The 130,393-nt window shown below is 41.4% G+C and overlaps 1 protein-coding gene across 4 annotated transcripts; it reads right to left on the minus strand.

Moving 5' to 3' along the window:
• Positions 1 to 7,377: 7,377 nt before the first annotated feature.
• On the minus strand, positions 7,378 to 117,438 carry Sertad2 (SERTA domain containing 2). Of its 4 annotated transcripts, XM_063229520.1 has the most exons (3): positions 28,134 to 28,306; positions 20,258 to 20,316; positions 7,378 to 12,625 (listed from the first exon to the last, which is right to left on the minus strand). In XM_063229520.1, exon 3 carries the CDS (start codon positions 12,619 to 12,621, stop codon positions 11,677 to 11,679), a length of 945 nt encoding a protein of 314 aa, XP_063085590.1. In that variant the 5' UTR covers positions 12,622 to 12,625; positions 20,258 to 20,316; positions 28,134 to 28,306; the 3' UTR covers positions 7,378 to 11,676. The 4 variants fall into 4 exon arrangements, with proteins under 4 accessions (XP_063085590.1, XP_013005506.1, XP_063085588.1 ...); XM_013150052.3 differs by lacking the exons at positions 20,258 to 20,316; positions 28,134 to 28,306 and adding an exon at positions 116,751 to 117,438; XM_063229518.1 differs by lacking the exon at positions 20,258 to 20,316 and having other exon boundaries at positions 28,134 to 28,319.
• Positions 117,439 to 130,393: the final 12,955 nt, after the last annotated feature.

Below are 130,393 nucleotides of genomic sequence, written 5' to 3' on the forward strand. Positions count from 1 at the left end.
GGATCAGAAAAGGTTACTCTGAGGAGGGAGCATCTGAGCTGAGAGAGAATAGTGTTAAATAAAAATCACAACAGGCTGGGTTTTTGAATCAAGGTCTCATTATGTAGTTTAAGCTGACATTGAACTCACTATGTTGCCAAAGTTGGCCTCAAACTCCTGGCAATCCTCCTGCCTCAGCTTCACAAATGCAGGGATTACAGGTGTGCACCACTATGCCTAGATCTAAGGGTATTGTTTTGAACCAAGCTCTTGCACTAGGCCGTGATAGACCACACTAAAAACCAAAATGGAGTTACACTAAAATTTCATGGCACCAAGCTAAAACTGAGTTAGCATCCTAATTTCTAAGAAAGTAGCAAAGAGAGATAACAGCCAAGCGTTCTAAACAAGCCAGTGGCCAGTCTCGTGTTTCAATCAGCAGGACAATTAGGTTCTCCCTGACTTTTATTTAAAAACAAGTAACCTGAAGTTACCAAAGCAGTTATTTTTTCATTATCCTGTCTTCCTGTCTCTACCTTACAAGACAAAGTAACTTTGAATGACATGTCGGTTTTTTGAAATACTTTCTGCTTTCTTTAGCCTTGTCTTACACCAAGATTTTCTGCCTCGCTCATTGAAACACTCAATTTAATGGAACAAAGTGTTGCCTGATTCTAGAATTGCAAATAAAAACAATTAAGATACAATTCTATTATTTGGTTTTTGGCAATAGAAAGCCCAGAAATAGAACTGAGAAATATAGGCTAACGTGAGACAGAACATCAAAGGCAGCTCCGTGGAGACAGGATAGACTTTTCAACAAACAGCGCTGGAACAAGTTTTGTGACACTGATACACACATAAAAATGAATCTACCTGGGTGAACCCGTGCCCATCTGTAATTCCAGCTAAGGATGCAAGAGAATTACAAGTTCAAGCCCATCTTGAGCACCTTTGTGAGAACTTGCCCCAAAATAAAATAAAAGAGGGCTGGAGATATAGATAGTGGTAGACTTTTGTCTAGTACATGTGAGGCACTAGGTTTAATATCTAGTACAAAAAAGAAGGGGCCAGGAGTGGTGGTGCACATCTGTAATCCCAGAATTTGAGAGGCTGAAGGAGGAGGATTGTTGCTAGCTCATGACCCACCTGGGCTACTACAGAGAGAGACCCAGTCTCTCTCTGTTTCTTTGTCTCTCTGTCTCTGTCTCTCTGTCTCTCTGTCTCTGTCTGTCACTGTCTCTCTCTCTCACCCCTACCCACACACAAAGAAAGAACAAAAGAAAGAAAGAAGAGAAGAAAAAGAAAAACATTAGGGGCTGGAGGTACAGCTCAGTGCAGGAGGGTTTGCCTAGCTTTTGGGAGGGCCTGAGTTCAACTCTCGATGCCACTTAAAAAGCAAAATTAGCCAGAGACCACATATCTTAAACAAACATTAACTTGAAATAGATTATAAACACAAAGGTGAAATGCAATGCCACAAAACTTCTAGGAGACAGTATAGGGAGAAAATCTAAGTGATTTTGGATTTAGCTATAATCTTTAGATATACACCAAAAGTGTGATTCATGAAGGACAAAGTTAAACTGGATCTTAATAAAATTAAAAACTGTTGCTCTGCAAAAGTCATTGTTAAGAGAATAAAAGGACAAACCACAGACTGAGAAGAAATCTTTATAACATACCTATCTGCGAAATGACATATCTAAAATACTATGTATAAACACTCCAGCAATAAGAAAACAGACAATCCAATTAAACGTGGGCAAAGATCTGAACATATACCCGGCCAACGGCATACAGATGATAAATAAAAATGTAAAATGATGCTTAACATATTACTTCATAAAGATATTAGAAATTAGAACAATAACAAATACCACTACAAGCCTGTTAGAACGGCTAAAATCCAAAATGCAAACACGGGCCAATGCGTGGCTCATACAGACACCATAGCAGGGCTGAAAAGTCAGGAAGCCTTGAAAACACACAAAGGAGCCTTAAATGTGTGTTGCTAAGTGAAAGACTACAGGCTGAAAATGCTACTTGCTGTATGATTTCAACAGCATAGGATATGATATTTTGGAAAAGGCAAAACTCTAGACAGTAAAAGATCAGGAGCTGTCTGTGTTTCTGTGGAAAGTGAGGGGTGAACAGGTGGACTGTGGAGTTTTCCAGGGCAGTGGAACTACTCCATGTGTACAGTACAGTGGACGCTTACCACTGTATTTGTTAAACCCACAGAGTGCCCACCAAGCACGAGGGTGATATGAACCGCCAGCTTCAGTTAACAACTATGCATCCATATTGGCTGATCAACTGTAATGATTGTAACACCCTGATGCAAAAGATTGGTAATAAAGGAAATGTGGGGGTGAAGTGGGGCAGAGGGGTGCCTTATTTTCCCCAGAGCTGAGACACGATGCCTGGCACCCACAATTTACAGGAGAGCTCACTCTATTTTGACTCGCATTTAAATCCACAGTCTGCCAGCTTCAAAGAAGAAAGAGCAGGAAGAGGAGAGAGGGGAGGAAAGCTGCTCACCTCATGGCGGGCCAGAAGAGAGCGGGAAGGGAGGAGCTGGGGAAGGAGACCCTGCCTGCCCCATCACCCCAGGGGCCCGCCTCCCAAGGACAGCCATAGCCCTCACAGTTCAGTCACCTCCCCACAACCCCACTTACAATGCATGAGGTTGGGAGACATTAGATATAAACCATAAGAGAGGTATATGCAACTCTACACTCATATGTGTGTGGAGCGGTCACAAATATGGTTCCTATTTACATTTTAGAAACTTATTATAGTAAAAGACATATTGCCCAAAGAGCAATGGGACAACCATGTTAGAAGTGAGGGGAGGATTGTGAATATGCTGGTTTTTCTTCTTTTGTACTGGGAATCGGGTATTGAATCCATGACCTTGTGCTTGCCAGGAAGGCATTTACGCCGTGAGCTATATCCCCAGCCTTTTTTTTTTCCTTGTTTGGAGACAGGGTCTTGCGATGCAGTTGAGGCTGGCCTTGAACTCACTGTTGGCACAGGCTGGCTTCGACCTCGTGTGCTCTTCCCACCTGGCCTCATGAGTGTTGGGAGTGTGGGTGTGCACCACTGCACCCCAACATAGTGTAATAAATTGACAATTTAAACTTTCACTGTATATTTTGATGACATCACACTGATCAATTGTCTACAGCAATTTCTGTCAAATAAAAACATGACAAGCTTTCATTTACTTTATTCACACTGGATCTGGTACCATGTGGCTTCTGGTTTTTCCCCGAAGTCAAATGACCACGTAAGGTAAATGACGTGACTCAACCCAGGGACCAAGGCAACCACAACAGCACAATGAAAGATTCTCACAGAAGAGGCTTCCAGACTGCTTCATGAAGCACAGGATGATGGGGAGTGCTGAAGTGAGGGGGCGCAATGGCTATGTGTCTTTCACTGCAATCCTCAGTTAGAAGCAGTCACTGTGTTTCTGATCACGCCTCTGGGTGTGTAGCCCTGGATAAAACCCAGGGCCTTGTATTCGCTAAGCATACACCCTACCTAACCTGCACCATTATTCAGTTTTTGGAATTTGTCTGAAAATGCTCCAAAAAAATTAAAATGCACTACATTAGTAAAAAAAAAAAAAAAAAAATTAAGTAACTTACAAAGCTTGCTGCCCACTTCCTTTCCCCAGGGCAGGGCCAGCCTTTCTTTCTCCACACTCGCTGTTGCCACTGCCCACAACCTCTCTCTCTCCAGCCAGCACGAAGCCCAGAGGACCACTTCAAGGCAGGGGACTGACGTGGCACAGCTTAGGCCAGCAGCACAGAACTACAGCCAGGAGGAAGCCCTGTGCACAGATGGCCTGGGCCGAGCTGTGTCTCCCAGCCTGGCCTCCAGGTGAGCCATCTCTGCCCTTCCAGCTCTGCGCCTTGTCGCAGGGTCCCTGGGCACGGGGCTGGGTGTGCTCCCCGGGCCCGCCCAGGTATAGGGTTAGAAGCTGCCTCTCCGTCATTTCCAGGCACTCCAGCAGCGTAGTGTATCTGAAGGAGACCCTAAGACACGGTGAAGCAGCAGGAGGCCGCCTTCCGATGATCAGTGGGTGGTAACCCCAGTGCCTCCTTGCTGTGGGTAAGATCAAATAACAGAATCCATGGAAAACCTGAGCCCCGCACGGGCCTAAGAAGAGGGCAGGAAACATCTGCCATGATTGCTCCTGAATCTCCACCCTGTGCCCTGTCCTGCTGGGGACAAGGCTGAAGATGACAGAGAGGGGAGGTGTCAGCTCTGCTTTGTTCTGGCCTGGAGCCTCAGCACCCAGCAGGCAGACAGCACTGACACACACACACACACACACACACACACACTCACACACTCACACACACTCTCTCCCAGTTTCTACAATTCCACATGGGAGACACAGCCATCAGACTAACTCAGTACCCAGCAGGTTACTATGAGGATGCCGAGCACAGTGTCAGACGAGGGAGGCAAGGGGCTGAGGAGGCCTGGGCAGTGGGCCTCTGCCTTGGGCAGGGAGTGCGAGGCAGACCTGGGTGAAGGCAGGGCATGTCCCAGACGGGAACAGGGAACAGGATGTGCAAAGCCCAAGTGCAGGGAGCAGGCTGGGTATGACCGAGGAACTAACTGTAGGTTGGTGTGGCTGGGACAGGGTTCCACAGCAGCAGGGAACACAGAGGCCATGGGGAAAACTTTAGGATTTGCTTCGCAGAAAGCCAGAAAGACAACTCCTTGGAGCACAAAAGAAACAATGTACCATGTGGCTTCTGGTGTGCATCCATGGATCAGCACAGCTTGTGAGAAATGCAGCCTCAAGTCCACCCCCACCCAACTGAAGGACAGTCTGCATGTTCACAAGGTCCTCTGGTGCTCCGGGAAGCACAGCACAGAACAAATTTGTATATAGTTGTTTCTTCCTTCTCCCTCCTGCTCCACTTCTCCCTCCCGCGGTGCTGGGAAAGGAACTCAGACAGGATCTCATGCATGCCAGGAGGGTGCTCTACCACCCAGTTACACCCCAATCCCCGAGCTTCCCCCCCGGTTGGATGTCTAAGATGGCTCGAAAGAGAAGCCAGTGGTTGCCTCACAGCTGAGCCACTTCTGCTCCCATCAGCTATGGTTCTGTGTGTGTGTGTGTGTGTGTGTGTGTATTTACAGAGTACAAGGAGGGAGGTTCCCAGAGACAGAAAGGATAGAATCAAATCTCAGAACGGCCTCAGTTCCCACTGAGTCCCTATTTAAAAACTCCAAGAAAACTGTGACTGGTGGTGCATGCCTGTGATCCAGGAGGTTGAGTTCAAAACTGGCTTGGGTTGCAGATCAAGTGTGAAGACAGCCTAGACTACACAGTAAGACCTTATTTCACAAAAACTCAAAGAAATGAAGGAAGGATGGACGGAGGGGAGAAAAAGAAGAGAAAAGGGAAGGAACCTTAGCTCCACTGCTGGACACAGACTGGTCTCGGCATAACCTCATGTCCACCCATTTTCCGGGAGCCCTGCAGCCTCTGTAAGGGCGTGAAGGGTGGGGCGTCTTCCACAGAGCATCCGTCCTTCGGGCTCCTCCGTTGGTTTGCACTGGTCTGCTGGGCTCTCCCCACCCTCCCACACCTTCTGGAATCTTCACAAGAACCAAATGAACCGAATGTCTGAGAAACGCTGTACACCCCACGAAGTACATGCCAAGGTGGCCGTTTGCTGTGCCCTCTCGGGGTACAGCAAGCATGGATGCGGTAGGCTTGTACCCTGTCTTGAGGCACTTGCCAGCGGCTTCAGCCATTCAGCTGGGAAGTGACCAGAAATCCTTCTCTAGAGGTAGCCTGACCTGTCCCCAAACACACACCAACAGCATCACACACTTCTACCAACCACCCCAACTGAGAAAGCAGCCCATTAGACCCTGAGGAAGGAGGGGACAGACAGGCTGCAGAGTGGCCTGTCTAGGATTGCTCTTAGGCATGCAGACTAAGCCCCTGCCGGCCTGTGTGGGGAGATGGTGCCCCAGCCAGCCCACCCCTCCCCCTTCCCGCCGCCAGTCTTTCTGGGCCTGTGCTCCCACAGCCATTTCTTGTCACCGAGGTACAATAGGCCTTGCTAGCAGCTGGCAGCTTGGCCACCCTGCAGGGGCGGGGCGAAGGCGTACTGGGTGGGGGCAGCCTGCTGCAGAGGGGGTTCCCAGCTCCAGGGACAATGCCAGTGTGTGTACTTCCCCCGTCATGCACAGCCACCCCTCCCATAAGCCTTGCAGGCTGGCACCTCAGGACAGTGGCTCCCCCATTCAAGAGCTTTTGTAAAATCCTTGAGGCCTAGACTCCACGCATGTCCAGAGATGTCAGCAGAGTGTCTCCCAAACTCCTATAAACACACAGCCAGGGACAGAGTCTATCTCGCCTCCTTCTTTCTGTGTTTTTGAGACAGGGTCTTGCTAAATAGCTCAGCCTGAGCTCAAAACTTTTGGCAAACCTGCTTCGACTCTTGAAATGTTGGGATTATAAGCATGTCTGACAATGCCTGGTCTTACCTCCTATGAATGAAGAGATGCTCGAGCCACAACCTCAGATCTGCTAATTGTCACCCGTGTGTGCCTTTTGAGAAGCTGCTTAACCTCCTTGAGCCCGGTCTTCCACCTCTATAAAAAAGGAGTGGTCAGATAAACCTTAGGGGATAGGAGGACAAGTTCCTGAGATCACGTACCAGCACTTAGTGGGCTGTGAGTGCCCCAGACGTGGTAGCCCTGGGGACTATTACTCCTGATTCAGGCAACTAATACCTTCCAGTAAAGAACAAAGGCCAAGATGGGAGAAGCAATGGGGACGCTGGGAACCCGGACTGCCAAAAAAGCACCCAAGCACAGCTTTCTTTGCAAGTAAGTAGCTGACCACCATGGATACAATCATGATATTAGGAAGACACAATGCCCGCCACCAAATGTGCCCTCAGTATGAAGTTGCCCCCCACCCCAGTACTGGGGATTGAACCCAGGGCCTTGCATGGGCTGGGCACGTTTTCACTACTGAGACATGCAAAGTGGTAGGGAATAAAGGCCAGAGCTCAGGGAAGAAGCAGAGCTGGTAAGGTTTGCAAGCTCTGAGTGTGTGAGGTCACCTTTGGAAACCAACAGTGGGCCGGGTGGAGGCTTGCTAAGATCTGGGTACAGGCTGAGCTGGCCATAAAAGTGAGGGGAAAAAAAAAAAAAGATCAAGAATGGCCGAGGGAGGTACAGGAGGAAACAGAAGAGAAAAGTGGTTCTGGGAACCAAGAAGTTTCAGGAAGATCAACAGCCCCAGCAGAGGCCTCGTGTGAACTGTGGTGAAATGTGAGCAAATGGTTATACATATGTAAACTGTTCGTGCTCGAGTTGGAAGGAACTGCAAACATGCCTCTCTCATCTTTTAACTGTTTATTATATAATATAAAACTACAAAAGTAAGACTGCTCATTCCCATGTACATTTAATCTGTCCAATTATTTCAATTACAGCCCAAACCTACATTGAACACAGCCCTCTGGGTTCTGATGTGACAACTGTAATATTGCATAGAAAAGGCACAGCTCTCAGGTCTGTGGGGAAAGGTCACACCTCCTTCGTGACAAAAAGCCCTCCTCAAACCCGTGCACCAAACATGTCACTATGTACATCTTTCTCAAAAGCTCGGCTGTTTGTACACATGGACTGAACTTTTCTTCCACACCTATTATCCCCGAAAGAATCCAAAGTGTTTATTGGCTTTATCTGCAACAGCATTTGACCCTGGCTAATTTTCAAGACCCATTTAGACTCCTTCTTGGAAGCATTGAAAACAACTGTACATAAGCAGGACACGCACAGCTCGCTGCCGTCCAGGTTGGGGGCAGTTACAGGAAATTAACCACTTACAGCTAGATTAAATATGCTCTTTCCAATATTTCCAGAAAATGTACAAAGGTACAATTTTTAACAGCAAGGTTTTGAAATTAAGACAATTTATGTAGAACAGAATAACAATCGCTGCACAAAGTAGTTTTTTCTTTTTAATATCTGTCATTTAAGAAGGCTGCCCGTGCAGTATTCATAACTCGGTTTACTGCAAAGGTAGTTAATAAATTTAAGCTTTAAAAATGATCCGTAAGTTGATACTTTGGCTCTTTGGAGCTTATTTAGTTAAGAAATTTTCCTTGATTGACCTCGGGGTAGTTGGGGCACTCCAAGGAGCTATGGCAATAAAAAGTTCAATTGATCAAGACACTCGGGTAGAGGAGGCCTTGGCCATTTCTCACCCTTTGGTATGAACGTGGGTGCCCGTGTGGTCGCCCCTTTTGTTATCAAGAGAAAGTGCTACTAAGAAAACTTTAAAAAATATCAACCCTTTGATGCTTGATTTTCTTAAAAATTTGGAGGTATTAAAACATTTCTTATCCATACCTTTTGCATATTTCAAATAGACCCATATTAGCAAGGAGAGAAAAAATGAATGTGGACTGTGCATTCAATGAGAAGACGGGGGTGGGGGGTGGCTTGGACCCCCTTTAATACAGATTTACATTCCTACAAGAGAATACATTCCTACCATACATTCTGCACATTACCATCCAGAAGTTGTTAGAGCTCCACAGTAAAATAAATATATTTACACAGAAAAAAAGGAATAAATAACTTATGGGGGAAAAATCACTTCAAATTCAAAGCTCTCAGGATTCTGCTCTCATCTTGTCACTTCATTGCACATCATTGTCAATAACTGTCCTCTCCCAGCCCAGCCCCACCCAGCACGTCTTCCTCATAAAAGGTACCTCAAGCTGCCGCCCGGGCGCTGCATACCACGTGACGTCTTTTGTACAGGGGAGGCACCGCTGCCAGGAGGCATCAGGAAGCACATCCCACACTCTCTCTCAGACCTGGAGAGCCCACTCTGGCCGCTCTCTTCCCCGTCGGGACATCACTTGGTAAAAATAGGACATAGAGACACTTTGAACTCTTGATGGCTTTGCTCTTTCTGAAAATGGGCCACTGAGTTCCCCATGGAGGTCTCGTTAGACTTTGAGCATCAAGAATTTACAGCAAGGATGTCAGAGTTAAAAAGCACTTGCCTGCTGTTGTTGGGGGTTTTTGTTTTGATTTTGAATCCCAGCCTTACAAATACATGAGAGTCAGAGAACCAAGTTTGGGCAATGCTTTTCTGTGCTTATTTGAACTGCTGCCCAACATATGGGATTTGTTTAAACACATGATTTGCTAATCTAACGAAAGTACAGTTGTTCGAAGTTACTGTAACTCAGTTTTCAACAACGGCAACTCAACTGCTTTATGCCGTTATTGTTCAGAATAATCAACACTGTTGTATATGTACATGTACTCATACGTAAATGTGCACAGCATGTGGCCAGTTTGCAGGGTTCTCCAGTTATGAAAAGCATGGGTCTGGGCAGACTTGTTCTCTATCAGAAAGGAGGGAAGCTCTTAATGGACAGGCACAGCGACCCTGGAAGCATCTACCACAACCCTCGCCTTAATTACATGGTCCCTGGTCCCACAGCAAAGGAAATGACACGTGTGGAGTAGTGAGAGATGTCTGCGTGGAGGCTGCGTGTAGGAGCCTGAGTGCAGTTTCATCAGTCTCTCACTGCTCCACTGAGTTCATAATTAGCCTTTGAAACACATTCAAATGGGGAAAACGCAAAAAGACTTTTAATCGTATCATACATGAGTCTTTTGCTTAGATGAGCAGTTCCTTCATCACAAATGTATTTGTTTTGTCACGTGCATTATAAAAACAAAACTCTCTATGGCTTGTTTAAAGTGCCATTTTATAAAGTTGTTTTTTTTTTTTTTAATTGGCCAGAAAGACCCAATTTTATCCATGGCAAGAAGTGAGCAGAATTGGTGACTTAATATTGACAAATGACCAACAACAAAGACAACAACAACAACAACAAAAACAAAATCCCATAATTTAAAAATTTTTAAATAAATATAAAAGTTATTCCTAAAGAAGCCATCTGCCTAACAATATAGGTTGTAACCTGCACTCAACAGCTAAAGTACCACTGGAAGAAAGAAAAAAACCTGAAACATAAGGCCATGAACAATTTGAGCAACTAGCATGATACATTGCAAATGTTTTAAAATTAAATGTTCATCACTAAGAATAAAAAGCTACCGCTTAAGTGTGTTCCGGAGGTGGGAGAGAAGAAACATGCATAGAGATTCCTGTTTGTGTATTTGGGTAAAACAGTCTTGTAAACTGTAGATAAATTAGCAATTGATTTAACAAAGCAACCAGGCAGGGTGCCGTGATGGCGTGTGAGTAACTCCAGGTTCAAGGGAAGAGCTCGGCCCGGCTGGCCGAGGTGAGGTGAGCCGGGCTCAGCGAGCTGATCGTGAAGATGCCATTTTCAGCTCTTAGCAACAGAGGGAACAAAAGCTCTAGGGAAGGGATGCTGGAAAAGACAATTTAGCTACATGATGGATGCCTTCTGGGAAGAATTTTTCTTTATGAGCCCTAAGCACTCTTGCAATAGGCTCAGTTCCATGAAGAGGTTGGTTGTTTTTCACAAAATTTTGTTCGTATGTAAAATAACAGGTTCATCATAAAAACTATGCCAAAAAGAAAAGATCTGGGTTTTCATTTAAAAAAATAAAAACAATTAAAAGAGCAAACTTGGCATAAATACACTGTTAGTAAGACGATAGCCTTCCCTCCAAGGAGGGAGCTAAGGAGAACCATCACTCAACCCCAAGCCCCACCGCCATCTCCTGCCAACGGCTTAATGCAAGTTTGATAAGCAGACGTGGTTCTGGCTTTGGAAGTCACAGTTCTGGCGGGTGTTTGTGCCAGGGGGTCAGTGCTTGTGAAATTTGGGTGTGATTATCACCTGGCCCTTTATTAAAAGGCTCTGTGTGTGTGTGTGTGTGTGTGTGTGTGTGTGTGTGTATTTGCATCTGGGGACATCAACTGCAGATTGATTTGATCCAATTTTCTCTTGCACCATACACATATAAAACATTACAACTCTATAAAAGTACAAGTGCGACTTGTACATTTGAAGTTTGCAGGAACTATGTGAGCAAATCCTATCAAAATAGCTATCTTATATGTATAAACAGCATTTGTTTTTTAGAAAAACAATATCATAAACTGCATAATCTGTACAAAAATATAAAATAAATTTGGGCAGCAGTTTTCTAAACAGCCAGGTAAATGCAACACTTACGAGGAGTAGTTAATGCCTCTAAAAAGGCTGAATTGCCAAGTCAACCTATACAGGGCAAAAATGCCAGGAAAGGTACTGAGATTATCTAAATAATATATATATTTTTCTTTTTTTACCTCTTGCAATAAAACTTATAGAAAAAATAGACAAATATGCACATGCAATTTACAGCTTTCCCAACTTAATCCTTGTGCTTCACTTTAACTGTTTATGTTCATCAGTCAACGTTAATGACGTTGTCTTCAGATGTGTTCTTTCCCATACCACGGTAGCAGGTCTCTGAGAAACCACTCAAAAAAGCGTATTAAAAGTGGTCATGTTTAGATGAAGGCACTCCAACTCTGCTCAAAGCAAAAACTAATGTGATCCTTTTGTAAAATTTTCTTCTTCTCTGAAAAAAGGCAAGCAAGGGTACATGCACAGTGCGGAGAACTGTCGGGGCGTGGGAACGCTCGCGGTGTCTGGGCGAGCACTGTTACCGGGTCCCTGGGTCTCAGGACCCGACGAGCACCTCCATGATGTGGTCCAGCTCTGTGAGGTCCATTTTGAAAGGCTGACTTGGGGTGACGGGCTGACTGCTGTAAGGAGCCAGGGTCTTAAGGAGGTCATCGGCCGACACAGGGGCCATTTTTGAGGCTGTCCCCGATGCGGACGTGCAGGGGTCAAAATCATACATGGACGTATCGATGTCAGCAAACAGGATGTCATCCAAGGTCAAGTCTGTCAGGAAACCTGTGGATGTTGTTATCTCAAAATTGCTAGGCAGAGAGTCCATCAGTTTTGAGTCATCCGTGCGGCCCTCCTGGGACCCCTCAGGTTTTGGGATGCTAGACCCGCTGGAGCTCCCTTTCAAGTTGTCAGTCACTGCCACTGTGGCCTCTGTGGAGGTAGATGTGGGACAGAGCTCCTCGATCTCATCTAAGGCCGAGGAGAAGCTGTCCTTTTCCTGCGGAAGGTCTGGAGGGGAGAGTCTGGGAGGAGATGTGGGCGGCACAGTCTGCGAAGTGCAAAAAGTGTCATCGTCATCCTCGAGCAGTGAGGCCGGGGTGAGGCAGGCCTCCAGGGGTGTAGTGCTTCCCAGGTCACAGGGGTGAGTGGGAGGGGACGCGAGGTGGCTGAAGGCTGGCGGCGCCTCTCGGTAGCTGTCGCTCAGCGCGTCGCTGGGCTGGGAGGAGGGGGTGAACACGGGCCTCAGGCTGCCTTCCTGCTTGAGTTCCTCCTGGATCCGCCTCAACATGTTGTTAATTAAAACGGTCTTTTGCAAGCTGGGCTCTGTTAGGGGCCTGTGGTTATAGAGTTTCATAAGGGAAATGTTGAAGATAGTCTGGCGCTGTAAGGTGTAAGACACCTTGGATGGACCGTCGGAGGGAGACACGATTTTGCCTTCCAGCCCATCTTCATGCTCATCAAACTTCCGTTTTCCTCCTTTACCCAACATATATCTGCAAAAGACAAAGGCAGGAAATGGTATGAATCACACCAAGGGTAACTTCCACTGTAAGAAACACACCAGCCTCAGGGTCAGAACTGGGACTTCAGTTTGCCCAGGTTACTTGGGAAAGCAGATGGTTTGTTTAACTGGGGGGAAGACCTCGTAGAAGGAGACAGAATTGAGAGTTCTATCCTCGTACGTCTGCAGAGCAATTTTTATCACTAGGTAGTCTGGCAAATATATTTCTTGAGAAATGTGTACAACACAGACAAGTTGGGAGTTGCCATGGAAACCATGATTTTGACTTTCTCAGCTCATGTGCTCGTGTTCATATGCCTAACCTTATCATGGAGGTTCAGTTTCCATCCCCCAAATGGATTTATTTTTAAAGCCGCCAAAATTTACAATGCTATGACCTAAACAGGCAAAGGTGTCATCCATTACAGCTTGAACTCATCACGAATGATTAAAAGAACAAGTTAGAGAGGAGGGGACATGTACAATTTTGGCCACAATGTGTATGCTTGCAAAATACATTTTCCTTCCTCATTACGCACACAGCCTTTCTGCCTGCGGGGTGACATGTGGTGAAGGCCACAGAGACTGAGCCGCCACTGTCTTTCATTCTAGAGTCAACCGGCGAGGTCTACATTTGTCAGCCTTAGTTTCTCCTTGGCTCAGTTTCACTGCAAACAGTCACCTCTGAATGCAACTGCATTAATTTCATAGGACTTTGCTTTGACTGCAGGCATTGCTATTTGGGTATGCGAGACATTTCGTAACGCAACACCTATTGTGATTCTAGAAACACACATATATTTCAGGGGAATTAGGCCCCATGTTCTAGACTTCCAGAACTGGAGAAGAGGTTGAGTTCAAGGCCCTCAGTGAACACTGTCTTCAGTTGGTTATCACCGCGGGACTGTGATCCTCCCAACAATCCACTGCCACGCTGTCATCACCTCCTTTTAGAACACCCCCTCCAACAGATGGGTCTCCAGTCCATTAGCCTCTGCCTCACACACCTCTCTTTCTAGACATTTCACCCAGAAAGTTCTGCAGCTGTTTCGGCCAGGCTGCCTGGTTCTAACTAAGCCAGGCCTGTGCTCGCTCCCTCACCCTCACGGCGCTCACATCAGACATGTGCTGATCATCTCTGAAAGCGACTCATTCCAACGCTATCTTCATACGCGCGCAATTGCTTTGAGGTTACCTGATTTTTCTTCTAAATACTCAGTTCCTTTCACTGCACTGCTCCAGCTGACCGAGCCTGCCTGCCTGCCTCCCTGATCCCTCCATTAGCTCATTCCACACGGACACTGTCTCAGGCATCCTAGGCAGCAGCCTCATGCGGAGACCCTCTCTCCAACAGGCCACCTCCTATGCCTCACCCACCTTTGTACTTTGAATGTCACACTGATGGAATAAGGCTAACAAGATAGGTGCAGAACTTCCTCCCACTACTGCGTTTTAAAAGAAGACCATGCTGCCCTTGATCAAAGGAGATCTTCAGGGGCCACACAGCCTGGCACACACTCTATATGCAGAGACTGACTTTTGATGCCTGTGTCTCCAGAAGGAAAAGAGAGACAGCTGCAACCTATCAGTGTCAGCATCAGCTTGAGATTTGTTAATACTTATAAAGGATATGCAGCTACTTGTATGAAACACTTCCCCTCATTTTGTAAGCATTAACAAAATGGCTGTCAATCACTAGGACCAGAGACCAGTCCTGCAATTAACTATTCTGAGACAAGCAAGCTACGACACTCACTGGTTTATCTAATTCTTCACCTGACAGACATAGTTCCTACTGTCTAGAGCTAAAAGTCTTATCTGTATTACCTATTTCACATAGGATATTTCCTATCGAAAGTATCTGTGCTTATTTAAATGGGGATAAATCAGAGCAGAGGTGGTTTCATTTCACGTTGCAAAACACTTTCTACTTTATACACTGCAAGTGTTATCAGACAACTGGGTTTTGAAATGTCTAATTAAATTCATAATTATTTGTATTCACTTACAACGTGAGCATTTAAATACTTCCAGAAAAATCTCACTTTTGCCAGAGAGCATCCAAGTGCATTTAATTCTCACATCAAAACACACACGCGTGCATACTCTGTGGATGTGTCTCTCACAGCATGCTGTACACACGTAAACTATTGCCGGTGTTACAATCAGGCAGGGAGAGACACTACATTATTTATAAACTCTCGCAGCTGAATTACAAAATAATTATACATCTAAATACGAGTTTCTATCTTTGACATCTTTGTATTTTCACTTCATTTTTCAAGTCATTATTTTGTTTTACTGAAGTGCAGAAAAACAAAAACAAGATGGTCCATCATCACAGAAAGTTTGAGAAACACTGTCCTCAAATGTAAACAACGAAACACAAACCAGTAACCAAGGCCACTTTGAATTTCTGCTGGTTTTCTAGAGGAAAGATAACCTTAGGTAAGAGGATGTGGACTTTTAGTCATCAACGTCATTTTGTTTTGTTTTTTAAGCAGGACTAGGGTTGAACCTAAAATCTCAGCACTGAGCTACATCCCAGTTCCTTTTTATTTCTGAGACAGGCTCTTTGCTGTTACCCAGGTTAGACTCAAACTCTTGATCATCCTGCCTCAGCCTCCAGAGTGCTGGAATTACAGGCATGTGCCACAAGCAGGGAAACAACACGTTTTTGAGAATACATTTCTCTAGGAATAATCACTAACCCTACAGAACTCAATGAAAAAGCTCACACGCAAGGCAATGCTGTAGGCATTTAACAGAATTCCCACAGCCCCAAAAGGTCTGTGGAGATACTTTCAGAGAGCATTCAATGGGAAAAACACCTAATTTCCAATCAGAATGATCATAGCTGTGTGACAAGCCCACTGATTTAGAAGAAGCCTGATAACACATTTGTAACAAGGTTGAAAGAGAAGAGCGGAGGACCCTTCCAACCAAGTCTGTGAGCCGTAAGACACACAGAGTGAAGCTTGGGTGATCTTCAAGTGTGTAAAAAAGGAACCCTGATAAGAGTAGGTCTCTATATTTTGTATTTGAGGCAAAGCTGGCCCCATATACCCAGTAAAACTGAGAAGCATACAGAGTCCTGATTTTTAACCTTTATGTAAATCATTATAGAAAGAAACACAACACAATCAAATCTATTCTACATTTTTCCTTGAAAATGAAGTCTTTAAAGTTTGCTTGATACACCATAGCAACATTACAGTCAGCTCCTCAGAAGAGGCCTCCAATTCTGTGAAAAGGGGGCAGCAGCAGCTCTGACTCTGGGCTTTGTGTAACAACCAGCTCCTTAAGCAGGGCATGATTTAAAGAAGAAAACACAAGACATGCCCTCAAGAAGCAGAGGGCAAGAAGCCAGGCACGTGGGCCCCTCTTGGCCTCTCGGGCCTGGCTCATGCTGGCCAAAGCCAGGGTGGCCAGCTCCACTTTCTTCTCAGGCATTTGGAGAAAACAACAATAGCTCTTTAAGCGGCATTGGAGAGGCACGTGACCTTTCAAAAGGCCTCACTGGGCGGCAGCTTGAAGATGAAGCAGGAGCAGGAGCTCATTAAGGGCTTCCAGGGAGCGCTAGGGAAAGGGGTTCCCCTTGGCTGCAGCACAGGGACTCCAGAGGAGCGGCCAGGGACTGACCTGCTTCCTACGCTGCCACCACAAGCTTTGTCTCGTTCCTCGGCTCGGCTTGTGAAGACCTAGCCTGAAGCCCAGGTCTTCTACCCAGTTTTCCCAACTAAGATCCACAGACTCTGAGCTTCAGCACTGTGTTAGAGAGCCCCACACGGAGACATCAGGTTGGAGCTCCTGCCCTCCTCTGCCACCCAAAGGGGCATTCAACAAACCATGGTCACTTTCCTATTGCACATTCATTGGCTCTTACTAAAGGTCTGAGATAAAACCTCCTCTCTTCCCCAGTAAATTTATTAGAAACAAATGCTCAGCATTCAAAATTTTTACAGTTGTTTTTGGATTTTTTGGTTGTGTGGTGCTGGGACTCAAACCCAGGGCCTCACATATGCTAAGCAAGTGTTCTACTGCTGAGATACACACCCAGTCCTGCGCAAAATAAATTTTGCCAACTATTAACTGCTGTGAACTAAGTTTTGAAAATAAAGCATAAAACTCATTAACAGCAAAACAAATGAAACTGTTTCCAGGAATATTATGAACTCTGTATGCCAGGCCTGGCCTTCAATCTTGAAGCTTTTTATTAGAAAGGACCCTGTTCACAAAAGCCACCATCTGTTGGGGCAGATGCTCAAAACAACTCTCACTAGGCGTTTTCCCAGCAGACAAAAGACCAGAGGACCAGGAGATGGGTTTACCTGCCTATTCACGCTTGCCGATTCCTGATTCTGAGCACCTTCTGCAGCAGAGACTCTGACAGATTACCGAGCGCTGCGGTCATCAAGAAATAAGGTTGGTAGCTCTGCAGTCTGAAGTTTAGATTTAGGGTGGGAATGTCTGTCTCCAACCTGCAGACAGCAAGCCTCACGAGGGCATGAGCTGGGTCTGTGGGGCCACTTCTGCCCAACAGAAGGAGAGTATAATTCCTGCCACGCAGATGTCCCGCGTACAGCTGCTGAGTAAATCAACAGTAAGTGGAAAGAATAAGAAAAGACACAGGGACAGCTGAGAAGCATCAAACACAGCCAGGTGTGCGCACGCCGGGGAGGGGCCCAGACCTCAGAGTGCGCTTCAAGGGCGCACCTGGTCATAAAGTACTCGGCAGAGGTAGGCAAGAAAGCTCCAGCCCAGGGAGCCCTTCGGGAAGAGATCTCCTCACTCACTGTTCTGTTCTCAAACCAGGGCAGGCACCAGCCTCTCGTGGAGGAGCTGGTAAAACAGAGTGGCAGGCCTCGGGGGCTGCAGTCCCAACGCGTTTCTAGGTGATTCTGCTACGAGCACATCTGACACCTACGATTTCTTCTTTTCCCCAATCAGACGAGTTCACATTTTAAGCTTGAGAATAGCTTTATTAAGTTCATTTTGAGTCAAAAGACCTTCCCTATTTGTGTTTAAGCACATTGGACGAAAAGGAACAAAAGTATGTTTTTGTTGTTGTTTTAAAGTGACAGAATCACACTATGTTGCCCAGGCTGGTCTCAAACTCCTGAGCTCAAGTGGGCTGTGAGTGGCTGGGACCACAGGTGTAATCCATTGCACCTGGCTTGACAACTGGTATTTTTAAAATACTTCAGGCAGAATGAAGATGTCTAAGCTCAATTTGAATGACAAAGCTCAGCCTATGAGATTGAAACATCAGATATTAAAGGACAGTGATTTTAAAATAATTTCACAAAACGCAACAGTCGGAGAGGTAATCTTTTGATTCACATCATGTTGGCATTTTAAAATTTATATTAAGAAATAACTTAGGATTTTAAAGGAATGAATATGAAATCTGCTTTTCAAAACTACGACTCCTGTCATCCCATGCTGCTAACAATAAATTCTGCTTCCTTCCCCGGATGGCTCACCCCAGGGCCCTGCGCCGGACCCTCAGGAGGGACCATCAGCCTGGGAACCCTCCTCAGCCCCCCATGAAGACTGGTGTTGTGATTCTGTGCCAAAGAGATGTGGAAGTCTGTATTGTGCTCTAACTCAATTCACCCCAAAGAACAGTCGTTACACTAGACAGAAGGAAAACCTTCCATAACCAGCAGACTTTTCTATTTCACAGCAAAAAAAAGAGCTAATGCTACAAGGATTCCATGAAGAGGGTCAAACAGCCGACTTCTGACTTCTGAGGAAATGACTGGAGCAGGCACGACTGATCCTATGAGCACAAAGGCACCACAGAGCTAGCGGAAGTACATGGCCTTTCACAGAGAGAAGGGCACAGGACGCGGTCCTGACCCAGCGTCCCCACCCCTGGAGAAGGGACAGACAGGACAGGGAGAGCCACGAGCCATCACTCTGAAATACCTCCAGGTCTTACTGGGTTTGTGCCTTGGTCCCGTTTCCTTTTGGGTTAGTAGACAATGATAATCAGAAAGTCAGCATTTTCCTTTTTCAGGGGATAGCAGTCTTTACATTAAGTGACATGTTTTTGCACTCATCTCTGTGGTCCCATTGTAAGAGTGGTTACTAGTGGAGTGTGTGGCTTCTAGGGAGCTGGCGGTGCTCGACACTGTGTTCCTAAATCTCCTCGGTACACTGTTCAGTGCCACTGACATGACCACTAGCTGCTTCGGAGGCCCGAAGCACTACAGAGATACTAAAAACCATCAAAACAATGCAGCTACCTCTGTTGAAGAAACACCAAGCAAAGCAGAGTAGTAGGTACTATAGAAGAAGGCTGGCAGCCGTGACTGTCACACTGACTTCGCGTGCTGCCGAAGCCCGAGCCCTGAAGTGGAGAGACACACATTCTTTCCGTTTCTTCTGAGGTATGCAGTGGTAGAAGGAAGCAGTCCTGGCAAAGCCCACTGTGGGTGACAGACTTTTGAGCTAAAAAAGAGAAGCTGGCACAGTGCTGCACTAGAAATGGTCTTGAACAACTTCTGAAACAGAGTATTCTCACCAATCCTCTTCGGGCTCCACTTGCCTTTAGATGTGTTTGGGATTCTGCTTTTAAAGTGGTCTGAGAGGACAGCCTCTGTCTGGGGAAGAAGGACACCTCCCCCAGCCTCGAGGGGCCTCTGTGCAGCCTGCGACACCACAGCAGCTCCCAAGCAGGCAGGAAAAGCCCCCTCCCACTGCCACGGGGAGGCCCCTACTGTTCACACAGCTTGTACACTAAAGATATTACACCTTGAACAACACGCTGGGCTAAGAAATCTGATGATGTCTAAGCTTTTAACACCCTCCCTCCCCTAAGTACAACAAAACACACAGCTGAACAAAAAGACCACCCTGCAAAGGACACAGTAGTTGCTCTGGAGGCAACTGATCGCACCAGAGAGGAAAGCCAAGACTGACAGGCAAGCTCGCAGCTGGGCCCCACAGTGTCTGGGCAGTAGTGGCTGTCCCCACTCCAGGAGGGTAATGTGAAGCACAGAGGATGGTATCCATATTCCAAAGTGACTGCCTCAGACTCAAAGACAAAATTTAACAGGGAAAGAGTCTTTGCTTATTTACAGACAGGGCACAGACGCAGGAAATGTGCAGTGTTAGTGACAGAACCCCTAAATCTGTTTGGATGGGGAAGATCTCCCTCCCCCTGACTTCTTTTATAAATTAAAGCCCATCCAGGATTTTGGAGGTCCCTGCAGTAACATCCATGCTAATTGGTAAGTAAGGCAAAGCCTCCCCTAACAAATCAGCGATGTAATTATAAAGCCAGTCACTAGATCAAGCCAGTTACCCCTGCTTTGGGAGACTCAGGCTGTAACCTGACCCTCATCTGGTGGCGCCTCCTCCAAGCCTCCCTGAGGGCCACTGGCCGGCAGCCCAGCCCCAGTCCAGCAACCTCTGCGCCCCACAGGCCTGGCAGGACTGGCCTAGCACTGGCCTCCAGGCCTTCCCGGGGGCCACCGGAGGCCTGGAGATAGGTCTTCCAGGAAGTCAACTTCCAAGTAAATTTAAGAGACAAACAACTTTTCCTGTATGGAGCTGTTTTCAGATATCCATATTTTAACAAACTCTAGCTTACCCTGTTAGGAATTCTACATACCTTTATTAATCTGAAGATAATATCTAATGTTGGTGACTTGTCAAATAGGATCTTTTCCCCTAGAAACAGAAATTTTAAGATGTTGACAACTAGCTATCTTTAGTAAACAAGAGTCAAATTCTGGGAGAGAATTTTTCAAGTAAATATTTCTTTAGAATAAATTATGGCCTTGTTAGCAAACATCTGGAAAGAAAAATAGGCTTTTTAGAATATGAATGTCAAACAGTATAAAATGTTCCTAATACTTGTCTTACTGGTTTTCTGCCAACTAAAAATTTTAGGTTTTAATCTCAACCCTAATTAGCCAAGGGCAACAATCCTCCTCTTCCAAGGACAATGGAAATGCTAACAATTTCTCAATTTTACCTAAGGATTCCAGCTAAAAGCAAGTCACACTTAATTCAAGCAAAATGTTGAGCGAAATGATACAGTGGGAGCTTTAAAACCCAAAAAACTAGCCAAAACTGAAACATGATCAATAAAATGCAGATTGCTGCTGGAGGAGGTGCACCGTACTCATCTTTTCTTTTCGGCGGGGCAGGGTACAGGGAATCGAACTCAGGACCTTGTGCTTGCCCGACAGGCACTGTGCTGCTGAGCTTCATCCCTCACCCTCATCCTTCTACTTTCCAATCTGTTGGGAAATTTCCATAATAAAAAGTTTTTAAAACCCAACATGTCACATTAAAAAATTCTACAAGTAAAAGCAGGCACAATAAACTATACGCACCCCCAGTGAGAACTATTACATTAACTTGACAGGTGTCTTTACACAGAAGCAAGCTACTACTAATGCGCTATGTAAACAAGCATGCCCAGTCCAAACTGGAAGGCCAAGAACTCGACAGGCAGTGCTATATCCAGCCACAGGAGGGTGCCGCAGAGCAACCAGGTACCCTCAAGTCGGCTTCCCCAAAGCAGTTTCCCAAGTACAGATCTCTCGAAGCCTACGTATTTCCAGTGTCATTACCAAATGCAGGTATCCACAGGGCCACACTAAGCAAGCTGGGACCTTTGCCAAGCCCAGAGTAAATTACAGTGTACTCTGGTTCAGAGTCCAAAAACACTGTATAGGAAAGAGTGCTTGCTTGTATATGTATGTGTGTGTGTGTGTGTATATATATATATATGTATGTATGTATGTGTGTGTGTGTGTGTGTGTGTGTGTAAAACACTTGGTATATCAAAAAACCATGGCTGAGATCCTTGGAGATTTCCTCAAGTTAGAATAAACGCAAAAACAAACCCGATCCTAAATCCTAAGATATGGGCTTGGAGGAATCCACAGTATAGATCTAATGTGGACTCCCAAGCAAGCAACACATCTTCCAAATTCAGCACTAAAAATTTTACTACTGAAGCCTTCAATAACCCTTTGATTCTTAAAAATACTAAATTACCTCTGTAACAAACAGATACTCCTCCAGGTGGTTACCTGGGAAAACCCTTCATAAAGGGCACAGGAGAGAAGTCATTTAATTGTAAAATGTAATAAGAGATAACCTTAGGGAGATAATAAAGCAAGTTACTGTATAGCTATTGCTGGAATTCTTTCTATTCAAGTTACAAGTCCACGTTACATGATGTATGTTCAGTAATACTGTTCCAAACAGATGAACTAGTATCAAATTTTCCATGTGAAAACTGGTTACTATGAATAATTATTTACATTGTGAAGCTACTTAATAATTTGGTATCAGGACACATCTCTGGTGTCCTGAGCCTACAGTCTCATTATCGTTAATGGAAGGGATCCTCAGATCTGACTTCCCCCCACAGGACTACGTGCTTGTAAAGTCAGCCAGGCTTGCCCCAGCCCCCTCCCACTGCCCTGCATAATGAAAATATTTTTTTCTCTCCTGTATTTATAATTGCTTGGATGAGATTCTGGTTTCAACCCTCTTGTAGCACTGTTTCCCTAAAGACATCTTGTTTTTCCCCTCACAGGAGAGACCCTTAAAAAACAATGTCAGGGGAAAATGAAGGCTTAGAGTAGAAGGTAAGGGCTTTGTCAAAGTAAGCCACACTTCTTTTTTCCTTTACAAGGCTCATTAAATATATAAAACACTCACACTAAAACACTAAACAGCTAAATGGAATTTTTAGAACCAATCTGTTAAAAATAAAATTGCGTCTTAGTTAAAAGCAAAGGTTGCCGTCCACTACTTTCCACAGAATAAAACCAAGGAATAAAAAATAAGCATGCTACCTCAGGAAGTGCTTTTATGGATGTTTTTCTTAAAAGCTAAAGGTTAAAAACCAACCATACTTTCAAATTTGGATGGCTTATTACTCTAGAAAACCTCCATAAATATTCCTCACAAATACAGCATAAATTTCACCTTTTAACTTCCACATACAGTTTAAACACAATAAGAGAAACAATATATATTTATTGAGTAGCATTAAATACACCGAATGGCCTCAATTTGGATTCCTTAAGAAAGGTTATCACTGGGAGAGGACATCCTAATGCAGGGAGCACAGAGCTGTACCATACCTAGCCATTTTTATGTTGAGAGAAAGACTTGCTAAAATCTCCCAGGCTGACCTTGAACTCATTATCTTCTCGCTCTAGCTTCGCGAGGAGCGGGATTATATGTGTGTGCCACCTCACCCAGCAAGATACCACATCTTTACAATGTGACATATGAGTATAAAATCTGAGGTACAGGACAATTGAAATATGTTTTAGAGACATATAAAAGGGAGGAAATAGGGGCTGGAGATTTAGCTTACAAGTGCATGGTCCTGAGTTCGATCCCCGGTACCAAAAAATAAAAATAAAATTTAAAAAAGGGGGAGGAAATAACCATTGTGAGGTGCAAATACCTGTCCAAAATCACCTGTATATTTGGACTGCTTTGGTTGTCTTTAAGAATTCGTAGGATGATAGTTTTCTGAAGACAATTTAAACTTTGTATCACATAACTTGAACAATCCACAGTAGAAATGGGAGTGAGGATACAAACTAGGGAACAGCAGATGATACTTTGTAAATGTGGCAGCCATTTAAAAAACAACTTTTAGGTGATTTCAAGATAAAATGCATGTCTCCCCAGGATGGTCTGTGCATTGATAGTGATTCACTGAATTTTAAGCAAAGTCATCAAATTAAATACAATCAAAATAATCAGAGTTTCACACTACATGTAACAAACATTTTTAAAGAAAATACTTTAAAAAAAGGAATATTTAATATAACTTTATTTTAGGTATCTTTATGAGAAGCCTTCCACCAGCTTACCAGCTAGCCAGCCCTAACATCCTAATGTCCATTATCTTCAGCAGAAGCGACCTGAGGAATTCCTTTTCCATGTGTAAAACAACCAGGCAGCTATTAAGTACTACCAGGTGAAATCTGTATTTCTTTTTTCTTTTTCTTTTGCACCTCTGGGGATTGAACCCAGGGTCTTAGCACTGGGCTACATTTCCAACCTTTTTAATTTTGAGACAGGGTCTCCTTAAACTGCCCAGGCTGGCAATTTAATTTGTAATCCCTCGGCCTCTGCCTCCTGGTGTTGGGATTACAGGAATGTGTCACCACATCCGGCTTATTTTATATTTCTGGACACAGCAAACCTATTTTATATTTAAAAAATCACTGTTTTAAAAATTATTCAGAAAGATCAACAGGTTCATGGCACAGCAAAAATTCTTCTGCTGCTGCAGACACAGAGCCCAAATTCCTCTGCCAGATCAGTTTCCTGTGACAGCACAGAAGGCAGAAAAGTACACACAGGAGCAGACATGGATGAACCCTCAAAGAGAGAAGAAATCTGAAAAGCAAATCCATACCAGCTATCAGGGAAGGGGGTGACCACACTGGGAAGATCAGTTTGAAGCAAATGCCTCTTTATTATCTCATTCGGGGCTGGAATTTTATGCAAACCCGTTTACGACCTTGGGACTTTCAGATTCCCTGCGTCTAACTTGGGCAATGCTTCTCAACACAAGGGTGGGGTACTCCGGCAGGCCTGCTCCAAGCCCCAGAAGCAGCAGTATGGCCTGGAATGATAAGCAGCCAGCTGGAGAGGAGGACAGCAGAGGGCTAAAGGTTGATTTTCAGCAAGGGACTTTTGATTACTGAATTTGTATGACTACAGCATAGTCAAGTGTACATTTCACTTTTGTTCAGCAGGTTCACACAGCCCACTGTAATCATGAGTATGGAGATATATATATACACACATATATTTAAAATCTATCACGTGTTGTAACTGATGGAACTAGAGTTCTTTCCTTCCCTTCATTATTCACTGTGAAACTCCTTAAAATAAAAATACTTGGTTTAATTTCTTTTTTTTTCCAGCTAACCACCTATGGAGATCTTTTTAAAAATCTCCCTCCAAAGCTATAGGTTTTTGCAAGGTGACAAAAAGACAGTCATGTAGACATGCGGAGTAAGTTTTAAGAACTTAAGTTTGCTACTACTTGAAGTTACTAGAGAAACAAAGCTGCCTTTGGGCACCTCAAACTAGTCAGACCTGCTGTAGCAGTTGCAGCCGGCTGCTGATCTGTCCCCTGCCCCCTCTCTCCAGCCCCCCACCCCCACGCATCCCCACAGTCAGTCTACTCCCCACCCTGCAGGCCAGCACAGTCACCCTTTGGTCTGCCCTCCCTGTTGGGAGGGAGGCCAGCTCTGGCCAGACTGCGCACAAGTAGGGTAGGAGAGCAGGCCAGACAAGACTCCTTTCTGAACTGGGCACTGCAGTAAGGGCAGACTAACTACAGCTTAGGTGATTCTGGATTTCTATGACAGATCAATCAAACTGTGGTGCTTGCTCCAGTGAATCCTGGTATTTCCAGTTAAGAGCTGATGAGCCACAGAGGCTCCTGAGAAGACAGAGGAGTCTTAGGATCCCTCAGATCAAGACAGCCAAATTTTCAAGAGAGTTTGCACTGTCTGTGTGTAGTGTTTGCTGAAAATTATAAGCACATACCTGTTCTGTCTGGTTAGAAATCATGTATTTAAAAAAGATATTTTGCTGTTATTTTGAAATTTTCATTTGCATAGATTTCAAAGAAAATTTTTAGACAGTCAAGCATGTTTTTGTTTGTCTCACGATCTTCGAAGAAAAAAAAACAAAGCATCTATTTATTAGCCAGAATAGGAATGTCGTCTTATTGGGCTGACATATGCCATTCACAGATTCATACAAAGAATGAACTGCCACACAGTGCTAATGGAGAAAGACACAGCTCCACACAATGAGTGACGGACGCTCCAGGGGTCAGTTCTGTTCATAAGGCTTTCCCAGCATCTGCACAGGGCAGAAGTTTGTCTTTAATATCGACTGCACTGGCCAGTTAGGACAGTAATTTTTTTTAAAGATATGGCAACTTTGGCTAGCTGTTTTCTTCAAAAATATTAAAACCAAAGTATCTACACGCTTCTTAAACAGAAGCCCATAGTCTGTAAGTTTTTACCAATTGTTAGTAATTATTAATGGTAGGAAAAAAACCCACATAGTTTGTGTTTGTGTATGTGAAGTAAGCTATAGCTTTTGTGTATTTTCATGTTCTGTTAGAATTATTAATGGAAGACCTACAAGGACTGGTATTATCCTTTCGGTGAGGCTATTTTCACTTAAACTGGAGCTTACCCTCTAGTGCCTTCAGTATACAACTGATCTTTGGACTCAGTAATCAGAGTCAGTCAGCTACTCTCTCTCCTCCCCTCTTTCATCAAGAAATTACTTGCAGCTACAGCAATCTCCTAAACAATATACCATGACAGTAAATAAGTCTGTGGCCACAAAATTTTAAATATTCTACAAGTGAATTAAAGTTCACCTTCTTAAACAACACTTTTATCTATTTTTACCTTTATAAAATACTGACAAATTGGTCCTCATTCTGCTGATATGACCAAAATGTAAAATAAAGTTCATACTTCTATCAGTGCTTGGTAAGAAACCTCTAAAAATTTCTGTTGCAAGTTTTACTTTTTCAATTATTGAAGTGTAAAATATTTTGGCTGATTATACACTTGTAGTGCATAAGTTTTACTCTGATCATTGAAGCACTGTTTAAAATAGTGGCTGCCACAAACATCAGGCACCCCATAAATTTGAGTGAATTTTAAAATATCAAGATATATGCTGTTTTACTGTGCTCATGATTAATGATTTACTATGCAGCAACAGTAAATTTGTATTTTAATTCAATTAAATTTTAAAAAATCATAATGGGGAACAGTTTAGCAAATATGAATGTAAAAGTTTTCTAAATCTGAGTTAATATCCTTCTCTTAGTTCTTTAATGGAAGCAAGCCTGAGCAGCTGTTACCTAAGAGGCTGTGACCCTGGGCTGACAATAAAACTGTTCCCTAGGACACCTCCTGTCGTAATTTGGTTGACATTATAAAATGTGGGTCCTCTCTTCTACCTGTGGAAATGCAGAAAAGAACAGAGCCTGTGTGTGTGTGTGTGTGTGTGTTTAAGGCTATCAAATCCATTTCATATGATTTCTTACCTGAGAGCAACATGGTTATGCATACTTTTGGTTAGGGAAGAGGGGGGAAACAGTAGAAATTATTTTAAAGGGCTCCAACTTAATAAACATAAACAATCTGATATTAACAAATACCTCTAACTAAAGTCAGTGAAACCAAAGAAAACTAAACGTTTGTCTGTGGTCATTTTTTAAATGAACTACTTGATAAAATGAACAGGAAAGCCTGGATCCTGGACAGGCTATTCTTGTTCATGGCTGAAGTTGGAAGCTCAGGATGAGTATTTTCATGCCCTAGCACACCCAAATCAGAATAGACTGCTATAAAAAGGGAGAGAATTGGAAACTGCTCGGGCGCGATGAGACCACCCCCAGGAGCAAAAGAGCTGAGCCTCCCAGGTGGCCCGGCCAGCGGGGGTCGACAGGAGCCAGACACCCACCTTGCTCTGTCCAGGACCAGTCCCTAATTACAGTAAGAAACTGCGAACGTGTAGGGCCTCCGTACCCCTACTGGTGACTACAACTTCTAGGCTCTCCACTTACATTATGACCATTTCTTAACATGTATTGGGAAATCAAAAGGCATATCTCGCGAACAAAGCTTGAAAACACTTATTCTCTTCCTGAAGGCCGACTGGGCTGCCCAATTCGACACAAATAAAAACTACTGCAGTCTGAGGGTGGATGTCTCACCCTGTTGACTACTCTTGTCCATTCAGTGCCTCTAAAAACTTTCTATGTTCTGAAACTACCCAATTTGCAAGCAAAGTTACTGTTAGGCAACTATATCTGATATTTTTGTGAAACTTTAAGCTCAAGCCTCATCTCCATCGATTACTGCCATTTCTGCTAAACGTAAGATAGCTTGAGGCCAAAGAAAAAAGAACAATTCAGGATTTTCTCTCGATGCACTGGCCCCCGGCTGGCACCCCGTCTTAGAGGTACAAAGTTTAGGGCTCGGGACAGCTGGCTCCCCTCAACTCCATTCCTCTCCGTCACAGGCGGTCACCACCAAGATGACTTGTAGATTTCTAATTTAAAAACCAGCCAACCAAACATTAAGTTTACTATATATTCAGATCAAACATCAACTCATTTGGGCACGGACAAAAGAGGGTGGAGAGGGATGTTTTAACGTAAAAATACCGGGAAACTCACAAAAACACACTAAAGCAAGTTGGATGCAAACCCAGCCAGGGAACTCAAAAGTGAAGCAGCCTCCGCGCCAGCAATGCGAGCCTTTAAAAAGAAGTCTCGCACGTCCACAACAACACAACCACAATCCCGCACACCCCAGCGGCCGGAGGCCACAGCGCCCCGCCGACCCCCCGACCCCGCCGCCCGGCGGCGCCGCCCGCCGTACCTGCCCCGGCCCCTCCTGCGCCCCCACCGCCGGAGCCCGGCAGCCCGGCGCACTCACCACATGCAGCTCCACCTGGAACTAGCGCATCAGGAGGGGTCTCCGCCCACTCCCCGGCTACTCCAGCTCCATGCGGGGCGCCCCGCCGCGGGGGCCCGAGGTCTGCCGCGGACCGAGCCTACGACTCCGGCGCCCTCCGCCCGGGCGCCCGGGGCATTATACAATGGTGGCGGCGGCGGCGGCGAGAGGAAGCGGGAGGCGGGCGGAGGGGGCGCCCGGCCGAGCCAGCGGCAGCCTGCGCTCAGCACCCGCGGCAGCAGTGACGTGCGCCGCCGGCCCCCGCCAGCCCTGCCGGCCGCCCGGCCCCGCCCCGCCGCGCCCCGCCCCGCCGCCGTCCCGGGAGGCGCGCTGCACGCCTCGGAGCCCCGCCGCGGCCGCCCGAGGAGCAGGAAGGGCCGCGGGCGCCAGGCGCCGGGCCGCAGCGCCGCCCCCGGCCCACTCCCGGCCGGCGCGCCTCCGCGCTCTCCGGAGAGGCGGCGTCCGGAGGGAGAGAGGGGAAAGGGGCGCCCCGGCCGGCGGGCCACTGGTGCCCACCCCACCCCCACCCCACCCCCAAAACAGGCAGATGACGGAGTGGCTGGTGACAAAGACGGCGGCGGGTGCAGCGCGCGCACAGCCGGCTGAGTCGAGCGACCACAAATATGACAAGCATCTAAGCTATTCGGCAACTTGGGGCCGGTCAGCCAGGCAGGCAGGGTCCCAGCAGGGGACGAGGGGCGAGGATCTGCCCAGGGTCGCTGGGTCCACCCATGGCTCCCAGCTCAGGAGGTGGAGTAGCCTGCAGAGATGTCAGGAGTGGCAGAAAGGGGGTTCTAGTTGGAGCCGGGGACAGAAAAAGCTCTGCACACTCGAAATGGGTCACCAAGTCACCAGTACTTTCGGAGCCCTACCGAACCGAGCTGCACCCTTCAGGGCAGGCTGAGCCACAGTGCAGACCAGCATCCAGCCGCTGGGAAGCCAGGACTGGAGCGCGCAGTCAGGAGTTTCTTATTGATGGGCCTTTGCCCTCTGCTTTAGAAAGCACGCTTTCAATTTCAGCTACTCACATTTAGCAGAGAAACTTACACAGTACGGTACTAGTTTGAAAATGGTGTGTATGCCTAACTGGTGTAAATTTAAGAGCACTAGTAAAAGGCCAGGGAAACAGCTCAACTAGAAAATTAACTTTTTAAAAATTACATGCACATTCAGTGTAAAGATATTACTGAAGTAATTCAAGCACCTTAAAAGTTTGGCTGCCACCCCAATCAGTACCTTCTGAAATCACCTTGCCATTTAATGAATTTACACTAGTTGAACTTAAGGATAATAAAGCTTTAAGATCTAACAAAGGTGACTAAAAGTTGTAAAATTTGGAACTATTCAAACTGTTCTGTAATGATGTTATCAAATTGATGATTTTATTGAAATTTACTTGGTAAAAGAGACAATGTGTCCAGTTTAGCCTGTAGGGGAAGAAAAAAGGCTTTTATTGGAGGCCCAGTAAAATCAAAATCATATACAGATGTTTCATTAAGTATAACCAATGCCAGAAGCTGATTACTTGTGGGTATCTTTGGAAAATTTCATTATACAATAGTGCTCACAGCCCTCTGCAGGTCTTGCTCAGTTTGTGCCTGGGTGGCACAACATTCAAACATTTTGTTAAGGAGCCAAGATACTTTTCATTTCCAGAGTTCTGCATTTTACAGATGACACTACTAACAGTTTCCTAACCACCCACTCACTTAAACTTTCATGCTCACTTTAAGGAAAAGCCATTGAAATAGAAGCTACAGTAATCTCTTCCTGTGATATCTTTGTAGGAGGCCAGAGTCATAAGCGCTGTTGTAGAATTTAAAATAAATTTAAACTGTTACTCATGAATTGAAGTTAGCACAAAGTTTAACTTGCAGACATTTTTGTGCATTTTCCAGCTAATGTACAAAAGGTAATAACTAAAATCAAAATAACAACGTTGTGTCTCCAGAGTGGACACACAATTCCCTAAAGCCTACAATTCTATGTGTATTCACTAAGGGTTTGAGTTCTTAGGTAAGCAACTTAAGTTTTGGAGTGATGTGATTTCCATCAAAAGTATTGGTTTGTACGTTTGATAAAAAGTTGTACTATGTTTTCAATGTCTATGTTAAACATAACTCCTACTTCCCCACTTTTAGAATCTGGCATCTTTGACAAAGAAGTTGAAGTATGAAGTGGCGGCTTCGCTAACAGCTGTCAGTGTGGTCTAATACCAGGTGGTTAACTCTCTCCGTTCCTCCTCCTCCCTGAGGCCCACTCACACGGGCCATCAGAGCAATTCCTGCCCAGCCCAGACAGGATAAAGAAAAGCCTTCCCTGCACTTCTGAAGTATGCAACGGCATGACTTGTCTTAGCAAATGAACAGTAAGTGCTTAGTGGACCTGCAAGTTTGATTCCTATTCTTTAGGGCATTTAAAAACCCATTCAAAATAATCCTACTCAAGGGCTTCCTCCAGAATTTAGTTTCTCCCTCTCAATTTCACATAATATAACTTTAGAGCAGTTATGAGAAATTAGGCCAATAATCCACGTTTAACTATCAGGAACATATCTGTTTAGGGAGAATAAAAATTCCTTTTATAAGCATAGTTGTATGATGGTAAATTTTTAAAATACTCATGAGTTTAATTTCAGAGAGGTTCTTCTCAGCATCATTCGATTGTTCTGGGTATCGGTTCACACTTCACTGCCTCTCTTTTGAAACTGTCTGTGCCTCTGCATGTTGCACACTAGCAAACTGCTGTACTGACTGAAGGCTACTTTCAGCACTTAAATAGCAGGCACCAAAAAAAAAAAAAAAAAAAAAAATTAAGGGGCCTGCCAGATACACACAGGAGAAACAAAGTACCCAATTAACAGATTGCAGAGCTAGACATGTACTCTACCCGAGCTACTCTTCCAGCCTGAGAAACAAAGACTTCAAAACAGGTGTCAAAATTTAAGTTTTCTTTCACTTTTATTGTATTTTAGGGGTCACCTGAAAAAGTAGCAATATCCATCCAGCCAAATACTTTGCAAATACTAGTCTTGGTTTTATGGCAAAAGGGATGAACGTTTCAGTCAATTAAGCAAATTGTACAGACTTGTTGGGCTAGGCAGTCTTTTTATTGGAGAAAAATAGAGATATCCAAACAGTAATTTCTCATTCATTGAGAATTGAAAACTCGAATAAATGTTCAAAATAAATATCTAGAAGTCACATCACCTAACTATCAAGAAACTGATATAAGATGATTTGGAAAACTACCAAACAAAAAACAATCAGTTACTGACCTATGATTAAGCTATGACTTTATAGTTTCTTCATCTATTATTCACAGATTTCGCATCAGTGCTAGTTCCACTGAAATAAAACACAGGCAGTTGAGTCAAGCCATTTTGGGTCTGGCTCTCAGCCACACCTGCAAGGAGGGTGAATCCTGCCTTGGCAGCACTGCGCCAGCTTCCGTACTGGGAAACAGGAGGAGTTTGGACAAAGTATACTTCAGTCCTCTGTGGGAGTGAGGAGTCTGAAAAGGTGATTGTGCCACTACTTTCATGAGGGAGTTTTAGGGCTCAAGTAAAATGCTTTGCAACCTGATCAGTTTGTCTGGAAGAATTGTAAAGTCGGGTTCATTTTCACACATTTATTAATGAAAGGGGAAAAATACTATAATGTTCTCTCTTCAATCAGATTTGTTCTTTGATGCTTTTTTCATGTCTAGAAGATGATTCAGGCAGTTCTACCATATTCTTCTGGATTTATCACCCATCACGGTGCAGGTCATCAGCTGTGGACTTTGGGATGTCCCCCTTCCCTGCAATCGGGCAGCAGCAGGCCAGCCTACCAGGCCTCCTCCGGCCCTCTGCCAAGGGCAGGACAGGCACGGCCACCCGAGGCTCCCCGAGGAGTAGAGCCTCTGAGGAGGACCTGCTGACAGAGCCCTTCACTTTTTCAGACTGACTCTTAGCTTGGAAGGTCAGAGGCTGTACAGTGTAACACGTGCTGGGTTCCTTAGTGGAAGCTGTGAACCCCTCAGCGAGGGGGAGCCGGTGAGCAGGAGCCACAGGGAGGCAGAGGGGAGTGCTGTTCCGGGACCCCAGGCCCCTCCATCCCTCCCTCCACTGCACTCTAAACTTGACCTGTCCTTGGCCTTGTTTTAACCTAAGAAATTAACAACCTACAACTACAATGAAAAAGAAACTTCATTCCTTCCGACTAATCTGTTTCATGGAACTGCTGTTCTTGTTTGATACTATCTCTACCACCAAACAGTACCCAGCACAACCGACAGAGTAAGTATTCACTCAGCAGAGCGCTGGGATGAATGAAGAAATTAAGGAATGCTGATAAGTCTACACCAGCTTCATAAACTCAAGGAGTTTATCTTTTCTGCTAAAATTTTCTTCTTACTACCTTTTCTCTAAGGGGGGGTGTGTGTACATAAACATATAAGCAACATTTTGGAACTTTCATAATTAGAGGAAACATTAGTAAGTAATTTAATATTGTAATTATAGCTGATTTTTCTAAAATATGCCACTGGAGTTTAACACAGTGAAAAGGATTAGTGGGCGCTTACAAAGTACACTGTCAGAAGTTAATCTAGGGTTGAGGGTGTAAGTCAGGGGTAGAGCACCTGTCTAGTACGTATGAGGCCCAGAATTCAATTCCTAGAACCACACACACACAAAGTCAATCTATGTGCAATCTCACTATTTGGGAAACAACTTTACAAATAAACATCTAATTCTACCATTCTGTACTTCTTTATGAAGATTTTTTCTCTATTCTACAAATGCTTTGAAATACAGCATTTGATATTTATGGGTAAAAGGTCAGAGAGAGGCTGAAGAAAACCAAAATATAATACTAGGCCTTTAACCTTGAGATAAAACAAACAAAAAAGAGTTGCTTAACAAAATTTTCAAGTGACTGCCTGCGTGGCCATTTATTACTGTCATTTTCATGCCCTCGTAGTTGTGGAATACAAAAATGTGCCAGGGCTGGGGATTTAGCTCAGCGGCATAAGCACCTGCCTTGCAAGCAGGCGGTCGTGAGTTCGATCCTTGGTACCGATAAAAATGAAAAAGACAAAACAAAACAAAAATGTGCCATAATGAAACATGTTATAAATATTGTCAACCAGTATTTTTACGAAAACTTGGCTAAAGGATAATAGGAAAAGGACTTTTTTCCAAAACATTAATCCAGATGTCTCAAAATCAAGCAAATTTATATGATTAGCTAAATTCTGTTTTTTACTATACTATCCTCATAGCCATTGTTCTACCTAGCTAGGAGCATGTATCTTTAAATCACCTTTTATAAAGAGGAACTTTCAGAGAAGTATGATGGTTTTTATAATACAAATAATATACCCAAGCCACTTTTGAAACTCTAGCTATGAAAATTCTATTTGGGTCAGTTTAAAATAAAAAACTCAAGGCTTTAATATGTATAGATGCCAGGAATTGCTTCTAAGTTCAATCTATGAGACATCATTAAAAAATAAACATGAGGGGCTGGGGATTTAGCTCAGCGGCATAAGTGCCTGCCTTGCAAGCAGGCAGTCATGAGTTTGATCCCTGGTACCGATAAAATGAAAAAGACAAAAAAAAACACATGTAAACAGAGGATACAATTTAAATGTGGGCACAAGACATAACAAAAAATGAATCAGCTCTTTGCCACTCTGAATTTTTATTTATTTTTTGGAGGAGAGGTAACATTTGGTAAAACAATACAGGTATTATTTTTTTTAACTCATGTAATGATATAGAATTGTCTTTTAAGACCTGTTGCCAGAATAAACCGGACTTGTCCAAAATTTCCCAATAATAGTAGTCTTTGGCTTTAAATGGAAAGAGATAATACCTATCTACCTATCTGTCTATACTGGGGAATTAGCCCAGGACCTCATGAATGCCAGCCATGCATTCTATCACTTAACTCTCTCTCTCTCTAATACTGTCATTTGTTTGTTTGTGACAGGGTTTTGATATATAGTTTGGGCTGGCCTTGAACTCTATGTGGTCTAGGCTGAGCCTGAACACTTTTGAGACAGGGTATTGCCAAATGCCCAGGCTGGCTTTGAACCTGAAATTCTTCTGCCTCAGTTTTCTGTAGACCAGGTGTCTGCTATCATGCCCAGCTGAAAGCAATTATATTTTTTAAATTTAAATTTTATACATTCAAAATTTCAGAAATGTACACAGTGACGTCAACTAGGAAGAAACTAAAGCAAGCAGCTTAGACAGATACCAATACCACATTAGGGTCACTTGTGTAACCAGTTACTTGTTTTTTAAAACATGCTTTAATTAGAAAAAAAAGAAAGAGAGAGAGAGAGAAGAAAGAGAAAGGAAAAAGCAAAGAAAGAGGCTTATGCTTGTTAAGTAAGTAATATTTGTTTCACAACTGTTTTCTTAGCAAGTCTTTGTTTAGGTCATATGAAACTCCTTAAATGGGCAATCATCAGAGAACTAGCTTTAAGAGAAAATAATAGTGTGAATATCTATACGCAACTTCCCTTTTTAAAAACAGAAGTTGAATCTGTAACACCAAATTTAGAAAGGAGAGTGGATGGCTGCAAGCACTCGAGAATATCATCTGCAGCATCGACGCCCACTGCTGCTCTCTGCTGCTATAAACACACAGTCTATGACTCTGAATTTGCCCAAATAATGAATGTACTTTGTAGTCCCTAAAGCTAATTCATACAAAAGAAATACACGTCCGAAAGAATCACATCAAGTCAGAGGTCTCTCTGGAAAGTGCTGGACTCCACGGCTCTGACCGCAGTCATTCGTTCCCTTGGCCTTGTTACTCAGAGTCCTGCACAGTCCAGCAGCAGGCAGGCAGAAAAGCAGCTTCTGTGGGATTAGTAGTAGCAATTTCAACACCATTTGCACTTCTGTTTAACTTCTTTAAGAAACTAAAGCCCAAATTATAAAAGGGTACACAAAAATTCTTAATCAGGTATTCATTTTCAATTCATTATGATGTTACTGTTTTAAAACTGTGGGACATCATACTTTTAATTTGGATGACAAAAATTAACAGCAATGAGAATAAAGATTCCAGGATTACTATTTTGATATTACAACCAAAATGTGAGAAATATGTGAGAAACACTTTTCCAAATTTTATCAGATAAGACGGTCAGAATTAATGAACCATACCATTTTGTAGATAAGAATAGTAAATCTTATGTAAATATCAATTCTCCTCTAAATTTATCAATAAATTAAATGTGTTCCAGTTTAAATCCTAATTTTAGGGCAGGAGTGCCAGTAAGTGATGGATGAGGGCCTGAGTTTGAGATTCAGCAACACACACACACACACACACACACAAGCACGCACATACAATAAATAATCTCTCAATTTTCATGGAAATTAGCACACTAATTCTAAAATTCATCTATAATAGAAAAGGCCAACCATAGTTGCAGTAAATCTAAAGAACATGATGGAGGATGTATTCTATCAGCTAACAAAACTTATTTTAAGGCTGTAGTAATTAAAACAGAGTGGTATTGGCACGAGTGTATACAAATAGGTAAATGGAACAAAAGTCAAGTACAGAACGGACCCATACACTTATGGAACTGCCATATACAACAGGATGTGCGACTGGAGAAAGAATGGCAGACTAGTCAATAATAGGACCCTCTGGTATATGTACAGATAGTTTCAAATAAAGAATGTCTGATTATTGGTCATCTCCTGAGATTCATTCTGCACTATCCCCTGTTTTGCTGCCTTGAAATGTGGACTTCTAGGTACTGCTCATCCAACTCCCGTGCTAGTAATCTGCAACTGAATTCTGCTGAAGACCAGTGGGTAGGAAGTTTTTGGGTGCTTCCTGCTCCTTCTTGCTTGGGCCCTGTCTGATCTGCAAGTACCTAACCCTCCAAAACCACAGCTTCTGCCAGGTGGCTCCTTCCAGGATGCCAACTACCAGTTCCTGTAGGCCATACCCTGGTGACACCATTGCTGACTCCTCCCCTTTAAGGATAGTAACAACAACAACAAAGGACAGTAACAACTTCCTCCTGCCGCTGGAATTTCATGCCTGAACTTCTGTCATATCTATGGTAAAAGTACATCCACTTTTTAGTTGAACATTTGAATAGAATTCTGTTTCCTGCAGACTCTATTAAGAAGTAAGACATACAATACACAACTCTAAAAAAAGTCAATAACTTTGACTCTATTAAAAGTTAAACATTAAACAAAATATATACTAAGTTTAAAAAGACAAATTTAAGACTATGAAATGATATATGTGATTCATAGAATCAACAAATATATTTACATTTAATAACTGTGAGTTAACTTTTTAAAAAATGGAAACAGAAAAATGGATGAAGAGAATTTCAAATGTCTAATATGCAAAAAGAGAAAAGTCAGACAGTGCGTCTGGCGAGCCTACTGGTGCGTGGCCTGAGAATCAAGCACTGTCCATGCCCCTGCCCCACTGCCAGTAAGCGACTGGATGGTTCTGAGGACAGGCCAAGTTTATAGCAACTGGGGTACCTGAAGCAACTAACTCCTTGTTTGGTTGACTGTGCTGACCAGGGGCCACCGTCTGAGCATCTCCCTGGAGGATGACAGTATGCAATATAGCAAATATGGGGGATTTCCTTCTATCTTATCTCTGAAGTCAAATATTGTTTTCACTGTTTAGCTATGTTCTGATTATTTTGTTTTATTTAATATTCTGTTTTGATTGGATTTATTGTGTTTTGTTTTTGGTTTGATTTTGCTATACTTGACAGAATGGACAACTATTATGAAGATAACAAGATACATTATGGTAGCTATTGTTGTTTTCCTGGTATCCTACTTTGAAGTTCTGTACTAATTTTGTTGCATTGTTTTGATTGGCTTTGTTTTGCCTTGTTTTGTAGGATTCTACTATCTATAAAATACAATACAATATTCAGCTTCATTTGAAATAAGAAAATGCAAATTATACAGAGATATAGTTATCATATTGACAAAAACTCAAGTCTGACAACTGATGAGACTATAGATAAACCCTTGGTGGGTACCTAAGTTGATATGGCCACTTTGGAGATAATTTAGCATGATACAGAAAAGCTGAAGAGCACATACCTGGTCCGCATACATGCAGTCAATTAGCGTTTCCATAGAAAATAGACCTTACCAAAAAAAGATAAAGAAAGAAAAAAGAAAATAGGCTTCACAGAAAATGATTCAAGGGACTATTTCCTTAATCCTCCCCAAGATGGCATTAAGTTAAAGAAGCAGTGAGCTAGTAAATGTTTAACAACAGGCTGGGAGGACAGGAAAGGAACCTGTCACTTGGGGCAAACGCTGATTTCTATGGTGCAAATACCCACATTACAGGTGATCTGAGTGCTTCCAAAAGAACTAAAAAATTAGGAAGAGATTCCATGAAATCCCTCTTATGAGCTGTTATTGCTCGCCAGTTCCAGCCCAACACTTGAACCATTCTAGACTTATGGGGCAAAAGTTAATTAATTACCTACAATTGAGTCCTTATCATATTAGGGCTTAATTCTCTTGACAAATTCTGGATGGGAAGGGCTAAGTCCAGAGTCTAGAGACGCTCTTGTGTTCTGTGGAAATACAGAGTAAGAGTTATGTAGCACTGCGTATGACAGCAAAATATTGGATGTAACATTAAAGCTCATAAAGGGGAGAGTGAACTAATACCCTTGAAAATTACAGTAGTTAAAAAAGAACTCAAATTATATACAAACAAGCTTAAATTTCACAAACAGTATTGACTAAAGTAAAGCAAGTTGTAAAACATAATACATAGTGCCTTATTTATAAATGTATTAGTTTTTCCATCACTGGGACAAAATTACTAACACCCACAACTTAAAAGAAAAAAAAGGCTTATTTTGGCTCACAGTTGGAGTGAGTTCACTCTGCCCAAGACAGTGAAAGGGTCTAGCAGAGGAAAGCAGCTCGTGCCACAGTGGCCAAGAAGCAGAGAAAGAGAACAGGGGGGGGGGGTACGGGATGGGACCTTCCAGGCGGCACCCCACGACCCACCTCCACTCGGGCCTCACTTTCTAACACGTTCAGCACATTCAGCTACTGAATTCATCTGACGAGCGCAGCACCCCACAATCCAATCACCCAAACACAGATGACTTCGAAATGTCATTTTAGATCTAAGCCATTAGAGTAAGATATTTTAAACATGCAAACCACCGCTACCTACTGCTTACAGGTGGACAAAAACCAAAACACATTACAGAAATAAAGTTCAGGAAAGTGGTGACCTCTAGTAAGGGGAAGAGGACAGATGCAGGCAGGCTCTCTTCTAGCTTGAAAATTTAATTTCTTTTTAAAATAGCATCAAAAGCAAATAAATACGTTGTAATAAATAAATTATTGTTTCAGAATATACTAGGTCAAAGGAATACCTTTTCTTTGCTTTGCTCTTACGGTTCCTATGAAATAAAACTTTGAAAGGCTTTTTCTCTACAATTTCTAGTATCAAGTAATGATACTAGACAATACTTGTATGTCAAATGTTCATGCATATTCCCCACGATTGCAGTAACAATTTATTTCTCCCTTTCATTTTGATGTACTATCTTTCTTGCTTTTCTCTCTTAATAATAGATCTAAAATCCATGACAATGCTAAAGTAATCTAAAGTCCTTAACAGGAAGCTCTTCTGATAGGGCAAGAATAAAGGAATAACTCATATATTTCAGACATATTTTTTACCCACCAGTCTAGTTTATCGTGGTAGGAAGGACAAAAGCTTCCTCACATAATATATAAGTCTTTTGGTTACTTCCTTAAAATGTCAAAAAACTCACAGTGCCAACAATATCTTTCATTCAGACATTCAGGTGATCACTGCCCACCATTCTAAACGCATTTTTAAAATTGTCTCTAATCTGGGGCTGTTGACCTTAGGGATCATCACACCGCCTCAACACTAAGGAATGGCTTTTTTTTCAATGAGATTGTCTTAAGTAAGCCTATGTTTTAAGTACACACTTTTCTGTGAGCTAGCAGGCAATTCTGAAGCTAGGTGGTTCTAAATAAAGAACTCTAGTCAACAACAGGAAATAACTCCCACAGAAAAAAGGGGCAGAATACAAACTCTCACCAACTCTTGTACACAGTTCACAACGGCCTTTTGTTCCATGCACATTAAGCCTGAAATCTTTACTTTTCAGAGCAAGTTGGGGCCTCTGCAGAGCAATGAAACATTTCTTATCCTTCTACTGATGCAAATCCCTTTTGCTTTGTCCCTCTGAGAAAGTTAACCTTACAACTTTTTACTATGAGATAGCAGATCAGAAAACCAAAGTCTACTGTAACATTTTTGCTTTTAATGGAGCTTCTCAAAGGAAAAAAAAAAGCCAATTTATGGTTAAAAACTCACTTTCCCATCTAATGTGTATGATACCATGTAAGTACATACCTGAATATTTTAAGGAAATAATTCACCTTTACATCATTTCCAAATCTATAAAAAGCACGTATATGGAGTTATCAACATTTTACCAGTGACATTTCAGCAAATCAATGCAGCTAGGCAACATGTTGATAGTCTTTTCGAAGGCTGCCATCCTGAGTCCTTAAAAAGCAAGGGAGAAAAATTTGGACCCCAAACCAATCAAACAGAAAGACACCGGGGTGGTGGTTTTGAAAGTCAAGCTGACTCCCATTTAGAGACTGGCAGCATTCTGCTCCTGCACAGGCACTCTAGACAAGCAGGGCGCCCAGCAAAACGGCTTAAATGTGGCTGCGGAAACAGTGTCCTTCCCTCTTCTCTACACTCACTTTGGCCTTTATTTATTTATTTAATCTTCTCAAGACAGGGTTTTGCTATGCAGCCCAGGCTGGCCTTGAACTCACTTTGTGACCCAGGCTGGTCCGGAACTCACAGGGATACTCCTGCCTCGGCCTCCCAAGTGCTGGGATCACAGGTGTGTGCCACTAGGACAGACCTTAACAGGCTTCATCATCACTCTTGCTTTTTAGCAATCATCTCTTCTTTAGTGACGCAGGAATGCACAAGGCCACTCCTGGCATTACTCTTCACCGCTCTGCTCTGCCCTGGGTTTCCTCTGTCTACTACACGGTGACCGTACTGCCTCCGCCTCCCCTGCTCAGGAGAGGGCACGGTTCCCCTACACATCAGGGACAAGCCACGCCTCACCGTGCTGCTCACTGTGCTTAACCTCTAGGTAGCATTTAACTTCACTGCCCACCCACATTTTCTTTCGGGCTGATCTAGTCTCCTGGTCCTGATCGCTCCCTGACCACTTGGAACTGGCTCCTCTTCCTTCATCCTCTTAACAAATCTGTAGTTTTAGATTTTCTTTCTTTTTGTGGTACTGGGCACCAAACCCAGGACCTTGCATATGCTACATAAGTACTCTGCTGCTGAGCAATGCCTCTAACCTTTAAAACAAAACCAAAACAAAAAACAAAAATCACTTCTGCCTGCAGCTGGGATCACAGAGAGGACAGTACCAAAAGCTGGGGAATCCGGGCGAGAGACAGAGAGGCTTATTTATAATACAGTATCTTCAGAAAAATTTGGGGATGTGAGAGTTTTGAAAATAATTTTTTTCTCCGCTGATAATCACTATGTGAATGTTAGTATTCTCTGTGGTTCTCTCTCTGCTCCTTTTTCTCTTCTCATCCTGTAAACCTTCCCGAGGCAACTTTCCCCACTCTGAGGGTACCTGCATGCTAATAACTTATAAATCTACATTCCAGATCTCACTTTCTGAGTTTCAGGTTTGACTTTTTTATGAAGACCACACAGTCCAATTTGCATCAGGGTCACTCCTGATTTAAGCTGCCTGTTGTCCTGCCATAATTACTAACAGCGATCTCAAAAGGGTCCCAGTCTGAACAATAAAAATATATAATTAGTCTGTTTATGTCCCATTGTCTATGAGACACTTTCAACTTACTTCACATGTAAGTGTCCTAATCATATTTTTCTTAAATATGTTCCTTCTCCTAAATGCCTGTGTATGTTCAAGGTATCAGGTATCTAAGTCAGAAATCTAAGATTCAAAGTATCTGCCCTTTCTCCTACCCTCACTTCATCCAGACACAAGTCCTCTCAATTTTTTATTTTCCAAATATGTCCCATTTCTCCCATAACCACCCTATTCAAAACCCTAATTATCTTTTATTTTGGTTCTTCCAAAAATCTGCCTTCCTGCTTCCAATTTTGAAAATTCACCTTTAGCCCATCAAAGCCATTGAATATGTGACAGCATGGCAGATACAAGAAATAAAATCAGCAGGAACACTGGGAGATCAGGGCCAGGAGACTAGATCAGCCCGGAAGTAGTTCAATGGGAGAGTGTTGCCTAGCATGTGCAAGGCCCTGGGTTTAATCCCCAGCACTACACAACAACAACAAACAAGGTAACAGAGGTTTTCTCACCAAATTCTAGGGAAGATTAACCCATTATCAAATCGCAATGGGCTGTGTAGAGACAGAGATACGCATTGGGTAACAATGGACACATATAAGGGGCCACAGAGTCTCATCAGTGGGAAAATCTGAGAGGTAAGGGCAAACAAGGGCCAGTCAAGGTCATGAATCAAGGTCATTAAGGGCAGTAGGAACAGTTTGAGCGAAGATAGGAAGGTGGGAGATAGCATATGCTATGGGCATGCATCTGGAGGGCAAATTCCAGGCAGGGAGTAGCAATACAGAAGACCAGACAGTTGGCTGGAGAATGTCATAGAAGGCCATGGAAGTCACCTTAAGGAGCAGCCCCTGAAGGCCGCAGGGAGAGAGTAAAGGAGTTTCCGTGGGAGAGTAGCATGAGAGATTTGTATTTTAAGAAGTTAACCGCGTATCTATTCTAAAATGTACAGAATCATGCTAAGTTTTATTTACAACCACAGGGCAGGGGAGGGCAAGCGGAAGTAAAAATGATTAAGATATAATACGTTTATGTACCAGTTTCCCAAGATGAATGTAATTATTATGTATTGCAAACATACACTAATAACGAACAAAAATAAATGAAGCAATGAGAAAAATGCATTTTAAAAGAAGACTTAAAACATTTGAACATTATGATAATTAAGAGTTAAGTTCTGACACAAGACAAATATGAACGAATCTGAACTGAAACACTTGCAATAGACCTAAGCTGCTTTGATACAGGTTCAAGACGGTGCTATGTTAGCAGAGAACCAAGTGCAGCTGGTACTGTTCAGGAAGGAAAACCAAAGACTCAGTTCCTGCCTTCCACGATACGCTAAAACACCAGAGATAAAGGATAAAATCTTTCAAAAGCATAAACATAAGAGCAATAAAAGAAATCGCAGATTAATAACAGATCTTATGGTAAATAAGATCTTTCCACACATAAGGTAAATGAAGCACAATGGATAAAACTGACTACACAGAAAACCACAAACTACATAGCAAAAAGCACCATAAAAGTAATTAAAATAAAATGACAAACTTGGAAAAACATCTGCAACACAGATAACTGAAGACTTAGTAACCTTACAATTTAAAGAGGTACTGTGAATCAGTGTGAAAAACAACAATGCTAAACTAGAAAACACTAAAGCAAAATTCAAAAAATGGGCAAATGACAGAAGCTAATAATCACCAAAGGAAGAAATGCATGGAAAAAAATACAAATACACTTTAAGCAGCACAAATTTTTACAAAATAGAATTTCCACATACCAAGCTGGCTAGAGTTGTTTCAAAACTGATGCAAGACCAGTGCACAGGGTGTCTCACAGATATAGATGGAGTACGGACTGATTCAGCCTTGGGAAGAATAGGGATTTGGCCAGGTACATCAAGAATTTTTTGAAATGTCCACATCCTGTAATGTGGTCTAATCAGTGCTGTGTGTAAAGAACATATTCATTCAATAAATATTCATTGATTATCCACTGTCCTAGGTTCTAGGAGCTATAACTACGGCTGCAGACAAAACAGACAAAATTCTTGTTCATAGAATAGATCAATTAGTGAGTAACATGACATGTTAGAAATTAAATGCTACAGGAAAAAGGATAGAAAACATGGGTAGGTGTGTGGGATAGGAATCTGGTTAAGAGCATCCTCACTAAGATGACAAAATCCGAGCAAGGACCTTTGGAGACAAGGACACGAGCTGGACTGCTCTCTGGAAGGACAACCTTCATGGCGGAGGAACAGGGCAGGTCGGCCCAATGGGGAGGGCTCCTGTGGGCTGGAGGGTGTCTGTATGGAGGTCAGCAGTGCTGCAGGGAGTGCAGGAGGAGAGGAGATAAAGTGTGGAGGGCCTCACAAGCATATGACTTTGGCTTTTAGCCTAAGTCAGACAGTGATTTCTGTAATACCCTGGTCCTTAACTGAGTATTCCCCACATAACCCGATGGCACCAATTATTTCTCACAGTCTAAAACCAAGGTGTTGATGCAGCCACACTTCTGCTGGAGATTCAAGGGAGTCTATTTCCTTGTCATTTCCAGCCTAAAGGAACCACCTGCATTCCTTGCTCTGAGTCCCTCTGTATATCCCCTGGGCACATCACTCCAACCCCTGCTCCTACGGTCCCACCTCCCCTGCCTCTCCCTTCTCTCTTGTGATTGCACAGAACCTAACCAGGTAATCTAGGATAGCCTCTCTTTACTGCTGTAAAAATCAATTGTTCCCATTGGGAGCTAAGGTAGATGATAGCAAGATGAGCAAAAAAATCTGCAAGAGCTATGTACATCAGAATTGTTGGGATCTTTTTCCAAAATATACACACCTGGGTCCTGCCAAGACCCATGGAATGGGTATGTCTAGGACCCAGGCATGTATTGGTCAGCAAACCTCTTCAGGAGACTCAGCTGTAAGACCTGACTAAAATCCACAGGCTAACCTCCAGCTAGGTCTTGGTTTTGGTATCTATAAACATAAAATAATGTATGTCCTGCGAATCACTCATGATTGTATGAGGATCAGGGTAGGCAATATGCTCAGGGGCACTTTACAACTGGTAAAGAGCTACATACATATCACTAGTGACCACTATAGGAAACTGAGGCAGACTGTAAGTGGTGTTGAACAAAAAGCTAATCATTATCCAGAATTTATGAAGCACAAAAATACTCTTAAGAAACAAAAGCTATCACAAAGTATATGTACTAAACCTTACACATTATCATGTATTCCCTGAGTGCTTATTTACTATTTTTTATTTACTCTTAAAGATTTTGATACAATTGGTCTTTTTTCCAAGGCAAGATTGTAAACAGAAACTTAGAAGGGAGAATGAGTTAAGTGTAACAGTAGAACCATACTCCCACTCCGCCCCTAGCCCCAGCTAACAACTAGAAAGGGGGATTTTAAAATATCTGTAGGGATTCAAAAAATAATTTATGATCTGGGACCATTTAAAGTAAGGACAAATAGTACCATATTTCTCAGTACCTCTGTCCTAAAGGACCCTGTATTTCTTTTTTATTTTTATTTTTTGGTACTGGGATCAAACTCATGACCTCACACTTGACAGACAGGCGCTTAAGCCACTGAGCTAAATCCCTAGCAGGACCCTGTATTTCAACAGAATACCTGACCAATCTAAATGATCCTGAATTGTGAAGAAAAGACAGCACAGGGCTCAATCTGTTTGTGGTGAAAAAATGTAATAGTAATGCTGATAACAGCACTGATATAAAGATAACAGCACTGATATAATGTGTTACTGACACATTAAACAAGTTTGGATGCTTGAAGAGATACATTTCAGTATCTACAAAATTCATGTGTACAGAAAACGATCACACTATACACGTAAGTCACTGAATACACTGTGGCACTACAGGTAAATCTACAGGTAAATTTTGCTGATGTGAAGGAAGCCTCACATATCATAAGAACTCAATAAGTCTGTGTTGTCTGGGAGAACAAAACTGACACTGCCACCTTCGTGGAGGAAGGACAGTGAGAGACTCCATCTGCTGACTACGGAATAAATGATGACAAAACTGCACCTTTAACATTGGTATTTCAAAGGTTTTTACATTTGTGTATGTATACATGTATGTACTGTGTGGAACTGGACTGAACCCAGGGCTGTTGCACTGAGTTATATCCCGGCCCTTTTTGAGACAGGGCCGTAGTAAGCTTCTCACACTGCACGCAAACTTGGGATCGTCCCGCCTCAGCCTCCTAAAGTGCTGGGGTTATAGGTGCGCTCTCTCATGCCCAGCTGGATAATCGCTTTTTAGAAATACACTGCATATACAGACTACAAAGCACCTTGGTACCATTTGATTTGTGCCTCAACCCTGAAACTCCTATGAACAAGTTATTATTCTGTGTTAGACTTGAAGAACTGAGGCTCAGAGACATTTTTTTTCAAAACACCACCAAACGGCAAAGCTCAGACTGAAACCCAGAACCAAACTGGATTTAAGATCCAGTTTTCAGTTTTCAACTTGCATTACTGTAAATACTACTTCAGTGAACTGCCTCATGAAGATGCTTTGCCAAAGCACAGTTCTAAAAACAAACTCAGACAGGAACTTTAAGTATGGTGATCTAGCTCTCTATGTATCTATTTGGCAACATGAATCAGAAAAACTTTAATATATCTTTTTTTAAGATATAGCTTCGTTTTTTCTTTTCAGTATGTCCACATACCAGCTAACTTTCTATAAAAAGCTTTTGTTTGGAATGAAATTTTATGACTGACTCTTAGACACTTAGATAAAAAATACTAAGATGGTCTCGGATAGCATTAGCTGGAAAGGCAAAACCCCAAACGTGCAGATCTCGTAAGTATTTGGTTGCTATATGAATAACTGCAGCCGGTAGCCCAAAGGTTTATTTTACTTGTACTGTAACTGTGTTTCCAGAGGGCCACTACTATGCTTTCATGCTGCTTCAGCCCCTCCTTGCTGATGACGCACACAGGGCCTAAAATGCCACGATTCACCCGTGGCTGTCACAGGAGCCACCAGACCAGCTGATGCGAGCTGTGCTAAGGCGTCCGCATGCTCTGCGCTGCCCACACCACACCGCCTGGCCTCAGCACACACGTCCACCTCCTACCCAGCCTCCCACCTGGGAACGAGCACACAACTGAAGTAAATAAAAAAGCACTACAGAAAAGCGCACACTGTCAGAAACCATCTTGTCTAGTTAACATGAGGGCTTTATTCAGTGTTTGGCCACTTTTATACCAAGATCTTTTGAGGAGAAACCAAGGGAAAACATGTAGAGTATTTTGAGACAATTTAACATGATCAAATCAGTATTTTTGACATGCCTAAGCATACTGCCTTTGGAATTAAATATCCTGGTCACACACAGGTTTTCAAGTTCTAGCTCCATCATGTGCTGGCTATTTTACTTTGGGTAACTTGCACAGGCCTCAGTTCCTCTTCTATAAAAAGGAGATAGAACCAAGATCCATAACCCGCTGTTAACCATGAGAACTAAATGAGAGAATGTATGTAAACAGGTTAACACAGCCTCTGAACATGATAAATAACAGCAGCTATTTTTGTCAGTGACTACTGAAAGGCACAGTGGTCACCAAGTTCCATACTGTGCCGGTGTTTGTGGGGGGCAGAAGGGACCACTGCACGTCCCCAGCAGGCCTGTCGGTGCTGCCCACGATGACCACCCTTAGGGAGGGACGTGCACTACACATCATAGTGCACTGCAGAGCAGATGCAGCCCCACTCACTTACGGCATTAGGTCAGACTAGAGTACAGGAAAAAGACATTTTTATTGAATAAGCCTCACCACCTCACTAGCATTCAAAATGTACCTGTCATTACAATTCAATATAAAACCAATGCCACTTTCTCGCTCACAGACATTTCCTGAATGTGCATTGTGCTAGGCTCTACCCAAAACTTAAAAGATAACTAAGAGGGCGTTAAACCCTGGATCGTCCATTGTCAGTGATCGCCTCCTCCTTCTCCTCTTGCTGTCATTACACTCCAATAAGAAAACATAAAAGACATGAGGAAAGATCAGCTACTCTCTTCAACAGCTTTAAAACACAGGCCACCGGAGCGACCAGCCAGCCTCCTCTCACTTTCATGGCTGTGACTGTGCCGTAATACTTTATTTCAAGCTAAAACAGCCAGTATTGTTCAGCACATGAGCCAAAAAACAAATACAAGAAAGCAGACAATGTGCATACGATGCAGAGAGCCGTAAGCCCCAAGTGAGTAGATACACCCATCTTTCTTCAGGTGGTACGTCACACACTAGTGGCTTAGACCCGGCTGATGGATTATGGGATTGAATGGTGTGTGAATATTTACATTTGGCTCCTGAGTAAGGAAATACTAACAACACTGGCTTGAATGACTAAGGGTCGCAAACTTAGAAGTCCAAAGTTGAGCATCTGTGACAAGAAGGGTGGCTCAAAGGCACTTGCTCCAGCTGCTCAGTCTTGAGGGTCACAAAAAGACTGCTACCTACCAAGTATTTATCCACGTTCTAGTAAGAATAAAGTTAAATGTATTGTTTTTGTGAGGTCTTGTCTCTTTTATTAAAAAAAAATAAAGGATATCTTCTCCCCAGTGATCTCTATACACATGTCACAGGCCAGAACAGAGACACATCAGCTGTGTCAGGATATCAACTATTTTAGCTTAGCACAACTGCTCTAAATAAAACCAGAGCCTCCTTAAAACAAAACAGGAAAGCTAAGGATGCGGCACCGTGATTGGGTGCTTGCCTAGCATATCCTATGTTCAGTCCTGAGCACTGCAAACAAAAGCAAAAAGCAGAATGAGAGAACTGAGGAAAGAGAGGAGGAACAAAAAGAGCTAAAAGAATTTGTCCTAAGTGGCAAGAGACTTCGGCTTAAATTTGTGATTTCACTTTGGGAAAAAATGAATTAAACTTGTAAGTTGTTGTTTGTTGACGGTTGAAACAGCTTTGCATTGGGTGGTAATGAACAGCAATCATCACAACGGCCCCTTGGATGTATTAATACAGCACTGAAGATTCCCATGTTTTCTACACGTATAACTTTTTTCACAAGATTCAGTGAAAGACTTGCCTGAGGATATCTGTATAAGGTAACGACACACAGGACACGGAACTCTAGGATGAGCCCTCAGGCCCAGGGCAGGAGAGGCCTGGCACCTTTGCTGCCTCCTCAACCTGTGCTGGCCTGTCATTGAGCAGGGAGGCAACTGTGGGGTGAAGCCTGCAAGGTCTGTGCTGCTCCCACCACCTGCCCCGTCTCCTCACCTCTCTGTAACCGAGAGGAGGGCAGAGCCCCAGGTGAAACAGAAGTAAAATGAACGAGAACAAGTAGGTCAGCTCAGAAATTGAGAAAGGTTAGACAAGCCTTTCAAGGTGGCTCAAGAGAGACGCCACCTGGGTCCACCAGGCCATCAGACCTTGGTGTGCTCAGCCCAACACACATGTGAAGCCAATGCTCAGCGTCCACCCACCCAGGAATCTGCAGGTGCAGCCCTCATGAGTCAAAAATAAAAGACAGTAACGGGGTTCTCAGCACTCAGGGCGATGTGGACAAGCGCCACGGGCAGATCCACAGAGAAGGGGAGAGAAAAGGAGAGAATCCAGCATTTCACAGACCATGAAACAACTTGAGACTCAGATGAAGTCCAACTACATCACCTAGGATATTATTCCTTTTCATTCAGGTATACCATCACCTATAAGAAGTTTTACTCTGAAGAAATTAAATTTTCAGAGAACACATATGCAGCATATTCAAGTCCAGAACATACTCAACTCAGAAAGGTATTTTACAGCTATTAATTAACAGTACAATTTGAATTTGACTCAATCAGAGCTTATTTCCATATCTTTACTGATTCTGTAGACTAAGTTTTAAAAAACAGTACAACTTTATTACTAAGCAAAGTACTAAAAAATATTTAAAACACAATGGAAGCTATTCTTCTCTGAGCACATATACAGCTCCCATTATTATTAAGACAGATAAGCTCATACACATTTGCAGGGAAAGTGATGCATTAGCTAAATAAGACTAAAAGAAAAACAGAGATTTCAGAAATATAGCTTTAAATATGTACATTTTAGCCCAATTATTTATTTTGTGTTTCTTTTAATAATAATATTAATCCACATAAAATGGTTACCTCATGGATGGGTTAGATCACAGTGCTCTTTTCAGAAAAGGAAAGACAAGTTTAGTAAGTTTAAATAATATACTAAATAAAGGTTTTCCTTCTCAGTTAAAAAAACACGTGAGTTGAAATCAAGCATGGAGAGGCTAGAGGCAGTTTCATAATTACGACCCCACAAGTAGTTAGAGCAAAAATCTACAATTAGAACATTTTCTTAAAAGTTCAATTATGTAGCTGGGTACATATTTTTTACCACTAGCTATGCAGATCACGTGGTCTCAAAAACAAGTCTTTGCTCTCTGCCTTTGAGATGGATGGGTATGATAATGGCCGACAAGGGGGAACTTTAAAGCTAGAAGAGGTCTGGGAAGCTGTTTTATAGACTTTCACTTATGACAGATAAACAAACAGACCTTGCCAGGCCGAGGAACCCAATGGGGCTGGGGGTTTAGCTCCACAGCACAAGCGCCTGCCTGGCAAGCATGAGGGCATGAGTTTGAACCCTGGTACCAAAATAAATAAGTAAATAAATAATAATAACGAATACATTTCTTTTATAGGGGATATGTGTGTGTTTGAGAGCTTGCTATGATTTTTAACTGAATACTACCAAAATGGGCTTAAAAACAGTTTGTTGTTGTTTTAAAGCTAACACACAAACAAAAACAAGAAAAAAGTAAAGTGAAACTACCCCCTCCCTCCTTGGTCCCTCTAAGGGCTTCCTATAAGTTGGTTTTCTAAAACCTGGAAACTGATTGGGTGACATTCAGTCTCTGAGATTAAAATCACTTAGTGAATATTGTATTGTTCTACTGTTCTCACTATCATTCTGGCATTTGGGGCCTCGTGCTGCTGCTTCTGCTGGCGCACTTAGCAGCTAATGAAACCTAGCCCAGGAGCAGCTGCCCGAATCTATGTCAGCCTGCATCTGGCACCCATCTATCTTCCAGCCATCTAAATTCACCTCTGAAATCACACAAAAGCCGCGCGAGCTCCCTGCAGCCACATCAACACACCAGTCTTTGTTTCATCAAGGCTGTGAAGCAATTTTAGACCTTTTTTTTTTTTTTTTCTCTAATTTGCTACATATTTTAGAGTGTCACCTTATGGAAAGGGGGAAGTTGTCTTTTTTTAAAAAATCCTCAAACTATCCAGACAAAAATATTTTGTAAAAATTTGGTAGGTCGTCACCAGCACAGTTTTGGCTGAAACAGTCTGTTATGGGGCTCGCCAGCAGAGACACAAAGCTGTCGACAGATCCCAGACAAGGAGTCGACTCTGCTTAAAATTCTTGAGTTGTCACGGTTATTAAACATGCTGCACCACAAAACCTCCCAGTATGAAAGGTTTCCCCATATCGGCTCTCTGGAATTGTCAGAAATACTGGTTTTAGCAGGAAAATTATTTACATGTGCATTTAAGGAACATGGTTTTCAAAAAATCATCATATGAAAGAGAAAACAGTTTTCCTGAGAGGACATATATAGATATAGCTCTCTCTCTCTCTCTCTCTCTCTCTATATATATATATATATATATATATATATATATGACATTTAAAATACATAATTTAAAAGATGTACTCTTCTCTTAAAAATGTAATTGGTTAGATGAGTAGCAACTGACTTTTTCCCCAGCCTTCTGATGACAGTGATCTGTATAAGGGGAAACCATTAATGGCTAAATTAATGAGTAATAGTTAATGGCTAAACCCTAATCCATTAAGAAAAGAGTGTAACAAATATGTATTAAAAGATCCGTAGAGAGGGCTGAGGATATAGCTCAGCGGCATAGCATCTGGATGGCAAGAACAAGGTCCTGAGTTTGATTCCCAGTACCAAATAAATAAATAAAGGATCTATAAGGAAAGTCAAGAGAAAACTTAGATCAGAAATAAGCAAAAAAACAGCTTTTCTTTTGCTCATTCATGACTTTTAATTCTAAGATACACACACACATTCTATTAATTTCTCTTTAAATAGTGTTTCTGGCACCCTATCTTTTTTTTCTTTTTTGATGCTGGGTTTAGGGTTAGCATGCATGCTAAGCACACACTAGTATTCAATGAACTACAGCCCCAGTCTGACCCTTTTTAAAATTATGTAGCTTTTTCTTTTGTGCCGGAAATCAAACTCACAGCCTTGTACTTGCCAGCTAGGTGCTCATGCCACTGAGCTAAATCCCTAGCCCTTTTTATATAGCATTTATATTTACTATTTTAACCTTCTTTTCCTGTGTAATTCAGTTACATTAAGTTCCTTCACAGTGTTGCACAATTCATGTTGCATTATCTATTTCCAGAACTTCTTCGCCACCCCAAGTAGAAACTCTATACAAGGTGTGCCTCAGTTCACAAACTTAATTCTTTCCATGATTCTGGTTGCAAACTGGACGAGAACCAAATCGAATTCAATGGTTAGGTTCAATGTTGATCTTCTGGGAAAATGTGATCCAATTCTTAACCAGTTCGGTTTGTGACTGATTAAACAATAACCCCCTGTTCCCTCTTGCCTCAGCTGCTGGTAACCTCTGTTCTATTTTCTGTATTTATGATTTGACTGTTCTAGGTACCTCATATAAGTGGAATCACAAAATTATTTTCCTCTGTGTCTGGTTTATTTCACCCTGTATGTTTTTCAGTCTTATATATGTTGTATTATGCATTACAATTTCATTTTTTTTAAGACTAACATTCTATTGTAGGGATACATTATACTTTATTTAACTCATTTCTTCATGAACGTGTGGATTATTTCTACCTTTTGGCTGTGGTGAATGCTGCTGCTACAAACACTGGCATACAAGAACTGTTTAAGTGTCTGCTTTCAATTCTTTGGGGGTATATACTTAGAAGTAGAATTGCTGGGTCATGTAATGGATTGGTAACTAGTGGTCAACTTAAACAACAGCTGAGCTGAATCAGCATAGTGCTAGTGTGGACTGTCCACCTGAGGACTGTTGCCAGCACGAAGGGGAGACCGGGAGAGAAAGACTGGTGCTGTGGGTTCTCCTAAGTGTTGTTTGGAGCTGTCGGTTCCCCTGGAGGAGCTTGTCATGCTGGCTCCCCTGACATAAACTCAGTTGTTATCATAAGAGGAGCTCAGGAGCTTGTTGCTGAGAATGGCTGCAATTTGGGGGAGCTGTGGTCCTTACTTGAAGCATTGCTTCCTGGCTGCAGAGGGAAATGTGTGTGCTGTTTAATCTCCAGAACTTTGTCACGCTGGCTTCCTGATATGTACTTGGCTGTTCTCACCATTGGAGGAGCTCAAGACTTTGTTGTTGCTGAGGATGGCTGTGGTATTTTTCAGGGGAGCCATGGTCCTAATTTTGAGCATTGCTTCTTGGCTCCAGTACAAAACCCTCAACCTGCTGGCACAGATCCTTCACCCACTGGTACGGGCTTTCCAGCTTCCACCACTGACCTGTGGCCTTCCCAGCACAGATACATGAAATAGACTTGCATGAGTCATTGTTGTGGGCTCTAGGTTTTCAGCTAAATTCATACAGGTTATTGCCATGGGATTCAGGTCCCTACCTGGATTTTCCAGTATTGTGGACAAATTTCCTGCACTTTCCTTGCACTTGACTCCTTGGGTGACCGTTATAAATTATGTACCCTATATATAATTGTTTTCCTTATAACTCTTGACTACGACAGATCACATAGTAATTCTATGTTTACTTTCTTTTTTTCTGAGACAGGGTCTCCCTGTGGAGCCCACACCAGCCTTGAGTTTGCTATGTAGTGCAGGCTGGCCTCAAACTCACAGGGATTCCTCTGCCCAAGGCTTTTGAGTGCTGAGATTATAGGTGTATGCCACCACACTTGGTCCTTATGTTTAACTGTGTGAGGGCTCAAAATATGGAATTTTTCAAAAACAAATCTGAAACTTAATCTTTTCCTTGTAATGAGCATGTTAGTTTAATCGCCAAAAAGCTTTCTCTGCAGTGTGTGGAGGTGATTGATTACCTTGACCTTCCTTAAACTCAATGGCCAGTTCTCAGACTTTGCTTTACCCTCACCTATAAGCTGGTCACTCCCTCTTTGGGAAGACACTGACTGTTTGGCCTCAAGACCCATCACTTATGGCTTCCTTCCTTCTTCCTTCCTGGCCCTGCCCCTCGGTGTCTCTCAGTTAGCTTTCCTCCCTCTCCCTTGCCTGTCGAACTCTAAAGACCCCTGGGTTCCACTCTTGGGAATCGCATCCAGTTTGAAGGCATTACATTCCATATAAACGTTGACAACTTCCAGGTATGTATCTCTAGACTGTCCTCTTCTCCTCTGAATTGCACTCAAGTCTCCAACCATATCCTCAACTTCCCCACGCTGATGTGTCAAATCCAACGTGTGCCCCTCAGCTTCCCCACACAGCTGTCCCCTGCACTGGATTGTATCTCAGCTTATGACTACACCACTTGTCCAAGACCTCAGCTCCAGAACCTTGGAGTCGTCATCGACCCCTCCATCCAATTTGTCAGGAAATCCAGAGTGGATGTGTTCTGTCCCACAACACAAGCAGATCACTTGTCATGACTCTAGAGCCACTGGCTGAGCCCGAACCACCAGCACCTCTTGGACCAGAAGCACTGACCCAGCTTTTGAAGTCTGTCCTCTTCCTCTCGTGATCCTTGTTCCTCTACCGCCTGCTCTCAACACCGCAGAGAGATGGACTGTCCCACTGCTGTGACTTCTGTGCCAGTCCCTAAACATTCAAACACTTCTCTACTACTCCACCCTGCCCATTCCTGCTGCCTTGAAACCTTTTCCTTTCATAGATCTACACAGTATCAGCCCTCAGTTCTCTCAAGACCTGGCTCAAATAGTACTTTTAGTCTTCAAACCCAATTTTTTTTTTATGGTACCAAGAATCGAACTCATGACCTCGTGCTTGTCAGGCAGGCACTTACACTGCTGAGCTAAACCCCCAGCCCCTTCAAACCCTATTTAAAATAGCAACTCACAGCTTCTGCAGTCCTTCCCGCATCCTTAACCCTTAATCACTGCCTCAGATTTCTTTCTATAGCACTTATCACCTCCTCATACATTGTATTATTTATGTATTATGTTTATTATTTTCTATCCCATTAATGTATGAGCTCCCTGAAAGCAGGAATGTTTTCACCTGATTTTTTTCTGGCTGCATTTGTAATTGCTATGGGCTGAATGTTTGTGAACCTTAAAAAAAGTTTATGCTGACTCCCTAATGCCCAGTGTGACAGTATCGGGAGAGGGGCCTTTGAGAGGGATTAGATGTAGATGCAGTCCCCCTTAGCAGAAGTGACGCCTTTATAAAAGAAAGTGACCCAAGAGCTCTGTGTGTGTGCGCAGGAACCAGGGAAGGACATGGGAGGACACAACCACGGAGAGGACCCAGCAGGGACCATCATGTCAGCACTCGGCTCAGGCTTCCAGCATGTAAGTGTCTGTTGCTTAAGTCACCTGGGCACAGTCATTTGTACAGCGGGAGCCTGAAATGAGATACCAGCACTTAGAACCACGGCTACCGTAAGGTAAAGGCCCAATGGATATAGTATTTATACACCTGGAGCAGCAGGGAGATCCCCCTCATTTTGGGAGGACTGTCAGTTACATGTGCTTAACATGGTTACGTTTAAATCCTCAGCCTCTCTCACTAAGGCAGCCCGCAGACATTTTCCAAGTGTCTTCCTGAGACAGCTGGGGGAAACAGAGATAGCCCTAAGTTCCCAGTCTATTGGCGTTTGTTATAAAGAGTGCACAGGGGTTTTTTTATTCATAGTATTTAAATAAACATTTTCTTTTTCTTTTTCTTTTTTTCTCAGTACTGGGAATTGAACTTACTGGGAATTTACACTGAGCTACATCTCTAGGCCCACTGCTTTTGTTTTTGAAGACAGAGTCACATTAAGTTCCCCAGGCTGGGCTCAAACCTCCTGTCTCAGCCTCCCAGAGTGCTAGGATTTCAGGTACAGATCACCATGCCCAGGTTAGTAAACTATTTACCTTGAAATAATTATATTTTCACATGTAGTTGCAAGAGATATTCCTGAGAGATGCCATGTGACCTTTGCCCAGTGTCTCATAAGGATAATACCTTGCAAAACTATAGCACAGGATATTGACACTGATATGATCACATACCACAGAGATGTATGCATACCCATGTTAGTGGCAGTATAACTTACACTAGCTATAGCCTTGAAAAGGGCTCTACATCCATCCAATGAATAAAGAAAATGTATTTATACACAATGGAGCACTACTCTGCTATAAAGAAGGATAGATCTGAGTTATCTGGAGGAAAATGGATGCTCCTTGAGACCATAATGGTAAATGAAATAAATCAGACACACAAGCTTAAATATCATATAACTTCTTTTATGAGAGCTAAAGTACAGTATAAATAATTTTTAAAAATAAAAATTAGATAAGAGGAAATAGGGACATAGACCTTTTGTAAATGGGAAGGGGATCCGGAGATGGGAGGCGGGTGAGGGAGGAGAGAGAAGATAGGGAATACAAAGAATTAAGATATGCTAAGATAAGCACATGCACCTACACCCATAAAAGTAAATGCTGCATTGTAAATACGTAGTAATAAAACTGGAAAAAAGACTCAGAACTGAGCCATCACCACACACGTGCCCTGGGCTGACCCTTACACCCACCCTTGGATTTTCTCTGACACTTTCCTTAATCCCTGCAATTCACTAATCTGTTTTCCATTTCTATTCTACCATTTCGAAAATGTTCCATGTATAGAATGATACAGCATGCGATCTTTTGGGGTCAGTTTCCTGTTCTCAGCATAATTCACCCAGGTTGTGGCAGGCAGCGCTAGCCAGATCCTACTTCCACAGTAGTCCTGCATGTACTTGGGTTTGTCTAATACTTCATTTACTGAAGGATTTGGGGGTTTGTTCCAGTTTGGGGCCGTTTTGAAGAAAGCCAGAATAAACATGTGTGTGCAGGATTTTACATGGCCTTAAGCTTTTGTTTCTCTGGAGTAAATGCCCAGGTAGGCATCCAGCTTCTGCAGTGTGTGGCACTGAAAGGTTCAGTTTTTAAAGAAATTGCCACCCTATTTTCCGGAGTGCCTGCACATTTTACATTCTCACCAGTACTGTACCATGACCCACTTTCTCTCCAACCACGCCAGCATGCAATGTCTTCACCATTTCTGTTTTAGTCATTCTGATTGGTATCTTGTAATTTTAGTTTGCATTTCCTTAGTGATGTTAAATATATTTCTGCATACATATATCATCTTTGTTGAAATGTCCCTTTAATTACACGTTGTTTGGTTTTATTTTATATTTTTACTGTTGAGGTTTTGGGAGTTTTTGTTTTTGACAGTGTTAGGGATCAAACCCAGGGCTTACTCTACTACTGAGCTGTACCCCCAGCCCGACCAGCTGTGTTTTGAAAGTTCGTTGTATCTCCTAATAATAGTCCTTCGGCAAATATATAGCTTTCAAATATTTTCCCCAACTCTTTAGGTTATCTTTTTATGTTCTTCATATGGTCTTCTTCTTTTTAACTTTAGTGGTCCAACTTGTTAATTTTTCTTGATGGTGGTTTACATGTGTAATAGAACTTATGCTGTAGTGAACCGAGGTCTTCAACGTGTGAAGAATTACCAACATGGAGAAATTGGCGGGGGTGGAGATTCAAGGTTACCACCTACAATACTAGCTAGAATGCCAGCTGGCTTAAAAAATATGACAACTAGAGATTTCTTTGACAACCCTGGACCTTCAGTAGTACTTTCTGTACAGCCAGATGGTTCTATGCTCTTTATAAGGTAGCGAGGTGTGAATGGAGGATAACTGCTCTGACAATTTGAAATATCTGACAATTGATGAGATAAACACTTCCTTTAGAAACAAAGTAGTTACTAGTGCCAAATGATCTGTGACAATACATAACCCTGGACTCCAAAAATGGGACCTAGCATTTTTCTATGTGAACATTTTGATCGTAATTATACAAAGGTAAAGAGTTTAGTAAGTAGCATGTTGTCTCCTTCATCTGACCAAATTATTTTTATAGAATATTCTACACAAGTGAACTTTCCAGATAACTGATGAATTCTTTTTGAGTGCCAAAATGTTTTATCTTTTAACCACAGTGGAAGACGCTGGATCATCCTTACTAGAGTTAAATATTTTACCATGTGGTGCTGTTGTTAAGTGGGCAATCCCCTGGGTAACGAGAGTTCTCAGGGCTGTTTCCCCCATACCAAATTCCTCCAAACTGCAAGGTTAGCTTCTGCCATGGCCTGTCGTGTGTTCCTATTTGTTGCTGGACATTCTGCTCCCGATATTTGCAGCTCTCAAGATGCCTGCCTCTCACTACACTTCCTCTTAATCTGCAGTCGTTTGAGAAGCTCAATAATCAAGTTAATAACAATTCCGTCTAAATTAAGAATAAGCAGCTCTGAAGGATATAATTTTGCTCCCTTCTGAGTAAAACGCGTTAGTGCCGGGCCATGTGACGCCCCCTTTACTGCTGCGGGAAGCTGTGGCAGAGGCTTCTGACCTTCTCCTCAGTATTTATACTCCCTTTCTTCCACTACAAAAATCATTTTCAGTTGAGTCTGTGACTGTACAGACTTTATTCTTTAGCCTTTTTTGCACCTGTGTGTGGCCATGTGACTATATCCTGGCAAATGCGATGTGACAGGTTGTGACGCTTCTGGGCTGTACCCCTCTCCCCTCACCTCTGTCCCCCTTTCTAATGGCTGGGATTTTGTTTTAGAGTTTTTTATTTTTCTTTTTGTGATGAAAGTTTTGCTATACTGCCCAGGCTGGAGTCTAACTACTGAATTAAAGTATTCCTCTTGCCTCAGCCTCTAAGTAGTTGGCACCACTGCACCAGGCTCCAATGGTTGTTTTAATGGGTGCTGGGCCATCCAAGTCAAAGACAGTGTTTCCGAGAATGCACACAACTAGATGCAAAGTGATAAAAAGCTCTCATACATTGTTCCCCAATTCTTCATACATTACATCTTTGAGTATCACTAACATTTTCAGCATATACCACAAAATTAAATCTAAGTTATAATACTTAGTATGTAAGTATGTAGAACTTTCTGAGAGGAACATTGTGGTATATAAGCTTCAAAATGAAGCCCTATATTTCCTGCCTGCTGGTAGTCATACCCTTGTGAAATTCCTTTCCCTTCAGAATAAGCTAACCTAGTTTTGTTTTTGTCTTTTTTGAGACAGGGTTTCACTATGCAGTTCAGGCTGGCCTTGAATTCACTTTGTAGCCCAGGCTGGATTTGAACTCACAACAACTCTTCTGCCTCAGCCTCCCAAATGCTGGGATTACAGGCATGCACCACCACACCTGACATAAACTCACCTAGTGACATGTTTCTAACAAACATGTGGCAAATGTTATGGGATATTGCTTTCAACATGAGGTTCACAAAAAGACTTGGTGTCCATCTTGCTCTCTAGCTTGCTCTGGTGACGCCAGCTGCCATGTGTGTCTCTACACAGAAGCTCACATATCCAGAAATTAACACACAGCACTTAAGGGCCTGAAACAGCACACAAGAACAGAATCCTGCCCACCCTTGAGCTTAGATACAAATGCTCTCTCACTTGAGTCTGCAGGTGAGATGCACAGGCAGGATGGATGTAGCTTCTTCACTTGCAGACACTCAGATCACAAGCGTTTGATGTTTTAAGAACCCAAGGGTTTTTCTCTTTCTTTCTGTCAGTTTTTTTGAGACAGGGTCTCTCTCCATAGCCCAGGGCAGTCTTTGAACTCAAGATCTTTCTGCCTCAGCTTCTGGAGCACTGTGATTACAGGTGTGTACCATCACATCCACCCTAAGATGCTAAATGTTGAGGTGATTATAATACAAACATTACAAACTATAGATATGAATGATAAGAGATCATCCAAGGAGTGACCTAAAAACTCAGTGAATGTTTGTTTTATGAATTACATTAGAAGACACAATGTCATTAATCCCTCTGAACATTAATCCCAACTTTGAACCCTTACTCCACATTTCCCAGCACTTTCTGAAGAAGTTCTCCAAGCCCTCTTTTTTGTGTCTTCGTGAGGCATGATCATAAAATGCACCTGAATGCTGCTGCTGTGCGCCATCCAATGGAAAGGCAGGCTCACAAAAACACGATTCACCTTATTCACTGCATCTGGCACAGTGAGATTTCTGGGTCTTTCCCACAGTCAAAACGACCACAAAGGGTAAAATTTATGAATCAGAACATCAAGGCAACCATGGCAGCCCAAGTAAAGATGCCTGTGAACCAGGACTTCAGAACTGCCTCAGAAAGCAGCAAGAGCTATAAAATACGTACATTTGAAGTGAGATGGAATATTTGGAGTAAAAATGTACTTTTTACTATACTTTATAAAATTTTAACACCAACTGTATTTTTCAATCACACTTCATAATTTTAAAGGAGCACACACATTTTATGATTTTGCAGCTTTTATACATACTACAAGCTTATAGGTAATGTTGAAAACAAAGGGAACACATTATCCAAAATATGAAAACAGCTTTGTTGGTAGCTATAATCTGGCCACTACCAAATAAGTAAATAATTTTATTTCAATCTTTTGAGACTGATTTAATATCGCAGTAATTTTGTTGTATAGCCATGATGATGTGTTACTCTTTTCTATAAAGATAAAAATGTCTTAATTATAACTCAGGATGGATTCTGTAAAATATAAAAAATGTTATGGCATTCACAAGAGGTAGCAATAATAACCACATTTCCCAACATTTATGATTGGGGAATGTTTAATGTTTAACCATACATTTAAATATCTATATCTTGGTAATTCCAACCCCCTAAGTAGGCTGCCTCACATGTAGAGAGTAACAAACTATTTTTTACATACGTTTCTCATTTCTTCACTCAAATAGAGTGAATTTTAAAAAATTTAGCATCTTTATTGAAGAAGACTGTATATTATATACTGTACAACCCATCCATTTAAAACTGTATAACTCAAGGGCTTTTAGTATATTCATAGAGTTGTAAAACAAAGTGATCTTTGCACTTGGTGTTTTGACAGGTCAGGATGGAAAGAAAGTAAACAGGAAGGACTTGTACTGAAAGTATCACCCTTTTCAAAACCTAAAGTCTCATTTCCCAGCTCAACATGAAGAGACTCTTTTAGAGCTTCTTCAGGCAACTGGCAAAAATTTCTAGACTGTGTTTTAGTCTCTATTCTCAAATGACTTTGCCCTCTAGGCCTCTAGCCACACACCTGCTCTTGGTTACTGCACTCCACCCAGACCCTCTAATGGCGATCTCCACACTCAAAGACTCTCCAAAGAGCTTCTGCGAGCGGGCAAAGTGCTAGAAGGGTGACAGGCGCTTAACAGAGGCTGATCTTACAGCCCACATGGCGCCCACCAAGAGTTCCAGGCAATGCAAACCTTCACGTCAGCGGCTCCACAGCGCTCACGCTCTGCTGTATTTTCTGTCACGATACGGAAAAGTTCTGTTCGGTGATGGCGAACCTTGCAGAGCTCTCAGTGATACAAACGGCCTGCTACAGCACGCGTGCCATAGGTTCATCAACACTATTATAGTTGATTTACTCAGTGAATAAATTAATCTTGACACCCACCCTGTCCAGATTATTCTACTAGTTACTGGGCCGATATAAAAGAGTCTTATAATCTGGAAAAATGGGCATATTAGTAATTGTAATATAATGAAATATGAGTTCCAAGGTAATAATGTAACAGAATGTAAGAGAAAATTCCTAGACCTGGTCTGAGAAACAAAACAGAAGGGAAAAGGAAAGGAAGATGAAAAACTGACTACAGGGAAGGAGGAAAACCTAGAAAACAAGGAGCCTGAAGCTGCGGACAACGTCTACCATGTTTATCACTAAACCCCACACCAGCACAGCGCTTTGCTTTCTCTTAAGTGTTATACACATTTTGTTAAATGAACAGAACTCACACTTCTCTCCTTATACAATATTACCTATTAACCAAAAGTTCACTTTTTGCCCTTTTCTGTAGAATTACTAAACTACAGAGAACATGTATTCTTTGTCTAATCTCTTTCTGGGGATGTCAATAATTTTATATTTCTCTTTTTTGCATTAAATTTAAATGCAGGACATGATGTAATTAAGTCAATATGTATTTATTTACTGCCTACACTCGGAGAACACCATTTTACAGAAAAATCTACAAATTTCACAATATTCATTTTAAAATCTGCATATACCTTGGTTAAAAAAAAAGATTATAGGAAGTCTCATCCCTTTTTTCTAAAACAGTGATGATCCAGCTCTTCAAAGAAATAATTAAGAACTGCCTGGAGCAGAAGATGACTTCTAGAAATAATAGTAAAGAAGAGAGAAAGCATAAGTTGTGAATTTAAGCTAAGAAAAGAAAAAGCTCATTATAATATATCAAAATAAGAAGTAAAGTGAGTGCAGATGGTTAAAATTTGTTTTATGTCTCTGATAATTTATGATGTTATCCTCTGTAACAATTCTTATAATTCAATTTTACCTGTTATTTATTCTTGACTAATTTATAAATAAAGCTCCAAACAGAAACAAACCCTCACACTAGAAAGTAAAAGAGAAAATTACAGAAAATACTTACTGCTGTAGCATATTCAATTCATTTTAAATTATAAAAATATTGCTGATGCACAGATGTCAAAGACAGAATACTCCACAAATGTGCCAAGAGAATATACACAAATAGGAAACAAGAACGGAAGCAATTCCCAGCAATAACAGGGTTAATGATCGCTCTCAAGGCTTCATCCTTGGGATTCACAGCACTCAGAGGATTCTCGGTTGCTCAAACTGTGTACCATGTGCAGAAAGAGCACTATTCATACCACTGAAACTGGCTTTTCTCTGGGTCAATCAAAACTTTCCTTCTGTTTCTGGATGTCATACCCTACCTAATCACACCATCACAGTTCTCTCAGAAAATGACTCCCTACAAAGTTTTCCTTGAGCCTGTCTCATCAATATCCTAACTGAATCTTTTGCCTGTGGCAAAAATTCAGACTTCAGAAGGAAGATAATTAAAATGAGAAAGGAGCTCCTCTTGACAAGCATATTGCAAACTATGAAGTGACAAAATGAAGCTAAAAATTAGAAGTGAAACTGAGTTCTAACTATCGTCCCAGAATCTCAGCTTTATCATAGTATATTCTTCCTTTATGCCTGCTCCTGTCCCCGGCATGAAAAACCTTTTAGAAAAAACACACCAGAATACAGCCAAAATGACTTGTTTGGTTTCAGAATCTGGACGGCTCATAATCCGTGAAGTGTTGCAAAAGGTGAAAAGCTACAGGGAAGCAGAACTATGGGACTGGATTATATTATTTGATTCTAGATTTTTATAAGCAAACAGAAAATCTGTATAATACATGAGCTAAATAGACAGTACAAAACCAATAAAGTATGCAAGTTTACTAAATATCTTAGTGACTAAAAGGATTTTAATTGACTTTACTTTTTCCCTTAAGCTCGTATTCAGTATTTGCTGAAGCAGTTTACCTCAACTTTATTATAAGATTCTGTCACTGTGGATAACATTCCGAGGAGCTGCACGGACTATTTATCAATGGTTTCGATAATTGGAGAGATCAATTTGTTGAAACTATACATCATTGGACATTAATGGTTTAACTGATGCATAGTTTCCCAGGAATTTATTTAGATCCTACAGTATCTCAATACTACCCTCACAATAAAATGTTGCGTGCTATGAAAATACATTCCTTGCAAACAGCAAATGACATCTACGAATACTTAATATGTGCTTTTCAGTATCTTTAACTGGATTTTCCTGAAACATGTTTTTGTTCTTGATCTCAAGTTTTCATCACCTGCTTTGCACACCTTTGTGTTCAAAACTAAAGAAAAAAAAATGGAGAAGTTTTAGGAACTTTTTCCAAGTATTACTTTTGTATAATAAATATAGCTACCTGTTAGAGAAAACTTTCTGAAATGTTTACACAATAAACACAATTTTTTGATAAATTGTATAAAATTTAATAAATTTTTTTTGATAAATACAATTCATCAAAACTAAACTTGTAAAAGACACTTTCTCAAATAAGTTTTAATTACAGCTCAATACCCAGACCTCAAAGCAAGGCCATGTATCTCAGATTAAAGAAATAGCTTTTTAGCTCTTAAAAATTTATTTTAATAGGATATATATTTTAAGAACATAAAAAAGAAACACTTATTTTATCGATTTTATTGTTCTTTGCAAGAAACCAATTTTTGGTTTCATGATGTTATTTTTTTTGGCCTTTTTTCTATTTTATAGATTTCTCAACTAATTTTCTTCCTTTTATGTATTTTGGATTTAATTTGCTGTTCTTTTTCTCATTTCTCTATGTAAGAATTTAACCATTGATTATGGATCTATTTTATTTTCTAGCATTTATTATAAGTATTTAAAATCATAAACTTCCCTCAAGTACTGCTTTCACTGCAAATTTTATGAATGAATTCCCCCCCCTATCTCATGGGTTGTGTGTTGAACCCAGGGCCTTGTGCTAGGCAACTACTCTACCACTGACCCATTCTCCTAACTCTTGTGATTTTACTTCCATTCAGTTCAAAATGTTTTCTGTGCTCCCTGGTGGTTTCTTATAGTGTGTATTATTTTAAAACTATGACATTTAATTTCTAATATATGGCAGATTTTTCAGATATACTTCTGTTAACTGATTTCCAATTTGATATCATTGTGGTCAAAAAATATACTTTTTATGATTTCAATGTTTTTAAATTTAGTTGAGATGTTTTCTATAGGCTATAGTATATTTTGACAATTGTTCAAGAAGAATAAAATTTGGCTGTTATTGTGTAAAGTATACTATAGAAATGAATTAACTCATGGTTGGTCCATAGTGTTTTACAAAGTCTTCCATTTCCTTTCTGATTTTTTTTTTTTGTCTATTCTATGAATTACTGAGCAGAGAGTGCTGAAATCACAAATACAATTAGACATTTATTTATTTACTTATGCTTTTGGTTCTGTCAGGTGTATGATGTTGTATTGGCTGCTTATTCCTTTACCATCTTAAAAATGTTATTCCATTGTTTCATGCTCATACTTCCTGATGAAGAATATACAATAGTCTCACTTTTCATTCTCTAGGTGTAAATGTATTTTTGTGGTTCAAGATTCTGTCACTGTTGTTGGTTTTGAGTAATGGCCTTGCCATTTTACGTTTCGTTCTGCTTCAGGTTCATTTAGCTTCTTGAGTCTGTGGGTTTATAGTTATCACCAAATTTGGGCATTTTTAGTCCTTTATTTTACCTGATTATTTTTGTTTTCCCCTTAAAATTTCAATTATTTGTTTATTGGGCTACTACAGACTATCTCAGATTGCCAATGAGGCAATCTTTAAACCTCTTCTGCAGTTACTTTTGTTCATTCTTTATACTGATAAGTTTCTAGGATTTGTCTTCCAATTTACTGACTTTTCTCCCGCAATTTCTAATGTGCTGCGAATCCCATCCAGTAAAGTTTCTATTTCATACACTGTATTTTTCAGTTCTGGACATTTCAGTTTTAATACATCTTTCATTTTTATCTTTATTTATGGTTATGTTTTATTTTAAATCCTTGGATAGCTGCCTACTAATTAATCATCTTAGTCATTTCTAGTCCTCCTTGACTAATTTTTTCTCTGGATATAAATCATATTCTATACTATTTTACATGCCTGTTGATTTTTCTGATTTTTTTTTGGTGGGGGGTACCAGGGATCGAACTTACGACCTCACATTTCCAGGCAGGTGCTTATGCCACTGAGCTAAATCCCTGGCCCTGTCTGACGATTTTTTACTAAATATTGACTATTATAAATATTCTATTAAGTGTCTGGATTTTATTGTCTTCCTTAAAAAGTGCTTATTTTCTTTTGACTATCATTTAGATTATCTTATATCAACTTGATCTTTTCTAGACTTCTTTTTAAATTCAGTTACAGTGGTTCTAGACCAAGGTTTCTCAATCTTGACACTACTGACATTATAGGTCATGTAATTCTTGACTGTAAGGGGACTAGTCTGGTATCTACTAAGGTGTTTAGTAGCATTTCTAGTTTCTACTCAGTATGTAAATAGCAACTTCCAGTTTTGACAACAAAAAAGTATTCCAGAGACTGCCAAGTATCTCTGGAGTCCCTTCCAGTTCTCTGCCCCGCACGTAGATTAGAGTTAACTTAGTAGCCCTGTCCCTAATAAAACTCCTGGCACTGAGTCTAGAATGAATGACCTCCCCTGGTAGACAACATTTCATACCTTGTCCTAAATCATTGCTAAGGAAATTAAGCATATCCTGTGTAACATCACTGAGAGAGAACTCCTCGAAGCTTATGTCTGGCTTCAACAATGTATCTGTTCCCTTTGCTGATTTTTCCACTTTGTATTCTTCCACTGTAAAAAATCTTAGCTACGAGTATGACTGTGCGCTGAAACCAGTGAGTCCTTTTAGCAAATCGTCAGACTGAGTGTCCTGGGGCTCACCAGCACAGCAGCACGTGAAGTGTAACTGAAGGCGCACATAGCTTACTGTGTGGCCTCTACTCTCTCTATTCACAGATGAGCAATATCTCTACGCAGACACTGTGATGATCTCAGTATCCCCTTATCCCCTCTCTCCGAGATCACAGTAGGAGGCTGGAACCAATATAGATTACTCTACTATCCCAGAAATGTCCTTATCATGATATACTTTAATTTGAGTATGAATTCAGCTAATTTGAATTATGCAGCTATTTTTTGCAATCCAAAACATTCTAACTCAATGAAGTTTCATCTGTCTGCAAAGAACCAGCCACATCTGCTCACTAATTGCTCCTGGTATCCTTATTTTCAGTGTTTCTTCTTACTTACTCAGTCTATCTCTTAATAACTTTTTAAAAAAATTTCTTACCCACATTTCTTTCAGTAAGACCCTCTCCTAGCACCCAGTCCAATAAGCCCGTTTACCTGCACCTCATTCGCTGATTTGTTCTATCAGATGTTTCTCAAGTACTTACCACAAGACGGTCTAGTGTGATATCTGGAGAGACGGATCTGTAGCCAGGCTGCCTGGGGTCAAATTCTGGTTCCTCCTCACACTAGCTTTGTGGACTTGAAGACAATCTCATTTTGTCTTGGTTTCCTCAACAGTTAAGTGAATAAAACAGTACTTTCCTTATAGGGTTTTGTGATGTAGTTTTAAGCAGATACTGTTAACAAAGTCGTTGGTGCAGTGTCTGGCAACAGTGCTCCAGAATGCTTACTACTAACACTACTGCCCCCACACACAAAATTTAACAGGTAATATTAAACTGTTGCACAAAAAAACCCCACATTTTTAGGTGAGACTCAAGCAGTTTACAACTTACCAAAGGGCACACATCACAAAGCTTATTTTTCAAATATTCAGGAGTTCAAATAACCATTGTAACATAACATTTGCTAAACAGAAAATATTTTTATCTGTTGCTTAGTCTTCCTAGCAGCCTCATGAGTTAAAGGCGATGATGACTGTGCCTATTTTACAAATAAGGAAACTGAATACTTGCAAGTTTAAGCAATTACCTAAAGTCACTGAGCTGGCATATAGCTGGGATCTGAACCCAGGTAGTCTAATTTCAGAGCAAGAGACTTATTAGCTCACTATAATATAGTGGTTAAATCATAATTTTTTTTTTTAACAGTGTCTCACTATGTAATTGAGGCTGGCTTTGAACTCACAGGGCTCCTCCTGACTCAGCCTCCTGAGTACTGGGATTATAGAAGTGTGCAACCACACCTGGCTAGAAACATAAGCTTTAGGGTCACAGAAAGAACTACCATTAAATTTTGCCTGGTGAGACCAAGGAGGAGATAACATCTGGGTTACACTTAAGGACGAATAACACTCTACCATGCAGAAACAATGTGAGACAGACAAAACATGAGCTAATTAAGATAGGAGCATGAAATAGCAAAGTATGTTTAGAACACACACCTTTTTTCTCTGTTTTTTTTTTTTTTTTTTTAACATAGAGACTCGTTATATCACCTAGGCTAGACTCAAATTCAAGATCCTCCCACCTCAGCTTCCCAAGCAGCTAGAATTTTAGGTGGGTACTACTGTACCCAGCTTTGTGCTGAGATTATTTTTGATGGGGTTAGAACATAAAATGCCTTTTGTGGGTGGGCAAAGTAAAACCAGGAGTCCATCTGTGATCATTTCTGCCACAGCCTTTATGGGAGTATAAATTTTATCCTATAGAGAGATACTTTTCAAACTTTTGTACATCACAGTACATAAAGAAACTGTTTACACAGCATAGTCCGCAAAATGAACACATCTATTTCTTATTGCTGGGTAAATCCCCTAGTTAAAAGGACAAGCCTGAATCTACTGACCCACCCCCGAAGGGCTGACAGGCGTAGGCACAGAGTGCAAGAGAGCCAAGGTTCAAGTTTGGACAATTAAAGAATGGAGGGCGATACATGACAGGAGATAGAGAATTTAGGAAGAAAATGTAGGGGCTGCGAGACAAGAGACAAGTTTCACTCAGGATATGCTGAGTCACGGGCCTGAAAGACATTTAGAGGAGCACTTTGTAATCTGACACTTGCTGAAGATCAGGAAGAAGTTCCTACCAGTTACTGACTCAACCAAAATCCTGTTTTCTTACTTTAATTATTACCTTTTTGTTTTAAAGCCATGTGTCCAATGTCTTTTAGATGTATGAAAAAAACCACACATATGTTTTGGGAAATGTGTCTATCAGTTTGGCAATAAAGTAGAAAGGTTAGAAGGAGCTGGAGTAAAAACTACCAAATTTTCACAAAAGGTGACGTGAGATGCTTTTGGTCTATCCTTACAAGCACACATCCTGAAAACAAATTTCCGAAGTGAAGGAGACTAGCAGGAACAGTTGCGTTCACTAGGCAGCAGGGAAGGCAGAATGCAATTGTGCAATACTGGAATTTGACCAGATCACTAGAGTCAAGTAGTTAAATGTAAACAGTGCTTCTGATGACCTAGAATGTAAAAATGTCTGCTTTCCTATGCCTTACAGCAAAACGTCTAATCATACCAACTTCTAGTTCTCATATTCCTTAATTCTGAATGTGACCAAGGACACTTACATAAACGGTACAAGTAGAGAAAAGATAATACTCAACAAGGAATATAAGAGAAATTTAATTAATGATTTTGAAATAATTTAATGTGAGTATTTACGACTGTGGCTCTGTAAAAAGAAACCATGTGGTGAATGCACTAACATTTAGTGTATGTTTTTACAAGTATATACTGTCTCATAATTAAGTACACAGAGCTCAAAACAGCCAGCACTACAGAGAGCTTACGCTGACAGTTAAACATTATAGAAAAGGTTGAGAGATATTTGCTAATGACTACCATAAAAGGAATAGATGACTAAGAACAGAAAGGATGTGTGACTAAAAAGTCCCTCCACGGGTTCTTTGAAAATTCCCTGAATAACCAGGCATGCCAAATGTGGTCTGTCATGAAATTATTCAATGCTAAATTCTGTAGTTAGACAACAAATATACACTTTGCCCAAAGGATAAAGCCTTTGTATAAGTCACTCAATTGTAAAGTGCCAAAATAACAAGATCATCAATAAGTGAAAGTGTTAATCAAATTATAGTGTGGCCTAGAGTTCAGCGCCTGCTGGGCTAGAATGGGTAACTCCACAAAGGATTCCTTCAGCTCCCAGGGGCCTAGACCAGGGGCAGCATCCCGGCACTTGGGGCCACTGCTGTTCTGTCTTCTACCTGGAAATGCACTCCAAGTACTATATCTCATAGATCCTTGGATACTATCAATAAACCCAAGCTATTATATCACAGTCCATCTTTGGTAAAATCAGCCTTTTTACCCCTATCATTTACCCATAGCTATCCCCAAAATGCAGGTCGGTCAGTCAGTCTCTCTCTCTCTCTCTCTCTCTCTCTCTCTCTCTCTCTCTCTCTCTTTCTCTCCCCCCCCCCATTCATCCATCCATCCTGGGCCTGGGCATTCAGTTCAGTGGTACAGGTTTTGCCTGTAATGTGAGGACCTAGCTTCAATCCCAGCACCACTAAATAAATACACAATTCCCAGTACTTTCTTAGAAATGCATCCTATTTCTTTTATATACACATTGCCTCTGAATTTGCTAACTGGCACAAATGGTTTTCCAAAGGAAGGTTATTTCCCCCAAAATAATAACTCCAAATTTTAATAATGATAATAGTGCTATTTTTTATAAATGGCATTATTTAAACCTTAAATTTGGGAAACAATGTCACATACTCTTCACACTGGAAGACACACTCAAGGTCCTATTGTTAAAGATCAGGTTGACAACCGTATTTGTTTCTTCTGAAATTTTTGTTTGCTAAAGGACATATTACTGACATTTGTGGGAGAAAATACACTGAGCAAGTGGTGACTCAAACAGAGGAACAGTTTTGAATGGCTGCAGCACCGTCTTGTAACACAGAGGAGTAACTTTTCATGGTGTGTGATTGAGAGTGTTTTTTTCAGCTTTATATTTTTGGCTTTCCTGGTATGTGTTACTATTTAGATATCTAAACATGACTACAACACTATCAGATTTCCCCAATACATGGGCCTTTAATAAACTGTACATTTTCACTATGTATGAATCTTACACGTTTAAGTTTCTGTGTTCCCTATATACAATGAAAAAGGAGCAACTCTGCTCTAAACATTAGCTTTCTTTCACTGATCATAGTTGATGAAGAAATGAAGGGTGAGATTTACTTTCCTTATTGGGATTTTCTACCTAGTGACTTATATAGAGAGAAAAAGAACAGTATTAATAAAAAATATATTTCGATTTTCTGATACGATAAATTGCAAAGTGGCCTTTTGTACTACTAAGCATAGAATTCAATCCAATACTAAAAATGTCAAATGCCATGATCACAGAAAACACTATTGTTTTTTTGCTGCCTTTCCCCCTTCTTCCACAAAGCCCTCCCTTCTTCCTTCAAAAGTACCCACCCCTTCTCAGTCCAGCTGACTCACTCTCAGCGCCGGGGTGGGTGGGGCACATGATCTCAGCTGGCCAATCAAAGTATTGTATCTCCTTTGTCACAGTGACTGGTTCAGATACCTACATATCCAAAATAAGCTAATGAGACTTAACACAAAGACTTCACACAACCATGCCCTCTATCTGCCAGGGATGCCAAAAAGAGTAAAAATAACTGGTTTTGATTCTTTTTAATACTATATAAAGATGATGAACATTAGAATACAACAAAACAGTGAAGAAAAGCAGGAAAACCACATCTTTCTGTTAGCATCACTTGAGCAGCAGCAGGCTGAGGACTGGAACGGGTTGGTCTTACTAGACCAACTAGACCAGTGTAGCCCACCTCTGTCTGCTACAGGCCCTCTGCTGCCTTGACTCCTTGATTCCAGCCTTCCTAGCAAAGCTATGCACACTACCATTTCTAGTTGAAGTAGAGCACAATCAGTATCTGTTTTTGCAACCAAGAATCCTGGCTAGTCCAAAGAGCAAACAAATTTTATGATCTTAGGGTGGAGAAGGCGTGCTCAGAAAGATAGACTTGACTATATAACAATTTAAAAATAGTAATAAAATAAGGAAAAGTATAAATAAAAGCATGTAGAGTATGCAACTCATGAAAGATTACTAGTCAATTTATACATAAAAGATACTGAAATAAATGAGAAGAAATAAATGAAGATTTTTTAAACCCAGAAAGATACTGACTTTTCTAAACAATGAATCCTATGAAAGCAAAAACCATTTGTGAATCATTTATCCTTGAAACCTAATATATGATAGGTACTAGGCATACATAATATTAAAATAATAATATGGCCAAACATGGTAGTACACATGTATAATCCCAGTACTCAGGAGGCTGAGTCAGGAGGACTGCCCCAAGTTCAAGGCCAGCCTGAACTACATAAGGGAAACCATGCACTCCCCCCAAATTATGGTTGGATTAGAAAATAACTTAGATCTAATGAAACAGACCTGAGTATGCCCTATTAGTGGATACATCCATACAGTTACAACCAGGACACACTAGCAACATTAAAAAAAATTTTTAATGTATATTTTTCTAAAATTCACAAATCCATACCTACTTTTTTTTTTTTTTTTTTTTTTTTTTGTCTTTTTCGTTTTTATCGGTACCGGGGATCGAACTCACGACTGCCTGCTTACAAGGCAGGCGCTTATGCTGCTGAGCTAAATCCCCAGCCCCCTATACCTACATTTTATCCTATGGGAAAAAATGGAAAAGTGTGCAAAAACATAAATATACATAATGTTCCTAACAGCATATTTACAAACAGATGAAATGCTTATCAATGTGATGTGTAGAATAACTTATACCTCCATTTACTTGGAATGCTACACTGTCACTTAAAAGGATAGTCTGTATCAGTGGTGGTGAACCTAGGGCATGTGTTGTTTCAAGACAAAAGATGTTAATGAATAAGTTGTTTTTTCTAAACTGAAACCTCAGTGTTCAGGTTTAATTTCCGTGTTGGCACTCTATTTTAAATAAGTGGATTTTGAGTTGCAGTCTGGGTACTCAGTCTCTTAAAGGTTTGCCATCATTGATCTATATTGACATGAAAAGATCTCCATTGAAGAAAATAAGAGAAAGCAAAACAACATCTATTGTATGATTTTAGTCATATAAAGTTACTTATTTCTATATGTGTCCTGGAGAAAGGTGGGGGTCTAGAAGCTTTATCCTTAAAATGATGCCAGCGAGAAAAAAATAAAGATGCAAAAAATAAAAAATAAAATGATGCCAGTGTATTCTGAGAGGGGAACAGGGGATTATACTTTCATGGTTTGGATCTCTTACACAAATGTACGTTTACAATCAGACAAAACAATAAAAACCACATATAGGAGCACAGACATAGAATTAGTACAATTTCTAAAGGAGTGAACTGGTTCGCATATACACATATCACATAAAAGAATTTTCATCTCTTCATTATGGTAGTACAAGCCTAAAAACTTACCGGATGGACCTAAGAGGAAATAAAATTCTCCCCCTTTCACTCTAGATGTGTAAATCTCAGAATTTATATATCCCAGTCACATTTTATACAAATAACTTCTGCTTTACATTTTTCCCTGTGTGTCAAGGGGATGCCTATAAAAGTAACTAGGCATTGAGTCTCAAACGGTCACATACTTGGTGGTACACGAATACCACACTAATTAGAACACGTGTGGGCAGTCCGGCAGAGTGTGAAAGCCCTAGTGGCACATGGTATGGACACAGTCCTTGGTTCTGCCACACGCTCATTATGGTCTCGGGAAAGTGATTTCATTTCTACGTCTCAGTTTCTTCAACTAAGCTGTACTTCCTAGAGCTACGTCATTAAATAAGTCAGTACATATGAAGAACTCAGAATAATTTTGGGCACAAAGAATTGAGGAGGATCCCCAGGAGGGCTTTCCTTGAAAGCAAAGCATTTGTCTGCATTTTGGCTAAACCTGGTCCTAATTCCATGTACTTATATGTACACAGCTGGCTAGGATATTTCTTTATCTCCTCAATTGGCTTTAAACAATGCAAATGTGTCTAACCAGGTAGCAATGTGTCATCATCTCTAAAGCAATGTGACAGGTTAGTGATGCCCCACCTATCGATCTCAGCTAATATGTGTGAGCTAGGCTGAGTGGCCGCTGCCCTGCCTGCTGGGACTGAGCCTTGAGAAAGAGGCCGTGACCTCTTAGGGCACAAAGACCGCACATCTAAGCCAAACACTGATCCCTAAACTCGAGATATTTTCTGCATCTCTCTCTGTCTCTCCCTCTCCCTCTCCCTCTGTCTCTCTCTGTCTCTCTCTCTCTCTCTGTCTCTCTCTCAGTCTCTCATCCCTGAGCCACTCCTCTCTTGACAGATTAAAGAATGGGTTTGGCCCTGGGTTGAGGTCTTCTTCCATTTAGCCATTGTTCTAATTGGACTTAGGACCCCCTGGGCTCCCCACATCTACAGATTCCTGTTTCTTTACTCTTACCACGGATTATACTGGAAGTGGTAGATTAGAATTACTTATTGGAATTTCAGTAACTTTTCCATACGATTACAAATATCAACTCCATTAGACCTCAGTGAGGTCCATAATGGCTTTGTATAAAGAATGCTCAGTAAATACCAGTTATTAAATGATTACGGAGTATGAATGATTCCAGTATTGTAAAGCTATGGGACAGCCATGGTTATTGGTCTGCTTTTCATCAATGGGACAAAATACACGGCACTGTCAACTTAAAGGAGAAGAAGTTTATTTTGGTTCAGAGGTTTCAGGCTCTGGGTAGCTGGCTCCAAGGCAAGAGCATCACAGAAGAAAAGCAAAGGCCTGGTGGAGAACAACTGCTCACTTCACTGCATTTAGGAATCAAGCACAGGGGAAGAGTGCAGACAGCAAGGGACAAGGACCAGGTACAGGCCCAAGGTCACACCTTCGTGGCCCACTCTCACCCAAGATCTGTCCTCTACGAATCCCCTGTCAGCCCAAAAGCCAATCTAGCTGACAATCAAGATTAACCATCACACCATGGAACTAACTGAAAAATTTAAGTTTTAAGGCTTTTAAAAAAGTAGTGACTAATGAATTTTAATTATTTGAGGTGCTATTAAACATAGGCTATACATACAATTATTTAAAAGAGCTCAGATGCTGAATCTAATTATTTTCTGGCCCAAAGTAAGATACTTATTTCAAAGACAATTTCTAAATATGGACATATTTCTTATACTTCAAAGAAGTGGTAATGAGAAATTTATGCCAGTTACTTACTACACATTTAAAAGGGACCACTATAAAAAGTAGATATATAAAATCCTAGTACTAAAAATGCTCTAATCTTAGATCTACTGAATTTTTCTTCTGCTCTGTCAACATGAAGCCTCTTTCTTTTTAGCATTTATCAGTTCATCTTCAACATCCTTTAACTTCATCAACACATTAGACTTCATTTCACTGCCCCTTCAAAAGGGGTGCTCTTTTAAAATAAACCTCTGTCCTTTCCTCTCAAGAAAATTCATGTGGCTTCAATCTGGCAGATTCATCATATCATTTTACATAGTAAAGTCTGTCTTTAACACAGAGCACCTCTGGTTTTGGCAGAAACAATTCATAAAACCTAAATTTACTAGTAATCTATTGTCCCACAGTATTTACCAAATATTCATCTTAGTCATATGCCATGACTCTGTGTCTTGATAATTGCATTTTTTGGTTTTGTTCTGTGTTTAAAACTTAGAGAGTTCTCTTTGGATATATTGCTTTTTTTAAAGTCATAAATAAGTATCACCCTCCTTTTGTAGCAAATATCTAAACTTTACCAGTAGCTCTTTCATCCCCTGCTTGATCTCAAAGACAAGATCATATGTGGGACCACAGTTCAAGACCTAGTAAAAGTCTGACCTTGTACTGTAAGTGGTAGTTTAACATCAAATCCCACTTATGAATTACACACACCCCTGCTACATCTAACAATCTTTTTTTTTTTTTTTTGAGATAGGATCTCCCTATACAGTCTAGGTTGGCCTTGAACTCACTGAATAGCTCAAGCTGGCCTCAAATTAGCAGCAATCCTTCTGCCTCAGCCTTCTGAGTGCTAGAATTACAGTGCGCACCACCACACCCAGGAATAACAATCACTTTTAACCACATCGAGTGTTTTACAGTTACTTGGTCCCCACAGCAAACCTATGAGACAGATACTACAGATGGAAAATCAGAAGAAAAGAGAGATCAAGTAACATGAATACAGTCACACATATTATGACTGATGGTGACATGATTTAAACCCAAGTGATCTGAGCTAGGGCCCAGGCTCCCAACAGTTATATGACATTCTCAAAAATAATTTTGGTTGAACAAGAGATAAAGATACAGTAATATGAGCTACACCCTGCATTTCACTTACTCAAATTCAATTATATGTGTTCAATTTAAAAAACGACAAGTGGATAATAACAATGTGGGTAGCAGAGGCAATTCTTTGTTTTACTCATTGTACGCTTAGGACAGAGATGGGAAACGAATTCTATTGTACCCTTAGTGTATTCTAGCTGATAAGCCCCTCTCCTTAATGGCCCAAGCACTTCTTAATGAGAGTATTTAATTAAGCTAAGTGTGATTTTAGTGTAGAATCACATCTTTCATATAACATTAGTGGCATGCAAGTCAACTCTTTCATCTGGTGCCCAACTGAAGAAGATTAATTCCACTGCTGCTGAGGAAAACTACCTCTCTGTGGAGATGGAAGGTCAGCCCCCACTGTGCACCTTCCTAAGGCACTGATGAGAGCCATTTTGACCAAGTGTAATTTTTGCCTTACATGCAAACTTCACACCCTCTCTATCTCCTGGCTTATATATAACACCACTCTATGAGTTACTTCAGTAATGGAGAACAGATAATTACAGAGTGTAAATCCTACTCACTGAGCCATCACTGTGGTTTTGCAATCTCTTATATTCCTCAAAGCTTCCGTTTCGTTTTCTCCACTGGCCACGCAATCTCCCATGCATCCACACTCCACTCAGAGCTGGCAGTAATACTTACTTTATAAGAGGATGGGGGCGCCACAGCAATTCTCTCCACTTACTTTATTATTACCACAAAAGTTTGTACCTTTATCCATCCTCTCCTTACCATACAATGGAATCCAATCTGCTCCCTTTGCTTACGAGATTCTACTCTCCCATTCCCATTCTTTCTCTGTCTCTCCCCCCCCCCCCAAACACCAACGTCCAAATTTGAACTTTGTAGTACAAAGTACTGTGAACAAAAATACTCTGGGTCCCACACACAGGCTGCATTGGTTTTGGATTGGTACAGGCAACAGGAACTTCTTTCAAGCTCCCCAATTGACTCCAATGGGCACACAGGGCTGAGTACCCCAACTCTACTACATGGCTACTCAGCAGCTCACACCCACCCCTTCTAGGCCCCTCTCGGTTGCTATGAGCTCACATTCAGTGGTTATTTCCATTTCTCCTACTGTTCCTTTTCAGTGTCCTTACCTAGGAACTCTCTAATTCCACCTGCTTTTCTAATTATTCATCTTGCATTGGCCACTATTTTAAGCATTCTCACAAACCCAAATCTCCATATTTAATCTTGACCTCAATAGACACTGCTCTCTGGAGTTTCAAATTCTTTATGTCTAAAGTCATCACACTGTGCCAGTGGGCTCTCTCCATTCTCCAAAGGATCTACTTAAAACTTTCTATCGTCCTCCAACCCTTATTCCTCCATATCTCTGCTTGTTTTCAGCAAAATTCCTGACCCCACCTCACAGAGAACACAGAAGCCATCACTGTTTCCCTGACAAGCTGCCCAGGCCGCCTGCCGGTGCACTCTTCCTCTGCACCACCACCTCTCTGGGCTCTTGCTTTCAGCTTCCTCTTTTTGATCCTTCCTACTAACATCTAAGCATGTTGAGGCCCTTTCTATATTCAAAACAGAAACTCAGAAATCTATCCAACACCATTTAAGTACCACCATTCTCCAGCCAACATCTCTGACAAGTTGCAGTGAACTTTGTCCCCTCCTGGAGTCTTGCATTTCTCACTGACTCATTTCTACTCTGCCACTTGCTCCCATGACATCAATGATGAGCTCCATGCTGACATCTCCCAAGTATGTCTCCATCCAGATCATGAATGAGATTCAGGTTCAAAATACAAATGCCTAATTCTGCTTCTTTCATTTATTTTATGGGTTTTAAAGCCCAGCAAAACGTGGCCTCTTTTCCCTGACTCTCCTCAACGTGGTCCACTTGTCTCAGTAAAAGCATCCTCATCATCTATCCAGGTGCACAAGCTAGAAAGCTGGCTCATCCTGAAGCCTCCCTAAACCCACCCAGCCCAGCAGGCAGCATGTTCTGCCTGCTCCACACCAGCTGTTTCAGGTCATCCCAGGTGGAGACTTTCTCTTTCTCAAATTTTTTGGAACACAATCCCACCTGGCTAGCATAATCTCTCTACAAATACAGATCTGGCATTATCACTCAGCTGTGTGAGACTATTCAAGGTATGCATCCAGCCTAGGCACAGGAGTAGACAGATTTAGATTGACAGAAAGTTGTCTAAAAACAAACCCAAAAATGGAATCTGATGTATGGCAATGCTTAAAGCAGTGTTTAAGATCAGCAGGAGATGATTCAATTCATGGACCACTGGCTATCTAGTTAGAAAAACGAAAGTTGTATCCTCACCCCATTGAATGGATAGGTAAATTCAAGACAATATCTAAATGCAATAAAAGAAAGCATAAAAGAACACAGAAGAAAACATGGAAAGACATTTTTACTAATTCAGGAATGAACAAGACACTAGAAGGGTGTGAGATGTGGCCCTCATTTACCCTGAGAAAATTTGAGAAAGAGAAAGTCTCCACCTGAGATGACCTTCACCATCTCTCCTGATGGCTCCTGACTCATGTTCTCTAGGCACAGACATTCACTTTGCTGGTTTGTTCATTTGTTTGTTTTACTGCAGTAAATGGAACTCATCCCAGGGCCTCATGCATGCAAGAACAAAAGTCTTCCACCAAGCTACATCCCCAGGCCTTTTTATTCTGAGACAGGGTCTCACTAAGTTGCCCAGGCTGAGCTTGAACTTGTCCTCATACCTTACGCTCACAAAGTGCCAGAATTATAGTCTGCACCATGACATCTGGCTCATAGAGAATTCTTGTTTTGAGATACCACACAAGAAGGCCTTTTCCATGTTCTCTTTCCCCCTGATTTACTGAATAGTCCATCCTCTTGTTTTTTCTTTTTTTAAGCATATTGGTTATTTTTTTTTTTCAGATAGGGTCTCACTATGTAGTCTAGGTTGGTCTTAAAGCCCAGACTGATTTCAAATTCATAATCCTCCTGCCTCAGCCTTCTAAGGACTGGAATTACAGGTGTACACCACCATGCTCAGCTTCCCTTTAATTCTAAATGCCATATGTATCATATAGTCAGTTTTGTTCCAAGTCTTTTTCCCCCGGATTGTATTCTGCTCCAATGATCTGTTTTGTCTCCGCTTGTGACAATACCACAATGTGTTAGATTTAAGGTGTACTGTTATATTTGGTAGACCAATTTCTCTTTTTCTTCTTTATTCAAATTTTAAGAAATTAGTTTCTGAAATCAGTTTATCAAATCCTGTTAAAACTTCTAAGCCAGACACAATAGCACATGTCTGCAGTCCTAGTTCCAGAAGCTGAGATGTGAGAATCACCTGAACTCATAAGTTTGGGACCACATGCTGAGCCTCCATCTCAGGAAAAACAAAAAACATTGACACTTTTGGTTGGAATTGTGTGTTTGGTGATCTACAGACCATTTCGGGGAGAACCGGCACTTTCCCATCTGGGAATATATGCTTCTCTAATATTTAGCCCTTCAGCAAAACTTATTTCATAAAATACACCCTGCAGAATTTCGCTCCACGGTACCAGCCCTTTTGAAATTAAACAGAGTCCCAGGCTGGGCTCAAACTTATGGCTCTTCCTGCTTCAGCCTTCTAGGGTGCTGCGATTACAGGTATGTGCCAGCACATTTGGCTTTGTTTTAGCTAATGATTATTAAATTTTTCTCCAGGTATTTTATAACTTTAATTACGCTGACAATTGGGGCTTTGTTTCATGTTATTTTCCCAGTGACCACTGATGACATATAGGAAAGCTATCAAGTTCCACATACATCTGGCCACTTTTTTGTCTTACTGGCTCTAACAGCAGGCACTCCTGGAGACTGAAAGAGTATTGGGTTCCACAGGAGAAAAAAAGCAAGCAGTTGAATCAGGTTTGTATGCAAGATAACGAAGTCCACTTAAGACAGTTGAGTTTAAAGTGACAACAGGATACTTAACTAGCAACGGCCTAAAAGTACACAAAAATATAGAACTGTACCAGTGGAGAGAGGTCGGGGCTGAGCTAGATGCAGTCACATGTATATCAGTGAAAGCTGAAAATGCTCCTTAAGAGCAAACTTGATGCCAGCATTAATGAAGCAAAAAGTGTTTCTCTGTTCCAAAATTCTGTTATGAAAAATAGAAAGAAAAGGATATATTATACTGGATGATGGTTTCACATTACAGTTACTGAGTATAGACCTGTAAAATGTACTCTTTCAAAAAAGAATTTCAGGAGGTCAGGGCTGGGTCTCCTGACTATAGATCTGGCTACCACATTACTACTGTGGGATTCACGTGGAAAAAAAAACAGTCGTGATGATCAAAAGTGAAGGCGGAAATGGGTGGAGGGAAAGGGAAATGCTGAACTACGAGGTCACGGTCAGGAAACCAATTTGGCAAGGCGTGTGGAAAACCGAGGCGTATAGAATCCAGTGCTCGGCAGCAGTGCGCAGCCCCAGCAGCTCTGTTTCCAGCAGCAGCAGGACTCAGTGGCAGGGTGAAGGCCAGCGCACCGTCCACCGAGGGAACCACCCGGAACTCCGCCTGGCTTTTGTTTTTTTTTTGTTTTTGGTGTTTTTTAAAGTTACTCTTCTTTAGAGGACTGAGTCAGATTCCTAAATAGAATTGGACAAAAGGCTGCCTACATCCTAAGAAATGCTAATGTTGATGGGCAGCAACATACAGTCTCCTTTTCATTCATTTCCATTACTTTTTAAAAGAAGTTAAATAACAGTATTTATAAATCAAACAATAAAAAAGTTATGGTATAGTATGTGCAGTTGGATCCCAACTTTATGGAAAGTATGTGTGTTAACTGGAAAAAAACACGTAAGGAAAACTATCAAAATGTTAAAAGTGGGGGCTGGGGATTTAGCTCAGCGGCATAAGCGCCTGCCTTGCAAGCAGGCAGTCGTGAGTTCAATCCCTGGTACCGATAAAAAGACCAAAAAAAAAAAAAAATGTTAAAAGTGAGTATCACTAAGTAATAAAATGCAGTTATTGTTTTTAACATTTTTTCTGTATTTTTACATTTCTACATATATATTTTCTATAATGAATATACTGTTTGCTGATATGGTAATAAGAAAAAATAAAATAAAGTAGGGGTTAAAAAGCAGAAATCAGAATGTTTATATCAAAGAAAAATAATCATAGCTGTAATACAGTATTTCAGATTACTCAGGAAGTTGAGAATTCTGATTGAATCTCTAACTTTTCAGAATATAAATAACAAAGAATAATACACAAATTTCTGCTTTGGAGAAAGTTAGAATACAAAGGTCATTTAAGGGGTAACTGTGAAGTTCACCGATGCAAGTGTGCCAGGTGAAAAGAAACGTGATGACATCCTCATGATGCAGGTAGAACACGGAAAAGGTCAGGGAAGACCACTGGCTTGAAAACAACAGGCCAAACAAGGTAATGCCTCGGGGAAACATGCAGCACTTCGCTCACATGATGCCCACAGGGCTCACCATCACAGCCCGGGGTGAGGCTCCTTCCCAGCCTCATCACAGACAGGTCACATGCATGGAAGCTCAGCCTGCTGTTCCTGATCCAGCTCTTACCTGGCCCGGCCAGGCCTGGCCTCTTCCTTCTACCACGGCCCCACAGATTGCCTCCAGAAGATGGGTACTTCGGGAGCTCCAAATGTTCTTCCCTCTCCCCTCCTGAGGACACAGACTTTTGAAGCTCAAAGGAAGAGGCTCCTGAAAGCAACTAGGTGGGCAAATCTATGTCCTCCATTTGAAACAGCAAATGATGTGCCAGCAGACAGCTGGCCACAAGGGGAAAGCCAACAGTGTGCAGTCACTTGTGACCAGGTGTCAGAAATGGACACATTTCTTCTCTGCAATGTTTTCTACATAGGAAGTACTTGCTGGGTGCTGCAGGGAACATAAAGACTTACCCACAGTCTCAAGGGAGTTAATGCCCGCAGGGATGGTCAAGGGAAATAAAAGGGTCACAAACTGCAACACTGTACAAAACTGAGAAGCCACAGAGCATGATGAGTAAGACTCCCCTGGCGTCTGAGGACCAACACCAAAAATCCACAGCTTTTGGCTGTGTGACCTGGAGCAAATTATTCAAGGTCTCTTTGTCTGAGTTACTTCCTCTGTAAAATAGTATTAGTGGTAGTACTTCACAATCTTCATGGGAATTTTAAGTAGAACATAAAGCACTTAGAACAGTGCCTGGCATGTACTAAAACACTGCTATAATTTTATGCCTACTATAGCACAAAGTGCTAATAATTACTTTTATATCAAATAATGTAACCCTATTATTAACCCTATTTGTAAGTGAAGGTCAGAGAATTAGGCAATTTGGGTAAGGGTTAGAGAGAGGAGGAGCAGGGTTGTGACTTGAGCCCACATCTGCCTGCAAATAAAGCCTTTGGTATTACTAAGACTAACACTAAAACACTACAGCAGCAGACATCTGTTTATTGCTTACCTTGTACTAATTCTTACTGTATACAAAATTGAAGCTATCCTCACCAGACACGATGTCACCTTATTTTACTGACACAAGAAGCCTCAGCACAGCGAGCCTGCACTAGCATCCAAGCCAACCTGTAAGCTATGCTCCCCTATTTCTAGGGCCAACCTCATCACCCCTGGCCAGCGGTACTTCACCTGGGAAACTTCAAACTGCAGGGCAAGATTTCAGAGTGCCCTCCCCAGATGTTTCTGGCCAGGTAAATCTGGGGGAGGAGCAGAGAGACACTGAGGACCTTGCCAGTGGCTCCTGAGAACTAGCAAAGGCACGTCCTGTCATAGGTCTTAAATGCTAACGTGAAGTTTACGCTCAATTCATCTAGAAATGAGAAGTCAATTAAGGTTTGCCAGTGAGGTTTTTCAGTAAGTGGTGTTTTAGGAGAATTAATCTGGGAATAATGAATAGGATGGACTAGAGGGGAAAGAAAAGTGTGGCAGAGAGCGACTGGCTGGAAGACTATTCTAGGCCACAAGCTTATTTTAGCCTTAAAAAGCTATGTATCAGGCACACAGAAAATAAGTCCTTGGAAAAGACCCACCTGAATACAAACTGACCTGCAGCTTAGAGAAAAATGTACTTTAATACTCTAGTTCTATATATACTAGTTCAACTAAAAATTGGACTGTTCCTTTTACAAAGTAACATACATATATAGGTACAAGTATCAAATTTTGTAAAGTCTGAGACATAGTAAACATGTAAATATGGTTGAATTTGCCAAGTGTATCATGACAAAAAGAAAAATTATAACTAGTGATATAAACTTTCAGGAAATACTAAAGAAAAAAGAAGAAAATGTGTGGGGTTTTAAAAATATATATAATGACTATAATTTTTTAAATAAGTATAAATTAATGAGTTAAATTTATCTTTCACTTAAATTATAGATATAGATACATTTCTGAGATACTAAATTTAAGGGAATAATAGTTTTTGCAATTTGAGTTTTTTTCTTTGTTTGTACCAGGAATCGAACTCGGGCCCCTGGGCTTGCCAGGCAGGTGCCATGCTTCTGAGTTACATCCCAAGCCCATCAATCAAAATTGTGGTAAAATGAGAAAGTTTCCTAGTCTAGATTTATTATCATTAGAACATTACTTTCAGAAAGAAACACTGACAAGTCCCATACAAAACTCAGTAAATCCACTCCTGGGGATCTACCAGAGAGAAGCAACTGAGTGACTTAGTAAAAGGCAAATGTAGAAGATAAAAATGCAGCATTTCTCTAGGATGTGAAAGCAACAATGTAATAATCCAACATTAGAGAATTGCTTCTACATTCTGATTTATAAACACCATAGAATACATGAAGTGCCTGTTATAGAATACGGAAATATAAGAAAATGATTTTTGTATTCCAAGTGCATATTCCAGAATGCAACACTGTATGGGTATTACTTATATCTATGTAAAAACATGCATACATGGACTAGAGCAAGTGGTAAAAAAAAAATTTAAAAGCAGTTTGACGGTTGTGATTGCATGTCTTCCTTAAAATTAAAAACGTTTAATGTTCTATTGTGTTTTCATTGTCTTTATATCAGTTCTTCAAATTCTTTCTTAAAGCAGAGGAAACTTGCTAAGGGAAATCTACTTTCCTACTCCTTAACCTCACTGATGATAGTAGCTACCACACATGATTCTGCCTAGTTTCATTTCTAAGGCAGCACTAATACAATTATGTCTGATTCTTAACATTTATATTAAATACAAATAACATACATTTCTATCCCTTCACTTGATTCTTGAGTCCAGGGCTAACCAGCCAAATTCTTTCCCAAAATCCTGCATATGAGAGTACCACAGCTGCACGAATAGGCTTATGACAAACTCCTCCTATTTCAGAAAGAAAGTATTTCTCACTGCTCTTAAACTGAAACACTGTCCCTTTTATCTTGGCCACGAGGTAAAGAATACCTGCTAAGGGGAGAGAGATTTGGGGAAGTAAGAGCAGGATTGTCCGGGGACGTCTTGACTGCCAGGTTTCTAGACGGTAATCTAGGAGGAATCAACAGTTATGAGCAGACTGCCATGGGAACACTTTATCTTGGACAACTTTTTTTCAATTTTCTAGACTCAAAGGGTAGTTCCCAGTTTTTTCCATGCCTTTGCTCCTCCAGGAGTCACGAACGGTGATTTCAACTGGGCCCACAAAGATCTTGCAGAACAACATGGACATACTGGGCCAGGGAGGGCTTAGTACAAGAAAGATCTCCTCCCCTAACCCAGTGGTTCCCTTCTGTCTTCCTTCTCTCCCTGTCGGCCAGCCACTGCTGCTGTGTTCACTGGCCCCTCATTCCTTCTCACAGAATCCTTCTTCAGGGGAGACACATGTCCACAAAAGCATGTCCACCAGCGAGTCGGCTTTCTGAAAGCGCGCTCACCACATCTTCTTCCTTTTCAGCACCTGCATGGACTTATCAAGTGCCTTAGCATTAACCTCACGTCATCCCTCGTCTGGTCCATCTTCAGTTTCCCTTTTCAATTGAAAAACTTCCCCTCCTACAACCGCCCCAAACCAGCCACCACTCCCAAGTGTGCCTTCTCCAAGTCTCTCCCCACAGCGCTCTGTCTCTGGGATGTCCTCCCCCTCTTCATTGGCATCACCCTGACCCCAATTTTTGTTTTCATTTTGTTTATGGGGCCAGAGATGGAACCCAAGGCTTTCACAGTGAGCTACAATCTCAGCCCTTATTTTAGCTTTCTGAAATAGGGTCTTGTGAAATTGCCCAATCTGGTCTTGAATTTTCAATTCTCCTTCCTTAGCCTCCTAGAAAGCTGGGATTAAAGGTATGCACCACAACATCTGTTCTTTAAAATCTAGTTCTACCTGTTCTAAAAGTCCATTTCACATGGCACTTCCTTCAGAAAGCCCTCCCAGCTAGTAATAATGAAACACTGTGTCCTTCTGAACTGTCATCCTAATTTACACCACATATTGGTCAATTTTCCTTTCCCTTGTACAAAATGCCTACATCTGCAACATAAAGAAAAAAAAAGACTTACTTTGGCTCACAGTTTTCAGAGGATTTAGTTCCTGAGTGAGTGGCTGGGTTAGAGGCAGAAACAGCACAGCACAGGGTGTGGCAGAAGAGAGGTGCGCACTCCACAGCCAAGAAGCTCAAAGAGAAAGGAGGAGCCAGGACGCGCAAGGTCACTCCCCCAGTGACCCTGCTGAACGCTGACCAGACTCCACACTCAACATGCAAATTTGGGGGACAGTTTAGATCTAAACCACAGCACACCTCTACTTGCCATTCATGGTATCTCGGAAATTTTATAGTTACTTGTGACTAAGTCTCTTTCCATCTTAATCCTGTTAACCACAGCAACCCTTCCATACTTCTCATGATTGCTGAATCAGTGAAGGACTAAGCTTTTGTAAAGGTAAGACTGCACACATGTGGAGAGAGAAAGAGAGAGAGAGAGAGAGAGAGAGAGAGAGAGAGAGAAAGTTCCCATTTGTATGGAGATCATAAAGGGCAGAGCTCCAGAGGGCCCTCACAAATGTCCTACCACAACTAAGCATCTAACTCTGATGCTCCTGAGTTTTATTTACTCCAAGAGAGTCAGATTTGATGGGCTAGGCAGGGCCCAGGCACGGTGTTTTACTTTAACTTTTTTATAAGCTCTTCAGGCACCTGAATGTGTAGTCAGACAGCAGATACCGTATTAATTATCAGTCCAAGCAACAATGAGCATGGTCCACTGCAGGAAGAGTCCACCCACTCCCACATTTAGAACTCCCTTCCCCACTTCTCAGTTTCCAGCAATGCTCTAAATCTCCTACTCTGGGCTACCCTTTCCCTAACATCTCTATGCTAAAAGTTACTTACTGTTCTGTGCTGCCTCTCAAAATGTCCAGAGTTCAATTAAATAGTTGGAATAAAATGTGTAATAAAAATAACTTACACTATCTGGCTTACTAATGAACCTTTTCTTTGTTGTCTGCAGAGAGCTTGCTGTGTCCCAAGTATGGGATCACGCGTACTATCCCTGCAGAGGTCTTCATCTTCTCCTTAGGGCGATCCTGGGAGGTAGGTATAGTTCTCCCCACTCACAGAAGAGGAAACAGACTCGATAAGAGAAGCAAGGCAACCTGAGCAAAGGTCACACCTCTGGAAAGTGGTAACACCCGATTCCGAGTGCAGAGTGTCAGGCTCCGAAGCTCGCGCTATGCAATACAACCTGTGTGCCGCTTGTCAAAGACGACACATGTTGCTGCAGACTTGTTTCTCTGCTGACTGGTACATGACAAGAATAGATAAGAAAAAGAACTCTGGTAGCAGGTAAGATGCCAGCGAAGGACCACAGCAGGACCAAATGGCTGTTTCCAAGGTCTGCCTCGGTGGCTGTCTCTGTAACTTTCGTTCCTCTCTCTTCCCCTTCGACACTGCTTCTCTGTGAGCCCTGCCAGTGCCGTCTGTGACGGCAGCATCTGGGTCTGGTTAGAAGGGGAAACTGGGGCAAGAGCAGCATCCATTTGTATGTAGGGGTTGCTTATAATTAGAGACCGCCCTATTTGAAATGCATCAGGAAAAGCGCAATTAGCGGATTCATTTATTAGATTTCTGTTATATTTCGCTTGTGAAACACTTGGATTAAGACCTTATGTTTACAAATAATACCCTGGCAGAGTTTAATGAGAAAAGTATTCACTGAATCTGGACCTGATTGTGAAATATAAGGCCCATAATATCCAAAAATGTTTTCATTTATTTAGGGATGCTCTCATTTAACAAAGGTAAAACTTACTTTTAAAAGGAGAAAAAAAGACATTAGCAAAGATAGACTATAAAAGACCTCATTTCTAACTTCCTTGCTCCGTGGCCAGATTCTCGGCCGGCTTGTGAGGACTACACACCCGTTTAAGTAGGTGAGCTCGAGGAGGACACACTCTCCACACACTACGGACTGCAGCACTGGGGGCCTACCTGTCGAAACCACGGCGGAACAATTCTGTCTTTTAAGTTCCCAGCCATCCTGACAGCTGAGAGACAATGCCTGCCCCTCCTGCTCATGCCTCCTACATCCACGTGGAAGGCTACGTCACACACTTCCGTGGACCCAGTCTCTGGCTGAAAAAGCTGAAATTAATTCCCTTTCTGTGATTTTCTAAACATCCGCATTCCAAATCTCAGAACCTAAGGAAGGAGAGTGAATGATTCTAAGGCACACGGAGAACAGACTGATGTTCCTGACCAGAAGGGGAGGAGACAAGGAGAAAAACGTCCAGATCCTCACAACGACCTTGAATTGCTTCCAATCAAACTAGTTTTGTGAGAAAAGCAAATACTCACAGTCAGTAAATCTACACTTGTACTAGCTTTGCTCCTAAGTTAGTTACATGTAAGTCACTGATCTTTTCTGTGCCTAAGTCTTCCTGTCTATAAGATGGAAATATCTGTGCCTTTATGCTCACTTCAGGATTCTGCTGCTAAAGTGAGTCAGTTTCCTAAAATTCTAAAGAACATGACTGTAACACAGAGTTATGCCAAAACTTATTATGTCTTATTTATTAACCCGACAGTGTGTGATGATTTAATAATAGCAAAGTTATGAAAGGAAGTTCGAAATCATTTTATTCACCACTTTGTGTTCTTACTGAAGTGTCTTTTTATTTTCTTCCCTTTCTAGAAAATAATGGTATGGAGACAGCTTCTATGGTAAGGTTCCTGAATCTCAAAGTAACTGAGCACTACATGAAGTTTTAGGTTTTAAAAAAATGTATCTTTAGTCATATCAGTAATTGTGAGAGTGAAAAATGTTCATAAGGCACTTGAATTCCCACCACCCTGTGATTCAGCCAAAGGATCCACAGCCCCAAGGCACGAAAGATTCTACAACTGAACTCTGCATACAGCATGAAGAGGGACACATCAGAGATACCTCTCTCCTGTTTAACGCCCTTTTTGTTCAACTAAATAAAAAATGCTAACAGTGCAGATGAAAAACTTTAAGCTCAGGCCTTATGGAAAAATTAATGTCTAAAGACTTAAAAAGGATAATGGACTTCTAGAAAAGTGCGTAAATGTAAATGGACAGAGTTACATGTCCTAGAACAAATGTCCCTACGCAGATGAAGACACAGAACACTACCAGTGTCACAGAAGTCCCTTCAGCCATGTCCCCAGCCTCACTCTTACACCTGCTCCCCACCCCACACCGCGCAGACACAGGTGACCACAGCTGTGCATGCTCTCAGCCAGACTCTCAAAGTGAGGTCTGAGGTGCACAGGAGCCCTGAGGACCTCACAGCTCTTTCACAGGATTCACAAGGTCAACACTACTTTCACAATCATTCTAAGGTATTATTTGCCTTTTTCAAATTGACATTTGTTTGGGTAGAACTGCTGATGCTAAAGGCAAGAAGAAACATCAAAGCATATTCGTAGTAGTTGCACTCCTCACCACACCTAAAGAAAGCATGCCAGCGTCATCTGAAAATGTCCTGGGTGCCTGCTGTGATGGTGTAACCGCAAATATGGGAAGCTGAAGCAGGAGGGTCACAAGGGCAAGCCCAGGCTGTGCAACCTGAACAATTTGAGACTCTATCAAAATTAAAAAACAAACAAACAAAAAAAGCTGGAGAAAAAAAGCCCAATGCAAAGACCCTGGATTGGAAAAAAAAAGCCTTGGATGTGGCAAGAGAATTATTACATCTATAAATCCTCTCCCTGTTAGTATGTGCATGCATCTTTACTATTCCATGTGACAAAAAGGAACAGCCCAGGAGCCACAAGGGTCGCGGGTGCCTGGAAGGACAGCACCTAGGGATCTGAGTGGTTTTTTGTTTTGTTTGTCTCTGAGCGCAGACAGCAGTCTTTATTGCCATCTCTGCTTGAAGGCACGACCATCAAATAAACCATAGTTACTCAGACTTGAGGAGCCGGCAGACAGCAAGCATAGCCTACCTTCGGTGCCAACAATAAAATTTGGGCTTTCAAGTGAAAATCAAAATTTTAGAAAACCTGTATCTGCTACTATGAGCTTAACAGCTTCCCAACACTATACTAACATTTTTTTTCTGATAAAATCAGTGGTGAAGTTAAGGAATGTGATATTTTAATATTGTATAATGAAAGACGTTAACCATGGAAAGATCATTGTAACTAAGTAAACCTGTATTTTCCAAATAATCAATGTATGATATTCCTCAATCTTGCATGAGTAAAAATCTATCCTACGTGCAAAATAAACCACATTTAATGTAACAAATAAAGTTTATTGACACGATTTCAGTTTCACACTGCCACAGCCTTTCAAAGTACTATTTGTCAAGCTTCAGTAGATTAAAAAATAGTATTCACAATTATTTGAAAAGCTTATTAGAATACTCCTCTTTTTCCATTTTTTCGACTACACATCTGTGCAAAGCCACATCTCCCTTCCATCCCCCAGTACCAAGGATGGAGCCCAGGGCCTTGCACACACTACACAAGCACTCTGCAGCACAACTACACCTCCGACCCTTTTAAATTTTACTTTGACACCTGCCCAGACTGGCCTTCAACTTGACATTCTCCTGCCTCAGCCTCTGAAATAGCTGGAATTACAACTGTGCCCCGCCTACAGGTAGCTTCACATTTTCATTATATACTTCAACTAACACTCATCATAACTGCTCAAGTGCAAAAGCAGATATGAATGTCCATCTGTCTCCTATTAAGGCCAAACATTCAACAGATTCACAGTCAGTCAGTACGGCTCCAGCAGCACTGCCATGTTTTGGTAAAGTTTAGTTATTTTTCATACACATGTTATTCAGGCTGGAGATATACCTCAGTGGTAAAGTGTTTGGAACAGCTGCGTGAGGCCCAGTTTCCAACTCCCATACAAAAAGGAAAATAAAAACTGAAACAAAACAAAAGGTTACCTATGTTAACATGCAATGGTTTTTTAGATGAAATCATTCTTAATTTTTTTCCATTTCTAATAAAGTAAACAACAATAAATGCAAACCACATTAATACAAGTGTTTTGAAGCTGTCAATATGTTTAAAAATGTCAAGTGTCAATTGAGACAGACAGAAACTACTGGATCACAGGTCATCTTCTCTCGGCTTACTATAAACACTGCCAACTTTTTCCTCACACATCAGCACCAGTTTACACCCCCTCCCTGTCTAGCAGTTCATATATTCTTTTTTTTTTTTTTTTTTTGATTTTTTTTTTTGTCTTTTTCCTTTTAATCGGTACTGGGGATCGAACTCACGACTGCCTGCTTGCAAGGCAGGCGCTTATGCCGCTGAGCTAAATCCCCAGCCCCAGTTCATATATTCTTAGTATGAGCTGTCTGTCTGTGATGCATGTTCTAAATAATTCTCCCATGCTTTCTTGAACAGAACTTCAACAGTGGCAGCAGTTAAGCTTTAACCCCAGTTAAGCAGTTAACCCTCGCCTTTGGGAGGCTGAGGCAAGAGCATGGCAAGTTCAAGGCCATCCTGGACCACCCTGTAAGACCTTGTATCAAAACAGCCCCCTCTTTAAAAGAAAAAAAAAGTTAAATATACCGATCTTCTCCTCTGTGGTCAATACCTTTTGTTTTATTTGTGAAATCACTCCCTATTCTTCACCATATTCTCAAATAGACTTGTAAAAGTTCCACTGCTTTGCATGATCCACATCACGACATGTTTATCATTTATTTAGGGTGTCAGTTGACTTAGAGAGTCAGCAGTAAGGAATGCCACCTCTCCACTCTGCATTTCCATGTCTCATCCAGAAGCCACAGCTGTTAAGTTTCCATCTGAATCTTTCAGTGCAGCGGAGGAGATGGAAGGCTACAGATTCAAATGTTCCAACAGAAGATAAAAAGCCAGAGACCTTCACTTTCCAATGGTCTCCAGACAGGCAGCCACCAGCCAACCTCTCACAGGCTTACCACGATCAGGAAACCTGCTTTTCCTGCTGCTGTAAACATGCTTTCAAGAAAGCTATGCCGAGGTTTTGTTTTAAGAAGGAACTGAAAACACACTGGAAAATTTTCTAGGTCGGTAGGATTTCAGTATTTCTCAGCCCAAGGTAAATCCAAAACTGAGGGGCGCACAACCAATACCTGTGGCTCTATCTCACTTACTTGACTTCTCAAAGGGCTGGGAACGCCATCTACCACAGAAACAAGGATATTTGGAGAATATGGTTAAGACTAGGGAGTGATTTCGCAAATAAAAAGCATTGACCACAAAGGAAGATTGGTAAGGGAAGGGCACTCATATCACATTTTTTGCCACACTCTGAAACTTATCATCCCTCTAGAATGTAAGTTATTTTTTCAGTAAGATTCTATAAATATCCAAGCCCAAAATCTTGTTGAACATAAATTTAGCTGCTACTTTTAATGTCTAGCACAGTATTTTTCAAGGTGTAAAATCATTATCCATTAATGAGTCATGAAATCAATGAGATAGGTTACAATTAGCATTATCTGAAAATGAGCCAAAATTGAATATAAAAAGAAAATGTCAGAATACTTTGAACACAGTGAGTGTATTGTTTCACAAAAAAAATTTTCAATTAAAAATATATGCCGGGACTGGGGATTTAGCTCAGCAGCATAAGCGCCTGCCTTGCAAGCAGGCAGTCGTGAGTTCAATCCCTGGTACCGATAAAAATGAAAAAGACAAAAAAAAAAAAAAAAAAAAACTGTGTATGCCTGCCTCACCAAAAAAAATGCATTTTTTATTATAGGTGTCTTTCCAAACATCTGAAAGACTCTGACCTCTGGCACACCAGGGTGGACATGCATCCTGGGGGACTTTCCTCCCGGCAACCACCCCTCATCCTTAGGAAACACCTACTCACCTCAGCTGTTCAGCGGTAAACACACCTCCCACTGTTTCTACGTGATCCCCACCTCCCTGGTCCCTGATAGGTGACCCAGGGATGGACACTTGACCCGTACTTGTCATGAGAGTTCCTTGCCTGTGATTTTTCTTACTGGCTCTCAGAGCATGCTTCAGTGTTAGAAGCTATTGATCACTGCTGGTGGCCATGTTTCCAGCCACAGGGAGAAGCGTTCTGCCATGAAGGGGATGAAACAAGCGTGCAGGTGGGGGCAGAGGTAAGAGCCACGCTGCAGCCAGCTGCATCCTGCCCTTCCATGGGATGATGGCCCACGTTGTTCTCAGATACTGTAAACAAAATGTCTCAATATTCTCCTAAGTTACTTTGATAGGTTTCTGGAGCTTTCCATCAAAGAGCTATGTGATACCTGTCTTCCTACAGTTTGAGAAGCTAAAGAACAAACTGAAGATTTCAACTTCCATGAATAACAAATGCGTTTTTGCCCTAAAACCTATTCCAGTTATAAGACAGAAAATGGACATAATCCATAAACATTACATATACAGAAATTTATCAATGAATTTCAATTTGTTTTTACTATTATAATGAAATAAAAGACATTTTTGAGTAAACATGGTAAGGAGAGATGAAACCTTCAAAGCCTTTAGCAGGGTTCACGTATGGTACCATTTACAGGATTTTGCCCTGTCTCTGGCCTGATTTGAAGCAGTGAGACACGTAATGGTAAAAAGGTACAGCACAGACCTTTGTTGACAGGTGTCCTGTTTATTTCTGAAGGCTAACCCCAAATCATCCTATGGAGTTCCTAAGCCAAAGAGAATAGGGTAAGGGCTGGCTTACCTGATTATAACCAACTTCTGCTGAGTGTGGCTCAAGGACTTAGAGGCAGAGAAATACAAAAAAATGAGAAAGCTGGCTGAAAATCAAAAACTGGAACTCACACAAGTGAGTACACTGCAAGCCCAGAGCATAGGAAATTGAATGCAGCTTTTTAAAGAGAAACTTCTTTCCCTCTAAGAATGTAAGTTTCCTCCCATACTTGCTTTACTGAAAGATATTACAATCCAAGTGACTCTATCTTGAATATGTCATGCAGAATACTGTACCAATTGGCACATTTACACAGTGTAGTTTATAGCTTTGGTAGCAACTACCGAAAAAAGACAAGTTTACCTCTGATACAGACAAAGTCTGTAAGGCATTCCATGAGCTGTGTGTGGGTAAAGTGATCTTACATATAATGGAACTTGCAATTATTCTAACCAGTTCTACATTGTCTTTTCATCCTTTTTACTTTTGAACTGCCCACATTATTTGGGTACATCCAGGAAAGCTCACTAGGTTCTCAGCTGACCAATTCTCATGTAAGACCTTGACACGTGGGCTTCCTTGCCATCAGCTCTTTGAAAACACACTCCACAGAGCTAAATGTTACTAGCAGAATTTTGATAACAAGGCATACATAATTTTCTCAGTTAAAACTTCTAGAAACAACACCTGAAGAAAAACTTGGTGCTAACAATCACAATTTGATTGGCTTTTTTAAAAGCTTGAGACAAGGTTTCCATATATAGCCTAGGCTGACCTTAAACATACAATCTTCCTGCGTCAGCCTCTCGAGTGCTGACTGCGATTACATGTGTACATCAGTATGGTCAGCTTCAATTTGCTTTTAATCTTTTTACTTCGGCTTCAGAGGGATAGGTGGCATTATTCTAAAGTTCCAAAGTGCTCACAGTTGTCACTTTTCCCACAAATAAGAAGTCATATAAGAAAAGGCTTTTTCACTAGTGTTTCCTAAAGACAGAGACCAAAAGTGGGATACTGATGACATTCTGAATCAGTCAGCAATCTATCTATTTGCAGTACGGGGGTTTGAACCCAAAATCTTACACATGCTAGGCAAGTGATCTACCACTAAACTATGTCCCTGGTTCTCTGAACCTTTAAGTGGCTGACCACAGTTCTGGGTGCGCTTTTCCCTGGATCAAGTCTCCTCAGTAGGTCCTAAATTCCTCTGCACAGGGTTTGCATAGGGTAGATTCTCAGAAATGCCTGCTAAAAGCTTAAGTCAAATTAGCTCCTGGGACAAGACCTGCAGCCTCTGTTGACTGATGTAACTTTTAAAAGAAAAAACACTCTACTGGTCATTCTATCTGAGGAAGTAAGCCCTGGCCTCTGCAAGTAACTGAAGTTTCACTTTCTATACAAAGAGCTTTAGTCTGGATTTTAAAATGTATATTAAACTCAGGGATCCAAGTCAAGCACAGTGGCACATACCTGTAATCTCAGTATTCAGGAGGCTGAGGCAGGAAGAGTACAAAGTTGCCAGCCTGGGCAATTTAGCAAGACCCTACCTGAAACTAAGGAAACTTTTTAAAAGAGAGGGAGGGCTGAGGATGTGATCACCAGTACTGTAAACACATACTTCAAAACCCAACAGTCTCTACTCTTAAGGGATATAAATTGGACGTGTGTTCAAATATCACATGGTTTCTCCGGTGTGAGAAACCATGTCAATAAAGACCACAATGTATAATACATATTAAGAAATGGGAAGAAAATGTCCAAATGAGAAGGGGAACAAGGCAGGAGGAAGGGTAAAGGAAAGAAGGGACAAGGAAAAAAAGAACAGAAGGAAACATGGAAACAAAGCTTTTGTAAATTAACATGGGAGGAGGGTTGAAGGGAGGAGACTGGGAAAAAAGCAGCAGCAAGATACATCAGGTACAGGCACAAATTCCCTGTGATGAGTGTGAGCATTATGTATATCTAAAACGTACTGGGGGGGGGGGGACAACTCAGCAGCCTGCATGGTTCCTTCTGAACTACCACTGATTCTAAGTAACAAGGCTCTTCTTTTATTCCATTGTTAAGGCTTAAGGAAAAAAAAGTTGCTTTTTGACAGGGATATAGCTCAGTGCATTAACACCTGCCTGACAAACATGAGGTCATGAGTTTGACCCCCGTACAAAGAAGACAGAAGGAAAACGGGAAAAGGAAGCAGCAGCAGCAGCAGCAGCCTTTCGATGATGTGTATGTTCTTACTATAAGCAACATGACACGGTCACTAAATTGTGCACTTGGATTATGGTTTTCTACAGAGATACGAGACTGAAAGGTAAGGCCTGACAGATGACATCAAGTTGCTTGTTCCTAGTACAGCAAAGGGAATGCTGGACCAGAACATCTCACTGCATCCGAGCTGTACTTTTAGCAAGTCATAAACTCTAGAATTCTGGTATTTTCATTTATAGAATGGTAAAGATAATACTTCGCAAGGTGGTGGCAGCTGTTGGGTGTTAAATAGGAAAAATGTTCATGAGAGCATTTGAAAACCGCAAAGCTAGCCAGGTGCAGAGCTCCATGCTAGCCAACCCAGCAACTGGAGAGGCTGAGACAGGAGGATTGCAAATCCAAGGCTAATGTGGGGCAACTTAGTGAGGCCCTGCCTCAAGCTAAAAATGTTTTAAGGGCTGGTGATCGTGGCTCGGTAACAGAATGCTTGTCTACAATGCAAGACCCCTGGTTCCAATTCCCAGACCACGAAAGCAAGAATAAGGGGAGAGGAGGAGTGCGGGGAGGGGAGAAGAGGGGAGGAGAGGGGAGGGGAAGGGAGAGGAGGAGAGGGGAGGAGAGGCAGCCAGCTGTTCTGCAATCCACCATACAAATTTAAGTTGTACTATTTGTAACAATCCTGTCAACATGATATCTTTCAACAAACAAGCATTTTAAACCTAATGCGTTCATGAAAAAATTAAAATTCTGCCGTTTTCTGCCCCATCCTATCTGCTGCGGGCTGGACTGAACGAGGCGCCCCGAGCTCCGAGCTCAGCTTGGCGCTCGCCCTCTCGCCGCTGACTTCCCGTATCTAACATCTGGCCTCTGCCTTACTACTATTTGTTTACAATTATAAACAACCTCATGCAGGGCTTAGAAAGTCTACGATAAGCTGTAAAACGATAAGCTGGAAAAACTTTGAGAATCCTTTTATTTAAAAACTAAAAACCTTCAAAGCTGGCTGGGTGCTCCCCGCTGCCGCCCCCGAGGCGCGGGCGGGCTTCCCGGGGGAGGGGAGGGGAGGGGAGGGGAGGGGAGGGGCACTCCGCACTCCGCACTGCACTGCATTCCGCGCCCACTGCAAGCACCGGCCTCTGCACCCGCGGCCTCTGCACAGCCAGCCACACAATGCACTGCCGGCCGGCCGCCCTGGACTTTGAGACTTTCGCTGCAGAACAGAAGTGAGAGGCTTTGGCCGGCAGCTGTTACTTGCTCCTTATTCTCTGTCACTCACAAAAAGAAACGAAAGATGGTGAGAAGAAAGGCACTGGCTTGCTTTCTTTGTTTGAGCAGGTTGTATGCACCCCGCATCTATTCCTCCAGGCTGCTATAATTTAAAAAACTAGTAGTATCATTTTTTAAAGCTTCTTACAATTCATAAAATAAAGTGCAAAATAAACAGCCTTTTTGGTTTGATCGAAGTTATTCAATGTTTGTTTGTTTACCCAAAAGGCACTTTTTCCCTGGTGATATATTTTAGTCAAGAAAGATTAGACAGATACGATGCATGATAGGGCTCGTTTATACGTATTGCTAACATAGTTAAAGATTATCACAGCTTTGTTTAAAATCTGCTTTTGAGTGCCTCCTATGTGGCACGGTGATTTTTTAATTTATTTATTTATTGTTTTTGCAGCGGGGTCTTGCTTTGTACCTCAGGCTAGCCTTGAACTTGTCGCACCCCTCCTGCCTCAGCCTTCCCAGTGCTGGGATTACAGACACGGACCACCATACCCACCCCCCGTGCATTTTAAAAGCATTTTGTGAAAATAATTGAATTTTTTAAAGAATTATATTTACTTAAATATAAGCTTTTATTTATTCTTTAAACAGGTCACATGGCCTAGTCTAGGCTCAAATTTGCAATCTCCTTGCCTTGGGTTCCTGAGTGCTGGCACTACAGGTGTGGGTTACTGTGCCCAGCCAATATATAGGATTTCAGAACATTTTCTGTCAGGTGTCAAAATCAGGTAAGCTGGCGTTTAGCCGAGAAATTAAGGTCTACTTGAGTTCCTGTAGATAATTTACACCTATCAGCACTTTTGCCGTTTATTTGCTTTTTGTTTTTATTTTTTGCAGTCCTGGGGACTAAACCCAGGTGTCATGCATGCCAGGTGAAAGTTCTACCACTGAGGTACACCCCAGCCCCGTTTCCTGCTACTAACATCACCTTGAAAAACTTGGAATCACAAAGAAAAAACCAAGAGCAACCTACAAACTGAAATTCTCCCAAACAATAAATGTAGCTATATAAACCATGGAAGGTAATTCTTTTTCCACTTTTGTAACTGCATGAAAATAAACCAGAAGTGGGCACATGAGAAGGACAACATTAATGACAAACATTTACATTTTAAAGGGTCCTTTAACTCTCTTCTCCTCCCCTAATAAAATTCTGATTTCTAATGAATGGAACAGTCCTTCCATGTTGGTTTTGTCTCCTGCAGTTAACAACACACAAAAAAATTTCAATCATTCATTCCCTCAATTTTATGTGGCTTTCAGAGGCCAAATAAAGCAATAGGATCATCTTGTTAATAAATCTTCCCAATTAAGCTGGTGACTATACACTCGGGCTGTCTCTGAAGGCTCGGGAAGGCTGGGGAGTGGGTATCTCATTGTCTGCAAGTTCCCAAAAGCAACGCGACTGTATCTGATTTTAATGCACAGATGTCTTGACTGGGGGAAAAAACCCTCATAAATCATCATCCCACACAGTTTAGATGGGAGAGGAAGTAACAGAACAGAACAATTAACAATTACTAATCTAAAGAAGTTATTTAACATTGTGAAAAGAGAGACAAGACAGGGCTTGGAAGACCTGAATTGCAAATACTCTACCACCAAATAACTTTTTATTCTCTGGGCTTGGCTTAGTGTATTTCTAAAGAAAGAATAATCACCATTCTTTTTCTTATCATGCAGGTTTATTGTTAGATTTAAATATGAAAATTCAAAGATAGGTCCTGTATTTTGAAAAGAGCTTTAAAGGACTACTCCAGTACTTTTGACAGTAACAAATTTCCCCACGCTGCATTTCCTCAAGTGTAATGAAAGGTGATCAAAGCCAGACCTTCCACAGTTCTGCCAATTGAGAGTATCTGAAGTGGCTCCACTATCACCACTGCCTGGCATGACATCAGGCTGTTGTTTATAGGAGCAGAAGGAAGGCCGCCAATTTCCACTGTGCCCAGGACCACAGTGGCCAGCCAGCCTCCCTTGGCTGTGTGGGAACAAGAATGAACTCTTTATTTGTGGCATGTGTGTGCATGCATCTGCTCACGTGCAGGGGCACTAAAACAGAAAAGATGCATGACACGAGTACACCACACTCACTGTGAGTCTTTCTACTTGCTCACTATGACAACTAAGAAAAATTAATCAAAATGCAACTTTCACTTTTGCTCCTCTGAAGCGAGGAGGAACTGTCAGTCTCAGAACCTGCATCCTCAGTTTGATTTTTAAAAACTATCTTGAAAACAAAAAATTCTTCTAGCTTTTACAGCAGTATCCTTGGGTTCTACAAACTTGAAAAAACTAGGCACAACATATTCGAAACATAAAATACCCTCAACTATCTGACCAAGTCTTATAGGAACAATGTCATCTTAACAGTGGTTGGAGTTGATTGTACCTATAAATTCAGGAAATTCTCAAGTATTAATATACTCTAACTGAATCTGCTTTATATTTATTACTATAAAAGAAAAATGTCTAGCTTATTAACTTTTCCCCTTTCTTGAAACTTCATGGCAGAAAGCAATCTGTTAAGTCACATTTAGGAGGGCAACAAGAAAACTGGAATTGTATTCAGTACAATCTTCCTTTTAACTGTCCTATCCATCACCTCCTGGGACAGCAGTCAGATCAGGAATAATATGGAAGCAGATCATGTTTATAACTGGCAATGAAACTTTACTCCAGACAATAAATCTAGTGTAAATCCTAGCACTAGAACGCTGAAGAAGAGGCACTGGAAAATTTTTGGTACCTGGAAATGTGTTTGCTGTGGTCCCGTGATGGTGGCTGAAACACTGAGAAACTGGCTCAGTAATAAAATAAAGAAGCCAAGGAAGAGTCCTGACTTCTGTTTTTAGCTCTGTGGCTGACCGCAGAATAAACCTAGGCGAAACATTTGGCTGAGATGTTCCTGATTCTCCAGGTAAGGATAATAGCTGCAAATAATATTTTTTGACTTTTAGGAGAACATAAGGAAAAAGGAGTTAACAAGTGAAAATTTTTGTGTAACACTTCCCAACAGGAATTAGAAAAGCACAAAACATAGTCTGGGGATTCGGCCTGATAGCGGACATCTTCTCTGAGAGAAGAAGAGGAAAACATGCTAAACAAATAGGAAGTGTCATTAGCACTTCTTTCACTTTAAAGTTAGACACTGTAGGAGAAAAAAAAAATTAGCACCGCTCCAACTTTTTCAGGATCAGCTCCAGAAAACAACCTATCAGGAAATCTGAAGAGCTGATTCTAAACTCCTCCTTAACATGAGTGCTGCTGGGTGTGGTGGCACATGTCTATAATCCCAGCACTTGGGAGGCTGAGTCAGGAGGATCACTGTGAATTTGAGGCCTGGACTACGTAAATTTAAAGCAAGCTTGCGCTGCACACTGTCTCAAAAACAAAACAAAACAAAAAAACACCTGAATACTATGAAAAGGTGCCAAAAAGCTGGATATGATGCCACAGGCCTTTAATCTCAGCTACCAGGGAGAGTGAGGCAGGAGGATCACAAGTTTGAGGCCAGCCTGCATAATTTTGTAAGACCCTGTCTCAAAATTTAAAAAGGGATGGGGGTGGCAGCTCAGCACTCCCCAGGTTCAACTTCCAGTACTGCAATCAATGGATCAACAGAATGAAACTACAAAAAATAAAGCAGTTGGTAAGTTAAACCAAATTCGTGGTAAACCTCCTTCTTAAATGTTTTCTATATCCAAATTTTTAGAGTTCTAAAATGGACTCTTTGGACTGTATTTTGTTGCTTTTTTGGTCTGCTCAATTGACAGGATCATTTTACAGCAATTATAAATGCACACAGTGAAAACTGGACTTGTGTGGAGTATAAAAATTTATAACTCAGACTGTGCACGTACCTGACTTTCTACTTAACAATTCATAGTTGAGCTGCTGTAATGCAGCAGACCAAAGTATCAGCACTCTAAGGTATGGTATTTAGATAAGTCACAAAGCCTTGCTCACCACACAATTTTGCTATATACATGGTCTCCTTGGAAGCACAAGAGTTCTAAGAACTTATTACACAAATGCTCATAGGTGACTATAAGTATTAATCATTTCGACTTCAAAGACACACCTAATAAAAGAAGACTCCATTCCACTTCAGTAACTAAACAGGACAGAACTACTTTTACCAAAATCTCTTTCCCTACTTGTAAAAATTCGGTATTTTTCCCCTAGTCACATAATGATGTACTGAGTTTGTGGTAATACCCACATTTTGTATTCAGAAATTAAAGGATAAGTATTCCAAACTATGTCCAAGTAAATATTTGGGAACAACTTAAGACTGAAAAACAATTAAAAAGCTTTTAAATTAGTTCTCACAGGACTACGACTGTAAGTGTACAAATAACTAACACTAGATCAAGCAGAGGAACCAAAGAAATAGCTTCTACTTCATCTTAGGAAATCTATTTCTTTAAAAAAAAGGAGAAAAAAACCACTTTTGCCGCACAAAGCGGTGCATTCTTATAACCCAGGCTACTCAAGAGGCTGAGCCAGCAGAGTCACGTGAGCCCAGGAGTTCAACGCCAACCTGGGCAACACAACGGCACTGTGTTCCAAAAGAGAAAACTTATGTGTATAAACAACCAATAATAAAAATCACAAAGATGTGAAACCTGGATCAACAGAATAGCTGTCAGGAGGCTGTAAGAAATAATTTCAATTATTCAGACAAACACGAATGTGGCAACAAGTGCCATTCCTCCATTATCCCCACATGAATCCTTTGTTCTTTTCTTCTTTTTTATCATCTGTGAGCAAACAGAAACAGAGTGATCATTTGTATGCCTGCCTGCCTCCTCCCTCCTTCCCTCTTTCCTTTCCTCCCTCCCTCCTTTCCCTTCCTTCCTTATGTCATGCCACACACGTGCCGAGCATGTAGTCTACTACTAAACGACAACCCCAGCCCCCCAGCTGCCTTTGTAAGTCTATTACTAATCCTCAATTAGCCCTAAAAGAAAGTGCCACTTTTTATCATTTTTGCATAAGTACTGCAAAAAAAAAAAAATTCAAAACCCATCCCAATCGAATCCACTCACCCCTCAGTGAACACGACATTAGCTGTGGGGAGCACAATAGTGATAAGAAACACAAGTGCTTCTGTACCCAAGATTTTCGTTCTAACACAGGAAAGATGAATCCACGATTTGGCATACAATAAAACTCAATTTATGTCTAGGTACGTTACCAAATTACAGACAATTTCTGACAGTTAAGTTGTTCAACTGGAATACAATTCCAATAATACCCTCAAACCATCCTTTGTTTTTGTCCAACTGTTAATTAATTTAAAAATTAAAACAGAATTAGTCTCAAAACTCAAATTGACCAATAAAATGACAGTCCCATAGCACACAGGTGAAGAGTCACATACTTAACAGCAAAATGCTTAATCCTGGTAAAATACCTTCCATGGCAAAATGGACTCAAGGCCCTCAGACTTTGCCAGGATATTTGGATCTTTCAGAAATAGTAACAAATCATATCCTCCGAGTATAATTTTCTTTCCAAACAATTTTTAAAGGTACTGTATGTATATTTTCTTAGCTGGTCAATAATTTTTCATTGTTCATGCTGCAATTTTCAATCAGAAAAAGAACCCTCTGGAGAAATACTGGAGTGATAAATGACCTGGTACAAAAGCAGTCTGCCCACAGATTCCACTGCACCCCACTTCAGGTGGTGGGTCTTGCCTCTTAGAAGCTCCAAGTCAGAATACAGAAATGGCAGAATTCAGAAATAAAGACAAAGCTCTGGCAATTACTCTATCATCAGAGCATAAGTCTTCTATAATAAGAGGCGGATAATAAACACTGGACTTGTAAATTGTCCTCCAGTTGCTATCATTTAGCCCAGTGTCCCATTTTCTCAGATAGACTAAGAATAGGGACAAGAAATACAGTTGAAACATTTCCCAAAAGGGAGGAAAGAAAGCAGTTAAGTCAGTTCAACTGCTCAGAGTTGGCTGGATTTTATCTGCTTGGTGGAGTATTTTAAGAAAGAAATAAAACCTGATCCAAGCATTAATCCCAGCAATCAAATTATTAACTGTGTAGCTATGAACAAACATTTCCTACAAATTCTTGTCACATCATGGCAAAGTCAGCCTGATTCTAGTTAGGAAATTAAATTTTGAGCTTTTGGATCTTGATTTTTGCTTTTTTCACATTTCTCTTTTTAATACTAAGGAATAGAAATTAAAATCAAATCTGGATGGGAAACAATAGCCATTTCACTTTTCATTTCAGTATCTGAGCCATTGGTAGCAAATCTTAGCTAAACAGCAAAAACTTTTGTTACACAGAAAAGGAATCTTTTCTTTAAAAGAATAAAACCAAACAAAATAAAACGGAATAAACTCAATCAAAACAAAATAGTGTGAGTGATACAGGATTTCAAAACAAGACAACAGGAAATCAACAATGGCTACCATAATGCCTCTTGTTGTCTTCAAAATAGCTGTCCATACCATCAGACAGTAAAATCAAATGAAACAGAACAGAAGAGAACCAATAAAAATAAAACAATGAACACAATACAGGATTTCAAAACAAGGTAATAGTAAATCCAAAACAGCGACCATAATATATCTTGTTATCACCAAGGGGACTCTTGTCCATAAAATTTTTCTGCAAGACACTAAAATTAAAAACTTGTCCAAATGAAACAAAGCTTCAAAAGTTAAAAATCCTACTTCATCCTTCTTCCTCAAAACTCTAGGGCTTTCAACTAAAATTACAGTCACAATGTTGCTTTTCTGGTTTTTTAAAATAATTTAATTCAGAGGGTTTTTTTTTCATTGTGCTACTTGAATATATACACGACCTTTGTATGAGATACACAAGGAAGATCAACACGCAGTTAAAAACATCCCACGAGCTGAAACTCAAGTCATGCCAGCAGCAGCTCTGAATAATGGATGAGGCTATTGAAAATCTGAGTATTCTTAGCATTCACAGAGCTTTAACGACTAATATATAGTTCATTGGTGCTAAATCCAAAGGCAAAGTGAAAAGAAAAAAAAGAAAAACTGTAACTGCAGAGGAATAAGCCAAAGTTCAGCATCCCAAGAGTTAAGAGCGAGACCAGACTTTCCAGCTTCTCCTACTCCCTGGGCCCAGAGGACAGCAGGAACTAAACATTCTACTTAGGGGAGTCAAGAAAGATTAATAGTTTGCTTTCAAGAGTGATTCCCTCACTTTGAAAGAAAATTTTAAAAGGGATACAGAGATATCTTCCCACATAATTGGGTGTAATGATTTTGTAGGATACCACAGATGCACCAGGGAGGCTCAGAAATAGCCACAGGGCAAGCGTGCTGACCCTTCTTACCCCTTTAGAAAAGGGCACCTGAACAAACTCCCTCCACTGTCCACACAGAGGGGAAAACACAGTTTTGGAGGACGGTTGTGCTGTGGTGTGTGTGAAAGGACTCAAGACCAAACAACCCAAAAAGGCTTGTGGAAAACGCAGTACAACTCTTTTTAGAAAGAGCCTAGACTTTGATGAAATATCAAAAACCTGGTCTGTCAGGGCTAATAAGCTAGTGTATTTCAAAGAGCCTCCTATTTTGCTGACAGTTCCATGAGTTATGGTGTTCTTCTTTCTGTTCGTTTGGTTTTGAGACAGTCTAGCTATGCAGCCCAGGCTGGCAGCAATCCTCCTGCCTCAGCCCCGAGTGCTGGGATTCTAGGCTGGCTGCACCACCACACTGATGAGGGGAAATATATTTATCATGCTTAGTAAAACTGATGAGATTCTGTCCATAGTTGATCTAGATCTTATAACTAAGTACACCATGTTGACAAGTTTTCCTTCTCTAGCTTTGGAATAACACAGTATAAAGCTGAAATATGCAGGAAAAAATATGATAGACTAAGGGTTAACAAAAGCTAACTGGTCAATCTTCAATATTCGCATTAAATCCTGTGCTCTAGATACTAAGGAGAGGAGAAAGGTGAAGGAGGCTTCCGAGAGTCACAGTTGCTTACACAACAGAGTGTGAAGCATCAATGGAAAAGGGATTTTCTGTGAGGTGAAAAGGAGAGAACAGGCATTACATTTATTAAACATCAGCTTTGTGTCTGTTTTGTTACCTTTACTATATCAGTAATAAGCACCGAGTTAGATATCACTGTTCCATTTTACAGCAGAGAAAAGTCTGAGAGAAGAAGAATTAGCACTCTCAGCAGCATGACCATGACATGCTCTCCTCTCCCGGAAGGAACCCCATCCCCAGCTCTAGGAGGAGCCAGGCTGGACCAAGCCAGTCAGAGCAGAGTGGTCATCTGAAACAGTTCCAGTCCAGAAGTAGGCAGAGATGCCCAACCAGATAGAAGGACAGGCAGCCTCCATCTTTGTAGGGATTTCTGACTTCCTCAAAATACTGTGTGAACCAGCTGCAGGAAGGAGCCAAAACGGAAGGCAACAAGCGGTGGGACTGATAGAAAGATGCTAAGAATTGAGCTCCTGAAGAGATCAAGCCGGGAGTCTGCTTTACCTCGGGATTCATCATGAAATAACAAACTTCCTGAAGAGTCCAGTGAGTCTGCGGGCAGTTTCTGAAAGGATCCAGATACAAAAATTTAACTTCCCCCGTGTCCTTGCAACAAGTGACAGAACCAACACTGTCTGGCTTAAAACTGAGCTTTTCCACTCAGTTGAATCCACCCTGAGGCATGAACTTTGATCAGCATTTCTCCTGGTGATAGAAATATGAGATGTTGGAAGTAGAAAACTCTTCATCTTCCATAATGAAATGCATTTACCTCATAAAAATGTTTGAAGTGGTGCCCTTACTTGCAATCAGAACAAAAACAAATCTCTAGCAAAAGTTCCTAGATTTTCATAGTCTATAGAATTTCTCATTTCACTTGCATTTAATCTGCAAAATGTGGATTCTTATTCCTTAATAAATGAAAGTAAACTATTAAAAAATATTCCAAATCATTATTGTCTTGAGATGTGCTAACAATATTGTGGTTACGTGGGAGAATGTCCTTGTTCTCAGGAGTTATAAACTGATACATCATGATTCTAATGGTAGAGTCTTGCTATCTGAAACTTTTACTTGGTACAGAAAAAAGTATACATACACAAGAAGAGGAAGAGAGCAGGTCATAAAACAAACATAGTAAAAAGTTAGTAATTACTGAATCAGGTAGAGGAACATAGGCATCTGTTGAATTACTCTTTCAGGTTTTCCCCATGATTAAAACTCTCGAGTGCGGGGGATGGTGGGATGGAAGCCACTGTGTATAGTACAGTGTAGCTATACACAGGATGGCCTGGGGCCTTTAAAAAGTACTGAAGCCAGGATCTCACCCCTGGGTTGCTGGCCTGGACATGAGTAATTCTAATGTATCCTGCTGGTATGGTAGAAACAGCTTGTTTTAAAGCCACAGCTCATTAACATTCTGATAGTCCCAAACCCAAAACACAACTTGGATCATTTTTCTAGATTATGTTTTTATTAATGAAAAACTGTCAACGTTAGCCAGGCATGGTGGTGCACACCTATAATTTGAGCACTCTGGGAAGCTGAACCAGGAAGATCATGGGATCAAGCTCAGCCTAGGCAACTTGGACTTAGCAAGACCCTGTGTCAAAAAGGGCTGGGGAATGCAGCTCAGTGTGAAGGCTCTGGTTTCCATCTCCACTACAGAAAAACAAAAACAAAAACAAAAACGCTGCCAATGCTTTAAACTTAACACAGGCATTAATTCTAATAATAAAGAAGTTTACCAGAAACATACACTGGATAATATAAGGGATATTTAATTCATATTAAACATCATTTAAATTTGTATTAAACTTCTGTGTGGGGGTGCTCAAAGACCACAGAGGCAAAAAGAACAGAATAAACTTAGTTCTTTTCTTCACAAATCTATCTTAACATCTGTGGCCCCAACATCTCAAAAGTTAATTCAAAAAGGTTCCCCCCAAAAAATATTGAAGAAGCATGAAACTATTTAACTTTATTTAAAAGAAAAGGTCTAACTAAAAAATCAATTTCTTTACTCCATGTCAAAGAAAATTCATAATCTACTTTAAGCTACAAGGAAAGTATTTCTTTGAACACAACTCTAATTCTCTACATTCAAATTTGTGGAAATTACTTAAAGATAATCCAGTTAGTGTTACACTGTCCAATTCTAAATTTCAGCCAGAACTCAGGACTCTACAGTTCTGCTTGTCTTTCTTACTTGAAACGTGCGGTTATGTCTAGGATATGTGATAGCTGTGAATAAAGATAAAATCAAACAGAGACATGAAAATAAATGACAAATGTTAAAAATATAATTCTCATAATAGGGATTTTATCTTAAAAATATAGCTTGCAACTTAGGTGGCACTTACTGATACACAATGAATGCACACAACTTATTAAGTTTTGACATATGCATATACCTTTGACACCATCATAGCAACCAAGATTATTCGTGTAGGTATTCTATGTGGCCTTTGGTCTTGTTTCTGTTTCTTTTGAGACAGAGTCTCACTGTGTAGTCCAGGCTGGCCTTGAATTCATGATCTTCCTGCTCAGCCTCTTGAGGGCTGGATTACATGTGTGATCTTTTGTATCAATGGATTGAGTAATAGTTCAGACAAAGATATAGTTTTCAGAAAAAGAAACTCTTCATAGAAATTGTTATATAGGGCCAGGGGTTTAGCTCAGCAGCACAAGTGCCTGCCTGGCAAGTGTAAGGTTGTTAGTTCGATCCCCAGTACAAAAAAAGAAAGAAAGAAAGAAAGAAAGAAAGAAAGAAAGAAAGAAAGAAAGAAAGAAAGAAAGAAAGAGAAAGAAAGAGAGAAAAGAAAGAAAGAAAGAAAGAAGGAAAGAAAGAAAACAAAGAAAGAAAGAAAGAAAGAAAGAAAGAAAGAAATTGTTATGTATTTTTTTTTTTACAAAGTCTCCAGACAGTATCCAAATACTTTCATTAAAGATAAAACAAAGGTTGCAGCTTTAGATTCTCCACCTCCTACCCCCAGAATTTAAATGTAAAATACAAGTATACACTACTTAGATTTAGATCCAAATAAACAAACACATGTACTCTAAAGACAAAGAAAACTTTAACATTCACAAATATCCAGTGTGGTGGACTGATAACTGGTGGTCAACTTGTAACACCAGTCGAACTGAATCAGTGTGGTACTGGGCGTGGATGACCCACCTGAGGATTGTTGCCAAGATAGAAACACAAGCCAGAGAGGAAGACAGTAATGTTCATTCTCCTGTTGCCACTGGTTCTCCTGGAGGAGCTTGTCCAGCTTCTTTCCTGAGCTTGGGATCTCATTATCACCGCGAATGGCTGTGGTACTTTTCAGGGGAACTCGGGTCCTTGCTTTGAGCATCGATTACTGGCTCCAGTGCAGAACCCTGAACCTGACACAGATCCTTCACCCTGATGGCACTGACTGTCTAGCTTCCCCCACTGACCTTTGGGTCTTGCTAGTGCGGATCCATGAAATAGACATAAATGAGTCATTGTGTGGGCTCTAGGCCTCCAGCTGGACTCACTGGGGGTATTGTCAGGGACCTCAGCTGGATTACTTGGGTCTTAATGTGTGAACAGATTTCCTGCACTTCTTGTATTTAACTTTTTGGGTGACTGTTATAAAATCTGTAAATTATGTGTCTTGTCTTGTCTTGTCTTGTTCTCCTTGCAAACCCTGACTACAACACCCAGAAAAGTAAAAAAAAGAAAAGCTACAGTCATACAGCATTATGTTTGAGAAATTAAACATAACACATAGCAAGAATTTTAGCTAACTCCAAAAGCAAAACAATTTAGAAAGATTATACCTATATCCAGTATTACAGCAATATCTACAGACCTCTGGAATTTGCCATATTAGATCCAGAGTGTGCCCATACTGCAGTCTCCGGGCAAAACAGAGGAAGAAAGTATCTTCAGCAACTGTCCAGAGCCTTCATCACCGTGGTTCTCTCCTCCCCCCTCCCCAAGTCTTTCTTCCATTTTCCAGGGAACTCTTCTTGTCCATGATGCTCTCACTGATTTATTGGGCTTCCAAAACTATGGTATAATTTTTCCCCTCAGCAACCTGAAACATCCACACCATGTCCAACAGTCAACGCTCAGGTGCACTTCCTGCTTCCCAAGGAGACAGTGAATGTAGTAAGTGGCCAGAATGTCTGCTCCATCCTCCTCACCCTCCCTGTGGAGCCCCGACAGCAGCTACAGTAAAACTCACTCTTCCTTTAATCTTCTAAGGCACAAGGAAGGCCTGCTACCAAGCTTTGCTATTGATTCCAAGAAAGGTCACCTAGCACACCTATAAGGCAGATCCACCTACCCTAGGACTTGGCTTACTATAGGGTCCTACGCTGGACCTCTGTATACTAAATCACATACTGCCCAATATGAGAGATTTAATTTTCCTATAGCATTTTTTTGTTTCCAACTTGACTATGATCACTGTTATGTTCAGTTACCATATCTTACTAATTAGTCTCTGATACTCCCAAGCACTTGGGACATGTATCAGATACTTATGGATAAATGTAAAATAATTAATGAAAACTATCACACTATAAAAAATCATCACATTATATGCTATCCTGTATTGTTACTTGTACTACATTAAAACTTTTGGCATATCCATCTTAATATTCAAAGTGGAAATGAAATGGAAAACAAATACAATTATTGGAACAAAAATTTAGTTTTTAATGTACACTGGACAAAGAAAATTTTTCTTGTGGTGAATATAGCCAAGATGATTAAATTTCCATTGTGCAACTTTCCATGCTACCATTTTTTTTTAGACTCTGACACAAAGAAAACTAAGCAACAAGGAAAACAACTTAAAAAGTGTAAAGCAAAAATTTCAAACCCTGCCTACTACAAGGTTTTCCAGGGTTCATAAATAAGAAAGATTTGTGATTTCTGGTGCAAAGTACTGACATTATTGTCTTAATGTTTCAACTCAAATTTAAGTAAAAATTGTCCACTCAAGTGGAGTTTTGTTTTAGGATCTAGAAGTCCTTTTATATAAAGCCAAACACCATAAAAAACCCACATAAAGAATACTTACTTTTTCCAGGCCATTACTGTATAATATTTAATTACGACTACTACAGGTGGTGGATAACAAACTGGAAGAATATAATTTTCATGAGGGGAGAAACATTCATTCCTTCTCTTCACTTCTGTATCACGTGTACCTTCCAAGAGGCACAGGCACACGGGGAAGTGCTTAAAACCTGCTGAATGAACCGAATGAGTGAATAAATGGAAGCCAAAATAGACATGGTTATGCAAAAAAGCCCAACCTCTTCCCCTGCGGAATATATAGTACTATAGTTTCTAGAGGATCTCTAAGTTCATCAACTTGAAAATACAGAAATTTATCTAACTTTATATTTGAACTTTTTAAAGAAAAAGTAACAACTGATATTTTAAGTCAAAAGAAGGGCTTGTTTAGTTCAACAATTTAAATGTTTTCTACTTCTGGTGTCTGAATAATGTCAAGTATTTTTGAGAAATATCTCTCCAGTGAATGTTGATCCTTAGGAAAACCATTTTTTAAAGTATATGTGCTGCCAAAGTTAGCAGAGGAAAATTTTTTACTCATTAAGATGTTTTGCAAATTTTTTTGTTTAAAAACACATATTCAGAGATAGGATTATATAGATCAATGGTATAGTCTGCCTCGCACGCATGTGGGAGACCCGGGGTTCTACCTCCGGCACCACAAAAAAAGGGAAATATTTGTCATTTTCACACTCTTCTTTTCTGTTAAAAAGAATCCTTAACTCAAAATAAAAGTTAACCCAAAGGGATGTATTTTATTTGAGTGGAAGTCATAGAAAAGAATAAAGCTGAGGGTTACTTCACCAGGGACCATTAATCATGCAACAGTGGTGAGCCCCGCACAAACTCAGAGCAGACGTAGGGGAGGCATCTGAGGTTCAGCACGAGCCTAACAAGTGAAACCAAAACAAAAGAGCCGCCCCACTCTGCTCATCTGCCCGTGATGGTCTCAGGGAGCCACCCCCACGTGGTCGGGCAGCAAGGGTCATCAGAGAAGCAGTCTCCAACGCTGCCAGGACACCTGGCATGGAGGAAAATGAAGCTTGAATCTCTGAGACATTTCAAGGTAATGAGGACAGAAAACAGGTTCATGGAAAATCAGTAAATAATAAACATGTTACAAGTTTCCCTTGTCACTACCTCACATAAACTAAAACTTTGTTATAAGTGTATTAAGTGGTCCCCTAAAGAGCTTATCTTTGAAGATAAAACATTTCCTTATAGAAGGCCTTTCCATCTGCTAAGGCTTGTGGCTAATGTGCCCCCAAAGTCTCATCTAGTCACAGATGGGCTCTTCAGAGATGGCTGGGATCTCTGGGTGTGTGATGCTGGGATCAAGGATGTGGATCACTGCGTCCACTGATTGCTTCGGAATCATTCTGGGCAGGATTAAGGGTGTTCCACCCTGGGTGTGAGTCCTACCTGCCCTAAGGGTGGGTAATCTGGATAAAATACAAGGAACAGAAAGGGGTAGTGTCACTGTTTGCTGCTTGCTGCTTTTTCTGCCTACCCTGCTTTGCCATGAACAGTTTCTCCTCTGTGAGTCCCCTGTCAAGCCACCCATCCTTGCACCCAGCCAACCAGGAACTGAAACCTCTACAAACTGTAATCTACAATAAACCTTTCCTCTTTTAACTTCAGGTGTTGAGTATTTTGTTTCAGCAACAAGAAAAGTAACCAAGATGCCACTGGTCTCATAGAGCAGACTGAAGCAAATGAAGGCCAAACATAGAGAGCAAGGGAAAAATCCTGCCAAGATCCTCACAATTCTCGGGAAGATAGAGTAAAATAAGATGTTACACCAAAAGGAAAGACAAATGTGTATGGAAATACTAAGAAAACTGAAAAACAATGCTAAAATAAAGAGGAAAAGTTGTGAAGCATACAATTTAAATACTTAGGTAGAGTATTTCAATCATTTTATTTTTAATATGTTCAAAGTAAATAATTAATTTGCTAAAGATTTATATGTACATACCACCCCATAAAATATAAATATCAATGTACATTTAAATTTAAAAATTAAGATGAAATCTAATTATTTTGTTTCAGTTGGTTGGCTATTGAACAGTAAGGAAAAAAATAGAGTCTTTTTTTAAAAGTTGCTTTCTGCAGGTTGAGATTGTAGCTCAGGGGTAAAAGGTGTATACTTAGTACGTCCAAAGTCCTGAGTTCAATCCTCAACACCTACGTGCACATGCACGTGCGCACACACACAAAGTTGCTGTCTGCTTACAAACCTCATATTTGAGCATCACTATTCATTACCCTTAATACGAGTTAGAATAAATGATATCTCTGTATGTTTCACATAGGTCTTATTCTGAGTACACAACCATTTCAATTCCACTTTTAAAAAAAAGTGAGTAGCATCATGACATTGTGATAATTCTAATAATCAGAGAAGTAAAGCTGAGAGAGGTAAATTCAGCAGATAGTTATATACTCACTCTGTCAGTGATCAAAAGGACAGAAAAATAATGTACGCATTATCTGATGACATATACACACAATTAAGGTCCTTGAAGGTTTACTATTAATTGGTTCCTGACCTTGGGTTTGAGAAGTAAAGCTGAATCAGAGAAGTAAATTCCAAGGCATTTACACAACGTGTTAACTCTAATCCTTTGACTTTTGCATTTTAAAGACTTCTAGTTCATTTTTAGGAACAAAAGGAAAAAACTCATTTCTTGAAATGCAGTGTTTCTGCATATACCTACACTTGCCATCCTCAATAAAAATTTAACTGGGATAAATTAAGTCCTCCAACCCACTTTATTGTGAAATGCATGTATTTCATTGAATTTAAAATATAAAATAAGTGATGTCCTGTAGTCAAACAATCCTTTTGAAATTTAAAAGTAAGTAATACAATTAGTATTTCTATTTTAATATACTTCTAATGGAATCTGCTAAATCTGCATATTTTTTTTCCTGTAGTATGTTTCTCAAACTTCAACTTAAATGTTTTATCTCTTAGATATCTGAAGTTTGTTCTTAAAATATCAAAATCTGCTATAACCCAGGATGCACCCCCAAACTCAGTGTTAACATTTAGGACCCCATGCAACTAAACCAAAGTTCCTTGCTTCTTTAAAAAGCACCTTAGACATTTTTATGAACGTATCAGTAACAAGTCTCTTCAAATCTAAAGACAAAAAGAAAACATGCCCTTTAGATAATGCCCCCAAAGGTCATGATTTTTACATAATGATGAACAAATATGCATCACTAAATGCTGTTTACCTTGCCTTTACTCCAGCTTTGTACTTCTTAAATACTTTGTTGAAGCAATTACAGCTTATCACTACAACTTCCTCTGTGAGGGCAGGGAAACTGCCTTTCCTCTTCCCATTGCCAAGATAAAGGAAAGGGAGTAGGAGGTTAAGTATAATGCTCAAGGTCAGGTACCAATCAGTAGTGAAACTCCATAGACCTTAATTGTGTGCAAATATCATCAAGTACCATATTCATAACTTTTCTATCTGATCACTGATGGAATACCTAGCTATCCACTTTCCTAAATATTAGAAGACAAACATAGACATCACAAGCCTGAAGATTATTTCTACTCTTCTTTCCAAATAATTCTTTATAACAAATGTTGCATTTTTTGAAAGTTGGGAACATCAGCCAGGCATGGTGGCACGCACCTATAATCTCAGCTACTCAGGAGGCTGAAGTAAGAAGATTGCTGGAGCCCAGAAATTCAGGGATCACTTGGGCAACACAGAGACATGCAGTTGGGGGGGGGGGGGGCGCGTAAACTCTCTATATAAAATAGCCAAATGTTTTACACACACACAAGCTAAATGAAAGAAAGAAATGTAAGCTAAAGAAATAGTGTCATGGGGCTGGGGATTTAGCTCAGCGGCATAAGCGCCTGCCTTGCAAGCAGGCAGTCGTGAGTTCAATCCTTGGTACCGATAAAAACGAAAAAGACAAAAAAAAAAAAAAAGAAATAGTGTCATGCTAAAATGTGTCAAGTGAAAGACACGAACCCTCCCATTTTACAAACTAGACATAAGCACTGTTTCCAAGTGTATATATATTATTTTTAACTTTTGTTTTAGACTAATTGCTTTAAAAGTATATGAACAAAAAGAAGGCACTTTTCTAAAAAGTAACTGTTTAGCCAATGAAAATGAGATAAATTCAACTGAATGGGATAGCATGATTTGGTTAAACAAGGAATTAAGTACACAAAATTACCCACATCGTAACAGATAGTGTATGTATTTGAAAAGTTTTAATAAAGTTATGGAACACTGTAACATTTCTGAGTAGATCACAATTCAGATTTTGTCACTGAAGATGCTTCCTGCATTAAAGATAATTTTTGCATTTTATAACTTCAGAGAACACAATAATTAAACTGAGTTTTACTAATAAGTAAAATAGAAAGATTCTATAAATTAAGCAGGTGGTAGGCACCATCAATTTCCTTTATTTAAAAAAATATATTCCCGAATTGTGTAATGCTATTAAGTGTGTGGAGTTATGTATTTTATTGACTGATTGCATATACTTCCTTTATTATTGCTACCATTCTACTTAGGGTAGCTGTTTAAACAGCTAATTATTTATAAGGACTGTTGAAGAGAGTTGCATTCTTAAATGGAAAGAGAAATAAAACTATGGACCTTAAGAAGATGATGTCATTTTATTTTCCAGTGTTAGGTTGATAAATTCTCTTTACTATTTTTAATTCTGAAGCAGAGAATAGCAAATCATGTCTTAAGATACTGAATTATATTCAAAATATTGAATTAATTACATAAATAATAGCATTGAAATTAACAATAAAATCTGGGAGTTAAAAAGTCTTAAGATTAGTGGGGCATGGTGGCACATGGCTGTAATTCCAGCCCTTAGGAGCCGAGGCAGGAAGAGTTCGAGGCCAGCTTAGGCTAAATAATGAGTTTAAGGCCATTCTGAACTACGTAGTAAGATCCTATCTCAAAAAAAAAATAAAATAAAATTATGATTAAAAACTGAACAAGTAACAAAGGAAAATAATAGATGTACTTTTCAGGCTATTTTCATTTAATCTTCAAAATGAAAAATTGTTTCTTAACTGGTGATCATTGTAAATGGTTTATTCTCTAGCTCCACAAATAATAACTGAGTAAACATTAAACAATGCAATAAACAGTATTCTCCACAGTATCACTTCTTTTTTTGCTGAACTGAGAGACCCAGGGGCTGCTAAATCCACACACCCGGCCCTTCCTATATTTTATTTCAAGACAGTGTCTGGCAAAACTGCCTAGCTAGCCTCAAATTTAGTCTTCCTGCCTCAGCCTCCCACATATCTGGCATTTCAGGCATGTGCCACCACACCTGTCTCACAACATCACTTATAATGTTCATGCAACGACTCATAAATAACTTGAGCATAACATCATTTAATCACCTACACAAGCATTCATTAAGGTTCTTTATGTGCCAGGCACTTTGATAGGCACCTGAGATTAACCCATAATTGAAAGACTTTTGTTACACTCAGAGCTTTCTGATTAGTAGGGAGCAAAGCTATAGAAAACAGCAAAATATATGATACAATTGAGGCATGAACACTCTATTGTGCAAGTTTAAATAAAGACTGGTCAACTCACTTCACCTAATAACTACATTTCTTAAAAGCTCACACAAACTTTCATTCAAGTATCAGGCATACTGACACAAATTCTGGTTATTTTATTGACAGCAAATTTTTCTTCTTTTTTTGTGTGTTCTGTCCTGAGAATTGATTGAACCCAGGGCTTACATATACTAGGCAAGTCCAGCCCTTTTTTATTTTATTTTATTTTGAGATCAGGTCTCACAGTTACCCAAGTTGGCTTCAAATTTGTGATCTTCCTGTCTCAGCCTCCAGCGTAGCTGGAATTACAGGAATGTGCCACCCTGCCTGGCCTATGATTCCTTATCTCTCTCTCTCTCTCTCTCTGTCTTTCTCTCTCTCTCTCTCTCTCTCTCTCTCTCTCACACACACACACACACACGTAACATGTATTATTCATATTTCATGGTATATGGCATACAAGGAACTTAATGGAGCTACACATGGTAAGATGTACCAATCAGTATTCAAAATCTCTGCACATATTAGCTCATTATACACCTGATAAGTAGAAGATACTATTTTCCCATTTTACAGATGAGGAATCTAAGGTTACACTGGCCAAGGTCACAGAGCTGGCAAAAAAAACAAATTGGTGGGCCTCAAAACTACAGAACCTGGTTCCAGACTCCCTCCTCTCTTGTCACCACTACCCTAGACAATCTCTCTAAGCATGGCAATGACAGGGACAGCTAACACTGTGACCTGCACTCTTATTTGCCCTTTCTTCCCTCTCATTTACCAGAGAAAACCAACACAGCCCAGGTTAAAAACCTGCCCAAGGTCATAGAGCCAGTGAAGGATGGGGGCAAGATTCAAATTCTGGCAGCGTGCCTCCCTGTGCTATAAGGCCTTTCAATGATTCCGTCTTACCCTCCTGAAAAAAAAAAAAAACCACATGATAAAATTTATTAAACAATTCAAAAAGGTTTGGGGGTTTGGGGGCCCATGACAAGCATTTCCTTCAGTTGGCATTTACATTTAAGTCACTTTTCAAACTTTACTACTTTGGACTAATCATAAACATTTCTGCTCTTTAAAAAGAAATCTTTTCCGTAGCAACTTGGCAGATTTCAGTAAGGGAACAGTGTATTCTTTAAAATTAAATTTAGTAACAACTTATTCTGGTTAGTATGAAAGAGAAGGAGAAAATGAACTACTAAGAGGCCTTTCCAGTACTTTAATATTTCAAAACATGTTTGGTTTGGCCTAATTTGAATCTTGTGGACAACTAGCCCAGAACTTGATTCAAAAAGAGTAGCACCAATTTAAAAAGGCTGAATTTTAAACAGCAACCCCAGAAGCCAATCTAGAGTAATTATTTCTCATAATTTTTACTTTTATCTCAATCTAAATATTGAAGATGCTTAAGATGCTCATAAAACACATGTGAGTGGGTATTTGTACTTCTGGACTAATGATAACCAAGAAAGCAAATTAAAAATCTTTCAAAATTCTAGAGAATAACATTGTTTAAACACTAATCAAGTGCACAAAAGATGAATATTAAAAGAAATATAATCCATATCCCTTATATCCTTAACACTCCGCAATGTGTCCAATGATGGAGAAATACAAAATTCTGTGTTGTAATGCCTACCCAGAACAGAGGTAGAGGAAGTGTCAAACTGGATTTCCACCTTACCTTCCTTTCTTCCAACAGGTTCACAGACTTCATAACCTTTAATACTGAATTCTTATGTTTTTCAAAAGAGAACTCATAAAATGATTGTAACACAAACACACTAAGGGATGCCACTAGGCAGCCTGTCTTCCCTTCCTCTATCACATGCATTCAAATTAAAAATACCTTTTGCTTTGCCTTTATTGAACAAAAGTTAACTTTGATTTAGAGAGAAATGTACCCATTAGCCATTTAACACTTTTTGCAGGTCATAGAGTGTATCAGATCACATTGTTAGGTTATTGCCACTCACCAGACACCCTAAACACAGAAAACATGCCATCACCAATTATTTTACAAGCATTCATAACGCCCCGACCGGGTTAGTCTGGCAATACCTAGAAATACAGGCAAGACTGGTGGATCAGAAGTCGAGGGGCGGAGGAAGAATGAGAGAGGGAGGGAGAGGGGGAATCGCCACCTCAAATCCACGCCGGACCGGGAACCCACAGCCCACAACCTCATCCCTGCCTCCCCAAAAGTGGACAGGCTATCACATTTTTCTCAAGCCCCCCTCTCAAAAAAAAAAAAAAATACCCATACGGTACTCACCCTTTTGCGAGGAAGTCGGCACCCGGTCCAGCTCCGAGACGGGTCGGGCTGGCAGCCAGGGAGGGGACGTCTGGGCTGTGGGCGGGGGTGTCAGTGCGTCACTCGAGTGCAGGACGGTGAGTTCCACGGGTGGGAGCGAGAGAAGCGGGGAAATCAAGGCACGGCCGGAGGGGAGCAGGCGGCGCGGAGGGGGTGGGGTGGAGCAGAGCCCCTCCCTGGCATGAGCCCACCGGTCCCGAGGACCTCTGTCCCGCGGGGGCACAAGGAAATCTGGGGAGGTAACAGACTGACCAATAAATCTCTAAAAGCACGAGAAGCGAGGACCGGACTTTAATGTAAAGGGGCCAAACTGAGCGAGGACCGGAGGGGCGACGACGAGGAGCGGCTCTGGGGCTATCCCATGCCTCTGCGGTCCCCAGGCGGAGCGGGAGGCTGGCTGAGGGGAAGTTGCCGCGGCTCCTGAGGAGGAGAAGGAGGAGGAGGCCGCGGAGGAGGAGGCGGCGGCGGAGGAGGTGGAGGAGGAGGATGTTACACTGTAACAAGTACAGACAGCCATGGATCAGAGGGAGCTGCGCGCAGGGGCGGCCGCGACGGGGCGCGCGGCTGCGGGCCGCAGCACCGCCTGCTCGGCTCGCTCCAGACCTTTAATTGGATTGATGGGTTGTGCAGTGACTCACAGACTTTACAGAGTCCTACAGCAGTCCCCGCCCAGCTGGACAGGGGAGACGCGGCGGGGCCGGGCGGGGTACGCGGGCCCAGCGAGCGGCGAGGGGAGGAGGCGCCCGGGAGGGCGAGGCGCGGGAGGCGGGGCGCAGGGCCGAACTGACAAATGACTAGGCCCGCCGCTCCGACGGACGTGGGCGTCGGCCAATGGTGGCGCGGCTCGATCCAAGGCTAGCTTCGCCCCTGGCCCAATGAGTCTTCTAAGGACACTGCCGCGAACGGGGCGGGGGAAGTGGAGTGGGGGTGGGGAGAGGTGGGTGGACGTTGAAGTGGCGGGGGGAGTAGAGGGTAAGACGAGGCGCGGAAGACCCGCGGAGTCACTGCGCCCCCCCTCGCCCCAGAAGTGTGCCTTCTACCAATCCGAACGCTGCGTGGTGATGATAGACGTCAGCGAGTGGCCAATGAGAAGAAGGCTGCTGTCGCGACTGGGCGGGCCCACACCCCCGCTCCCTTCCCCGCGCGGCCCTCCAGCCAGCCCGGCTCGGGTCGGTCACGCACGGAGCAGTGTGAGGGCTGGGGCCGCGCGGGGGGCGGGGGCCGCCTTGTTGGCTGCGTGACGGCGATAGCGACTGGCTGAGCTCCTCTGCCGGCAGGAGGGGGAGGCGATGGCAGAGGCTGGCTCCTCACTCCCTCCGCGTACAGGCGGCTGCTGCTCAGCCCCTGCTGGGGGAGCCCCTGCGGCCGAACCCCACTCCCAGGGGGCAGCCGGATTTGCAGGGGGTCAGAGCCACACTTGGCCCCACTCTTGCAGCCAGCTCCGTGAGAAGTCCAGTGGGGCTGTGCTGTGGAATCTCCGGAGCCTGCAAGCCGTAGACGGGAGGCTTGGCAGTGCATTGGCCCCCTCGCTTGCCTGTCTTCTGGGAAACTCAGGGTGGGGTGGGGACAGGTTGGAACGGCTCCTGCACACACGCCGTTTCTCTGCTGAGTTCTGCAAAAGGCCCTTAACCTGGCGTGAGCGGAGCTGTGCGGCCTTGGCTTTTTCAGTGCGTATATGGACCGTGCCGTCCTCCGCGTGCCGCTCTTTCTCCCACCTTCCTCACCTCACGGTGCTCCGGCGCACCCACTACCCGCCCTCCTCCCTGCTGACTCCCAGGAGCTCTGGCGTTTCTCAATACTTTGGCTACTGTCCAGTAATCGGATCTTAACCCTTTCCGTGCGCTGGCACTTGCAAGTAACTGCTGTCCTCAGTAAACTTCAGTAGAGATGCCCTCCCACAAAAGCAAACACCCAGGCGAGACCCGCTTTCTTTCCTACGAGATTCATTCTTAGGGCGTAAAACAATTACTCCTCTCAAGAAACAGAAAAAGTTGGGGCTGGGGGTTTAGCTCAGCGGCATAAGCGCCTGCCTTGCAAGCAGGCAGTCATGAGTTCAATCCCTGGTACCAATAAAAAGGAAAAAGACAAAAAAAAAAAAAAAAAAAAGAAAGAAATGTAAGCAAAATAAAAAAAAAAAAGAAAGAAAAAGCAAATCAGACACTGCATCCCTAGTCACATCGACTTAGGCCCCTCTATGTCCATTTCCCACATACAAGTCAACTTGAGAACCTGAGGATTAATTGAGAGTCTTGAAATGGGCAAGAGAGTTTTGTGGGATTTGGTTTGGTTTGGTTTCTTTCTTTCTCTCTAGATAACTGCATGGTCTGGAATTCATGAAAGAGATAACTGAGGACAATGGTTTACGCTAGTCATTGGGGCCTTTCTTGAGTTCCGTCATTTTAGGATTTGTATCCTTAGCCTTCGGCTTGGCCTTGTTGTGACACAGCCTCACATCTCTTTCGCCCCGCCTCCACCCTGGACTGAAGATTGAAACCAGGGCCTCACCCGCGGTAGGCAGGTATCCACCGCCAAGCTACATCCCCAGCGCTTTTTGTTTGTCTCTTTGAGTTGTTTGTTTGTCCGACACAGGGTCTTCCTTTGTTGTTAAACCGCCAGGCTGGGTCAGCCTCGGCTTCCTGAGTAGCTAGGATTATATATGTGAGCCACCACTCAAGGCTTCCCCACTTCCCTTTTTGATTTTATTTCTACTCCATGCTTGCTTTCTGTAGTCCTGGCACGTTGTGAAAATGAGCTGTGCTACAAACTTGTAGCACTCAGCTGCTTGGGTATGTGTTGTTACCCTTAGGGTGCTGAAAGAATTTGGAGTTCTGCAGAGCTTGGAGGCCAGTTCCTACCTCCAAGACATGGTGACCCACAAAGAGAGGACAGTGCCCCTCTATTCAGGGCACTGTGGTAAGCTAAGCACACTAGATCCCGCATGTGAAAGTTTGCTCCATTCCTAACTTGTTTGAGAATGCACTGCTCATTCTAGGAAAGCTCTTTTCCTATTTTTTTTTCACTGAGAGGTCACTTTATGGCCAGGTGACTGTAACTGGTGAGATTATTACTGTACATACTGTGGCAAGTACTGATAATGTAGAAGAAAATTCTGAGTCTGAATACATACTAGTATCTTTCGGAGGATCTCCAAATACCCAGAGTAGCATCTTGGGGCAGAGTGGAAAGCATCGGTCCCCCTCGTCAATGGTTATTGGTATGCGTCCAGTTTCCACTGTGTCACTTTCTGATTCTGTCCTCTCCATATTCCAGCACTCCTTAAAGTTTTGTGTAAGGCCCACCCAGACCCCTGGGCCTACTTTCACACCTATTGAGTTATCATCTCTTTAGGCTGTTCATGGACATCTGCTTTTTAAAAGAAATCTCTGAGGTGTCTTGGATGAACATTAAATTTTTACAAGATTAGAAAACCTATAATATTTGACTCGAGAGCCCCTGCTTATTCTTTTTTCTCTTCTTTTCCTTTTGCTCATGTATTCACTTCGTTTGTCCTATATACCATTTAATTCTCATTTGTGTGATCACTTCCCTTTCTATGTTTCTTGTATACACCCCTGGGTACCCCCTAAAAAAAGTGAGTGAAGCTGGAAAACTTTCATAAATAACATGGGGATATCTTATATGACTACAATACTGAAAAGTATGTAAAACTAAATAAAAATGTATTTTATGTGTGAAGCTTACTAGTTTGTGATCTGAGAGTTTAGAGACAGAATTTTCTTGTGGGACCCACTAAGTGCAAATTTCAACATACAAAGAGTACATCTATATTGTTACTGGCATTTTTCTTAAAAATCATGTAGTAAGACTAGTGATGTGGGTTTTTTTGTTGTTGTTTGTTTTGTTTTTTTTTTTATCAGTACCGGGGATTGAACTCACGACCATGCGCTTGCATGGCAGGCACTTATGCCTGAGCTAAATCCCCAACCCAAGACTAGTGATGTGTTAAGCCCACTACAGTCATTTTTTAAAAGTACTATATGAGACTGTGCTGTCGCAAAGAGTTTATAATCTAGTTGACAGGGTCAAAAGTGTATGCATGCAACATATAAGTTGGAACCCAAGGAAAAATCTAGGAAGACTTTGTGTTTGTCAGAGATAAGCAGGACTTGATTCATGTTTATCTAGTTTTTCTTGTGTATATCTCTGCTGTCTAATATGCTGTGATTAATTATATGTATAATTTTGTTAAATTTAAAATAAAGAACAGAAGCAAAATGTAAAAAAATTCCTTTTTACTATTAGATATATATAGTTATATATATATTAGTTAGATATATATATAAGGATATATATATTAGTTAGATATATATATAAGGTTATAATCTAATTAGATTTTAAGCTCCTTATAAACAGGACTGAATATATACCACCCACATGAACCAGGAAACAAAGTCTTCCTCTTGAATAAGAGATTCATCTCAGATCTCACAAAATTCCTACATTTACATCCCAGGCAAACATGAATTCACAATCCAAATTACAAAACAAATGAAGAAAAAGTCATTGTGAGAGAGAAGAAACCGGGAGAAAGCATAAACACACACATGTGTGTGCACACAGGCACACACACACCACAGAATTAATTCTGAATCTGAAAAAGGATGGTTAAAGAATAAGTCCATTTTACTTTGGAATATAGTTTCAAAAATTATAAATAAAACATCAGCAAACTAAATCCATCATGTGTACTCTGCCAAGCTAGGAGAAATCTTGACATTCCTTCCCTGACTTTAGTTAGAATACTTATTGCTCTAGCCATGTAGTATAATTTGGATTCTAGATGTCCCAAAAGCCTGTATATTGAAAGTCTGGTCCCCAGCCTGTGGCAATATTGGAAAGTGGTAGAACCTTTAGGCAGTAGAAGGAAGTTAGGTCGTTGGGGCATACCCTCAAGAGGGAATATAAGAGCTCTGGCCCTTCCTCTTCCCCTCTTTTGCTTTCCAGAGGCTGTGGTATGCGTGGCTTTGCTCTGCCATACACTCCCATCATGATCACTGCCTTTCTGCAGGCCAAGAAGAAATAAGTCACCTGGCCATGGAGTGAAATCTCTGAAGCCATGAACTGAAACATACCTTTCCTCCTTATAAACTGATTATCTCAGGTATTTTGTCACAGTGACAGCAAGTTGATTAACACATCTCTCATGAAAACATAAATCAAGTAGGGTTTATTCCAGAAATTGCAGTATGTTTTAAATTAAATTTTTTAATTTAAATTAAATTTAATTTAAAGTATGTTCAGAAAACCCTCCAATGTGACTTCCCTCAAGTAGACTAATGGAGGGGAAAAGGAAACTAAGAGAGGCAAAGCACTTGAAAAAGTACATCACTTGTTAATGATAAAAATTTTCAGAAAATTGGGGGTTGGGGATTTAGCTCAGTGGCATAAGTGCCTGCTGGCAAGCATGAGGTCGTGAGTTTGATCCCCGGCACCAAAAAATAAAATAAAATTCAGAAAATTAAAAATAGAGGGAAATTGACTTTAAAAAAGTAAATTTGGAGGCATCTTGAGTTTGAAGAGATAATTATTGCTTGCTACAATTGTAATAATTACATAAAACAAATCTCAAATATCAGTGGTTAACAAAGCGTTTTTTACTTCAAGGATTTGTATCTGACCTGAGATTCAGCTAATTACCTCTAGGCTTATCAATACTTGGCTAGGCGCAGCAGAATTTAGCTCAGCTTGGCTCTAGGATCCCAGAGTCAGGTTTAAGTCTTTACCATATGTTTCATTCGGGAAGTAATTAGAGCTCAAGAGGTGAAGCCAAATCACTCAAAGACATTTAATGTTTCTGATCCCATCATACCCACAAACATTCTGTTTCTCAAGTGATTTATACATCCAAATCAATCATTGACAGTGGGAGGTAGGTGCTGCAAAAATCACTTAACAAAAAGCATGGTGGTAATTCTATAGCAAGGAGGACTTGAAAGAGTGGAACAATACACTGTAACATAAAGGTTTAATCTTACAGATAATGTTAGAGAAACTGATTCACCATGAAAAGAACATAAAGTCATACTTATATATCATACCACACACAAAAGAATGCTCTAGAGACTGAGTGTGGTATATTTTCAGCACAGGGGAGGCTGAGACAGGAGGGTCACAAGTTCAAGGCTATCCTGGGCTTCCTAGCTCATTCAAGGCCATCCTGGACTACAGTGATATTTTGTTTCAAAAAATACCCACACAAAAATAAGTAAGTTCTACATGAATTTTTTTTAAAGTGATGGGCTAAGGATGTAGCTCAAGGGTAACTCAGAGATTGATCCCCAACACTGTTAAAAAAATATTAAAATGATAAAATGAATAGAAATTTAAAAATAGAAGTGCTTTATAATCTTAAGATAGAAAGGACTTAACAAGACTCTAAAAGCATGAACCATAAAACCGAAATAGTGATGAACTTGATAACATCAAAATTGAAGTTTTCAGTTCAACAAAGAATATTATATCTAAGATAAGATAAAGTTGATAGTTTGGAAGTTATTTCCAAAGGCTAAAACTAACAAAAACTAATCCAAAGAATATAGTAAGAATTCCTGCAAATCACTCAGGGGAAAAAAAAAAAAAGGAAATGAAATAGGAAACTAGCTGAAGGGTATGAAAAAGCAAATTTATAGTGGGAACCTTGAAAGGTTAACCAGTAAATGAAGAGATGTCCGACCTTACTTAAAATCTGATAAATGTGTATTAAAACAAGACACTTTTTTACATCCAAAAGTGTGAACACTGGATAAAACTAAGCGCTGCATAGGATGGGAGGACGCATGACCCTGTGCTCCTGCTCTGCTGTTGGGAGTTAAATTGTGGTGCTGTCACGTCAGTGCCTTATCTGGAAATACTTCATGAAATGTAGAATGTGCTTTGACAGTGATCCAGCAGTTCCACTCCTAGAAATGTATACTCGAAGAGACTCTTGCACAAGTCCAGGAGGGAGCACAGGGAAGGAGCTAGTGACAGCAACACGTCCACATAACTTTGGTGCCAGTTCACTGAATAAGTGAGGTACGGTTGAGATACTGGTCGGCAGCCCCAGATTCAGAACATGGTCTTGCCACGCTTGTTCTCATCTGCCCACTAGAACTACCCAAACATTCTCAAGTTTTAAACAGTTTTATTTCAGGCCCAGACTAAAAATGTATTTGCTTATGTATTTTTATACATAGTACGGTGAGTGCTAATAATAACTATGAAGATGAAACAAAAACAATAATCATAGTATCAACTTTCCGTCAATATGCAAGCAACAGACACGAAAGCCTTTTAAAACTGACAGAGAGGGACGGGATGAAAGCAGAGAGTTAGCTATAGCAATTTAGACTAAATATCAGAAGTAGCTCCCTGAAATCAAAATTGATCCACAAATAAGAGAGTTACCAAAAGGCTTATGGAGAGATGAGTAGTTTTCTAAAAAGATTCAAAGGTTTTCTAACTAAAGACAGGGGAGCAGACAAGATGGTTCTTGAGGTTTCTCCCAGTCCTGTGAGGTTGTGAGTCTGCCCCCAGCAGGCATGTTGAAAACTTAATTGTTTCCCACAAACATACACTCAGAATAACCTTTGCTTGGATGATACTGCTTTAAAAGCCTGTCTCTGCCCAGAGCTTTCTTTAATGGCTCATTGCTAGCATACTAAATTCTGACCCTTAGTAATGGTTATGATTTCATGGCCCTTAACTACCATACGCAGGAGCAGGCAGTGCCAAGTAAGGAGATCTACAAGAAAACACATAGGATGCATGAGGCTTGTGCTCTGCAGCTCCTCCTGGTAGACTGAGCCGCAGCATCAGGCAACCCTCCTAACCTCCCAGGTCCTGAATTCTGCAGATGCCAGGTGGGGATTCTGTAGAGATGACTGTTCTCGGAAGTACATTCTTTACGACTCTCACTTAGGACCTGTACTGCTCATCACTAGCCACTAATATTGGGGCATTAACATTAGCTGGCATCTATTTCATAAGTATGACCTTAAAAGGACTGATAATTTATTCATCTGTAGTCTCTATAACTCCCAGAAATTATGTAATCAGTCGTTCCATAGTTGCCCAATAATTACATACCAAGTTCTAGGGAGACTTGGGAGCTGCATTTGGAAAAGTAAGTTGAGCCTAGATTACAGATCCTTAAATACCTAGCTATGAGCTTCAATTTATAGAATAAAACAATAGGGAGCCTTTGATGGTGTTTGAGAACTGGAATAGCATAATGAAAAGAGTGTTTTAAATTTAATTGAATAAACACTTGTTGAGGAAAAGAACAAGTTTCAATTTTAAGAAACAAGGAAAGCACTATGGTAATGCCAGAGTGTAGTTTTTAGTTTTAATATAGGGGATAGTATTTTGAGGTATGAGCCAATGTGGTTTGCTCTGCATTTCCTATACCCCAATTCATTTTCACAGGATAAAGATACTATACAGCACAGATTTAAAAAGAAAAGAGTCGATTTTTGGTTTCCAGTTCTCAAAATGAACTTTAAGAACTCACTGCACATAGTGAAACTGTCTCAAAAAAAAAAGCACTCACTGCAGAGACAATAGTTTACAGAAGAGATGGGTTTCCATAAGCTACAATGCAATGAAAATGGTAGATTTGGAAACATAGCCAGCTGTATAATTTGTGAAGCTTAGGCAAAAAACGTGCTGTTGAAGTACTAGAATACAAAGGTTTCCTTTCACAGTCTGTCCCAGAACTTTTCATGGTCTAGAAAGTTTTTCATTTCTTATTTAATGTTTTTTATTATCATTCTAACTAAACAAAAGTTGAAGTTGTAGATTATCAACCTGGATTTTATTGTTCATTTTATATTATATTGTCCCATACCATACTGTTGTTCCATTATATGTATATATATTGGAGCAACCATATTGTTCCATACCATAAATGAAAGATCACTGACATTATCGAATTCATATTTCAGAGTTTATGTGTGCATATGTGTTTCATTCTTACCAGAACAGAGGAAGCATTATGTAACTGACTGAAATATTTTTATTTCACTCATGCTATGTATGCATCTTTCTAAACCTCTGCCTTCACCTGACTGCTGAGGAAGGCAAGCCTGAGAGAGAAAAAAAAAAAAAAAAAAACAAACCCTGGGGATTGCCCTGTAATTCCCTTCCTTCGATGTGCTCATGTTATAGTGATTGGCTAATGCTGGGAAATGGCACACAAGAAAGGACGAGATGGAATTCTTTGGTCATCTGTGCTTTACAGAGCACCATTACTTTTTTCTGTATTCAGGTTGGAGTAGGGAGTGTGGCCTCTGTGGCTGTCAGCACCCCCACTTACTCCAAGATGAAGCACATGTGCAACTCAGGGACCTCCGGGCAGCCATTTGGGTCACAGGGCAGCTGGGAGGAGCAGGCATGCACTGGGGCACTTCCCCTGCAAACCACAGAGGACACAGGTAAAAATGAAATGAAGATTTTCAGGACAGGATAGCAAAGCATGAAGCCAAACTTACACCTGAGTGTGAGACTTTATGTCTGTAGGATACAGGGACATCTGTGGCAGGATGAGTGAAGGGCCCGGCTCCTGTGCTACACCCAGCAGTCGTGCTCCGGACTCGGGGGAGGAGACAAAGCGAGAATATAAGAGTGTGTCTCTGAGAAAGGGGCTCTGAATCTCGCTCAGGTCCCACATTCTGCTTCCCCACCTGCTCATACTCCAAAAGCCCCAGGGAGATGGAAAAATGAAGTCAAGGCAGATCTATTTCTTACTTCCAAGGCCTCATCTAATCTGGTAATCTGACATAAATTTGGGAAAAAACTAAACTATATAATCCTACTGTCCAGAGAAAACTTCAGTTAAAATGTTGGTCCCTAAGTGATTTAAAATACTGCGTAAGTATACATTTAACAATATATGGAAAAAAGTCATACCACTTCATAGGCTTCTAGAAAATATTTTTTAAATTCAACTTTGATTTTTAATTCAATTTGAACTTTATCCAATTTCAGTATTTAGTGAATATTTGGTGGTGATTTGGTGGCAGGAAGAATCTGTCAACAGAGATCCTGGTTAAAAGATTTTATCCTAGATAAAAGCAAGAATTTTATCCTAGATAAAAGCAAGATTCTTCCTTTTATCTAGGATAAAATCTTTTAACCACGAATTTGGGAAGATTGCAATGGGAAGAGAAAAAAAAAGAATTGGCTATCAATTCAGTATTATTCAATATTCTTTCAAAAAGATAATTTTTGGGTTTTTTTTTTGTTTGTTTGTTTGTCTTTTTCCTTTTTATCGGTACTGGGGATCGAACTCATGACTGTCTGCTTGCAAGGCAGGCGCTTATGCCGCTGAGCTAAATCCCCAGCCCCCAAAAAGATAATGTTAATAAAGCAAGATTCTGCACATATATAGTTCTAAAGCATGCAAAACTGAACAGCATGTTTTTCAGTGATTTATCATAGGCATTAGAAGAATAAAGAAAGCAAAATTCAGGAAGGTAATTCTGGAGGCAGGGCTAAAGAAATGTGCTCAGAAATGGGCAATCAGTGGCTTCTCAGGGTTAGTAATGTTCTGTCTCTTAAAGTGGGTGGGAGACAGATGATTGTCACTTTTTGATGTGATGAACCTCACAGCTTGATTTTATATACTCTTTCATAGCCAGGATATAATATAGGCCAATATATCTTAGGTCAAGTCCAAAAGATAAGGTTTCCCTGAGTCCATTCTTTTGTATCTGAGCTTTTGCCAGACAGGCTATACAAATGGGCTTTTCCCCGGAAAACACTTGACTTCTTCACTACCCACAGAATTTAATCTTGTTGCTCTTAAGTAGCTGGCTAGAGTACATTTATCTGAAAGGTTATTTCTGAGCTGAGACCAGCAGCAGCCATGCAGGAGGACAAAATTACACTGTGATGTCTCATTTCCTGTATTCTAACTGGCCACCATGCTACATGACAACCTTTCAGAAAATTCTGATTTTCTCCAATATTATAAATATAATATGTTTATTCTAATATTATAAGCATATATATGATAGAATATCTAAAAGCATGTGTTATTAATACCAAGAAGCCATGATCATTGCTTAAAGCAAAGCAAAGCTTAAGTAGTATGCAATCAGTCTGAATTAATGTTTTCACAAGCTCTCCATAAATAATAGCATTGCTGCACCTAGAAAGAATAAGAATCATGGAAGTGGTTCACTATGGTGGCATACAAAGGCAAGTGTCTTAGTTACTTTTCTCATTGCTGAGACACACACACAAAAAAACTGACAACCAGTGTTAAAGGAGGAAAGGTTTACTTAGCTCTCAGTTGTAGAGGCTTCAATCTATAATCATCTAGCTCCAAGGCAGGGTGGCACACGGCAGAGGGGCAACAGTTCATGGTGGTAGAAGACAGCAAAAGCAACAAGAAGGGGAGAAGGAGCCTCTTTCTGTCCCTATATTGTGTACAGGCTACCTGCCCTCGGGCAAGTGTAGCACTCACAACCTTAAGCCTAGTATTAGACCACAGATCAATCACTGTTGGGAGCCGCGTCTGTGATAGCTCGCCTTGCGCGGCGGACGTGCGGCCTGTGGTAAAGAGCAAAGCCTGAGGTAGATTACCCCTCCCATCGAATATGTTAGTTTCCTGCTTACCGCGTAAACAACCCGCTCAACAATATAGTCTGCCTGGCAACTGATGATGTTAGCCAATCAGCTTGCCTTGCTTACTTTAACATGATTGGACACTGTACCCGTATATATACCGGTGCCACCCCTGGGCGGAAGAAGAAGCCAGGTAGAAGCCCAGAAGTAAAAGCCCAAAAGGAGCCGCGGAGAGCGGACCGGTAGAGGCTTTGGGGCAGACTGAAGCACAAAAGGAGCCGCGGGGAGCGGACCAGAGGAGGCTTCAGCTGGGAGAACCCAGGGCAGGCTGTACGGAGAAGGAAAATAAAAAGAAAATGTTGTCCACTACCAGACTTTGTCGTGTGTCCTTCCTGCCGGCCGGGAGCGGACATCGACATTTGGAGGCCCGCCCGGGGACTGATCACCCCCGAGACGTGGAAGTGGACAACGCTCCAGTACAGAGCTGCGAGACAGGTGAGTTGGGGATAAGCCTGGGCTCTGGGTGGCGCGCACCTACAGGGCTTTTAGACTCCCCTCAGGCTCACGCGTAAGTGGCGGATTCCTTGGGCCTCACGCGGTGAGTAACATATTAAAAGATGGGAAACATGTTAGGTAGCAACACTAAGAGCGAGGGTGGTTGTGGAGAAAGCTCTCAAGAGCTTACAAAAGTACGCAGGGTATCTGAGCAGGCCCAGTCAGGGAGCTCCCGAGAGGGGTCCGTCAAGGGGAACAAGGATGCTAAGGAGGAGGACGGGGCTCTAGCCTCGGAGTCGTCTGACTCCGAGGACGAGGGAAAGTTGAATGGCAAGGAGGCCAAAGAGACCAGCTGTCAGGAGCCTAAATCGCTCAATAAGGAGTCGCAGGGTTCTTTTCCAGCGTTGCCCCGCGAATTGCGCTCTGCTCAACCTGGTCTGCGGAGGAGTAGAGAGCTCCTGAGCACTCCCCGGCGCGAGAGGGAGGCGAAGCCTTCCGCCCCACCTTGGGGGCCGTTTCCGGAGGCGATTCCTCGCCACGAGGCGGCCGCCTGGGAGCTCCCTCCCCTTTCGCCAGAACAGGAAGTGATGCACGGGCCCCCATTTTCCGCCCAATCACGGCCGCTGTCTTATGCTCCGCCGCCGGCGGGTCGGTATTTTTACAGGCGGCTTTGGCAGGGGGGACGCTTGTCTCATGAGGTACATCCACCTGGGATAGATAATGGCCCCTACGGGATATTTCCTGTACAGGTAGCTATGGGCCAGGGACGCAATGTATGGGAGCCTTTTGAGATAAAGCAGATTAGAGAACTTAAAAATGCAGTTACAACCTTTGGGCCGACTGCGCCTTACACCATTGCCATGCTGGAGAATCTGTCTTCTGGGCCCCTCACCCCCGCGGACTGGATTCAGCTGGCAAAGGCGTGTCTGCCCTCGGGTAGTTACCTGGATTGGCGAGCCTGGTACACAGAGTTCTCTGCCGAGCAGGCTGAGAAAAACGCCGGTCGAGGAAATGGGAGCTGGGGATTTAGCTTAGCGGCATAAGCGCCTGCCTTGTAAGCAGGCAATCGCCAGTTCGATCCCTGGTACCAATAAAAAAAAAAAAAAAAAAAAAAAGGAGAAAGATAAAAATAAAAAATAAAAAACAAAAAGGGGGAGTAGGCCAAGGCCTGGCCCCAAAGGCACGATTATCCATGGCACTATTCACACACAATTTTTTAAATTTAAATAATGATAATCGCTCCCCAGCTGTGGAGCACTGCAACCCTTCCCCCAACCATAAAGGGTGGGTGAAGTGGAAAGATGTCCTGACAGGACAATGGATGGGCCCGGATCCGGTAATCAGCTGGAACCGAGGCGCGGTTTGTGTTTTCCCACAGGAACCGGGACGAGAACCACTGTGGATACCGGAGAGACTGACACGGGCAACAAAGCCCTCGACTGAAGATCAGACCTGCCCTACTGGAGATCCATCACAGACCAACCAACAAGATGAATAGAAATAGCGGTAGCCCGAAATGGACAAGAAGATCCTCAGGC

Source organism: Cavia porcellus, unplaced genomic scaffold, assembly GCF_034190915.1.
Source record: "Cavia porcellus strain 051 isolate PalLab524CR breed Dunkin Hartley unplaced genomic scaffold, mCavPor4.1 scaffold_18, whole genome shotgun sequence".
NCBI classification, from domain to species: Eukaryota; Metazoa; Chordata; class Mammalia; order Rodentia; family Caviidae; genus Cavia; species Cavia porcellus.

What these genes read in the sequence shown, in the direction of transcription:
- Sertad2 (XM_013150052.3), bottom strand. Translation starts at nt 12,621, where the DNA reads ATGTTGGGTAAAGGAGGAAAACGGAAGTTTGATGAGCATGAAGATGGG.